This window comes from Galleria mellonella, unplaced genomic scaffold (assembly GCF_026898425.1).
Source record: "Galleria mellonella isolate WM207_F2 unplaced genomic scaffold, CSIRO_AGI_GalMel_v1 utg32, whole genome shotgun sequence".
NCBI classification, from domain to species: Eukaryota; Metazoa; Arthropoda; class Insecta; order Lepidoptera; family Pyralidae; genus Galleria; species Galleria mellonella.
Window position 1 is genome coordinate 7,004,635 of NW_026442075.1, and position 144,179 is coordinate 7,148,813.

The following is a 144,179-nucleotide window of genomic DNA, read 5'->3' on the forward strand; positions in this document are numbered from 1 at the left end:
AATTAAATTATCGAATTCAATTTACTTTGGCATATTGTATAAGATTTGTAAGCAAGCTATCTAAATAGGGAAGCAAGATAAACCATGATTTATGCCAGCCGCAAGGCATTAATAATTTGTATAGTAATGGTTATTGAATAAGAAACAATATTTATAGTTAACATAATATCTGCAGTGACCTCAAATTGAACTATTTCTTGAACATTGGAATTTCGTTATAATATCGATGAATTATTAATACAGGAAGATATTGCGGATTGTATACTATTTCAAATAACGTACTATATAATACGTTATGTAGCATATATACGATGAAGTTGAAATCATTATCATTCCTATAATGGAATATTCTGTAAGTAAGACTAAACATTTTTCTTGCCAAAACAATGGATAAAAAAAAACAAAACAAATTTGAGCCTTCCGTGCATTCATCTAACAAGTTAGTATAGAGAGCTCAAATATTTTTTTTTCTGTGTCAATAAAAGATGTCATTAGCATCTTTTATTCAAATTATATCAAATTGTTAAATGTCCAATTGTACGTTAATTAACTTAAATTGACTGGTTTCTATTAAATTAATTCACTTAAATAATGAAAAATTAAAAGCACTTTTTGTAATAGTTACTCTAAACATAACATGAATAATATTAAGTTTATAAACAAATTATATACGAATACAGTTTATTCAATCGTAAATAAAGTAATTTGTGTGTTATTTTGTTTTTATAATTTAATTTTACTAGTTATTTTTACTGTTAAAAAAATAAGACTATTGTGCTGTATTTACCCAAAGTCTATTTTCATATTTTCAGTTTCATAAAACATTTAAACATGAAAATTAATAGATATTGTCTATATAATTGCAATAAAATATTATTTGTCATGAAAATAGTTTATATTTTAAGTTCACTAACATACATACAACTTTTATTATTTCACTATATAATATTTTTAATTACTTAATTATAATTAATTAAATTATTTATATTATATATTTGGGTAAGTTAAGCATAGATGTTATTACTGTTATATACACTATTATATTTGCCCGCACGAAATTCAAAACATACTAATTTGTAACACATCATGATATTATTATTTGACATTAACACCATTTAGATGATTTTTCCTGACAAACCTATAAAACCATTAAAGATCACATAACCTTCAAGAAAAGAGCATAATCCTTTTTAAAAGGCCGGCAGCACACCTGCAATGCCGTAGGTGTTGTGGGTGACCATGGACGGCGGTAGTCACTTACCATCAGGTGAGCCGCATGCTCGTTTGCCTCCTGTGATGTAAAAAAAAACTCACATTAAAATCATGAAACGTATACCAGTTTTAAATTTGGTTGAATAAGATTTTTTAATTGTGAAAATAAGTTTACTCTTTATGATTAATTGACAAACAAACAAACTCACTTTTCACATTTATAATATTAGTAAGGATGATATACATAGATTCTGTCACATGCATTCTACGTAATATCAGATTTCGTGAAGCGAGTTATGCGGTCAGTTAAGATGGGCGGTTTGCGGTAGAGGTTAGACCCAGTTTCTAGATATATAACATAATTGATAATTCGGTAATTAATTATTATATTTAACTGGTTATATATGTTAGATAGTAATTATTTCAATATTTTCATGCGATTTACGATCTAAGCTTCTTTTTAATACACTCCGAATTCGTTGTTTAGATAATTAACACACATACCACCTTAAAAACCTAATTAAATCCTACTACCTATCATTCTAAATTGTATTTTCTCTCTATCTCTTATCTTACATTTGTCCTCCTTACCTGCTTGTCTCATTGTCACATATATACATATTTATATATATATACCATATATGAACAACATTACAATATGTATATATTTAAATTTATGTTATGATTATTTCGCCAAATACCTACCGTCTTTTCTACCCAAAGGTTGTCTAGAAGAGATTACTTTAGCGATAAGACTGCTTTTTGTAATTCATATGTTTAAATAAATATATAAATAAATATTTATAAAAATCACATTCTTTTTTAAGTACTATTTAATTATATTTTTGTGTTCAAGCAATTCGTTTATAAAACGTATTGCTAAACTCAATCCTGTACGCTCAATCATTAGCTGGCGTCAAAAAGTTCCACTTTCTTTTCTGCTGCAACTCTCTTTTATACTGATTCCTGGAACTTTCCTTAAAATTTTTAAACATTATTCCCTTATTTATAAAAACTAAAATCTACTTACTACAAACTATGTTAGCTATTACAGAGTTTTGTATTTTTTTTTAATTGAGAATTTAATGCAATGGAGAAAGAAAAAACACTTCAACAGCTAAAATAGGTTTATATAGAAGATAAACATACATTTTACAGTAATAACTACCGGACGTTACGTGTATTTTAAGCGAGAAAGCTCAACTAGTTTCGGAACCATCCGGGATCCTTAGTTTTAAGTAGTTGTGGCTCTAACGTGAGTCTACCCGCTGGATGCGAGCTATAGGCGTTCTCGACACCACAATAGATAGCGTTCAGAGGCCTTCAAGTATGATCGGCTAGGCTCCGTAGTCTTCTTCGTCTGCCGTGTTATTACCACTGAATGTGTTGGTAACCCATCGTGTAAATATTGTACTTACAGTGTCGCCTTTTAACTCGACATCTTCAACATAGACATCGGATGAAACATGAAAAAGCAGCGCTCAGGAACTCTGAAGTACCCATCCTTGGTCTTTATTAAAATTTAGACGCCGACTCATTTTAATGACCTTTTATTTATTGTGTAATCAGAATACATCTCATTTAATAAGCTTTGACAAAGCGATAGTATAAGCGAATGAAAAATATCGGGTTCCTCGGTATCTAGGTGCAATAAATTAAATAACAACTGAATAGTTTCTATATATATATATATATATATATATATATATATATATATATATATATATATATATATATATATATATATATATATGTTTTATATATATAACATCCCTTTATGATTAAGTCCTCTTAGTCGCATCTTGAGACACCCACGGGAAAGGAAGTGTTGGCTTATTTTATTTTATGCCGGGACCACACGGCAATAGTTATAATAGTTATAATATTTGTTATTAATCTATCAAATTAACTATACGAAAAATGTTCTGGGTAATCATAAATACATTACCTACATCTACATACGAGTATATGTCGATCATAATAAAATATATTATCTTTGTGCAAATTCTTTAGAAGCCCAGTAGAGAGTATGATATATCTTTAATGACCATCGTGATTGCCATAATTTGAAACCATTCAATTACACAAAAACAAAATTGTAGATATGGAATGGTAGACAGTTCAAATATTTTTGTTTAATAAATTCATTGCAAAAATACTTGTACCTTTCTACAATTAAGTATTTGATTGTAAGGAATCATCAAAATCGTTTGAGACTTACCGACGAGAGGATCATGAGTCTCCGCCTTTTTAATATTGGTAAACTACGAGTAAAAATAAATAAATGATTATTGATTCTGCTGTCTGTTTTTCATTGCTTCATGAGGCTGAGGCTATTTGTTTTCAAATATCAGATACCAAACAGTTACATAGTTCGCAGATCCCATTTCTTACTGACAAATAACTGGCAAAATGCCGAATATGTAAATATTTGATTCTCGTATCTTTAAACATAAATACTTATTATTACTAGTATTACTTACATTGTCTCATTGGATGTGGTCAGATAAAAATGTTTAATAAGCGAAAGAATTCAAAGAAAATAATCAATGCCAATTTTTTTAAATTTTGCTTCAATCTTCGCACCCTCACGGTGAGGCACGAGATTATGATGTGAAGTCTGTGTCACTACCCATTTTGAAGCCGCATGATTTTATATTTTTGGATTTAGTTTCTCTTCTTTCTTTCTTAAGCCAAAACTAAAAATCTATATATCATATACTCATATGTTACTTGCTGTACTCGTGAACCCGATCAAATTGTTAAATTTTTGCTAAAACCAGTTTCCCCATTGAGTGACATGCAAATGCAAAAAATATCATTTATGTAAAAATATTGTTTATGATACCTTAGTAACATTTTCATGTAGGTCTAGTACAATGTTGTCACCATATCAAATTGCAATGTATAGTCCTAGTCCAGCTATAAGTTCGATTACAAATGAAAATGCATTTTATATTTTGAAGTAATGTAATATTACTCGTACTAAAATTTATACCTATTTATTAAAATCTCAGTAAAAATAAAATTTCGCCACTGCTTGCTCATTACTTGACAGATGATTTCACAGCCGACGACTTCTTTTGTCAAGTTAGTTCTAACTAAATAGAAGTACATTCAAATGTACCTATATAACTGATTTGTCTGGTGATGTGAATCACAGTACTCTTCAAAATTTGTGTAAGATAAATGTATATGCAACTGTATTTTTTTTTTATACTAAATATTTACATAATTCAAATTTTAAATATCTTTATTTTATTCCGGAAATTGAGAACAAGGTTTGAGATGAAGGACGCTATTTTATGAACTATATACTTGTCTATGTTTAGAAGATTTTTTTAACAAGATTACGGTTAAAATATTCTACCTACTTAGTAATTTTTAAAGATGTTCCTAATTTTCTCGCCAGTTAAATATAATAAATAAGTAGAAAAGAGGTTTATCTCCAAATTCTTTAAAAATTACAAAATATATATCTGAATATTATGTCTTTGATTGATATTTGCAGACACATTAGATATAAATTACTTGTCTAAAATGAGTATAATTATTATAGATATTATTATTACAATTTTAAAATGACTTTCTACCATGCTAATATTTATAGTAAGGTTATATTTTTGTAAAGAACATATTTCTTATAGTATATATCAAAACTTGTCTTGGACAAAGTTATTCAACTTGATCATTATTGGGGATATATATCTTCGTAACTAAGGGGCATCGTGTGATAAGCTCCTATCATCACAACTTTTTAGGCTACACGATTTTGTGGTCACTAACATGAATGCTGGCTTGATTTATTGGGTGCACTAACCACATTGGTAATCTACCATTATTAGCAACAGGTAGTAACGATTCTTTTGCAGACAATACAATATGTCAGGTCAACCTCCATGTGGTCTTCCTGGGAACAACCGTGGTAATCTCACATATCATCCCTCACTGCATATACCATTTACACAAGCAGGATTATCAAACTATTATCATCCATAAAATATATTCCTCTCTATTTCTTTTTAATAATCTGTTTATATTAACAAATCTTCTTCTATACTTCTATAATTATAATAAATCTGTAGAGAGATCAATTCTGTACATGAAATATGTTTCCAAAATAACTATCACGGGGTGATTAGTGATCGATACTGATGCCAAAATGCAATCAATAAAATTTTTGTCTGTCTGTCTGTCTGGCTGTATGTTCGTTATAGAAACAAAAACTACTCGATGGATTTTAACGAAACTGGGTACAATTATTCTTCATACTCCTGGGCAGGTTATAGTATACTTTCATCACGCTACGATCAATAGAAACAGAGCAGTGAAGGGAAATATGTCTGTTACTTCAAAACCACAGAACCGTGAGGAAGGACAAAGGCTACTTATTTTACGAAAAACAACGGAAACGCGGACGAAGTCGCGGGCGGGCTGTTATACATTTTTTACTATTTAATGATAGATGACTACTTTTGCGTCAGTTGTTATTTTATCCACGTATAAGATAAATTTCGATCATGTTTAGTGAAACCTACCAACATCTATTATTTATACAAACCCAGGATTACGAGATAAAAGTCTGACGGATAAATGATAAAATATTTTTTTATAAATAAAGATTCCGAGAGTAGTTGAAAAGTTTAGAGAACTTAGTTCGTGTTCTACCTGAACTTTGCCCATTTATCAAGATGCTCTATTTAAATATCCACTAAGACAATTTTTGTGTACTGTATATTTTTGTCATTATTGCTCTTAAATAGCTAAACATAATTGTAGCATTTAGAATTATATATTATTTTTAACTTGTTATTTCATGCAACTATGCCTACATATGGCGCAGTGTGGCCGCGGCATAGAATGGACGACCCCTTCCTTTCTGGTGATGTCGTAAGAGGCGTCTAAGGAAACTTATGGTCAAGGGATAAGCATCAGCTCTTAAAACATCACCAAAAGCCTAAATGTAGTTGCTAAACCGCCTGCCAAGCGTGACAATTATTAGCAAAACCCCTTTTATGGGGGGGAGTGAACTCAGCAGTGAACAGTTAACAGCTAATATGATAATGATGAAGATTTCTATGTAGAAATTGTTATTTCAAGTTATATAGTTTCGGGGGATTTCGGTTTCGAATACATAATATTGACCGTAGTAGTATTTTGATACGGCAGTATCAAAATACTATGCGTTGATGTAAAAATTAATTAATATATATCAAAACCAAAATTGTCATTAATGTTATTAAAAATATACTATCTCAAAGAATGACACAATCATAATATAGAATTACAAAGAATTGGACCTCAAAGCGAGTGTGTAATTACTAGAAACTCTCCTTATCAAAAACATGAAGAAAAGAAGCACTTAATAACCATAGTTGTTACTTTAAAGTACACGCTAAAATTAATAGTAAAGACTTAAAATTAGATAACAATATTTTAATAAATATCGCTAACAACTTGTATGAAAATTATAACAGCCGACAGTTTTTCTAACTATTTTATTTGGAAATGCAATCGTGAACGTTTTACATTTATGTCTATGACTCAAACTTAGAGTATATCTATATATATAGATGGTGCATCAAGTGTCATAAAACGTCCCAAAAACGGTCAGCCTATTGTTAGCTGAATCATCTTTTTCTTCTTACTAGTCAGTGGAGACTTCAAGGATTTTTTATGTATAAAAGAAATCATTAGTATACTATACTTAAACCTAATAGTATTAATAATATTAATTAAACTTAATACAATTAAGATTTGTATCACAAAAGTAATAAATTACAAGATTTGCAATTTAATACCTTCCGTCAATCACCATTAAAAAAATCTTAATTAAAAATAAATACAATATATATGTATGTAAGCATAAGTGCAAATAATACCTACCAATTACAGTATTATAATATTAATTTTACATTACTTTGACCATATCTTCATCAGATTGATTACCGACTAATATGAAAAACATACAGTAATGAGAGCTGAGTGTTATAAATGTAATTTATGTAAAAGCATTCAGTGAGGCGAAAGGCAGTACAAAATAATTAGAATAAATTATTCGCATTACAGAGTTTGGAGAGAAACTGGCGCAGCGTTGTTGAGAATGTGCAAAACCATACATCAAAAACATGAACGTAATAAGTAAACGGTTTGATGAGAATACGATGAAAATATGAGAAATAAAATACACGAAAAATAAATAAAATACATATCTTCATATTCAATAGCTAATATTTGAGGAGACGATGTAGGTGGATGGGAATAAGAGAAAGGGCCTCGATTCGAAGAAAATTGTTTACACTTTATTGGATGACGTATTGTCAAATAACACTTCACTTTGTATTGTTATGATTGGTATGCAATTGACATGTGTTGAAACTTCTCGATAAAACTTATTTTGTACTATTAATATTATAAATGTAAAACTTTGTAAAAATATTTGTATGTTTCTTAATCACCTTTAAATGCTTAAACGAATTCGAATTAAATTTAGCACGCTGATAAATCATAAAATATAGAATATTTTTATCCTAACTCACGGAGTCGTTTCCTAATACATATAATAATATTTTTAGTGCTAATATTTTGCTCAGTATGAAAAAAAGAAACAAAAGCCACATCCAAGTTAACATATGAAGTCGATGCTTTGATCAAAATATACTCAACAAATTCACGTTCGCTCCAGTATTCGACACCCGGTAAAAACTTCTCGGGTTGGCTGCGTAATGAACGAACTTAGGCCACTGAAAGGGTTAAAACCGGCAAAGTCGAGACTTTGTTATGGAGAAAATTGGTAATTCATTGCTAAGATTGAGCTTACTTATTCAAGTAATAGGTATCCGAGTATCGGTAAAAGTTCCTGTCCCTAATAGAAATATATGACAGCTTATTGTGTAGGTATATATGATTTTCGCATATATACCATTGAAGTTACTCAAACGAAATAAATAATAAACCTTTCAGAAACAAAGCCTTTAAAGAATATATCTTGAGCCTAGTTATTATATATTGTACTTACCGTAGTATTTGCAACATAATATACCAAATATATTTCTTTTTTATTTTACATTTATTGGCTTTTAATATCAAAAATCTGTGGCTGGCGTTTTATTCAAAATAACCAAATCTTTTTATATTGTTCACGAGCCCTCTACTCAATGACATTGTTCTTTTGTTATTCAGAGTTCGCTTGAAATATGATATTATTTATAACGAGTCCTAAATTGGGGTCATGTAATATTTTTTGCGTGTTTTGTCAACCCTATTAGTCTTTTTTGAGAGTTAAATTTCAATAAGCAACATCTAATATCAAGTGAGTAGATAAATATTCCATATCTATTCTAGAATTAAAAATGTGTTTTCGCATGCAACGTTTGAAAGTATAGAGTGTTAGTAAAGTTGAAAGATAAATTAAAATATATAAAAAGTGTAAACTAACTTAGAAATAAAAATTAAAGATAACTAACTCACATTGGTACGTAGGTAATCTTTTTGTTTAGAATTACTTTGTCTAGTTTTATTGCTATATACTTATTACTAGAAAAAAATAAAGTTATCCAGGTATATATTCGAATTCTAAATCTCTATATCTATTGGAGTATTGATAAATAAAAATTGATCTAGCCGCATGCAAAAATAAAGAAAAAACATTTCATTCGGCTGCGCGGATACAAACACAAGAGTACAAATTGTGTTTGTGTAAAAAATGTTTTTTCATTAAACTGAGTGTGTATTTAGACGTCTGCTATGTTTTTATTATATATACATATACATATATATATAGAATAATAAATAATCATTGAGATAAAAAATGCAATATTCAAATAAATTTATTTTATAAGCAGAGTTTAATTACAATTTTATCTTATGTAGATTTATTGTTTTAGATACAAAATTGAATATGATTTAATAAAATAAATTTGCGTTTAAGATAAACAACCCCTTTTACAGATTATGTTAACTACGGAACCCGACACCTTGACGCGACTCTCCGACCGACGGACATTTGACCGATCCCAATGAAGGGTTTGTTTATTTAACTTACGACGATGTATAACCGAAGTCGCACTTAAACACTTTTTTAAAACAAAATTTTACGTTAACTATATTAGGTATTAGCAATCTAACGATTAACATATCTTGAATCTTCAAATTTCCTATAGAAAATTAATTTAGTGGTTATAATTCGTGTACAGAATACTATGTATTTGTCTAAATTTTTTTTTATTGTTAATAAGTCAAATGTGTTGGCAGTGTCCTTACAATTACAGAACGAGATTAGTAAAGTTTTTAAAGGATTTAAAGTCCTTTAAAAACTTTAGACACAATTTTCATAAGTCACAAAAGAGACCCATATGGTACTGAAAAATAAAAATCCCCTAACCAAATAGCTATCTTTATTTTCGGTACCGATTACTGTAAATATGTTAGTGGGATACAGGATAGTGACTGAACGTCATAAACGCTTTGCATTACCGAAATAGCTTTCCCTATTGATAACTATGAGTATGGCCACTATCTTAATTGTTTGAATGTTTTAATCACAACAACAATACAGTTTGACATTAGTGTTATTATCTATGTATATCATTAACTCACTATTATTCTTGTATATAAACCTTATTTATATAAAAATAATAATAATAATATTTCCACAATTATAGCTTAGTAGTATATAATTGTTACATTTTCCATTACTACTAAGTAGAATCCAAAAATATTTTAGAGAAATTAAGATATATATATATTAAGTTAAATCTTCAGGCACACAACTGTGAATTTAATTTGGTGCAGCAATTATTGCTTGATGCATGAACAAATATACAGATAGACAGACCAAATTTCTAAAATTTATTGTTTTGATTTCTGATGGTTTTATTTTTAAGTTTTAGTTTTCTTTAATATGTCCCATGTACAGACATCGCCTATTTATAATTTAATTATATTTAATAATATGCCGCGGGTTATAGCTAGTATCTTACCTCTTATATTAATAGATAAGAGGTAAGATACCAGCTATAACCCGCGGCATTTCCTGTGTATGTATTCAATTTATTAATGTAGGATAAAGTTATAAAATTAATTTAATTCATAATACTCATTCAATTGTGATTTTTAAATGAAGGAATTAGTACACAATCCATCGAGGACCATTACAATTGGGTCTTGTATAAATTTTATGAGGTCACACGAAAGACGCGTGTCAAATCTTTTTTCTATTCGCGAAAACGTAAAGAGATAAAACAACATTTCCTCTAATCCATTTAAACGTGATAAAACGTTGACCTTAGATTAACATAATGGATAAAGTTAAAAGGGACTGAGAAATACGTTATCTGCGGATGTGCGGAATAAAGGATGCAAAGAGATTTCCCCTTTTTTGTGGACACGGGTTTAACTATTGTATTTCGAACAAAGGCGTTCAATTTCTATGATATTTACACCTTTTTTCACTATTGCAATTTTTCATTTTTATAATTTACATCCGCGGTAGGGTTTAATATATATAAACTGGGAAGGGGCCTTTATACTTAGGTACACTACACGTAGTCATATTTCAAAATCCTTTATTACTTCATATTCAAGAACACGATATATTTTTACTATAGAATGCATTGCTGCTCACTTAAATTGGAAATTTGATTTATTTCTCGCAGTATTTTTTTTGTAAACTTGAATTGTCCAAATCTTTATCTAAATATCATCAACAATTATTATATCACCGTCATCATTTCAGCTTACCCATCGTCCAGTATTAAATGTAGGTCTGCCCCACATTTCAAGGGAAAGAATAATCCTCCGTCGCAATCCTTTGATAGAATCTTCGTACATTGTGATTGACTCTACAGAGTCACTGAACGTTATTTTCTCCCTCATTGAGAAGTAGATATAAATTGAGGACAGTGAAGGTAAGTGATCATATAATATAAAAGTAATATCTACTAGTTTTAGCATTTGACTTGTAATAAATATAAATGCCGTCTATTTACTAGTATAATATCTATTTCGTAATGAAATTCTATATTTGATTGCGTGTGCTTACTCAACTTGATTTGTTTGTTAATTTAAATGTGAGAATTAATTAATTAATAATTAACAAAGTAGTCAGAACAAAGTAAACAAATGCATATTAAAACATGACAAACCAAATATGACTGTTTTCTTGCAAAATATACCATTTTACTTTTATGTTTTAATTAGCATGCTTAAAAACTGAGGTCAGTATTTTTTTGATGTAAATAAGGGTATACGATTTTAAGAATATTAAGAACTTAATAATAGCGATAAATACATCGATTATTGAATAATAAAAAAAAATATGTAAAAGTTTATGGTGCAGTAATTTAAACGAAATTTTACTGCCACTGAATCTGCTCTTCTGCTGCTCATAGCAACACCTTAAGCAAAGATTTAAAGTAACAGATAAAATATAGGATTATGAATTAAGTTAGCTAATCAACGCCATTATTTGTATCTACATACAAACCTCAAACAAATACTTATATGTAGACTGTAGTATTTAAAAATTAAATTCTATTTTATTTAATAATTAAAATATAAATAATATTAGTAAGATTTTTTTTTTCAACGTAAACGTACCCGAAAATGTAACGTGACAGCATACCTATTAACATTTAAGATTTTTTCTAAAAATATTTATCATGATTGTCAATATCAATTTAATTCTTTTATAAGTACCAACTTCCTAGTAAGACGTTTAGATGCTGTTAAGGTGATAACAAACACCTTTATACATTTTCACATTAGTAAAATTAGACTGAGTTCAAATGATATTACAAAGCTTTTAAATGCAGGAAATGCAATTCCTAATTGTAATGAAGTCGTTTTAGTTCTCTAATATACTAAATATATCTCTAATAAAGAGGTTTAATGTGCTTAAACTTGAGAAACATATAATTATACAATTCAACTTCTCCGAACAAAAGTAAATCATCTTATTGTTTACGTTCCAGTCTGCCGTATTTTATGAATATATTTTTACAATCGTACATAAGCTGAAACCTGGATCAGGAATACATTTTACGATTTGTTTGACACGAATGAATACTGACGTGAATTATTACCATCCATACATCCACGTCGAATAGATGGAGCACCGTTTTTATGACGAACGGAATGTGATATTATGTCGAGTGGGAAAAAGTGTGATCCTTTCATTGCCGATTTATTGAATTACTACCGATACGCCCTGTAGCAACAGAAGCGAAATTCAATGATTTTGCTCTCCCATTCCTAGCTAGCAACTCTGAGTAATTGGTATTAGTTAAATCGATAGTTTTTTTTCTTTTATGCAGCTTAGAATAAAAAACAATTTGATGGCCCACCTGATAGAAAGTAGTAACAGTCGCCTATATACATGAACAGTACCATGGGCATAATAGAGTGCATTGTGTCGCCCATGATACCTCTATGAGTTACCATTCCTAATGTGTTATACATGTTTTATTAGATTTATCAGATCGTAATATAAATACATTATTTTAAATACACAATTGGGACTTAACGCGATGAGAAAGCTTTTTCAGGTAAATAGAACCTGTCTTTATATCTACAGATATTATAATAAATAGCTACCACAGCATAGCCGTCAAGCGTAGTAAGACGACCCCCGTGAAATGGATTAACGACCTCAAAGATATTACCAGAGGGAGACTTTGTACAAAAGTCGTTTGCTCGAGCACCTCTGTCCCATTCGTATTTTTACCGTGAAGCAGTTGTATTTACATGGCTGTGTTTCGGTTTGAAGAATGAGATATAGCTGTGAATTTACAGGGTACAGAGGAATAACATCTGAGTCCTCAGGAATGGCAACGCATGAGGATATTATAGTACTGCTTATGTCTATAGGCGATGGTTACCATATTTCATCAAGCAGATTGTCAGCTTGTTTGGCTTTCTAAGTTGCATAAAAAAAGAGTGTTGCAGGATGCCAGTGACATAGATAATTTTACTTTGTATTAAAATATAAAAAATATCGATAATAAAAAGTGGATAATGGATAGTTTGTAATGATAAAATGCTACACTATATAAAGAATGTAATGTACATTCAGATATCTGAAACTATATCCCAAAACTGCCATATCTCCATTGAGAAACCAATACAGACTCATAGTTTCCTAAAATACCACCCACTGCAGTATAAAGCTTACCTACTATCGTTATTACCTAAAAAAATATATAAACAAAGCGACAAAATTACCAGTAGTTAGGTACCTGAAATATTCTGTATTTTTTTTCAATATTACTTTACTAAAAGCATATAACGATGACAAACTGTTAATACCATAACGATGATAAAACATGCATCCGATTTGCTTTGTGACAAATAACCATAGCACTCGTTAAACTAACGAACAAATGGGGCATTTGTTCTGATAGGTAAACTGAAAAATTTTTGAAAACCTAATAAATTTCAAAACATTTAATAGTTGCTGCGAAAACGTATTTTTTTTTAAGAATGAAATTAATAGTGTTAGTCTAAAAATATAAAATGAATATGCTTTTAAAAATGCTTTATATAAATATAAAATATTACAATCTTTTTAATATTAAAAATATGAATGTTTGTAAAGATCTTGCGTTACTCAATAATACTTAAATGACTGATAGTGTTTAATGAGAGTTTGGTACGTATATAAATCATAATGTGGGTTCATATCAGTTCAGAAATATTATAGTTTGGAATATGTTTGATGTTAATACTCAGTTACGACATAAAATTTGATATACCTGTACATAAATTATTTATATCCTAAATTAACAAATAGGATATGTTTTATACTAATTCATCAATAATGCTAAGAGCTATTAATTACCTAGTAGTATATATACTTTATGCTGTGTGGTGCCAGCATATAACGTGCCATTCCTTTCTTTTACGTCGGTGTCGTAAGAGGCGACTAAGGGAACTTAATGTACGAGGTTGGGTCACAGCGACCTTTTTAAAAAATCACAAACACCTAATCACGGTCGCCAATCCACTTGCTAAACGTAGCAACTACTGAAAATCCTTCCCTTAAAGGGGAAGCCTATGTTCAGCAATAGGCAGTTAATCGATAAAGAGATATGTACTATCATCATCATCATCTTCATCATCATCATTATCATGATTGTAAATTCAGCTATTATACTCGTACGTTCACTGCTGAACATAAGCCTCCCCATGGGGGAGCTGCCTTAAAAAACTGCCCTGAGGCACCTACATCCACTGACTATCTGCAATGTATTTGAGGTCGTCACTTCATCTAGTGGTCGTCCTACACTACATTTGCCTATATGGGGTCACCACTCAAGTACCTTTTTTCCCCACCGGTTGTCCATTCTTCGAGCTCTGTGACCAACCTATTGTCATTTCAGTTTACTATGTCGGTTATTTTGGTTCTTTTGCGGATATTGAGAGGGACTTCTTTTTTTATATACAACTTAGAAGGGCAAACAAACTGACGGCCCACCTAATGGAAAGTGGTAACCGTCACATATAGGCATGAGCAGTACCATGGATATAACAGAGTATACCGTTTCGCCCATGATATCCCGCATGCGTTACCATTCCTGAGGACTCAGGTGTTATTCCTCTGTACCCTGTAAATTCACGCCATATCCCACTCTTCAAACCGAAACACAGCTATGCAAACACAACTGCTTTATGGTTGAAACACGAATGGGGCAGAGCAAGCGACTTTTGTACAAAGTCTTCCTCTGGTATGGTACATATTTATATATTGTATGTAATATACTCAATTTTGTATCGAATATAAAAATCTGACATTTAACTTACATCCATTCACATTCGATATACATCAGGTACCTGCCTTTTTTAGATGATTAGCCCCGAGGAAATGTTACATTTAGGAATCCAATATTTTCGACTAAATATAGCAATAACTATCAGGTACATTCGAAAAAAATGTGATACAATTAAAGTCATGCAAGTTGATCTGTTGACAATTACGTAACTCGCTTGGAAAGATATCACCGTCTTACACGTTTCTGTTATGAAGCAGTAATATGCGTTATTTTATTTCAGTTCAAATAGAATGTAATGTTATATTTCTTTTACAATAGGTGATAATGATGTTGGTAAGTGAGGAATGACTAAGTTATTTTTTTAATAAACAAACAGTTTCACATTCAGAATATATCAAATATGCAGTTATAGAGTATTAAAAAATACTCCATATTCTAAGAGACTACTTTTTTAAAAGTAAGAATTTCGTTTATGATGTCTTTGCATGGTGTCATTCTTTTCTATAGACAGTAATATTCTATAAGTACTTTTAAATTATTGGTTTCAATAAAAATAAAACCTACTAGAAATAATTTTATCTACATTATGATACTCTTTTTTATCAACTTCAAAAAAGAGGAGATTTATATTGTCTAGTAATTTTGTTAAAACTCTAACTAGTACATTTTTGTTTTATGACATAAAACTAAATTATAGACATACTTGATTTATTCAATATTGCTAATATTTTTATCATCAATGTTTATTTTATAATAATTGAAATTAGTCTCTTTCAGTATGTACTGCTATGTACATGACATATTCAAATTTAAAACAAAAACAATCAAAGACGTTACGAGCTGATATGAACATTTGCTAGAGCAATGGTATACTTATGAGCTTTTATTGATTCACAGCCACCATTCGTCAAGACTATACGAATCCAATCCTTAAATGAATTATTCATGAAGGTAGGCGCGCTCTCTCTTCTTTCTAATAGTGGTTAGTGAGACAAGCCCGGGATAGATTTGGATCCCTCATACGCGGGGATTAGGGTGCCAACTCTCTTATTACGTTGCGTTTTGTTTTTACTGTTTGCTCTCCGGACCTTGCTGGTAAATAAATGAAACGATATTAGAATCCTTGCTGTATTGTTTGACTATTTATTTGCCGTCCGCAATTTTATTTTTAGTGCTTGTTTTATTGTTAAATGAATGAAATAGAATGAATTACATAAAAATAAAGGAATTAACTACATAATACTTAATATGATATCGGATTTCTATCACCAACCTTGATGATATAAGACTTTTTTTTTATACAACTTAGAATGGCAAACAAGCTGACAGCTCACCTGATGGAAAGTGGTAACCGTCGCCTATAGACATGAGCAGTACCATGGACATAACAGAGTATACTGTTTCGCCCATGATACCCCCCATGCGTTGCCATTCCTGAGGACTCAGGTGTTATTCCTCTGTACCCTGTAAATTCACGCCATATCCCACCCTTCAGACCGAAACACAGCTATGCAAACACAACTGCTTCACGGTAGAAACACCAATGGGACAGAGGTACCCAAGCAATCGACTTTCGATGATCGATAGTCGATGATAGATTGGATTCCCGCACGATACAACAATTTAAGATTGTGTTCCACAAAAAACCTACTTCAATTGTAGCAAAACCTTTTTGATAAAATTCCTATGGAACCAATATGTAAATATATTCTTTCAGATAAAATAAAATCCAAATGATTTTAAAACAGACGGAGTTATGAGGTAAAAAATTTAAAAAAATACAACCTAATTAAGAACGTCCTTCCTTTTGAAGTCGGTTGAAAAGATTGTTAGTTTTGAAATCAAAGTAACAGACTTTTCCACGTTTGAAATCGATTTTATGTAAACAAAAATTAATTATTTGTAGTAGCTTGAAAAATTCTGGTTAGTCTAGACTGGTTGTCTTATAAAAAATATGATCATCATTATTATTATGTGTATAGGAACGTCAGAAGCAATTATCGACTGTTTAACGTGACACTCGATATCCCATATTTCGCCGAATATAGATCCCAACGTTATAGTAGTAAGCAAGTTTCCCATCACTCAGATTAATTTGATTTGTTATCAGTAATTTTCGTCATCACAAATTAAAATTAATACACAGAATTGTGTCAGACAATGAACTTACAACCTTTGCAGTCTGTAAGTCAAGCAGTACAATTGCGCTATATAACGCTCTCTGTTAATTGTTTTACATATATTATAATGTGTTTAAAATTAAAAATAATGGTACTTAGTTATGCCTATTTATTGCCTGGTAACTGTAGTACAACATGTATTTGTTTTATATATTGAGAATTATCTAAGGCTATTTTATACGATAGGTAGATAAGCAATCATGCTATAAGCGGCCACTGTAAATCATGAACGTTACACTATAGACATTACTGCCACGTTGCCAACCCTTGAAATACTTGAGTCACAGTATTCAGTAATTTCACTGCCATATTTCACCCTGCTCCAATATTCTAAACACAACATGCAAGCAAGCACAAATTTTGTACGAAGTCTCCTTCCGGTGTCTAACCATAATAATTTATTCATTTGGACAGTGATGTGTCTTATATAATTTGCTGTTTGTGTTGTGACTTCTTAATAAAACTACATTATATTGACTATTTGATATTGATAAATCCATAGTATTTATTGTAAAATATCAGAATTGTTATATTTTTAATATTATAAATTATCTCAGAATGACGCTTCTAAATATATTACGATTATCGTCACTGATTTAAAGTTTGTTGGAATTTTCAGTTATTTTTAACAAACCATATATAATATATAGAATTAAATCATTTGAATTTGGGACCTGCATAAATTATATGACAGCCCTATCGCGGACAATATCAAATAATATACTCACGACTGTAATCCCTTTTCGGATAGTCAGAGGCTATATAATATTGATATATAATGTAAATAACATTCACATTAATTTTTGTTGCAAACTATTCCGTTAACTAAAACCTTTCATAAAAAGAATCATCGTAGAAACTCTCATAATAGCTTTTCTCTATGTTTCTATTTACGTACACTGTAAACTGGAAAACTGTTCAAGAACTGGTGGCGTGTACTTTGTGTACGTCCTCGAAATATGAGTTTTCGAAACTTACATTACAAGATTTATCGCTCTATATTTTACTCAGCATTGCTCTGAAACAACATATTCTGAGTATTTACGTAACTATTATATAACTAAAAATTTCGTAAACTACTACAAGCCTCTAATTAGATTTATGTAGTACTAGCTTTTATCAGCGACTTTGTCTGCATAAGCGGAACATGTTTACTGATCGGAAAAAGTAGCTTATTTACTGCTACATACTCCACCTTATATAGTACATGTATACCAAATTACATAGTGATTAATTGAGCCATTAAGGAGCTGTAAGGTAACAAAGAAACTCACTTTTATATTTATAATATTAGTAAAGCTATACAATAATAAGATTCTAAAAAGATTTTAACAGGTACTTGTTATGGCTAAAATTTTTCTACTTAGTTTATAAATAATGTGTTATAAAAATTAATATATAAAAGTACATATGTTATATATTAATTTCTGTGACTGACTGAAACCTGACTTTGTCACAAGAAAATGAGAATACTAGGAATTTCATGAAATATCTAGGTGAACCACGAAATCACAGGAAATGTTCTAATTTTCTTCTCTTTCTACTGAATAAATCAAATGATATGGCAAAATGCTACCATGTTTTCAATTGCGATACATCATTTCTATAAACTGAATCATATAGTAAAACGGGAAAGATAGAAAACAGTAAAGATTAAGATCGTGTTTATCTATCTATACATACATATTATAATTGTAACTGCATTGTATCTGAGCAACTATCACTAAAACAGAAATAGTTGATACCCGTAGATTGTTCTTATAGAATAGTAATAATAATATAATTTACTGGTATAAATAAATGCAAAGTAATAAATAAAATTTCAGGTTTACCTATATACATTTACATGCTGGATAATAATGAATCCTGGCGCAGTAATAACTTGTATGTTGACTCGTTTTATCACAAATTGAGATCTACGTTTAAAGGTAAGTGTACATCTTCTTGATACCACCTTATTTTTAAATGTTGGAAGAATAAAATTTATTAAGTATAAATAGATTTTTAATAAAATTTTTGTATTTTATATTGTACTAGCATTCCGCCCGACCTTGCATGGTTTTTTTTTTCGTAATAAAATGTAGCCTATCGTTTGCTGTCAATGTAGCTTTCTATTGATGTGAGATTAAAATTAAAATTGGTCAAGTAGTTTTTGAGTTTATCTGTTACAAACAAATATACAAAAAGTTTTGTCTTTGCTTGTTATAAATATATAATGTTAATTTAAATAAGCATCTCTCAAGCAATACTAACTATAAAACCGAATTAATTAATTAACCGGCAGAATATGAACTCGCAACATTAAAGGCACCAAATTAATATTACTTATTATCGTTGTAACGGCGAATTAATAAAAATTATTTTTATTTTTGGTTCTAATAGACAAATACAACTTACAATTAATTACTTATACCCAACAAAGTTTAATAAATATTTCACATATTCGGTTAGGTTATATGAAATGCATCGTTATATAAATTAAATAAAGTGCTCATCATAACTCCCCCCCCCCCTCACTTGAAGTCAGTTATCTACATCTCCGTTATGTAAGAACGCACGAACATTTGGAACACCCAAGCCCGCATCCTAAACAATTAACTAAGCAAATAAAATGCTTTAAAACAATTCTTAAAGAGATCACTTGGTGAAAACATTTACCGGAGAGTACTTAAAACTTTGTAGAGCCTTCCCCGTTGTCGCTCGAAGCCATTCCCCCTTGTTTCTCGGATTGCGGGACGAGGCGTTAACCACCTCGAAGATTTATGAAAGTGGCTTGTCTTTTTGAAGCACTCAAGGGCAGAGGGGAGTTATTATCTATGTTCACCGTCGTCTTAATTTTGTTTCTTCTTTTCTCAGCGTTGCTTTTAATTTCAAAGGGTCACAAACTTTACGGCAAGTTTAGAAAGGAAATAAAGGCTATTAAGAAAGTTTATAGTAAGTAACTTTTTAACAAAGTAAACAGAACTATCTAATCAGGCATTTCATATATTCAACGACTGTATGCAATAATTTTTTTAATATTATTATGCAATAAATACTCGAATATTCTTTAAAAATCACAACTATACCTATATAACAAAACTTAAAATTACTGTAATAAAATAAAATAAATATTTTTTCTATGAAAAGTACTATTTCTTACTGTTATAATGTTACAAACAAACTCACTTTCACTTTTATAATATTAAGAAGGCGTGACAGATATGTTTAACATCATCAGTCTTTAACTGTCTGAACATAAGCCTCCCCCTTGGGGGGGTTTTGCCAGTTGTTGCCACGCTTGACAGGCGGTTTGGTAACAGCAGTTAGACTTTGGAGATATTTTAATAGAGATGCTGCTGCCCATCCCTCGCCCTCCCTTAGTCGCATCTTACAACACCCACGGGATAGACAAGGATAGCCTATTCTACGCCGGGACCATACGGCCATGATATGTATATATGTATGTAATATTAGGAAATTTTACGTTGTCATTTTTACTTTATTGTTCTATAGTCGTTATCACGAGCTGCCAAATAAATAGAAAAGTACTTAAGAATAAATAATTATATTTTAAGTAATCTTGACACAATACAAATTATCAAATGAGATCTGTGAAATGCCTACTTTCGTGCATCTTGGATACTTGACTGCGACTAAAATAATATATATAGCTGAGTATTACTATTTATATTAGACATATTGATAGTTAAGAAAATCTAAGTGCGTATACCATCAATAAGTATGTAGAGATAAAACCATCAATTCTAGCGTTTTACTAACACGGATGAAAAGGGATATCAGTGTCTTTTTTGAAAAATTGTTAAACATCAATCTGTCGCTCGTATGCGGGCAGAGATCCCTTCACAAGTCAAGCAATTCCTAAAAGGTGTTCCGTCATTCGTTCAAGAGTTTGTAGATCCACTTTTCTTTGAGTACGAAAACAAACTTATTCATTACTCGTTCCCCTTTAGCTTCTCTACAATATTCGTAAAATATAGATGAAGTATATTATCTATTTTATATACTTATGCTATTACCCTCGCGTCGAGTCCTTTTGTTCAATTTTCTACCAAGAGCACCTACTGAAAGGAGCAACATAAAAAAACTTTTAATATCTTTGCTTTGTCTCTGAACATTGAGCGCGTCTTACATATTAAATAACATTTCCAAATTTAAATAGAAATTTGTAATGCTTTTTTTATAACAAAAATATTGAGAGATTTTCTTACAAAATGTAAAAAAACAGTTAAACTTGTACTCAGTATTTTTTATCAATTTTTCATTCAATTTAAGAGAATGTTTCGTTCCCGGTTTATGTAATATTTCAGATAATTTCATTTCACAGTCGTAACATCCGTCCAGCAATCCAAACGTCATTAAACATTTTAGCATTTTTAATAATCTGTTAAATTAGTACATCGGTAAGTAAACTAATGTGGAATATAAAATGTAACATATTTTTTATCTAATTTATTCCACTTACAGTTTAGAATCCAAAGTAACTTAAAATTATATATAAAAAGAAATTCATATCACTAAAGTGGCAGAAGATGTAAACATCTGATGGTAAATGGCTACTATATTTCCTATAGACGTCACCCTGACCCATGTCCATATTATGTGTTCCCAGCGGGGGACCACGATACTTCGGTGGCTAAAACTATATTAATATTATAGCTAATACCTACGAGATTATTTTCGCCATGGGCTATCTTAACCATATAATAATATAATAATTCTTTACGTAATACACAGATTATTTGTTATTAAAGTGGTGCCATTTATTAAATTCAGGGGTATTCGTGAAATAATTTATCTATTTATCACCATGATAAATCTGTTGCAGGCTAGGCAGAAAGTTTATTTACATTTCTAGCTTTATGTACTTTCATAATTTATCGGTTTTGAACAGATAACTTTTCCCTCAAACAGAACACGATCTATCTGAATATAATAGGTCAATTCAGGTATGGCCCAGTACCTAAATTCATCCAGTAATATTTATTATATATCTGTTTTGTCAACCTTTTATCTGACATTCTTTCCACATGCCCGAACCAAAATAGCATACCCTTTCTCATTTTAACACATGTAGGTGTTAAAATGAGAAATTCTTTTAAACCTAGTCGTTCTCGCGTTACAGTATTACAAAAGTGGATAGGTTAGCATAGTAACAGCAGTATTTCCACTTATTAATAATTATCATAAATATTGTAAATAACAAACATTAACAACATTACAATCATATGTGTGTATATATATATATATATATATATATATATATATATATATATATATATATATATATATATATATATATATATATATATATATATATATATATATATGTATATATATATATATATATATATATATATATATATATATATATATATAAAGTTGCAAGAACTCCTTAAGAACATGTTCAGTTTTAAAAGACCAGCAGATTTTGATTGCAGACAATCAAAATTGGCCGTACCAACGTTAAATAAACGACTATCAAAACATTTATTATATCTAGACAGGAAAAACCTAAAAACAATGATAGGGACGATGACGGGCCATTGCCTATTAAACAAACATTTATACATAATAGGAGCCACAGACAGCCCTCTATGTCGAGACTTTTTTGACGCCGAAAAAACGGCTTTTCACGTAATCCTGGAATGTGAAGCAGTGGCCCTTCAACTTTCAGAAATCCTCGAAATAGTGAGGACGCTCCGTGAGGCCTGTGAAGATTCCAGAAAGCTTCTGTGCTTTTGGGCGGAGCTAGACTGGCTGTTCTAGCCATGACTCATACGCACAATGGCCCAAAGGCCCAAGGCTTAGTGCGGAGAATAGGTCCAATTTACATTACATTACAAAGACTGCCAGTATACTTACAATAACTCACGGTCAGCGGTAGTCTCTTAGCATCAGGTGAGCCGCATTGATTGTTGACCACCTTTGTAATAAAAGAAAAGTTTGAAAGTCTTTAACCAATTCGTACAATAACGGGATAAAAGCATACTGTAAAAAATACTTCCACTGGTTATTTTGGCATATTGCCAAACGTTTGGATGAAGTTATGTAGCCTATTGTTTTCAAATAAGGATTTCATAACTGATAGTTTGTGGATCGAGCAGTTTAATATTTGCATTTTTGTACGCGTAACAATCAATTTGATTAAGAATATTTTTTATACATTATCGTAATAAAAATGTTATATCGCCATTTTACTATTTTAGTTCGTATCGCACTATTCTATCCAGGAGTATTATCGTTATTATTTAAATTAGCCAAGGTTTTAGAGTTGTGAATGATACCCTCAGATGTTATTTTTTGGTTTTTGATTACCCAAGTACAATGTAAGAACCAAGCAAAATATGGTGTAATTTTGTGGTATGACTTTGTCTCGTATATGACCGGGATAAATAAAATATCCTATATCCTTCTCAATCACAAATTATATTATTAAAAATTTCATAACGATTTTTAAAGCACCAAATGATAACAAACTAATAAACAAACTTGCTTTCACATTTTTATCATAAGTAAGGATTTCTTTCTTTTCCATCAATTGTCAGTTCTCTTTGTTATGTAACCGGCCAACGGTCACTTTAGCTTGCTCACATAGCAAAACTTCAAGCATATCTGCCTTCATAGCTGAGAAATTTGGGACTTCCTGATACGATGTATGATCATATATTTTTGTTCTGTCAGCACTAGCAAACTTGGAAGTATTTTATACTTGAAGATGTGGCATAATTTCTCGATCATTTTCTAGCAAATCATGATTTCTATCTATATAATGTAATAGAAATACTGTGTTTTTTAGTGAATAGGTATATAGTGAATAGGTATATAGAACCTTTCAAATACAGTAGCAGACTGTAATGATAAACATCATAAATATTTACCTCATGCATGAGGTTATGAATAACAAGAAGAATATTTAATCCCATGATCATACGAAAAGGCACGTTACTATGACAGTGTTGGTAATTGAAATATTGAGTACATAACTTATTGGTACGTGAATAAATTTAAATTAATTTGAAACCATCGAATATTGTCAATATGTTACTGTCATTGCCAGTTTGGAGCTTCATTCTTGTTTTGTATGATACTAGCTTTCGCTCACGAGGCTATCCATCCAATAACAAACATATAGATTGATATTATTATTAGGAGTACAAATAAGTTTCCGCCGTTTTATTGTGGATGGCGCGGCACGGAGTTTCGGTTAGCTTTCGCAGATGATAACCGGCTTAAAAAATAGTTTCGACATTCAAGACCAACATAACCTATTAATATTATTGATTTGATATTGGTAAAATATAATTTTTATAACTTGAAAATGTCAAAATTTGAGCCAAATAAGCGTCATTTCGGGAAATATTAATTTGTCTTTAATTTAAAGAAATCTGCTGCTAAGGCGCATCAATTGCTCGTAGAAGCATATGGTGAGGGTGCTTTGAGTGAGAGAACGTGTCGAGAGTGGTTTCAAAAGTTTAAAAACGGTGATTTCGACGTAGAAGACAAAGATCGCAGTGGAAGGCCAAAAATTTACGAGGATGCAGAATTGGAGGAATTATTGGAGGAGGATTCATCTCAAACACAAAAAGAACTTGCTCTAACATTAGAAGTCACACAGCAAGCAGTCTCACATCGTTTAAAATCATTAGGAATGATTCATAAACAAGGAAATTGGGTTCCGTACGAATTAAAGCCGAGAGATATTGAACGCCGATTATGCTTAAGTGAAATGCTGCTAGCTAGACATAAAAAAAGGGTTTTTACATCGTATCGTAACTGGTGATGAGAAGTGGATACATTATGACAATCCAAAAAGAAAAAATCATGGGGATTACCTGGCCAAGCGTCAACATCAACAGCAAAACCGAATATTCACGGAAAAAAACTTATGCTGTGTATTTGGTGGGATCATTGTGGGTGGTGGTGGTGGGTGAGGCATTTTCAATAAATATATTGTGCAATACCTCAAATGGCGGAACCGATCAAGTATTCTTGATTTGTTATTTATACTAGTTTTTTCTCGTACTATAAACCTTTTTTAAGAAAGAGTAGGTACAAATGCTTCTCTGATAATATGAATATGTATACAAAGTTCCACGTTAATTTTCACATTTGCGTCCAAGTTAATTTAAAAAAAAACCTTATCCTTTACTTTGGGATTTAAGGCATCCGCGTACTATATTTTGTCGAAATGAGATTACAAGTACAAACAGGCTCTGTAAAATAAGAGGTTACTTTTATAATGTGAGATCACACATGACTATGTTATTATAATAGAAATGATAGATCTCATAATTTCTGTCATTCGTTCTCTACTGCTGAATATTAAGGTTGCATACTGATGCTCAGAAGAAACCCCACTCGTGTGACTGCCTTATAATAATTATTATTATGGCTATACTTCTGTTTAAAAACGTATGATGATACAATACCTTTGTCCTCTGGAATAACAATACATGTGAGATATAATTTATATGTACCATATATTCTGTTATTTTACATCATCTTACATTTACCACCTTCCATAGGTGAACCGTCAACTTGTCATTCTAAATTGAAGATTCCGTTACGTTTCAAGAATTGAGTGGGAAGAGAGAATTTTCTTAGGGTCTATACTTATATAAGAAATAATAAATGAATTATAAGAAGGAGGATTTTACAAAGTTTATTCAAGCGAGTTTCAGAATAATCGAGTTCATTCTTATAAACGTCACGCGTCGTATTCAACCAACTGCAGTTCTACGCTAAGGGACACTTGACCTTTCTCTGTTCTTAAATATAGTTTCCAACAACTGCTGCATTTCAAAAAAGAATTGAATTGGATATAAATGTTATTTACTTATTGGTATAATGTAATTAGATATATTTGATTAAAATAAAAACTTTTAAGTTATTTTGTGACTTTCAAGTGATTTTAGCTGCTAATATCATATTTAATTCTATTATATGTATGTTTGTTATATGCATTTTCCACTTTAATAAAATTAGTACAATAAAATAAAGTAAAACCGTTCAAACTACATATAGTTTACGAAAATGAGTCATTGATACTAATATATATTCTTACTATATCAAAAAGAAACAAAATATTAAAGAACATATTTCATTGACTTTTGAAGAATTTACTCCTAAAGTAGGGGATGAAAGTTTGTATGGAAGTTCTATTATAATTGAAGCTAAAAATGTAAAACATTAGTCTTCTGTTTAAAAATAAAAAAAATGTAGTTTTATCATTTCTGGAAATGCAGGTGAATTTTAAATTAGGAGATTTTTTTAGGGTTTTGATTAAAAACAATACGTTATTTAGCAATTTATGAAAAACCTATGTAGACCGAGGAAGATTTGATTTAGATGAAAACTTTTATGTAAATTTATTAATTTTAAATCAGAAAGGCGAAGTTTTAAATTTAGTCTTTTGCTAAGAAATAATGTTTTATTATTTTTGAAAATACTTTTCTCCTAAGAAGAATCGGACGTGTTATTCGAACTCCATGCGTATGAAGTCGCGGTCAACAGCTATAATTTATAAGACTAGACCGAAATATGGTTCCCGCGAGAAACCAGATGCAAGCGAAGCCGCAGGCAAAATCCAGTGCATTCTAAGCTGCGCAGGCAAACCCGCGGGTTTTAACCGGTGATATAAAAAACAATAACACCTTCCCCTTGGCCCAAGTATTAATTTTCTTTACAAATAGACTTCAATGAAACGACCTTTGTTCGTTATATTTACAGCCAAGGAACGCCCCGAATCCAGAATTATCTTAGAGAGTAAATCATTTTCATGAAGGTTCAAAATTTGATTGGCAATATCTATGGAAGCAAATTTTACGGTTGGTGTAGTTACAATTGTAGTAATCGGTTAGCCGTTTGTATATATACTTTAATAAGTAAGTACTTATATAAAATCTGTAATACAAATTTAAAAATTAATTTGAACCAACTTCAAAATGAAGGAGATTCTCAATTCAGGTGTATTTTTATGTTTTTTACCTCTGTCAGTTGTAAACCGATTTAGAAAATTATTCTTTATCGGAAAGGATATACTTACACATTGGTTCCATACTTACTTCATTTTCAAATCTTATCAGTATTTAAATCAAAATAACTGGTTTTATCATAACTGAAATCTCTTTTTTTTTGGAACACGATCTTTTTTCATTTTATACCTTAAGTCGGTGCATATATTTCTCTTATTAATAATAATAATAATAAGTGTATTTGTATACATAATTGTTACACTGTTTGATTATACAAACATACATTATTTACATCTTGGTGCCGTTAACCAATCGTTTTGAAATTTGGTATGTATATACATAAATATTTTTAAGCCATTTAGCGAGAAAACGAATATAACCTACTTTTATTCCGATCAATTATACTTCAGTCTCTCAAACGAAATCACGGATATAACTAAAAAATGACAATATCAAATTTTGTTTCACAGAAAACCCACTTTTAAAATACTAATACTAATAATACAAAATCGACACGAATTATTGCTTATCGGTATCATAAAAAATTAATATAATGAAAAAGAAAATATTTGCAACGATATCGCATACCTAATATGCACACAAAAATAAATTACAGTCCAATTGAGAACCCTCTTTCTAAAGGTCTTTGAAAAATATGTTTTATTTTTTAATCTTTATCTGACCCAATAGCTTTCCTATAGCACAATTTTCTACCTTTGGTTTTTTCACCACAGCCAAGGTGTTAAGGAGAATTTAGAGTCACAATGCTTGCTCATAAATTTTACTCCCTAAGGATTAGAAAGTAAAGCGGAGGCAATATTTTTCTCACATAATTACTTTGTTAGACGAATAAGAAAAAGCGGTTTTTAAGCTGGATTTTTTTTTTTGCGGGGATGAACATTCATTATTGACAGTTAAGCCGCCTCAACTCTCCAAACCTTATTTTATAAGTAGATATTGGACATCAAAAATATTATTATTTTACACAAACAAAGTAATATACAGACTTTGTACCTCTTATGCTATAATCGGTTTATGTATCACTGTCGTTAACATCATTAAAGCAATGTTATTATAAATGTAAATCTCAGAATAACGAGCTAATTTAAGTGTCTTAACCACGCGCTTTGCATATTCATATATGGTATTATACGACAATCTCCGCATAGAAAATCCTTTAATTATAGTAATAACTTGACAAATTTTTAATAATTAATACAACTTTAATTAATCGTTTAAGTTAATGGCGAATGCGTGCACGTAAACGCTTTATAAGTAAAAGTTTAAAGTAATTCAAGAAACTTTATTACAAGGTTGATAAAAGCTTTTGCATTTAATAGAATAAATTTTCTAGATTGATTTGACACCGAGATAAGAGTTGGGAATTTAAACATAAAATCAAACTTACGAGTTGAGAATACTTATAAACTGGGTCTGGATCGCCACTAGAGCTTAGTAATTGCCGCGAAGTAGGACTCTTGCAAAATTTGAAGCTGCGACCGACTTCGCAGCTTCAAATTTTGCAAGAGTCCTACTTTACCTTACCGGGTGTTGAGATCACAAATTTGTATTCCAGAGTCACAATAAAGTTCATTTAAATATAAATGCGACAAGACCTTTACCCCAGTAAATGCTGTTACTTCTATATAAACTCAGTCGTAATTTTTTATGGCGATCCCGAATATAACTTCAGCATTTAACAAGCTTTAGCAACAAAATATAATGAGCAAATTAAAATTTCAAATTTTGACACAATTCGTAGGTGTCAAAGGGAATTCAAAATTATTGTAATGATATTTATTTTTAGATCATAGTATAAACTAACTGACCTCGTTTTATACCTATAATAATATTCTCAACAACAGTAATTTTCGTAGATTAATGAGAAACTCTTTAGTAAATAATTTCATATAATTATCACTCTGTCCGATTTGATCCAAATCGCCTTAGCCTATTTTCATAGCTAATGGATCGAAGTATTGATTATGTTCTGTCATATTTTCCATTCGTTTTTGGGTTAGGTACCCATATCTATAGAAATCTTAGCAAACATAATCACAATATATATACATATACTAGCTGACTCGGCAAACGTTGTTTTACTATATACATTATTTTTAGGACTATACATAAAAAATTATTCTACTACAGTTATTATATTTGATTGCCATCTTGCAACCCTATTGCAGCATATAAAAATCGCGATTTAAAAATCAGGGGTTGATCGTAAAACGGTGAAAATTTGAGATTGTATGTATTTTTCAATGATCATAATAAAATTAAAATAGAAAACATTGTCAAAAAAATAAAAAAAATTTTTGAGAAGGGTCACCCTTATCATTGAGAGGTATGAAAAATAGATGCTGGCCGATTCTCAGACCTACCCAATATGCACACAACATAAAAATCGGTAAAGCCGTTTCGGAGGAGTTTAGTAACAAACACCGCGACACGAGAATTTTATATATTAGATATATGTTATGTCTTGGGCGCGGTAGCAGTGTTTTGGGAATCCTAATATCGAATTCTAATCAACACCTATTTACAATTTATAAATCGCCTATACAATACTGTTCAGTATACTTATTATTTATACACGTGACCGATTTTAAAACCTTATTTTCAGACAGTAGTACTTCATTTTTAAGTTTTGAAATTGATTGTACGAATATATAATAAAAACTTTTAATAAAAGCATCGAAATCAATTTTAAGTTTTTTAAATAATATTATATAGTCGATATAATTGTAGTTTTATCAAGAAGTCACAACACAAACTATGAATTATTACTTGCTTCATGCTTTTGAGAGTGATTAAAATATAATCTAATAAGCCAAAACAGAAACCTTCATATAATAATGAAGTCGGCCTAGAAACTCTTGATATCAAAGGGTGACTCTACTTTAATGAACAATGAAACTCGACATAGTCTGATATTTTAATTAGAGCAATATTTTTTTTTTTTTTGCAAATGCATCTAGCTCCAGTATCATTGTTTGTACTTTTTAATTAATACTATAATGCAATTTTATAGGAAAGTAAGACTAATGTTTTTATGTGAGACACTGAATTTCTATCTGTTTCCTGAGGCATTGTCTACGTGAATTAGTATTATAAGGTACTCTTTATGATAAAATATATATCATATATTAATTTATCATAAAGAATTTAATTTTTAATATATATATATATACATACATACATATCTGTCATGCCTGTCTCCCATTAGGGTAGGCAGAAATAATGGAACGCCAAATGCTTCGATTCAAACAAACCTCTTTCGCTTCTTCCACATTCATCAATCTTGTCATACACGCTCGCCGATTACGGGTACTTTTAATTTGGCCCTTCTTCAGCACGTCGCCTATTTGGTCGACATACGTCCGTCTAGGGCGGCCCCTACCGATATCTCCATATATATATATTAATATACATTTCATTCAAATCCATTCAGTCGTTTATATAAATATCCAATCATCTTTTCAAAATTTCAAAGCTATCAAAGGCTTGGAATCCTAACTTTTTTAAATTTAAGAGCTTGAAAGGACGCCCGCCAACTTTACGAATTTTTCCTTTATACAAAGAGTTACTTTGACTCTCAAATTCTATAAAAAAATATTCAAAATCATTTTAAGTAACTCTGACCTTTTCTCTTTATAAATAAAAATAATAGTGAATTCAATTTATCAACAAACTATTTTACTACATTATTTTTTCACCATACCTTTGAATTTTTGATATTGCGTTACTCTATATAACCATTTCTCTTTTAAGATTTCTCAAATAGACATGAAACAGCCAAAAATAAATACGTAAATAACTTATTATATGTTAGTTTCGTTAACTATATTTTACTAAATAAAAACACATGTACACAACTGTTCTGACGGAATACTTATAGTCGATTCTTTCTATTATGGTGAGCATTCGAGGTGCCCACGTTTTGCCTAGCATATTTAAGTTCATTGTTGTAATGAGCAATCCTTTCCACTGTTAAGTAGATTAATTTTTTAGACTAAAATATACGTCAGTTAATCCAATTTATCTTACATTAAAAGATAATGCAGACTTATGAAGCTTTTAACCATAAAATATACAGTAATTTGATTTACTAGTCATAATACATAATTATATAAATTTTATATAATTACGTAAATAAATAAGTAAGTGATAGTGCCACGTATGTAACTGAATGACTAAACGTATTGATTTTAGTGATAAATATATAAATCGTAAATAGGAATCTCATATTTTATATATTAAATATTTCCATAACATTTTACAATAACTGAAGTCGATAGTGAACTTCGTAGATCGTAACTTTATCAAAGCACCCATTTTATGATACTCCAATAAACTGCTCTATACAATATGAAAACAAGAAACTATAAAACTACGTTGCAAAGTAGCAATAAATCTAGAGGTGATTTAAAAATGTATAACACGTCTTCGCCTACGTGAATTTTCATACAAAATTCACGGATGTGGCTTCAAGCCGGTCGTTTCAAAATTGTGGTTTTCCGTTTGCTTAAATTTTGAATAATTTTTATTCCACGCTATCGCTGTTAACGTTTTTCAGGAAAATAGTGAACTACCTATAATTGATTACTTTGATGTGTAATAAAAAATTTTGAAAGATTTTTTTCTTTTCTTTACATCGCTATAATGTAGAAAAATTATTAGCCAAGCATTAGCTTACTATAACGACTTAAATAGCTCAAAGATAATTCTAATAATGATCAATGTTAAACTTAATATAACATTTGTGTCTTTGTTCCACTTTTTTCAATGAAATAATTTTTAACTTACCCACATTAGACTTTTTTAATCCTAATTTTATTTTATAATCTGTTTCCCTTGATATTGCAATCTCTAATTAATTTTTTTTTTTTTATATGTATCCGAAAAAAAACTCAAAAATCGCAACCGAAGTGCGCAGTCAACTCACGTTAAACAATTTTAGAGGCCCCCGGTCATAAAACATTTTTCTTGACCAAATTACAAACACAGTTTTTATTATATAAAAACATATTTCAATTTATTATGGGAATAACTGCTCATAATATGGTATATTATTTGGTTATATTACTTGAAGCTAATTATAATTTGAATAATATCATTGTCACATTTTAGTATCGAATTTTTTCAGAAACCTTTTGTATATATGGTTGTTATAATTACTTAATCATAACAATTAATAGGGTTTAATAGCTATATTTTAAATTATGTAAGTCAGCTTTAAAATCATATTAATGGTAAAGTATCAGAAGTTTGGAAGCAGAGACAAACTTATACGGTAGTTCCTTAATATAAATTTTATATCAAGCAGTCTTGCTCCATCATGCCTTTAAAAGATATTAAAGTTTTCAAAATAACTTTCCGTTGCAATATCTACTGAGAGACTAATTTAATTTAATTTAGATTATTATACAAAATAATATTTTTCTATGCGACATGGAATAACAAACTAACTAATAGAACAGCGTTATAACACGGATATCACAGATTATTTTGTAATGCTTATAAAAATCCTCATGTTGGTCATTACTAAATTGTTATGCCTTTGCATCCTATGGTTTTATTGCAATATTCTAAACTTTGAACCTAAACACAACCACAGCTACTTAACAGTAGAAACATGAGTGATAAAGATACCCATACAGACAACTTCTGTAAAGAATAATTTTATACATCGCATAAAAATGTTGACGAAATAAACGTATGGGATGGTACTTGTATCTCATCTGTGTTTCAAAATTTTATCGTTATTTTGTCACTCATCTCAAGTCACCTATTGCGGTTTTTTTTAATGAGGAAAAATGAAACAGGATCCTGCGCTGTCAGTATCTATTGCGCGTAAAAATTCCAAAGACTTATGTCCTCAAAATTACTTGTCTTATCAGAAGAAGAGAGTTTGGGGGAATTTCGAAGAATCATTAATAGTGCACTTTGTATATAGTACGTACCATAAATAATATAATACTATAAATTTCAAGTTTTTATTTTTTATTTAAAAGTATCCTTTTGTGAGGGCAAATATATTCCCTTCCTTATCTAGTAATAAAGTAATTTCAGTTATAAAGTAATCAAAAATTTTGTTAGACTCCTAACTCGCAAAAGAAACACTTAAAATTAAAGAAATCAATTAAAGCATTTTAGATTGCCTTTTCACCAATATTACATTTAAAGAGTCAGAGATTTTTAAGTATTTATAGGTTTGAAGAATATTCGTTAAATTTTGTAAACATATTCTATCTGAAAATGTAGGATATGGTCTATATGTAGGCATATAAGTTTCAGCGAAATTTGTTTATACATATATTCCCTTTATTTTATATAAACACTTTAATGCTAAATGACAATTGTTTACTACTTCTTTGTTTACGTAAAAAAAAGCGTCCTTCGCTTTTTTTTTTCACGTAAATAAAGAAAAACATAAGAAAGAATCGATTGAAAGTTAATTATATCCATTTATATTTGCGATCAAGGCAAGTTTGAGTTAATACCGACTATTCTGCAAAGTTTGTTACAACTATTGCATGAAGATCATAGTCATCAATATAATAAATGAATGTCTATATATCTCTTTATAACAGAATTGGAAGATACATAAACCGGACCGAATATGGAGGTTCTTGTTTGTTTTGAGATACAACATTATTAAGAGAGTAGATAGTTCCAATTTCTTTAATGGTAGAACGGTATTTTACATATATATATATATATATATATATATATATATATATATATATACTAAAATATATATATATATATATATATATATATATATATATAAATATCATAAGTGTAATAATACTGTACTAATCGTGTAACCTCTTTTGTGTTATTACTTCATTACTTAAGTATTTCTTATAGCAGAATCTTTCTAATGAGATATCCAATGATCACTCTAATGAGAAAAGTATGAACCATGATGACAGTAAAAAGAAAAAGAAAATTACTCAAAACTCCAACATTGAAAATTAAAATTTCAAGTATTCGTGTATATTATATATATAATGTATGTTTATTAAATCCAACAAAAATATAAGTCCATCTAATTAATCCCGACTTGCAAGACAAACAAAATTGCAAAAGTAAAATGCTTGAATCTCGAGTTTCCATTTAACAAAACATTACTATTTACGTTTTACTTTTTAAATTGTGCTGTATTAGTCTATTTCAAAACTAAACTTAATAGTTTAGAATTAACCAAAATATAAAATCCATTAAAAAAGCAAATCAATATTAATTTGTCTTTTTAAATATTATAAAATATAAGTTTGTTAAGATATTTGAATATTTGTTACTTAGTTACACATAAAACGAATACTACGATACTAGGAGAATGCTAAATTAACACATAATTTTTTTTCCTTAATTTATGCGAATAAAATTATGGACTAAAATAATTTCATTTACTTTATATATTACATTATATAGAACACTAGAATACATAAAATCTATCAAGCAAACCTGACTCGCATGTGATATTATGCAAGTCGTACTTGACCTGCTTTTAACAATTCTATCTCGTGTTACAAATTCTGATGTTTTCGTTGTGTATTAACCCAATTTTATATTTAACTGTTAAAATATATTACTTTTATATGTAAATATTATACTGAAAATAACTCAATATTAAAATTTATGACATGTAGGTGTGTCACAGATTCATTAATTTTACCTTTCAAATTGGAAGGCAATATACTTACAAGTAGGCAAAAATCTTCGTTCTGTAAATTACGCTTAAAATTTAAAAGCTTTTATCTATTTATATCGCGGTCCATACCGCGCAATTTCGGACAAACCCAAATCTTGTAAAAAAAGAATATAAATAAGCTAAGTAAGCTCTTGAAGTACACTAATTCTTGCACGATAACTAAAACATTTTTTTCTTTTTGTATTCAAAATAAAATAAATAGAAAGTTAAACGTTTTACTAAGTGAAAAATGTGGAATACGTTATTTATTATAAGTTTGATGAAAAATCAAATAGAGACTAAACCTTTTTGTGGAGTAAAAAATTTTATTCATTAATTTTTTAACTCCACAAAAATTATTAACAACTACATAAAATTGCAGTAATATTCACAACCAAACTATAGAAACAAGTTTATTTAAATCCTAATATTACAGTCGACCAAGTTTCGTGTGTACTTAGTTGTTTACTTAGTTGCCAACACTTCTATGCCGTACAATTTCACATCGTTTTCTACAATTGGAATATTACTGTGCTCGTAACTTTATCTAAGTAAAATCTTATTGCGATATTACATTTAAAACCCTTATATAATCTTAAACTGGTGTTGAATATAGTACAATAATGATATCTAAGTAGCTGCGTAATTCAAGAAACATGTGGTGTTCACACGAATAACTTTCTAGTATTAAATTTTAGAATTTAGTTCATTTTATTTTATTCAATTAAAACTAATATTACAAAATTATACTTTACTGTTAATATTTATTACTTCTGTATACAAAAAATCTTCAAGCCGTTAATATAATTTCTATTTCATTTATATAAAACTTATCCTGTCTACAATTGGCGTTTGATTTAAAAAAAAATCCATATAAAAATTATATATTCCTAATTTGAATCAGAATTTCTAAATAGAGAACATAAAAATATTTTTCATTTATTGCTATTTTTGTGTAATCTAACGATATGTCGCAATCATTAAATTTTTATGGTTTGTCAGTGTATATGTAAGTAGGAAAATATCAAAAGTATTTTTAATTTTTAAATAAACATTTTCCATTCCATTTAATTAACATCCACCTAAAAAAGGGTTTTCTAATACTGAAGGCTTTATCTGTCCATCAGAGGAGACGCATTTCCCAATTTTAATAAAAATAAAGACACTTTATTCAATTTTAAGAAAAAAGAGTTTAAGTAAATTTGAGGTTTGATACACAGAAAAATAAAGTAGTACCCTCGTATAAAACATTACTTCATCTCTTTATTATAATATTAATATTTATTATTTAACATTTAAAAATAAGGTTTTGCAATTTTTTTTTCTAACATTGTCCTGCAAAGTCAGTGAATGCAGGTGGCTCAGGACCGTTCTTTGTAGCAGTCTATGAGGGGGGACTTATGTCTAGCTGAAATGACGATGATGATTGCTTTTACATAAATAATTTTTAAACTAGGAGAAATATGAACGGAACAGAAATACTCATACAAAGTATAGCATGTGTTCTTTTAAACGTAAAATGTAGCTCGATGATTTTTTTAAATATTGTGTCGTCACATTTACTACTTTTCTTTGAAAAAAAGTCATCAAGATTATCCTGATCAGGATTTTCATATGTCTATCAACAATTATTGATCTGCAAAGCTTCTTCCGCTGCGTCGTAAATTCGACCAATTACCAGAGCAAGAAGAGAGGCCATTTGTCACAACGAAAAAACTGCCCTAGACCGCGACCCGTCTGTCCATCTGTCCGCCATCAACCTACATCAAAACCCTGTTGACTGACAGAACGTATTTATAACCCGGCCATTGCAAATACGACGGGCTTTAAAAGCTTGCTGCGACTACAGTGTAAGCAATTAAGAATGGTTGCTTTATACCTATATATAGTTCCGAGATTTAATAACTGCGTCACATTCCGCTCCATCATGTAGAAAGATAGATGACGCGAACATCGCTTGGATCATTGGATTGTCAAGAAAAATATCTGTTGTAAATCATGAAATTACTAAAGTAATGGGGTGTGATGTAAAGTCTGTTTCCAAACATAAGCCTAAAGGTCTGAGCAGACAATGAAGTTTTCAAAATTTTCTATTTTTGTAGGTCATGTATTTGCACAAGATGTGCGTGTTAGATATTTATTTTAAATTATATTAATTTTCTTAAACATCTTGTGTCAAAATGTGTGCCTACATTTATTAATAAAAATCAGACTAACTACTTTAAGTAAAATAAAATATTAAAATTGTTATTATACCAAATTTTGTAATGAATTATTCTTGTAATATATATAAAACACAAATTTATATTTTAATTGATTTTATAATTAGTTATTATCGTGATACTTAAATAAAAATTAATGAAATTGTAAGAACACGACTATGTAGATATAAAATATTGTTATTTGGGTGGGGAGACACTTCTTGTCCAACCGTTGAACAGAGCGGAGCTCCCTGACGTATCAAGAATAAACAAGTATAGTAAACCACTTTGTTATTATCTATACTTATAATAAATCTGTAGAGAGGTAAATTTTGTACATGAAATATATTTCCAAAAAAACTATCAGGGGGTGATTAGTGATCGATACTGATGCCAAACATGCAATCGATAAAATTTTTGTCGGTCTGTCTGTATGTTCGTTATAGAAACAAAAACTACTCGATGTATTTTAACTAAACTTAGTACAATTATTCTTTATACTCCTGAGCAGGTTACTTTCATCACGCTACGATCAATAGGAGCAGAGCAGTGAAGGGAAATGTGTCTGCTACGTCAAAACCACTGAACCGTGAGGAAGGACATAGGTTGCTTATTTTACGACGAGATTTTTAGAAACGACGGAAACGCGAACGAAGTCGTGGGCAGCAGCTAGTATATCTGTTATACATTTTTTACTATTTAATGATAGACGACTACTTTTGCGCTTATAATATACATGTAAAGTTAGGATTACATAATTAAATTACTATGAAAACCTATTACCTCTACATAGCATATTATATATTAGCATATTATATATATATATATATTATATATATATATATATATATATATATATTAGTTTTTTTTTTATTTGAGATGCGCATTGTGTGGCAAATAATTTACATATATATATATACTAGGTTTTGTTCGTGACTTCGTCTGCTTGTCCAAAATATGTCGATTAACTGGGATAAATTACCGTTTATTTCTCTGTACCAAATAGTAAATACATGTGTACCGAATTTCATGACGACTGACGGATTAATTAAAGATTTTTATTGAAAAAGTTTTCATTTCGAGTAATTTTTTATTTTATTTTTTTCCTAATAACAACTCTCCTCTAAATTCAACGAATATTTAAAATAAAAAAATATAGCCGGAGTATTCCAGTCGCTCTCGTGTTTTGTGTTTGGTAACACATTTATTTTTATTTATATAGATAGTGACAAAAAAATATATAATCTTCTTGATGATAGTTACTATATATGTTTATACCCTATAGATGTTTACAACATCAAAAGTATCATAATCATTGTCGATCCCTAAATAACTCTATTAAGCCCTTTCTGAAGAATAAACGGAATTAAAAATTATTTTAAATGCGTATAAAATATCGCTCGTCGTGCATAGGCCATAAAATAAACCAAACCATAACCATCTGTGACATAGACTGCTGCAAGAAAAGGTCCTGATAAACCATTGAGATTCTACAACACATTTGAGGACCTCGCTCCGTAGAGTAGAGTCATACATTACGCTTCACAGATAAGAGAGGGGAAGGACGACGTTTTTTTTTCCATTTTCCATCGTAAATTAAAAATTACACAGTATAAAAAATAATGTTTCTTTTTAAAGTGTAAAGTATATTAAAATAATACTCCACTTGACCTAGTAGTAGTCCTTCTCATGTACCATTTTGAATCCTATATAAAAGCAAATTCTTATGCAAAATACTTCAAAGTTTGAAGACGAAGGTCTTTAACCAATGCGTGTCGCCAGAAATGGCCCATGGAACTGAAACATTGTACTACACGGTCGCCCGTATGCCAAATCTACAAAAAGCTCTGTGAGCTAAGGAGAGAGTTATGCTCGATATTTCTTAACATGACAGAATCCGAAAATAGGATATCCAAAATAGAACCAAAGCCACCGACATAGCTCGAAGGGTAAGCAATCTGAAGTGGCAATAGACTGCTCTCATAGTATAAAGAAACGACAATTGATGGGGACGAAAATTTCTTGAATGGCGGCCCCGTACGCACAAACGCAGTATAAAATTTTCCCCACTAGATAGAGTGACGATGTCAAATGCATTACAGGGAGTCAGTAGATGCAGGTGCAGATTGCTTATGACAATCTATGGGTGAGGCCTATGTTCAGCAGAGAACGGATAACCGATTGATATGATAAAAACAAATATTTTCATTAGTTAAAAGTATTTAAAATTATTCTAAATTATAATATATTGGTGTTTTAAATTAATAGACATAATTACGTCATAAAACTCCTTTTTAGTACCAATCTAAAAAAGGAAAATATTTTGTTAAGAGTTGTCTATTCTAAATAAGAATTATTTCTGAATACTATACAGTCCATGCGATCAATGCTCTTATTTCGAACCAAATTAATTATAAAGTTCATTCACTTAAATTCATCAAACAAATCGCCTAGAAGAGTAAACAGGTTTTTAATTAAAACATGGTATTTATGCAAGTGAACATAAAGGCACAGTATCGATAAATTCAGTTGTACAACAGTGGGATATCTAAAACGAAACAACCGTTGTATCTCACATCTGACATAAGCTTGGACTTACAAAACAACAATGCTTTAGAACTGACATGAAGATACCTTGCTTTGTATTGCCTCTTTCAATTAATTAATGTGTGCATTGAAACAGAATTAATGGTGCTCTCAACAGATAATACTCAATATCATTGTGAAAACTTCATTTGTATCTTGAACTGAGTCTTAAAAAAATATTACTAGATAAATATGAGTATATATAATAAATTTATATGAAAGTTTGAATAAAGTCAGTGGATGCAGATGGCTCAGGACCATTATGGCAGACTATAGGGGAGACCGATGATCAGCAGTGGACGGATAATAGCTTTGATGATAATTATGATGATGATAATTTATTACACAAATTATAAAAGAATAATATAATATAAAAGAAGAAACTTTCATCTTTATCACTTTCCGTTATTGTAATAAAATTTACACATGAATAACAGATACTATAACAATAAAAATATCGGTGAGACTAACCTAGATTCGTATGTATAGTAATTTTCTATTTAAATTGATTTTAAAGATGGCGTCTTACATGGATAATAATAAAAAAAATTATACTAACAAAGAATTGATACTTAAATACAATCTTACAAATAATACTTTATGTATATCCGCATTTGGTTACCTATTCATATTTAAGCAGAGATTTAAATTTGATACTTAATTGTAAGGTAAAAACCCAGTGACAGTTTTATCTTCATTAAAAAATAGTCATAAAATTGTTTGGAATTAAGAACAATATCTCATTTATGCGATACGTATGGGTTAAACGGACGAAGTCCGAAGACGATGAATGTACTCGTATATGAATAGGAGGGAAAAAAAATTATAATATCTGTTGCTTCCGTATACCAAAAGGGTAAAGGAGTGAGTTTCAATAATATATATTTTTTCCTCATAATTCATAGAATCACTTTGTTTTTAAAACAATTTATTTTACAAATCTGTCTGTCCGACACCAGAGAATTACACAGTTCATTCAGTTTTTACGGCGTTTCCCAAATGTTTTTTACACGAGTATGTTGTGTACGATGTAATTTACAAACTTTTTATGTAACTGGTGTAATTCCATTTTGGAGCAACCTCTTAATAGTACTAAAGGAACTGTTTCACTACCATTGGACTTATTATTTAACTATACTGTTTGTTACGTTGGTGTGGATTCATCACTTGGTGTATAATGGTATATATAACTTTCAAACTATGATTTATGTATGTATGAATGTTAGTTACATTATACTCTGTTATGTCCATGGTTTTGCTCATGTCTATAGGCGACGGTTACCACTTTCCATCAGATGGGCCGTCAGCTTGTTTGCAATTCTAAGTTGTATAAAAAAAATAAATTATTACTTTGTTAATTTCGCATTTTCAGAAAATTTTACTAATATTATAAAAGATAAAATGTGTGAAGATGTTTATTAGTTTAAACAATGTCATAATAATTTATTAATATGTTACTGCTAATGCTAAATACGATTCGTTTTCGTTAGTGAATAATACTTTCCTACTGTTACTAAAATGGCTGTGAGACTTGTACAATACAAAATAAATTTTTGAATTTTCCATTTCAATGCAGTGATATATGGGTTTTTGTTACCTTTTTAGCATTTATAATAATAATTCTTACTACTATAATGAAAGTGAAAATGTGTTTGTCATTACTTTAATATGCTAATAATTGGTTCTAATATGAACAACGAAATATGGGCAAGTCAAGTTTCTACCGTGAAGCAGTTGTGTTTCGGTTTAAAGGATACGGCGTGAATTTACAGGGTACAGAGGAATAAGACCTGAGTCCTCAGTCATGGCAACGCATTGGGGGTATCATGGGCGAAACAGTATACTCTGTTATGTCCATGCACTGCTCATGTCTATAGGCGACGGTTACCACTTTCTATCAGATGGACCGTCAGCTTGTTTGCCATTCTAAGTTGTATGAAAAAAGGTATGTGCCACGTTCACTATAAAGACAATAGTCGACAAACTCCTCTAAGTATTCCATTAATCTTTATAGTTGTGAGTATATTCACTTTTTACTTATGCAGTGCATAAAAATAGATTTATTAATTACCTATTAGCACCTTTCAACCTCAAACAAGCGTAATATAATGTGGCATGTAAAATTGTTGATTAACATATTCCGATCACTTCTACTCAAGCATATCTTGTTGGTAAAAATTTTTAATATAAATATGACATTTTGAAGATGAAAAGTAATAATATTTGTTACTCGATCATGCTAAAGAGCTGCACGTATGCTCCGTACTCGACATAATTATGATTTAAATGAATGTAGGTAGTTGCCATAATGAACTCATTATATACAACATCAATGCTATTACGTATAATTAATTTTCCTAGAATGTATTTAATTAATAAACATCGAGATACGAGCTTCTACTTGTTTAGTTATTAGTAAAAGTATTCACCCATTTCAACAACATCAACAAAACATAATTTTAAAAAGTTATATTACGTTTATAATTGTGATTACCTTTAGACATCTATTTATGATCGTTAGGTAATTTTGACAGGTATCATAACATCAGACGTCTACTGTCCACTGTTGAACATAGACCTCTCCCAAAAATAAGAATTTTGCCAAGAGTTGCAATGCTTGACAGGCGGGTTGACCTATATAACCGTATTAGGCTTTGATGAAGTACTAAGAGGAACGCTGTTGCCCATTCCTCAATCATGAAGTTTCCCGAGTCGCCTCTTACAATATCCACGGGAAAGAAAGGAAGGGTCTATTCTATACCGAGTCCAATCACAATCTTCTAATCTACAAGTATGTAAACAATCGTATATTTCAAATTTCACTTGTAATAATAACAGGAATAAAAAGAATAAAGTTGTATCCTTATAAGATTGGTAGATATAAATAGATGGCATTTCAAGCTTTTACAAATCCTTCCATACAGGTAGGTATTATTCGGTAATAACAACTTCTGAAAACGTATAAAATGTCAAAAGATTTTTCCAGACTATGATCATAAGAAAGATATTTCCCAATTTCGGTAACAAAAAGCAATCTTTACATGCAAGAAAAATAGACTTTTTCTATGCATTTCGTCATTGTCTATTATTTTTAAATCAAATTTATTCATTTATGCTTTATTTACAATATTTTATACATTTAACTTCCTATATATTGTGATTGGATCCGTTTACTGTTTGGTTTACGTTACTTATTCGAAATCATTATAATAGTGTAATTATTTCGAATATCCTATGTAATTAAATCAAGGACATGGTCGATATTAATATACCTTCTTACTAATTTCATTCAAATGAATATTCAAACATCTTACATAATAAAATACAATAATTAAATAGTGCATAATATTACAAGAATATACTAACATGGATATTGGTTCTAGTATATTTGATGAATAGCCCTGTGGTCTTGACATAGAATGGGCCACCCCTTCCTTTTTCTTGGACTGTCATAAGAGGCGACAAGGGAATTAAATGGTCGAGAGAGGAGCAACAGTGTACCTCTTAAAACATCACCAAAACCTAACTGTGGTTGCCAACCCGCCTGCTAAATATGGCAATTATTAACTCATTATCTGGTACCAAAAAGGTAAGATATTGTTATTTATCCTGCTCAATGAATACTATCTGATTCACGTAGGATATATTACTGTTACTGTGCAATATGTTCTGTTTACGCTAACGAAGTCAACAATAAATAATAATCTAAAATTTTGCAAAATATCGATATTATATATAAAAAATAATGATTAAATTAATAACATTTAAATTAATTGCACTTCTGTTAATAATGTGTAATAATTTTATCCAAAAATATTTTTTGAGGATGTTGATGCGGCGGGAATAAACTTGTGATTATTTTAAATGATCCCTTTGACGGACCCATCGGTCAATGACTGCTCGACCCCTGAATTGCAGACGGCACCTATTCATGAAACTAAAGCAGTCTTCTAACAGCTTCATAAATTTTGTTCCCTTCTATTCACAAGAGCTCGACAATGACGGAATATATCCTTTAGTACTTTCGAATTTACGACTACTTGCATGCAAAAAAATATTTTTAGGATCTCTTTGGTTATTTCAGAGTTAATAAAAGAATATACATACTACAGAGTTCTTAATATAGCAATTTGTATACATATAGACTCATATTCCGATTTTTTTTTTACAACACAGGGGGCAATCGAGCTTGCGACTCACCTGATAGTAAGTGATTACCGCCGCCCATGATCACCCACAACACCAGCGGCATTGCAGGTGTGCTACCGGCCTTTTAAAAAGGAATATACTCTTTTCTTGAAGGTTATGTTGTCATATCGGCTCGGAAATACTGCTGCTGGAAGTTGATTCCAAAGAATGGTTGTGCGTGGAAGAAAGTGCGCTGACTATCAATAATTCGAGCTGCCCGACTTTGAATGTGTTCCGGCATGAAATATCGTCTCACCCTTTTAAGCACTCCTAACTTTTTGGAAGCTACCTTAGCCTTTTCCTCCAGATGACCGCAAAACTGGACGTCGCAAGATATATCAACGCCCACAACTCATAGACTCAACTTTTTATCAAGAGAAGTGCCCTGAAAGTGAGGAGATACGACAAACAGCGTTTTTTTGCAAAATTGGGACTATATCATATTATATTTACGTACCAAAAACTAAAACAAAACAAATTAAAAGCCTCTTTAAAATTGACTGTATTATATTTAAAGTAGAAGAAGAAAAAGTTATTAGAATAATGTAGTATATTTAATTACTACTATAATTTTTATTATTTATTGTGCAAAAAGTAGCTTTATTTTCAGAAATGTAATATCTGTTATACTCGTAAAGAATGGAAACAATCCGTTGTATCCCAATTCTTATTTATAACTTAGACTATGTTATGTCAAATCCTTGAGTCATGTCATATCACGTCACGAGAAAAATCCTACTTCGAAATTCAAATCATACTGTCAGAACTCGGTAATAAAATTAATGTGACAGTTTCACGCATGCTATTATATTTATTTCCTCCTACTTGCTTCTGTTCTAGAAATATAAAAAAAATAACAATAACATTACTGGTTCACTGTAATAGATATTAAATATTAATTTCTGCCAGCAACTTCATTACCGTATGGTCGCTAGTCCGCATTACTGATAATCCATTGCTCCCAAGCAAAAGACTAAAGCTAAAAAAGAATTAATGGATCAATAATTAAGATGTAAATAGATAATATTTCTTTGTGACATTCATATTTAAGTGACAAAGTAATCCAAATATCACAGCATCCAAATATTTTCACTACTTTAGACAGAAACTAGATGAAAAGTATTTTGAAAAGCGAAATATTCACCGGAGAGTTACTCGGAAATTACATATTGACATAAGAATTTTTGATATCGACTAGAATCTGACATTCCGAGCCATCTTATGAAACACTAACCTACGTTCTAATATTGAATCTGTCTATAAGAAATACAATTTACGCTGTTCATTTTTTTATAAAATTTGGAATGACGATCAAGCCGACGGCCCACCTGATGGAATATGGTATCTGTATATATCTATAAATTGTATCGTGGATATCACAAAACGGAAATTATTTATTGACATAAGAAATTGTGATGTCATCTAGAATCAAACTGATGACTGAAACTGAAACTGATGACCAGTTGTATATATATGAATGTATTGAACCGCTTACTACTTATAAGGAAACTAACTCATATCGTTTATTTTTTTATTCCATTTGAAGTAGCAAACAAACTAATAGCCCCTCTAACGAAAAGTGGTAACTTCACCTATAAAAATGAACAGTACCGTAGACACCATAGAATTTACTGTGAAGTTCATAGTACCCCTCTTACGTTGGAGTTTCTGAGATCTGACTTTCTACTTAGAAATTTCACTTATACTTTTTATTCAAACGTAACATAATAATATAATTTTGATCCGCAAAAAAATAACTACTTTAATTGTGATAAAATTAATATGCCATTAATATGAATGTGGATATATAAAATTGTAAATTCAAAATGTATGTATGTTTCAAAAATCTGTCGGAAAATCAATTCAAAATGGACGAATATATATACCTATACCACGTTACATATAAAAACATACAGGCGAAACAAGAAGCTTAGTAATTTTAAATATGTTCAAATATTTATATTTTATTTTATTAGCATTTATTACATAGTAATTTTTTTAACAATAACTGTTATTAATCAAAACATTGTTATTATTCATATCGGCCTTAGTCACGCATTAAATTCAGGGATGTCCATCTAGTTTTGGATTCAATAGGAGCTGTTATTTATGAGCGCGTTTCATAGCCAGTTTCTTTTTTTGAATACTTGTTCACTTCTTACCATTAGTATAATCTAGTAATATATTATCTATTATTATTCAAAAGTGCTTGTAATAAGGCTAATTGAAGTAGATATTGTTTCTGTTCTATTGCAATGGTATACTTTTACTTTCGATTTTGAGAAATAACGTTATTCAAACCAAATAAATGAAATAAGCATTTAGATAAGTGTACTTAACAAGGCCTATTAGATTGAGTTCGTTAGTCACTCGACAAAGCGCTCTCAACAAGCCTACGTGAATTATTCAAATATATTCAAACATACTCGTAGTATGGAAACTACGAGATGAGTAAAAGTTATACGAACATAACACATTTAATACGATAACACAGCCATTTACTCCATGTTTGAATCTTAATATATTATTATTACTGATTAGTAGCAGTAACAATTATAATTAATTATATAGAATATATTTCAAATTCAAGTAGCCTTACCAGAACACCAAAAGCCGGATCAATTCGGAAAACTTCGTTTTCCTGGCCGGAATCGAAACCAGAATCTAATTTATGTAAAAGAACGTGCTCTCTACTGAGTCATAAAAGTCGTCAATATGGTAGGTATATAACTAAATATTTATTTAATTTTCCTTAAATCATTTCAGCTATCTGAATCGAACATTTAATCTTTAACATTATTTCTATTAGTGCGATTACCAACCACATGGAATACTTTTGTTATAGCGTAAACAAAGAAATAAAATAATTATTATTTGAAAATGGTCAAAAATCGCTTTCGGTTTTCGTATATAACTTGATAATATAATTATAATCAAAATTACTAATTATCACTTAGCACAAATAATAGTACTAAATTAGAAAAATACTCATTAAACCATTATGTTCTGATAAAATAAAAATCTTTCATAAAAAATATACATTTTATTTTCCTCAGATACCATTTCTAATGTTAAATAGAAATTGTTTCAAGGAAGATACCTATTGATTATAAATATACGAGTTGTTATTGAACATGAAAAAAAAAGTGTTTTATACGACTAGATCAGGAATGAGTACTAAATATGTATAGAAATTAACAATAGATTGTATGGAAAATAGTAACGATAGATAAAGAGTGAATACCAAAGAAAATGTAAAGAGAAGCCATTCAAAGAGAAAAACATATTACGCAAACCTCAAATGATAAGGAATAGCAGGAAACCCCGCTAGTGATTATAAAATAAACAATTAAATTGAGTTTACATTGTTAATTTAGCTACATACCGACCTATCGACTAACCCAGAGAAAGGTTTCAATCTAAAAGAGCTCTCTTTCTTGCAATTGGAGTTGATTAAACTAAAAACCAATCACATAGGTATCTAAAACCGATAGTTCTCAGTGAATTTTATCAAGGTTTATAAGTTGTTACTTTTTTATTAATATACTAACTCTGAAATTAATACAATATCATTATTTCAGCTAATTTTCGTCGACTGCTGGACTTCTTTCAACTGCTAGTCGCCTCCTTGATAGACTACCATAAAGAACAGTCTTTAGCCACTTGCATCCATTGACTCCCTGCAATGCATTTCAGGTCGTCATTCCATCTAGTGAGGGTCGTCCTACACTGCGTTTGCCCTTAAGAGGTCGCCACTCAAGAACCTTTCTTTCTCACACGTTATGGATTCTTCGAACTATATGGCCTTGAATTTATACAAATGAAATTAATGCATACAATGCATTAAATAATATATACATAAAATGACATAATATCAGTACAAATACTTTATTATAAAAGTATTTTTGAAACGGGCTAATTTATCCGTTTTGATACAATGAGGTATCATTTAAAATTAACTAAGATTTTATTATTAAAACTATGTATATTGCAGTGACTAATTAAAAACCCTCCTTTAGATGGAATTAGTAAACAATATTGTATATCATGAACTCTGTCTGCCTGTAATGTCTGTATACCCAATTGAAAAAATGAGTACGCCAAGTAAAAAGAAAACTAATCTATCTGAATTAATATTAAGTAGTATCATAATATTATATACAAGAATAACTCTTATTTAGTCGCTTTTAAAGTAACCACGGAGTTAAGTGTGAAATTAAGTAAAGCAAGGTAAGTAGGTGGCAATTGACCTACATAGCCTTAAATGGAGTCATTAGCAAATCAGGTAAATCACTATCTGGAGCCTCGCTTAATTGTGTTCACTTTATTAAAGGAATTAGGGGCACAGTATATTTATTAACAGAGGTTAAAACTGTTAACATGAATAAAATTATATATGAAGATTGCAAAGTCGTTTTTAATAGGATACTTATAAGAGATATTTTTGTTCGTCCATTTAACTTGAACAATTTTATAACTATTAATTGTGAGCATGAAATTGCTCATCCTTTAGTAACTATTGAATGGAATTTGATATATCTATTGTCTACTAAACCAACATAAAATGTTACAAAGTTGCGAGCATATTTGTCCGCCTGGTTCTTTTATAACTTAAATTGAATCACTATCCCAAGTTATGCTATACCTAATATTTTCTCAGGTAAAAAGCGCTCTTATTAAAACGTAAAGAACGTTGTGTATTTTTTCTACAGATATTTATAGACTTTTGTTAAAAAATAAAAAAAATCAATAGATAGTTATATACCATATTAGGATATTACAGCAATAATTTATAGAACACACCTTAACATACTATCATAATGTCATAAACATACTTATACCATATCAGCCTTTAATTGGCCACTGCTGAACATAGCCTCCACTTTGGGAGATTTTACCAGTAGTTGCCACACTTGACAGGCGGATTGGTAACCGCAGTTAAACTTTGGAGATGTTTTAAAAGGGACACTGCTGCCAATTTTTGTTCTCTCTTAGTCGCCTTTTAAGGCACCCACGGAAAAGGAAGGGGTGACCTATTCTATGCCGGGACCATACGACCAAATATCTATCTACTACAGAATGTAATTTTTGACGAGACTCGTACTCTTTTTTATTGTCTTTTTCGTGCATGGCTTCTTTAATGTATCTCCAAAAAGAAAAATCAATCGGATTAAGATCAGATGAACGTGGAGGCCATGCCACTATACGAGTACTACCGCAACCGGCCCATCGATTTGAAAACGCTTCATTTAAATATCGCATCACAACGCGAGAAAAACGACAAGGAACTCCATTATGCTGCAGCCACATCGCATTACACACTTTTTGAGGCACGTCTTGAATTATCAGAAGCTTGTTTCTCAAGGACTGGTGATAACGTAAGCCGATCAATCTCATCGAAAGTTCAAACGGACCAATAACTTTTCTTTAGAATACAGCCCACAAGTTGACACCGAACTGATGTTGAATGCGATCATTACCTTTGATTCGAGGATAAACTACAGACCATTGGTGTAGATTGTGCATGTTAAAAACCCCAATTCTCTTTAAACATGATTTGTCGCTCCACAATACAGTATCAAAAAAATTTGGGTCTTCTCTGTAACGGCGTAGTATATTCCTCTGCAGAAGTTTAGACGTTGGCAGACGGCAGGTAACAGCGCTAATAATAATAATCCGATCGACTTTTTTCTTTGGAGATATTTTAAAGCTGTGTACGAAAAAAATGGAAATACGAGTAAGTAAGAGCTTCATCAAAATTTACGTGCTGTAGCAAAAAGAGTTCCAAAAAATAAAAAATTTTACATAGGAATTTTATACGACGTTGTCGATTATGTATTAGAGTAGGTGGAAAACTCTTTGAACATTTATTGTAAAAATAAAATTTAATATGAATCACATTTTTAAAACATGGACAAATTTAATTGTACTTACCGTCATGTTTTCTCTCATTTTAGAAATGTAATTTAATAATGACGTTTATATTTATTTTAAATCACAGTATTGTATATTTTTAGAATCGTCATGAAATGTAAAAGTCTTTATAATAATGTGTCAAACGTTACATTTTTTCATAGCTTCGTAGTAAATTTTTTCGTAACTTCGTTCAAACTTCATACTAAAAATTATTCGAGTTGAAATTTTTTACAAAGTTTATTTTTTTTTTATAGTAACGGTAGAAAAATTCTAAACGAATATTTTTACCAGATTTTTACAGCTACATTATGTGTTTTCCCCTTCACATAAAAAGAATTCTGTAGAATTCATGATTTTATTAAATATTTATAAAACATATCATCCCAGTAGAGATATTTTTAGAAAAATAAAAAGTAATAATAGGGGGGCTATTTTGTAACTATTGGAACAATTAATTTTTGTTTTTTTTTTATAAAGCGTGATCACCCTATTGCCAGAATTCGTTTAATAGATGACTTACTGGACACCTTGTAAATATATATTTTTATTATAACCTAATATTTATATTAAATGTGAATATATTGTACAAAACATATAAGTAAATAAATATTACACAAACTCTTAAAATCTATAATAAGTTGAAATAAACTATTAAAAATACCTTTGCTATTGTTTAAAAACACAATAACTTATAAACATCTTACTAAGTCAATTTAAGAAAAGAACTTTCCTGAATTAGCTCGGGTCTTGATGATCTAGGTTTCATCCTCAGATGTTCGCTGTATAGTTTCTTGTAATTATTAATTGAAGATCAGTTAATTGATGTGATTGTGTAAGCATTTATTACATCATTGTTATTAATTAGACTAGATATATCCACATTATAAAATGGTATTCTATTATTAGAACGTTCGCCAGATAACTTGGTATAAGATTTTATTTAAAGTTTTTACTCTCTTGCACTAATGTATTAGATTTTTAGCTTCCTCTTGTAATGTATTGTAGATGAATTTATTTCCTTGTTTCATTATATTATTATATCCTTGTTGTATACCACAAATATATAATTCTTAGATATCTATGCTAACATAATAAAGCGAAAGTGTTTATTTGATCTGCTAATCTCTATAACCACAAATCAGATTTGTAAAATACTTTGCAATCTACATTTGACAGATTATTTTTTGAGAAAGTTATTGGCTATTCAGAATCATGATACGTCTACGATAAAAGCCACCGAATTTTGCTAGTTGTTGATAATTGAATAGCTAATAAAATCAGATAAGAAACCGTAAGCTTGATAGACTCACTAAATCGATTTTCACCCTTGAAACCTAATCAGCTTCAGCTATCAACTCTAACGACTATACTGTAATAATAGAGACTTTATCACATTGTAGTGAAAATTAAGTTAAGAATCGCCTTTAATGAATAAACTCTATGATATTCAACTAAAGTTATCCCTCGTGATTAATATAATCTCATCATTTGTATATGCATTAAACATTTCCGAACGCAATATCCTTCTACCCTCCTTACCTATCCATATTTTCTATCAAATTTGGAATCACATTGAGGGGTAGATGGACAAAATTAGTCTATAATCCAACTGTGCGTCGAGCTGATCAAGTCCCGCTAAGATCACGAATAAATCTCCGCCAGTTGCGAATTATTCAATCAGCTATGTATGTATCGCGATCTCCGCACAACATACAGTGATACTTAAGCGAATCAACAAAAGTGTTGGATAATTTGTTAGATAATAAGATAGAACAAGAACTCGTACAAAGGATCTACAAGCGGAGACTACGTGAACCAGGTTTGTTCTTTACCCTTCTTTTTATCCAACACATCGGTTATGTTATCTAGAGAAAAGAAATATTACATTCAATATTCGGCTAAATCTTTATCTTTACTAAAATTTCTTTTAATTATTTTTAACTTTACCTCAGTTTTATTGACATTGTAATTTAGAAATGTTCTAACTAAACGTTTATTCCTCTTTAAAAGGAAGGAAAATTTTATTTTACTTCCTAGAAGTACATAACCAAAATTTATAATGGGCCGAAGGCAATCTTCTGTTTTAATATTATTTTTTATCAGAATATTTAGTAGTATAAAAAATACAACCTATTGTTTATAAATAAAATAAAAAATAAATCGCTTGGGAGTAAATTTTGCTAGTATTTTATAATTATAATGATATCAATCCGTCTCCCTATGCGAGAAAGACGTCATTCTGTCATGAAAGACTGGCACCGTGCCGTGAAATGATGGATGAATTGCTGTAATATTAATTTAAAACTTATGCAACGACCCCACTCTGTTCGAAAATTTAATAATCAAAACTTCGAACTCGGTCGCTAGTATATGAACAAAAAATGTGTTGTCAATAATAACTAATAGTCTATTTAAATATAATACCATGACATTATAGTTATTTTAATTAACGAATTCATTTTCTATTTAAATTTATTCCATTAAATTTATTAGAATAGATGAATGGTGGTATATATAATAGATACAAGACAACTGATGTTACACTTATTGAAAAGAAAACAATAAAGATTAAGGAGTCTTTGTTTTGTCGGATATTAGTCTTCTCCCCATATTTCTTCATTCGCCATTTTGTACTAAGCTGTTTGGATCCATTACTCTCTGTAACTTCTTAGAGGTCATCGTTTCATCTCGTGGAAAATTGTTCTACTTTGTGTTACACATAGTAATACAAAATCTGGTCAGAATCATTCATACGCACTAATATTCGCGTAAATGAAATTTCATTTGATATAATTAGTGAGATAAGACGTTAGTTTATACTTCAGGGCGAACCTGTGTACTCTGTGCTTATATAGCAATAATTGTCTATATTTAATAAGTACATATTCATAAATATAAATGAGTACGTTCATTTATTACCTCTTACTACTAATAGTAATAGAATTTTAATGTAATTTTAACATAACCTTAAATGTATGTGGGATGGAAAAGGACAAAGGCTGTTTTTATTTTATTGAAGATACGAGCACGGTTAGTAATAATGTAATTTGTATTCATTTAAATATTACACTTAAAATAATATATTTTAGGCTAGTTTCCAAAAATTTCTATGGACATTGATATATTAACTCAAAACTAAATTTATTTGTAGAAATCTGATCACAAGAATGAAACTTTCTCTTGAAAAGACCAAATATCAACTTAAACAGAACGCTATAAACGGTATATAATTCAGACATTATTAACAAATTTCATGTATGTTGTTCGATAAATGAAGAGTAAAAGAGTTTGTAGAAAATCAAATAAATGCTTCCGTTATTGAATTATTTAATAAATTAAAATACATGTGCAGACTGTTACCGTTATGGTAAAGATATATATACCCACATTTAGCCAAGTATGTTTGTATCTAATATGGCAAACGATAAATATAGCACCATCTGACAGTTCAATTTCAAATTTATCTAACGATACTATGACTCCCACATTGTTTTTCTCGTCAATTTATAAAATTTCTGAGAACATTTAACAGCATATTTAGATGAAATATAACACATATTTTATTTTCGAACTTAAAATATTTTTTACTTTCTGGTTAAATAATGAATTTATTGTTATTATAACTGAATAGACAGTACGGTGGTACATACCCAAGCAAATGCCAGTAAATAATACTATCAATAATCGCTTAGTAAATATTAAATATATTAGTATAAATAAATAAAGATTAAAAGGTACGGCTTCTATATTTTGAACTCAAAGTATTAATTCCAGCTTCGCGTTCCCTTGCTTCAAAATCCGATTTCACTTTAATGAAATCACATTCATCAAAACTACGCAAAGTTAACCTCCAATTAGAATTATATATGTGTAGTACCTCCAACATATTCGTAACACTAAATGTGAATGTTCCCGTTAATCACAAAATTCATTTAAATATTCAAAGCAATTTAATTCGCGGTTGTCGTGTAAGCGTGGAGGCGAGACTTTAATTTTCTTTCTAATGCAATATACGCCAACTCCAAAGATTTTATGAAGCGGGAAGCCTTTAATTCGCTTTCGAGTACTTACAAATGCGAAGTCCACAATTTGCATACTAAATTGTAAACCAAATAGAGGCCAGGTTCAACAGAAAAGCATCTGCCTTAGATAAAACCGTACCAGCTTCTGAGTGTGAAGTCGTTTGCATAGCTTACTCTGTTACGTCGGAAAGATAAAAATACAACAATCTGCTTGCTATTCACTGTTTTCTTTTTAACTAAGAATATAGTTATCTCAAAGTAGAATGAACAATTTTATACTTTTATCGCTATTATTCCTATTTTTTTATACAACGTAATTAACAAACAAATATACAGCCCGTCTAATTGTAAATGCGCACTATGGCCTATGGACGTCTGCAGCACTGTTTAAAACTATTTTGATATGTTAAGGGTTAATAGTTTTAAGAAATTAGTTATAAAATTAGTAGAAATAGTCATAACTTATCTCTTTTTCTGTCTATTAATAACATTTTCTTTTCAGACCTTTGATAACGTTAGGTAGTGCTGCCAGAAAAAAATCGCAAAATTGAGAGGTAAATAACTGGAAGCGACCTTAATATACTGATAGTCATAGTACGAAAAATTTATTATAACTTAAACTAAAATTACATTTCACTAAAGCTTAGTATGAAAGTGACAATAACAAACAAGCACTCGATTCAAAAAACTACTTCGTACAAGGACGAGTCATGTGTCAGTGGTATCAAGTAAATGTTCGTTTACGTGATTTATACGTTTGCGGGTAGAGGCAAATGGCTCTCGTCGAATTTGGTGCTAGAAAAAGAAGAAAAATTAGTTTCCGACTTTATCGCGTGTTAAATCGACGATCCATTGCATGGTTACCGGCGGATTAATCCTGCTTGCATAAGGAAGGCGACTTTTTATCAACATCCCTACTAAATTATATTGACTTTCATCCGATAACTAGGTGACGTATGCTGAATAAAGAAAGAAGTTTATTTAAAAATTCAAAAGTGATTTATAGAGTTACTTTTTATTACTCCACACTGAACAAAAGTATTTTAAACTTCTTCCAGTTTATGTTTTTATGTAACTTGGCATCACGAAAAAACTATATTTAGTAGAAATGTTAACTATCAGCTATTATAGAAAGAATATAAAAAGACATTCACGAATGTGCCCTACCTCATACTTTACCAATGTTAAAAAGTAAGGCTGCATTTTCGCATTTAGCAATTTAACAATAATATTGTTACAGTACCTCTCATTCCTACTTCCTCTCATCTTTTTTTTTTCAAAATGAAAATGGAAAGGTAACCCTACATGCGCTACCGATATTCGATGAGGGAGTATCACTGGATAAAGATATGTGGAGATGAATACAGATCAGTTAGCCCATCGAGACGTATTTTCTAGGAATTAACCACGATGGTTTTTGGGAAGAACCGCATAGTGGTCGACTTGATAGTATATATTTTTAGCGATAGAATGTTCTGCCTTTTTTTCTCGGAACTGTACTCTATAATTATATTGCACTATCTCACCTTTCACACCGAAATACGAGAACAGTTCCTTCGCGGCAGAATCGCGGCTAGAACAGTGGTACCTATTCCAAACATAGGAATTTTATGCAAACTATCTCTGAAAGAAATCTTTTCTCTAATAACACTTAGAAATCTATAAATATATTCGTAATAATGTCCCCTTTAAATGATTTCAAGTTTCATTTACTAAGAGGCAAAAATGGAACAGAATCAATACAATCATGACAAGCTCTAAACTATGATAATGGTATTATTTGAAGAGTTTGTTCAACCTTGTGACGGAAGTTGAAATATTAATGAAAAAGGCAACTTCGTTATTCTTCGGACAACAAACTGATCGAATCAGGCGATCTTAATATAGTAAGGTGTGGGTGCTGTAATGAATGGAATATCTCCAAGTTTATTCATAATATAAATATACTAGCTATAAACAAAGAATCTCTCTTCCGTCAATTACGCAAAAAAAAATTTTACTTTTTTCTTATTTATTTCGTATGTCTTATATCCTAATATAGCATGCCCATTTATATAATTCAAATCCTATCAGTTTTTATCATCATTTAGTATCATACATCATTACAAACCCTCATATTTTTATTATTAGTAGTGTTGGTAGAATAATATATTAAGATTTTCATTTTGTGCTGCTGTTTGGAAACTAATTCGAGCCACTCTGGCTTAACTTAGTCTATAAGTCGCAACACAGAAAAAATTAAAACACTAATCTTATTTTTAATAACATTATCAAAATAAGTACCACAACCTATAGGAAGTCATTGAAAAATAACCACAGATAAATCCAAGTTTGGCTCATACTCTCGAGTTACCTTCGTAAAAAAGGTAATAAAACCCTGACCCTCGCATTTCAAATGCAAATCTAGTGTCGGCTCGCAGACGTTTAAACATTTATTTACTCGATTCAGCTATCGGTCGAAGTAGAGATAGCTTAGGTTCAATCCAAATTTACTGGTTACTAAAAAATCTAAGTATTACATAACTTCTATTAATTGATTTACATATAGAATACATTTTTTTTAAATTATTACATTATTTGAAAAATAATACCATAGACTCTAAAAATCTCATGCATTACCATGCATGAGATGTACAATAGGTATCACAGTGTATTCTGTAATATCCATAATACTGTTCATGTCTATAAACGATGGTTATTACTTTCTATCAGGTCATTTCATCAATTCATTTATCAACTATTTCATTTATATGAAAGTCTGAAAAATATTCTGAAATATGTCCATAATTACATTGAAAAATAAAAAAATATGCTTCCTTAATTCTTTCATGCACCACCGATACATTTCTCTGTTTACTCAGTGGTTGATTGGTAGAGGACACCATCCAGTATTCTTTTCGTCAAATACAAATTACAGAAACAAATTATATATATATATATAAGGCTCATAAGTGCAAATGAGCAGAAAAATTTAATAAAATATCTATTTTTGTTTCTATAGTATTTTTTTTTTAAATAAAGTTCAATATAGGCCTTTGTTTAAAATCTGTAAAAAAATATTTCTGATTAATTCAGGTAGTTCTCACTGCTCCTAACAATCAAATCTAAGCAAAACATAAGCAAAAAAAATTACAATACAGGCAAATCACCATGCAAAATCTGTTAGATTATGAAAAATACACATTACGCAAGATAGCAGGATTTGTGAACGCAAAGGCGCCATAAATAATAGAAGTATCTAAAGGTTCCAAGAAGTTGCGTTTATTATCTCATTATTGCATTTACTACAGAGATGTAAAAGAAAAGTAAAATAATGCCAAAAACAATTTGCAACTGCCATTAGCAAGAAACTTTGTCCATAATTTCATATTTAATTTGTTTTGTTGAGTAATTTTTGATGTATGATTTATAATACAAACTTAGTGCTATTAAAGATTGCCAAAATCCATGAATAATGAAACTTCCGGATCGTATTGAAAATATTAAAATTATAATAGTTCTTGTATGATAAGTATATTATTTATTTTGTACATAAATTAGAAAAAAAGATTACAAATAGGTGACTACAATAACAATTTTTCCAGAATCTTCAATAATTGTATTCATGGTTATTTGTTTGATCGTTAATGGTGTAAAAAGCTAATCAATTACTTGAATATCTTTTTACACATCATACGTTTGAGTGGCCAGGATATGTAGATTGACCGTAGTAAATATTAGCCTATCCCCTTCTCCATTACAAATCCACTTTAATAATATTAATATTAGTTAAAATATTATTCTAACTTGAATGTTTAGTACAATTATTTTAAACTCACGCCAAAATCGTGATTCCAGTCCGATGTGTTGCTATGTTAGATACCAGGTATCAGTTTCTAATCAATATTTAGTCGGTACGTCCTAAGCATGTAGATGGAATTATATATGCAAGTAAACATTCTATAGGAAATTAAAAGTATATCACTCTTAACTTACTACACCATATATATATATATATATATATATATATATATATATATATATATATATATATATATATATATATATATATATATATATATATATATATATATATATATATATATATATATATATATATATATATATATATATATGTATATGTATATATATATATATATTAGATGGTGTTTCAAAAAATTTGGTTATTTCTTTTAAACGCATTTTGTCAATCCTCTTAACTATTCTTGATAATAATCTTAACCTAACCAAGTAGTCTTTCTTGAAGTAATTTAAGGCGAAGTACAATCAATGGCGATATTTATATAAAATCAATGGATTATGCTTTGTTAAGCTTTACATTGCTCAACTATTAAGTGTGGGTACCAAACTGTAACATAAGTTCAAATTATGGAAATTTGGTGATAATACGTATTATATTACCAACAGTATATAGTACATTACCAACCCCTAGTTAAAGGGGCACCAAGCACCATCAATATTTTACGGCTCTTTTGTCCTTCAATACCATTTCCCTATCGGTGTTAATAACATCCTATCAGCCCGTTACACAATAAACACATTACTCCATCTCAGCCACATTAGAAACGGGTCAATTCAGCACAACAAATTGATTGACTTCGTTTCCTATGTGTGTTCTAGAGTATAGAGCAGGAAGCATCGCTTCTAACGAACCATTGAAGATAGAGGCACACGAATTTCTAGAACGCCGAGCTTTCTTGCTGTATTTATTGCGATATTCGACTCTTTTATACAAATTTAACAAGGACTGAACAAATGATGATTATGTTAGTTATTTATATTGGAACTACATCTTGATATTTGTATTTTGTTTGGATAGATTTAAGCATAATGATATAGAATTTATATAGTAAAATAAATTATAGAAAAAAACTAACATCAAAATAATAAATTCTTAAATATCAAAGTTAAAAAATCTACTCATATTGTTCTTTATAACTTTTGTAAAATTAAAGTTCATTGAATCGAAAGTATTATTTTTTTATTACGCTTTTTTCAGGCATCTGTGTGTCATTTTTACGAAGTTACTAAGGAACATGGAATTTCTTACTAATATACTAATAATAGAATAAAATTATAAATAAACCCTGTTTATTCACAAAACATATTTAAGAAAAACTTATATGAGGGTCTTAATAAAAACAATAGAAACATAAATATTCTTTTTTATAATTTTTGATTGTCTGACTGAATGTTTATTTTGCTATTCAGTGTAATTTTCACACTTTTATTCTAAGGTCTAACTTAAATCTAGTGTACATTTTATATTGATCTGCCATCGAGGTGTGATTACCTACTACTAAGATACATGCGTATAAATAGATGCTTAATAAAGCTTTGTCGTCAAAAACTAATTCAGTATAATATGACTCAGATTATAACACTTCCTCATTTTTATATTTCCTTACTAAAACTAGGTTAGCTCGCTAATATAATCTCATGTATATCCAATATTTGTGGTCCACATTCCTTATATAGCTGACGCAATAATTGACCAGACCAGACTAGGGTTCCGAAAGTACGTGACGGACCGCGTGCTTCACCCTCATCTTTGTTTCTTTCTAAACATTTAAGTCATGATGAAGTATTCCACATTTAATTACAAATGTGTCTGTGAATAACTTGTTTCTAGGAAATTTTATTTACATCTTTAACAATTTGCTTTTATTTTATTATAAATGTATATTTTTATTTTTTCTACTAAATCTCGTATTTGGCATGAAATATTTTTTTGTTATTATTCTCATACAATATGTGCTTGCCAGCAAATTTCAATCAAGATAAAAACAATCCTTCTCTAGACTAGTTAAATGCCAAAAAGTAAAAAATAAACAAACTCGCTTTCATATATATAGTTAAAATTCATATAAGAAAATGTGAAAAAACGTATTATAGTTCAAAAATCTAGAAACGCTTAAATTAATTATCATAAAAGAGCTATGAATCATATTGATTCAACTATTCTATTTTGGAGCTACGAGTACAATGCCAGAGCCAGACAAAGGCTTAATTTTATAGCTCTCTTTACATATATAAATGCGTACAAAAAGTAAGAAAATATCATAACTACTTTTAGTTTCTACAAATTTTTTTGAAGTCAGTCATAAAAATATTTTCTTTTTACTGTAATTTGGGTAAATATCTAAAGATCTTTGTATGTTTTATTTTTCTTTTTCATTTATTTTGCATTGCCTTCGATTTCTTACAAAAGAATAAAACATTTTTATGACCAATCCGAATAGGTTATTTCAGCGCAATTTACCCTTCTATCACTGCTTCCTGTCAGCAAATGGCTTCCATATAAAACACAACAATTCAATCTTACTAATATTGTAAATGTGAAAGTTTATAAAGATGTTGGGATGTTTGTCACGCCTAAACAGCTGAACAGATACGCATGAAATTTAATTAAATTGGTATTACTTATTTGGAGTATTTATTATATAATGCTCATCATCGCATGGCCAAATTATTCCTTTTTATAATTTTATATATATATATATAACTTATCCCATAAAGGGATCTCTTACAGTCAACCTTTGAAACCATTGAAAGAAAACTATAGAATGTTGTTCAAGGGTAAAAACCGTACAACTAAAGATAAACTCAATAATACCAATAATAAAATTAAACATGTAAACACTAACATTAATTCATAAATAAAATTATATATATATATATATATATATATATATATATATATATATATATATATATATATATATATTCACATATAAAATTAGCAATATAAATATGAAAGTTAAATGTTTGTTAATCAATCACGTTTGAATGGCTGATTGGGTTTGAATAAAATTCGGTATATAGATAGACCAAAACTTAGATTATCGGTCTTAAAACTCAGATGGAATCCTAAATAGGTTCTATTGAAAATCAATATATCGCTCTCTCACATACATGGTACTCTATTAAGCTAACGATGTTTTTATAGGTATCGCTGCTATTAACAGATATATTAACAACTATTGCACTATGTCCTAGTACTTACGTACATAAATATATTAAGACTATTGAAAACGGCGCTGGTAGGAGAGGAGGGCAGCGACAATAATAAATAATATTAAGAGAGGCTTACCAGTATAATTTCTTATGACAATCACAATCTAACAACAATAATAATAATATGTCACTTAAATAGAAAAACAAAATAAGTATCAAAAGACATATTCATAATATAAAAATATAAATCTAAAAAAGGTAAACTTGTATGAAAGGAGGTCTGTCGCCAACATGGCACGCCCCGGTGCAGAGCACCAATCTAAGGAGGCGACAAAAGCAATGGCACTACTTTTCTGATGGGTCTTTTTAAGAGCCCTTTATTGGTAGTAATTTCGACCACCCGAACCACTCCATCTGGGCCAGGGAAAACCTTCGATGTTCGGCCTCTAGGCCAGGTTCCTCTTGGTAGATTTTGATCTGCTATTAGTACCGGATCGCCTACATTAGCGGCAGATTGCGTAAACCCGGATTTTCTGGGGATGAGCGTCGGAAGGTATTCTCGGAGCCATCTGGCCCAAAAAATCTCGGCCAATCTGAGAACCCTTTTATGGTTGAGGCGACGGTACAAGTCTGCATCGGTGCAAGGGCGAACGGCTTCAGTTGACGGTGTACCCAACAGAAAATGAAACGGCGTAAGAGCCTGTAGTGTCTCAGGGTCCACAGGGACGTGCGTAAGTGGACGTGAGTTTACTAGGGCCTCTGCTTCCAGTAGTAAAGTTGACAACACTTCTTCCTTCGGTGCCTGCTGCGGCAGGGTTACGGAAATGGCGTTCTTGATAGATCTGACTAGACGTTCCCAAGAACCACCCATTGATGGAGCCGCCGGGCAAATGAATGTCCACTCAATTTTGTTATTGGCTGCAAAATCGAACACCTGAGCAAGTTGATTCGCTGCACCGACAAAGGCCGTACCGTTATCAGAGATAATTTTTGAAGAACATCCTCGACGGGCAATGAATCTTCTAAGAGCCATGATGGCGGCATCCGCTGAAAGGCTTGCCACGATTTCCAGGTGGACAGCTCGGGTGGTGAGGCACGTAAATAAAGCTACCCAGCGTTTTTCCCGCCTGCGCCCAATAGTAACCTCCACTGGACCAAAATAATCAAGACCGGTGAAAGAGAACGGGCGCTGATGATGTGATAACCTGTCGCTGGGTAGATCACCAAATTGTGGCACAGACGGGAGAAGTTTTCTAACTCTGCAAAAACAGCAAAAAAACGAAAATTCTTGGCAATAATGTGCACGAACAGTTGTCCTAATCAACAGAATTCATCGATCGAAATGATTAGGATTCGCAACCACCGGAGATGTTAGTGTCGTTGGCTTGTAGTGCCAATGACATCTATATCAAAAAACATTCAATGATGTGTTTCCACGATAAAAATTGTAAATCGAGTAGCCATGTGAGCCGTCTGTAGCTCCAACTGTCTACGTGTGCCACAGTCATAGAGGCAAGTTCTCCCTCTACTTTTCCCTTACCTCTTGGTGACCTCGAAAGGCATTGGATAAAATTAGGTCGGCTACAAGACAACTCGTGATAGAAATTTTCTCTAAAGTAAACTTTATTTTTAACCCAATGCCATCTATCGTTTACAGCAGAAATTTTGAATAGGTCAGTAGCTACGATAGATGACACTACCTTACCTTTTGGGGAGATGAAGTTATAATATACGCCATCGTTGACATATTTGAACAACTCTGGGGAGGCGAAGAACTTCACAGAACCTAACATATTTATGGTGTGGACACAATTGTGAACCACACAAGCTAACTGGTGTAGTTCCTTACCACCGTCAGATGCAAGCAGCTTGGTCATGCCTTTCGCTTGCGATACTAGGTAACGTATCAGAAGGTCAAGCTGGCCAAACTGCTCTTGCAGAGCCGCCATGATCTCTTCTGGGTCTTGTGACAAAGCCAGAAGAGAAATAACAGCGTCACGAGCGGCTCCATGGAGAGCAGAGAGACAGCTCAACAGACCTATGCTTTCCGTCGCCATAAATAAATGTTTGGAATTTAAAAATGATGATTTGAAAGTTGGCCAATGAGAAGGCGGCGAACCGAAAAACATAGGTAGGCTAACTACATTACCTGAATTAGGTTTTCCATTGTTCCCACGAACGACTTCAGTAATAAGCTCAGCCAACTTCAAGAAATCACTGGGTTGGTGATGAAGAGTGTTAAACGTTATGAGCTTATTTTTATTTTGTGTACAATTAAGTGATATGTTTTGTGTACCTAAAGTGTGGTTACGTGTATGGGATTTATGAATAGGCGGCATCGGCGACTTGAAGTAGAGTTCGTGGGCTTCGTTGAAGGCTTTCGACGAAGCAACAGCGTCTGGCTGCTGCGCTCCATAGTCGCAGTGCTGAGAGGATATCATGCCGTGGACATTTGAAGATTCAAGGGTAGGTAACCCGGCGCGGTAACAGGCGCAGACTCGCGCACCACGGCTGAAACGCCAGCGGTGCCAGGCGAGTATTCATGCGCGCGCCCGACCAATTTCAGTACCTTATGCGCCTCCAATGCCGACTGAACAGGCGCGAAAGAAGGCACGTGCTCGCGCGCTGCGACACCAGCCATACCGGTGGCGCAAACGCCAGGCGAGACCACGGGCTCGCGTTCTGTGGCCAGCACTGAGTTGGTCTGTCTCTCAGATAAAGAATCGTTAGAATAGGTCACCCATTTTTCTATTCTAGAGTTTTTAGACGATTGTGAGTGTATACTGGCGGCCTTATCAATAGCCGCTAATTCAGCCTCTAGTTCTAGAGTCGCTACAATACGCTCCCGCTCAGCTGCAGCGCGTTCCCGCTCAGCTGCAGCGCGTTCCCGCTCAACTGCAGCGCGTTCCCGCTTAGATGCGGCGCGGTCAAGATTGGCCTCTAATTCGGCTAAGCAACGTGCATGTAATGCTTTCGCGGCAAGTCGTTGCGTTTGAATAGAGGTCGATGAGCGATGTGGACTATGACGCGAACTAGTAATATTAATATTATGAGAAACACCGGCGGATACCTCTGAGGGAGGAACGAATAAATCCGCTAGGGCGCTTTGTGCCGCTGCCATACCTCTTGTGAGAACCATTTGAAAAAATGTTTATAATTTCGAATTTTTTTTAAAATATATGTCTAATAATTTTACCGGGAGAAGGACCAATGAAAACGGCGCTGATAGGTGAAGAGAGCAGCGACAATAATAAAATAATATTAAGAGAGGCTTACCAGTATAATTTCTTAGACAAACACAATCTAACAACAACAATAATATGTCAATCAAGTAGAAAAACAAAAGTAGTATCAAAAAGACATATTCATAATATAAAAATATAATGCTAAAAAGGTAAATTATATAAAAAGAGGTCTGTCGCCAACATGGCACGCCCCGGTGCAGAGCACCAATCTAAGGAGGCGACAAAAGCAATATCACCATGTCAATCGGACTTCCATCTTGTTGTTGTGGTGACGGTACAAATCTGTGTCGGTATGGGGCGAACAGCTTCAGTCGACGGAGTATCCAACAGCAAATGAAACACTGTGAGCTGGCGGCTTCTCAAAATCTGCTGGGACTGGACGTAGATTTATTAGCACCTCTGCTTCTAGTAGTAGAATTGGGTGTACTTCTTCCGTTGGTGCTTTCTGTAGCAAAGTTATGGAAAAAGTATCCTTAATAAATCTGAAAAGACGTCCCCAGGAGCCACTCATTGATAGTGCTGTTGGACTCAATCATCATTCATCAATCTTGTTGTTGGCTGTAAAAACAAAGACCTTGGCAAGTTGGTTCGCTGCACCGACAAAAACCGTTAACCGTTTCGGAAACAATTTTCGATGGGCGATAAATCTTCTAAGGTCCACATCACATAAAGCATCCAGCATCCACAGAAAGGCTTTTCACAATTTCCAGGTAAACAGCTCGGGTGGTGAGGCACGAAGATAAAGCTACCCAGCGTTAAATTCAAAATAATCAAGACTGGTGAAAGAGAACGGGCGCTGATGATGATTGTGGCGCAGACGGGAGATGCTTTGTAACTATGCAAAAAAAAACTACATTAATTGGCAACAGACCTGATGTAAGAACACTGCTGTTATCTGTCTCCGCGCAGGAAGTTGACCACAGTTACATTGATGCCGTGACTAAACTTTTGATAGTAGTGATCAAAAAGTAACCATGCGCTGGTAGGAGAGGAGGGCAGCGACAATAATAAAATAATATTAAGAGAGGCTTACCAGTATAATTTCTTATGACAATCACAATCTAACAACAATAATAATAATATGTCACTCAAATAGAAAAACAAAATAAGTATCAAAAGACATATTCATAATATAAAAATATAAATCTAAAAAAGGTAAACTTGTATGAAAGGAGGTCTGTCGCCAACAACTATAATAAACTAATGTATATATTCTAATAAAACATTTTTTAAATATTTATTATATCACGCTTCAATAGCTATATGTAATTGAATAAAATTTAGTCCGTAAATAGACCATAATAATAATATAGATTAACACATAAGATGTTTTAAACTTAATTCACATTAGTATTAAGCATTACTCTTAGAGTGACTTAAACACATTATTTTTGTTACAGCATTTTCTTTATTTTAAAATAACAGGTTAGCAATTATTACAAGCAAATAAATAACTTTCAAACAATGAACAACTCGTTTCTTATAATGGAGCTATCCTGTGTTAACGATATTATTTTCCCATTTCCTCCGAATTCCTACCAAAGAGCGACCCGCGATCAATCTTGTCGTGCTTTTGTACAGGCTCACCTATTTTTATTGATGCTCTGATTTCTGTGGCTTCCACTCACTAAATGTTATTGGTCAAGTACTATTTATATAAATTTCTCATTATACCTGTAAAGGAGATTATTCTTAATACTATCTTAATAGTGTTTCACCTTAAAAGTTACCAGGTTAAGTGACACATGTTTTATTTTAAAAATATTAAAACGATATATTTTTTTTAAACGGTAATATGTTATTATATTATATTATATTATTGTTATATATGTATTATTATTATATATGTATAATTAATGATTATTAAAATTTTGAATCGTTGAATGATAACATTATTTTTCATAAACTACATTTTTAAGATTATTTCATATAAATTAAACCACACATAATAATCCTTATTAAAATCCGTACCTAAATATAGTAAACAAAAATAGTACTTAAATATAGTTTTTTGAAAGTGAGTTTCTAATACCATGAAATTTAACGTAGTATTTCTGAATAAAGAAAAACATTTAAGTTTCATTATATCCCAACCAGTCAATATATCTCGTCCCGATCTCTCAAAAGAAGTCATGGCTAAAATTAATAATATTCTAAAAGTAAAAATATTATATGTTTGTTTGTCACTTATTGATGCCTCAACATCTTAACGAATCATAGTCAAATTTATTTTCTAAGTAGTATTTTATCATAGAGAAAGCCGAAGTTATTTTTAACTCGGTCAATCAATATCCAATCCATGAGTAAAATAAAAATATAACCTATAATCAAATAAAGCATGGTATATTATTGGTTTCCATTAATGTTGTTGTACTACAAAACCGTTGTTGTGATATCGTGCATCACACGAGTGAAAAATAAACACAATGTTGGACATGGGTATATTTTTTTTATTGAACACGAACCAAATTGGGTGCCAGGTACAATGTCGAAAATAAAAATGTTTCTACATATCCATTGACGCTGTAAAAGTATTCGAACAAAATAGGAAACAAATCTGTTTTATCCCAAAATTGTGTTCGGTATTGATCAACTAATACAGTTACATACATAATTTTATTTATTTATTTATTAGTACAAATATGTGTACATGGCGGACTTAATGCTAAAAGCATTCTCTCCCAGTCAATCATAGGGAAGTGTCAGAATACTCGAATGCGGTACTACTAATTATTGATATACATACATACTAAAATTACATATATAAACGAATAAATATATATGAATAATAAATATACTTACACATATATGATGTATACTATATTATACATGAAATTGAGAATAATATAAAGCACTTACTTTACTAATTTTATCAACGTTTTTTATCTTGTCCATGTTATTTTTATACAACAAACTTTTTACAGCAGCGAAAACCTAATTAATATTTGTTTACAAAAACAGATATAATGGTAATAAGAATAACATTGTCTGGTTTATAGATCATTTTCGTTGTACATTAATTTCTTTTAAGGATTACATGCAAAAGTCGCCATTTGAACAAGTCAAACTATACTACACATTATTCCACGAACTAATTAATTAGATGTCCAGACTTAGCGCCCAAAACGACCGAGTGAATAAAGCCTCAATTACAGAGTTTGTACTTTTAATAGTTTAAAACTTTGTCGTTAAGCTATATTTAAGTTTTAAAGATAATTCGAAGAATATACATATATATTTCAAACTTATTATTCTTTAAACGATCTATGAATTAATGTTTATTTAAATATTGACATATTCATTAAGTTCAGTTTTAATTTATGAAACGTTATTTAGCTATACTACAGTTTGTCAAATTTAACCTGTCCTTTCTGTATGCTAGATATATAGAAAGAACATTTATTTTTCCTTCATTAAAAACACGTAATTACATCTAGAGAAATCTATTCAGACAGTATAGTTTTCATTAATGTATACAGAAATACTTTAATTGTAATATTTACTATTAAGTTTCTTGTAATAAATACTTGTATAATATTATTAACCTTTGTACGGTAGATAAAGATCTTGCATAACTTCAATATTCGTACTACTATTATATCCTATTTTAGTACTATTAACATGTCATAAATATGAAAAAAATATTCATACTATTTACCAAGTGCAAAATGTTTGTATAGCGTAATTTTTTATAGCAGCGCTAGCAATTATGAGAATGACTGTACTACCGGTAATTGCCTATTTTTGCTTCGCCTAGGTTCTATGCAAATTAACATTTCAACACTTTTGAATATGTATGTATCTCTGTAACAACGCCTATGAGTTTATAGAGTGACATTGTACATATTTTAGCACAAATTGATTAAAATTGTTTATATACATATGTATATAGACATCGGATTAAAATGAACATAAGGTTAAGAAAAAGATAATTAGTTATAAGGTAGTTGACATAAAATTTAATTTCTAATAACGTTACTGTTACAGTTTATATTAACATTATTATAACTACTATAAGGCCTATGTTTTTCTCGATTCCAAGCATTATTAATTTCCAGTACAGTTGTGAAATTTCTATCGAAGTAATATATTGGTGTTTTTTTTTATATTATAAATAGAATTTGTAACGCCTTAATGAATAAACGGATTGCAGTGAATCTAATTGACAGTGATAAATCGTTTATAGTTTCGTTTATTTATTTTTAATAATAATATATATATATATATATATATATATATATATATATATATATATATATATATTCGATATAACTATAATTCTAGATGAATATTCAAAAATATTTATCGACTGTTGCCATTGCGATGAACCAAACATTCCATTAGCCAACATATCGCCGAACTTTTTTAATTAATTTAGTTAAATAATGATATTTCTCAGTACCCGAGATTTAAATAAATATATAAAATATTTGATATCGACCACATTCTATATATTTTTTTATCGGTAACAAACGTCAAATGCCTCTGACTATCCCATTAAAAATTATCATCTTAAGTATACTTTTATTCAATAACTTGTCTAAATTGAATTGTTTACTTTATTTTATAGGTTTTATCTTCTTATTAGATATATCTGATAAAATATATCATAAGGCGAATACAAATCATTATCAGAGAATAAGCTTGGAAAAATAACTTGTGCAACAGGTACGAAAAAGTTGATTCTGTTATTGACTTTTCGATTACAATATAACACAATACCATTCAATGATTTATACTTATATCCAAAACTTTGATACAATTTTATTCACTTTCATATCCTATTGTTATTATAATTGTGAAAGTTTATATGATTTTTTAAAGTTTGCTTTAGTTCCACTAAATACATTTAAATGAAATCTATTATACGAAGTATATATAGGTGTTATGTTAATATATTATTCTTCTTCTCTTCTCTTTCTTTATATCATATTCGGTATCTCCTACGACATGTTGGCAATCATCATGGCGATCTTTAGCCTGTCCACCGCCATCCTAAAAAGGTATTCATTCGGAACCATTGCCTTATATTTTTAACTAAAGGTTCGGCGTCTTCCCAGTCTTCGGCAGCCTTGAATATTTCCCTGTATTATAAGCTACAGAAGACTGTATTTTCTATACCACATTATATGTCCTAGGTACAGCAACTTACGGCATTTTATAACATTATATTATACTAGACAAGGAATTTTCAGATTATTCAATTAGAATATTGCTTGTTTACTATTACTGAACATATTATTTAGTAAATGGCGTCTTTTGCGCACTACTTGAAAACTAAAACATTATGCCTTTTACATCCAAAATTGTACAAGCAATCTTACTATTCAGACCGAAATACAATTAAATAAATATTACGGCATAATCACAATAACAGATTATATGATAATGATATTAATATATTTAAATTATTCGTATTTGATAATACTACTACAAATATTAAAGTACTAGTACTAAACTAAACTAAAGATTTATCCCAAACATCTAGACGAGTGGCGGTTCTTCATCCTGCGTTTTTCAAGGTTCTTTCTTCCACGCACAACCACTCTTTAGAATCGACTTCCAGCAGCAGTATTTCCGAACTGATACGACATCATAACCTTCAAGAAAAAAGCATATTCCTTTTTAAAAGGCCGGCAGCACACCTGCAATGCCATTGATGTTGTTGGTGATAATGGGCGGCGGTAGTCAGTTATCATCTTGCTCGTTTGCCAGATATCTAATTATTATTAAAACATTATTTTATAAAGAACAAAAACTAAAATAGTACGAATAATTCAATTACTTTAAATAACATCATTTTATAATCGCTATAATGAATTACCATCAAGAATATTTAATAACATGAAAATTGAATTGTAGTAATAAGAGTTATACCTATTCGAGCAAGTCAGCATTGTACCACTAGCCTTGCAAAATTGGAGAACTAAAAATAAAGACATTACGATGTTTCATAGAAGCACTTTAGAAACTGGATGCTCATCGTTTTATATAAAATAATAACGTTAGTGCATATTTTACTTAGCCAAATAGTTTCTACAGCGAGTCTCATGGGAACAATGGGTTCTATTAAATTACAAAGTTATACTGGAGTATTATCTGCCTTCGAACTAATTTTGGTTGCCCACTAAACTTCTTGCTAGCCATGAATGTCCTTCTCAGAGATAACTACACACAACTAAGATATGAACTTCATACTGTTTGAAATCGTACTTTGACCTATTTATACTGTCGTAAATGGCAGACAACAATAGTTAAACACATAGGAAACAATGTTATAAATTTAAATTTATTTATGGAGCTTAACGCGACGCACTTTAGGTAAATAAATTTGCGCCTACATAAGTGATTTTATTGCCGACGTTTCGACGCCGATTACAACACATTACAGTCGCGAGATTTCTTACAATCTCGTGGTTGAATAGAATATTGTTAAAAAGAATACTACTAACATTAAGTCCGCATTTTGCACCATATTTTCTTATGGTAAGTAAAGTTATTTAAATAATTAAATAAATATTTATTTGTAATATTTTAATGCCAAACATCTGCATTTCAAAGTACAAACTTGACAATAATAATATTGGATGGATGAAAAAACACCTTTTTATAACTCAATCTAATGGGATTTGAACCCACGTCAATTTGTCAAATTATCATCGATATCACTAGAAAGAGTGAGAGAGATTGTACAAGAGTCAATTTTAAACTTTCGCGTTGTTTACACATATTTTAAATACACAATCGGGACTTAATGCGATGTAAAAGCTTTTAAAGGTAAATAGTACCCACATATCTACTTCTTTATTGCCGACGTTTCGACGTGTATTGCACCACGTCATGGTTTTGATAGGACTGAAGTGAGCGGTGTCTTCGCTTGACAACTCGCGCAGTCTTTTCGGGTACCTTCACACTATCACCATTATTATCTAGAGCCACTTTATAGACCGCGCTCACGGTATCGACACTGCGTTTAAACAAATTATCGCGTGTTTTTAGTGTACTAACTAATCACTGGGTCTCATGTTGATGAAAGCCTTCCCTATTGAAATTTTTCGATTATTTCCTAATTTCAATTGTTATACGTACTATCCGGGAATAATAGTGACACTCGGTAGATAGAACCTTCGGGTCATACAGCTCAATCCAGTGATTAATAGAGCTGTAATAAATGTTCTGCAATCGCCGATTTATTTGTTTGCCTGTTTTTAGCTGCCGCTATATGTTCTTTGACCTTTTCGGCTATGGTCCGTTTAGTTTGACCTTATTGACCTTTATACGAGTTACCAGAGTTACGAGTTAGTGAAGGGGTCCACCTTGTGTGGCGGACCAATGCGTTCGGGATGGGACGATTATTAGCGCACTTCCGGCAGTACCCGCATATCTCCCCCGAAGTATGGGATTCTGCATGAGCATTTCCCCTCGACAAAAAAAAAGGTATGTATGCCTAATACAAAATGTGTACGAGTATAACATTGAGAGCACCCTGGGCAAATGGTTCTTAACTGCCTGGAAATGCTTTATTCTAAGACCATCATGCTCAGGAAACTTTCCTCTTTTCTTGTTCTTTATAACACATTCCATATCTTTAAATTACGCTTATAAAATTATGCATTCGACCTAATATCTTTTTACTACAAGCGTTTGTAGTCAACTGTGAGTTTTGTTGACCTGAAAGAGATATTACTCTAAAATTATTTTTAAACATATTAGCTATTTATTTAGGATCATTAATACCATTAATATTTACAGGAAAACTTATTTTACCGTTTAAACTATTTGTCGCTCTTCAAAACCCACTAAAGTCACTTCTGGAGCGACAAAGACAAGTATATCCACTATTATTTGGTCTTGATTATTTTGACACCATTTTAGTCTACTTTTAAATCTCTTACGACTCTCATACATTTCTTTATACACAATACCTTCAATTGATTTACCATATAGTTCCCACACCGAAAACTTAATTTTAGCATAATTATGTACTTCCCTAACATATTTATTCCAACCAGTTACACATCCTCGCCGCCCAACAGACCTGTCGTGACTTCGAGCTGCTGCTTCTACTAATGTATTTACTATATTACTGTATAATTGGTTTATTATGGTCTTATAAATAGGATCGCTGCACTTTCTATCACAACAATTAACGAGTTCAGATAGAAACTCAATTAATATCTCCTGAACTTTCTGCAATTTGTGTGTTAATTGTTCAGAATAACATTGATCATAAGCTCGGTTAATGATGTCATAACCGAGATCAGATGACGAGGGTGATGATGTGAAGAGACGTATAACTAACGGTTAGTGTGGTATGGACTTTCTATACACAGAGTGTAACAATAAGCTATCCAATTTTACAGTTACATCTAGGAAAGATATGGAACTGTCTTTTTCAGTCTCCACGATAAAACTTATACGTGGATGGATAGAATTTAGATGTAAAAGGTATTGTTCGACTTCCTGTTTACTACTTGTAAAAGCTTTTACATCGTAATAATTAGAGACTTATAAGATAACATATGTTACGGATCCATACCCTGTAATTTCACACATTAATGTCTTTAAGAATGGTAACTCATGAAAGGTACTATGGGTATCACAGTGTATTGTACTATATCCATAGTACTGTTCATATCTATAAGCGATGGTTATCACTTTCCATTAGGTAAGCCATCATCTGGTTTGCCACTCTAAATATCATAAAAAAAAGAAATTAGACACGCTTTTTAGTAAGTCCAATATTTATCGAATATTCAATATGATTTGATTTGTATCAGAATGTAATAATAACCGGCATTTTGAATTGACAGTTGTTCTCTTCCATATGAGAAAACTTTTTGTAATCTTTGTATATGCTGTAATATTTCTTCAAAAGATAACTATAATGTAAACTACATTACATTGACTTATATATAAAAGAAATGTGGGCGATATATCGCGAACTGTGTCATATAACACAATATAGGAAGCAATATATTCTTGTGGGAAAATAAAAGAAAGCAGTTATGAGCTACAAATAAGACAAAACTATAGGTAACAAAAAAATTAAAGATAAAATTTCAATACGAATAATATAATAAAGTTAAAATCTTTACAATATTTCTGATATTCTCTAATTTGACATAGGTATAATATTTAAATACCATAGTATAACACAATCTTATTACATTTAATTAAACACTGGAATGGCTATAGTGAGTTGGAAACGACTATCTAATCTCGAAAATACTAATAAGAAACTCGATAAAAAGAGACAGAATAAAATAAAATCAAAGGCTTTTTGGTCTGGAGCCTTTCTTAAAAGGGAGCCATTAGTCAAACCGAGCTTTTAAACTGTGTAAGCGGCGTGATTTATATCTCAGACGTTGACTTTTACGCCTTTTTTTTTACTTTTAAACGTGAAACACGTTTTATTGTCCAAAAAACAACAACTTTATTGGTGTCAAGTATTTGTCTGTCTAGTCAGTAAAGAGTCTTTAGGGAAAACAGATTTCAAATCAATAAGTACCACTATTTCTAAAAGGTACACACGACATATTTCATTATTGTTTAATTATTTAAGCATAAATATTTATTGTTGTTAGTATGAAAGTTCTTCTCTATAATTTACAAATAGATAAACAAGGATATGTCTGTCATAGATATAGGTAATATTATATACTTGTATAAATAGTTTTCTCTTATAATGTGAAAGAAGCATTAAAACAAATATACCCTTTTTTCACATATTGTTTTGGAAACACTAGTTTTTCGCCTTAGCAATTTCATAAATTATTGTTACTATCGTAAAGTTTTATCGTTTGTCATAAATTTACTGTTTTTATCTCTCTAAACATAAACTACATTAAAAGTTATAATAAATATATCATAAATATCATAGAATAAGTAATGATATATGATACTGTAATTATTTATAATTACAGTAATAATTATTCTCGTTAATAAAATTATATCATCATCATCATTATAGCAGGCGTTAACTGTCTACTGCTGAATATAGGTCTTCTCCTATTGGAGGATTTTGCCAATAGTTGTCATGCTTGGCAAACGGATTGACAACTGCAATTAAACTTTGATGACCCTCAACCATTAAGTTATAAAGTCTCTTCTTACAACACCCACGGGAAAGAAAGAGGTGGCCTATTTTATGCCGGGACCAAACGACAAATAATAAACTATATAAAAATTATCACTATTGATATTTTGTTATAATTTTATTTCATTATTAATGTTTATAAGTAACTATAATTACATTCAAATGTATTCTTTATGTAGAAATTTGTTTCTTGATGTAGAAAAATTTCAGTTCATTCAGACTACTGAAAAAAATCCGAATATCATCGCAAACTTTCATGTTTATAATATTAGTAATTATGAAAAATATCACGTAAAATTTACATAAAGCTCATTTTACTTATATTGGAGAATTATTACTAAATTCAAGAATAAACGTAATTTTTTTATGTCTGGCAGAATATAACTAAATTATTAAAAGTTTGAATATGAAATAACTAGGTTTGCATGCCAGTTAAATAATCGAAATAATCAAAAAACGCGTAAGCAGATCGTAATAAAAATACATTACACAAACAAATAGACACTATATTATTTCTGTCAAGGTTTGATAGGCACCAACTGTCAATATTTTTATTACCATCGAATTCATCTCGTATATTCTCAAAAGCTTTATTGAAACAATAAAATAATGAATTTTTTATCACGCTGCCGACAAAAAACGTTATTGTTTGCAAAATAAAAGGCAAATGCGGGCACGTTAACACAAGCTTCATATTTTTAATGCCACATACAAAGTATTGACAATAATTGAGAGGAAATAAGGATTCGATTCAGGGATTTGAACATGCACAAAATTGAAACTGGCAGTTATGTAAGACTTGCACGTTGAAGATAGGCGTCCCACAATTTGCCGTCCATGCAGACTTAGATGAAATCTGATGACAAATTGAACCTTTTCTTGATGCTCGTTGTCAGATCAATTTGACACACGGATGAATATGACAATCATATGAACCCAATATGTCATTTTATTGACTGCACTCTTTATAAGTAAATCTATTCTAAGTGAGGTAAAGGAAAAATATATTTATTAAAAACAAAGATAAAATAACATCATTGTGATTTGTCGATAAAAATTAATTAAAATGAATAAATGAATAAAAACTCTTTATGGTTCTCTTCAAAGTATTAAACAAATTATAAAGATTAACAATATTTACGCAAACAAAATTTAAAAATAATTACATTAATTTAATTACAGCAAGAATTAAAAGCGCTAAAGAACCAACAATGCCTTACCAACCTTAAAATAAAAAATGGAAACAAAGAAATATTTGACCCGACCATAAAACAGTGTGCTGATATCCAAAAGAAAAAATAATACTATAAATCGATTGTATGGTTGGATTTGATTCTAATTTCATACAAAGAACTTGTTTAATTTTAACAAAACTTGGTTACCATTTCATGGAGTACTATTAAAACAGAAGATTCATATAAGTATTTTCACTTATTTCATATTTTACACACAAGTTGTAAGTAATATAATAATGTCTCAAAAACATTAATATTAAAAATTTTAATATGAGTATAATAAAAATCATTAAATGTAATTAAGTACACGTAGAACATTGCATAAATGGATTAACATAATTACAATGTAATTCTTGTTGGCGTGTCAAATCTTTACTAATATTATAAATGTAAAATTTAATCTACTTTTATATTTGTTACTCTTTGCTTACACTTTGACATGTCAATTAATTGTCGTAAAGTTCAGCATATTATACACTGTATTTGGGATAGAGAAAATGAAGATGTTAATATATTCTGGTTACGTGGACAAATTTATGGGTAAAAAGTTAGTATGTATAAATAATTTATCCATAACAAATAAATTATGATACGAATTTATACAATTAAAGTTAGGGCGCTATTTTATTACGAATCGATCGTACGAGTTTATTGATAATAAATGCTTATTATATTCAATAAATACTTATTATATAACTATTAAATTAATTAAAAATATTAACGATATCATTCAATTATTTTTTTTTATTAAAATTTATAATCTGTAGTTACAACCATGAAATGTTATTGTAATCAATATTAAAAAAAAAAAACTTTTGTAAATTGTACATTTCTGAATTGGTTGGTGTGAAAATTTAACACTAATTAGAATAACCTCAAATCCTCGACAAATTTCGTTGTCGATTAAATAAGTAATCAAGGCGAATGAGAGCGAGCTTATGCCGCATAATCTTTGCGAGAGCAAATTAAATTTAACATCATCCAAGCTGAGACTACCTATGTAATCTTTAATCAGAGGCGGCCGTTAAGTCTCAGGCGCACCTCAACATTCATCGCTTATTCACGGGAACCATTCTTATAATGAAATTTCCTCTTTAATAGTCCACGGAATTGAGACAGGGTGAAACTGCGAAATCTTTGCTAATGGTGCGTAACCACGTAACCTAATGTTAAGCGTGGAACGTGGGGAACGCACTCGGCCGTAGCGATGTGAAGCGCGTTGCGTACGCTCACCTGTAGGGTTGCCAAATTGGTTTTTTTTTTTCGCAATTTTTGCTGAAAAATTTTTCACTAAGTAAATATTCGGAAAAATAAATAAAATAATTTTAGGGAACTTTGGGTAATTTATATTTAAGAACACTTGAGAGAGTTAGAATCTGTAATCTGTATATTTATTAATATGAGCACTAAGGGGTGGAATTTCTCGTCACCTTTTGTAGTAGTTAGAAAATGGTTCAGTAGTACAAAATAGTTTGTGTTTTGGTGAATTTTAAAGACATCGTATCATTTTGAAAAAAATAAGTTTTAATATTAGAGGGACATCAAACACCGCGACTGGCAACGCTGCTTACTTGTGCGATTAATTCTGCGTAAAGCGATCTGGAGCGCTGCGATACGTGCCGCACGAAACGTAACAAAAAACCGCTTTACTCAGAAAGAAATAAAATTAAACAGATTACGTTTCACGTTTAACGTATACGGGATTTAGGAAATGCTATATAAAATACTATAGTTTCCCCGGGATGTGTTGCGTTTCCATTCCTCTTATTTCTATAATTTTAATTTCTTTTTGCTGCTGAATACATATATTTTTTTAAATATTAATTTTTAATAAATATTTTTATAATATCTAGTACCACATTATGATTAAAATATAAGGGAGAAACCTCTGTCCCATACCAATCGTAAAGCAGTTGTTGGCTGTGTTTCGGTTTAAAGGGTAGATATGCATATGGCAGTGAATTTACAGAGTACAAAGGTATAACACCTTAATCCTAAGAAATGGCAATGCATGGGGGTACCTTGGATGAAACAGTATACTTTGTTATGTTCATGGTACAGTTCATGTCTATAGCGGCGGTTACCATTTTCCATCAGGTGTACCGTCAGCTTGTTCTCCATTCTATATGGCATAAAAAAAGTAAGAATTTAAATCTGGTTGTTTTTACATTAAAACATAAGAACTTTGATCAGATTATGCTAGCCGTGTTGGTGAGTAAGTCCTATCGTCGTTAAACATCTTTGACAAGAGTCGACACTGCACTATTGAAGAACTGGAAGATGAATCTATGCAACCATAAATAACTGGGGAGCAAAGTATTGTTAGTTATAGCATCTAGCAGTTTCCTTGCTGACAATATATCCAATCAGATCGATCTCCTCGCGGTTTCCCTGGATACCATCATAATGAATTCTTGTAAAATTCGTCACGATGGGCTAATTGGCCGGCTTTTATCCTCACTTATCATACCTTACTAATATCCGCCGACATATATAAATAACACTGGCGGAGTTACCACCCATCCTGACCCGTTTAAAAAACACCTATATGTATCAACGTAATGAAATAATTGAATATTCATAGTATTGTTCAACTACTATTTATAATATATAGAGTTATAGAGGTACAGAGATATAGGCAGAGGTCCAATATCTCAATTTCATAGTCATATCATATATACTTTAAAAGTGTAAAAATATCAAATTCAATTAACAGGTTGCATGCATTTTCTGCTCACTTCTTTTGTGTTCGAAGTGTTGTGACTTACGCCTAATCTATTTGTATTTTTTAATTTGTACTTAATGCGAATTCTAAAAAATAGCTATATTTGCTTATCGATGTATCTTATTTTATATGAAGCGAAAGGTATTGCAATTACCAGATCAATTATCTATTTAACGAGCAAATAATTACTGACTGCGATATCAAACGCAAAATTTGCTTTGCTCAATTGAATCACAAATCAAATCAATAGAGTAAATACATAGTGAGTAGATAGGCACACAAGACAAGGTGTCTAAATTGAAACAGCAGTAATTATCCCGTATTAATTAGGTGCAATTAAATTACCTACATACATGATTTATTTGAGAACAAAATTATGGTGTCAATTGTACACTAATTAGTGATGGTCAATTACCATTATTACCAGCTGTTATAACTAATAACAGTCTATGGAATATAATGCATCATAGTGACAGGATTTAATGAGTTATTTATCATACTTACTGTATAGGTCGTTAACAAAATAAAGTATGAAGTATCTGGATAATTGGTTAAAAACTATATGTATTATTATATATATATTTATTTATTCTTAGGGAAACATATAACCTGGTTCAATCAACACATAATCAAATTACATTTATGTGGAACTATACATAGCCTTTATATTTATGTAATTACACAATAGGTTTTTATATATACAAAAAAAAAACTTACGAGCATATACATTTTATTAAGATAGTTATAGCAGTGTTAAATAATATAGTCTGTATGAAAATTGATTGCATTTTTTTTATAACAAGAGGGCAAAAAATCATCCGTCGCCGCTCCTGAACACCCACAATACTGAAAGAATTGCAGATATACTGCTGGCCTTTTAAAAAGGCCATATTTATACTCTGTTCTTGAAGGTTACGATATCGTATCGGTTCGGAAATACTGCATACTTGTCTCTATTCCACTCATAGAATTGCATAATGGTAGTAAATTTACAACACACGAAGGTAAATACAATGCCTTAGTCCTCAATAACGACAACTCATGAGGTGTACTTGTACAAAATAAATATTGAAACCCTTTTATTAAACGATACTACTCATCAAAATCATTGAATGTAATTCTTCATTAATCATATAATACGTACAAAAAAATGCAGCATAATTGAGGATACTTCCTGCTTTTATGGCATAAATGTTGATGACTTAAATATTTTTACGTAAATTATTATATTAATTGCGCATTAAGTACATACAATTTCTAATTACATTGATTCCCATGATAATGTTTTAATCATAAGGTAACCGAAGATGTTAGTTCACATCACTATTATAAAGCATTGTAATACAAACTACTGCTTCATTTAATTTGGTAATTTTCAACTGTAATATTATATATACAACGCAGTTTAAAATAATTACGAAGCGTAAACAAACTCAACTTAGATTACAGTCGACATGTGAAGTTTCCCAAATAAACCAATGAAGGCACATATGACCGACAGACACCTACATAAATCAAAGAAAAGTGTCGACTCGAAGAAAAACCCCACGGAAGCCAATTTCCCGCTGGAAAGGAAATGGCTGCCGCGATGCCGCTGAGGCAAATCAGAGTCGACGTGTAGTGCCCTTAGTGTACAGCAATGAATACCAATGGCGTCTCCATCGGGCGAGCCGAAATTAAGCCGTATTATGTTGTGAACCTTCCATGTTTATGTCAGCAAAAAACGGCCTGTCACAACTATTGCAATTTGTATTAATGCTGATATTGTATACTATATATCATTCTAAAAACTATAAACTGCAATATAAATATACCAGTTTCATCGTTTTATAGAATATATTACAATCATACTCAATCCTTAATTTTTTTTTTTCAGTGAATGTTAATAAAATGTGCACCCCGCCTACGCTATCAGTGTACGCTGGCTGAGCACTAGTGAGGGATGAGATGATATGAAAACAAATCAGTTAGCCCATCGTCATGAATACACCTGAAACTCAGCACGATGGTTTCCAGGGGAGACCACATGGAGGTCGACATGACTTCCATGTGGTCTCCCTTGACCCCCCTTCTTTACTAATATTGTAAATAATAATAGTAAGTTTGTTTTCTTGTTACCTTATAACGCTTTAATGGCTTAACCGATCGCTATGATATTTGGTATACACGTACAACATAGGATAGAAAAGTACGAGTATATAGGCTACTTTTATCCTTGTCTGTAAACACATCCTTGTTGCGTGGACGTGTTGGTTTGACGTTGCAGGTAAAAGCTAGTATAATGTAGTTAATATATTATGTCCAAACTTCTACAATGATAGTTATCTTATGTGTAGTTCATATGTATCTAGTAAAAACTTATTTATATTGAACTAGCGATCCGCTCCGCCAGCTACGCACTATTTTTTATTCTGTAACATCCCATATATTACTCGTTAAGAATATAGCTTTCTGTAGGTGAAAGAATTTTTAAAAGCGGTTAAATAGTTCTTGGCTTTATACATTGCAAACAAATATTAAAAAAAAATATTTCTCTTAATATTAGTGCCAAAAATCATTCTTATTAAATTTTTTTTTATTTATGCTTGGACATAACATCCTATAAACCTTGACAACATGTTGGCAATATTCTTCCACTCTAATTAATTGAATGAACTAACTAGTTATGCAATGTAACTGATCAAAAAATATACAACAAAATAGCTCTGACTATCCTACTTTGTATCATAATTACATCCCTCTTTTTTTATACAACTTAGAATGGCAAACAAGCTGACGCCGCCTATAGTCATGAGCAGTACCATGGACATAACAGAGTATACTGTTTCGCCCATGATACCCCCCATGCGTTTCCATTCCTCTATTGAACGTATTTATTTTTCGTGCATCTGTTTATTTTTTACTTTTTTATTTATTTATATATTTATTCTTCACAAAATCACTATTGTTGAATAGCAAAATTAAATCCAACATAAAAAAAACTACGCAATGTGTTAGTACAAACAACGTACATATTTGTCCATATCTGGCAGCTTAACGTAAAATATGACACGGGGACAATCTTTTTGTCATTTTTGCAGTGCCGACCCACGATGCGTTACACAGTGATGTTTGTATATCTGTGTTACTAAGGTATTCTTTACAAAAGAGATTGTTCATAACAGTTACAGAAATAAGTTTGGGTAATAGGTAAGAAATTAGGTTTTTAGTTTTGGAAGAAATTGCTGATAAAAAGAAATAAATTAATTATCCACTTTCTTGGGAAATTAATTATTTACAAGTTAATTCTGTTCTCAAAAACCCTTTTTAATAGGTAAGGGTACAATTTAACTTAGGTATGGCTCTAGGGAATTACATCCTGTCGTCTGTTTATCTTAAATATGACATCCAATTAACAAAGATCTCTACATTCTGTGCAACTACAGCGAAGTCGAGTTATATCTATTTCTTAAAAATAATGTAAAAAAATTGTTAAAGCTAAACTTAATTATTAATACTCAATTATAAAATTTAATTGAAATGCATCCGGGTATTTTCTAATAAATCAGGTAAATAAACATCAATTCTAACAATGACTGATTCATATAGATACTCTTTCTTATTTCAAGCTTCCCTGACTATAATATTTGCAACAAAAAAAAACATATATAAAATGTTTTTTTACACTGACAAGATGTTTGCTATTTTACTAATATTGCAGTAAAATTTAACCATAATGAACTTATAGTCTTTATATACATTATACATATACACTGAGTATATTTATATACACATATACATTACCTACACAGGTAAAGTAAGTGGAGACTCGCATATAAAAATAAACGTTTATTATGAATTTTCTATTTGCAGTTATTTGCTAACAATATAGAAAAAAAAAGACTTTTAATTTCATCAGTGCTTAAATCATCATCAATGAACACGTTGTTAATGACGAAAATGCTTTAAAGATTAATCTCATCTGGTCTTTCTAAAAATTGTTCTAACCAGTAAATGTCATATTAAGAGAGAATGTATCAAACAGGAAAAAGGAAAATATAAATTTATGAATACATTATGTGTTATCCTTTATCTGTATAGTAGTAAATGTAGTTGGCTTACTGTAATAGCCATAATTCGACTATAACTTAGTTACGATTTGCTAATGGCACACTAAAGAGCAGCAGAAATAGGTCATAACGAAGTACAGAGCTGAAGTAGATACGGTTATTACTTACGGCTCATTTTGAAGCAATCTTGAATGTTTTATTCTTTTCCGCTGCTTTGTTAAACGGGTTCTTGTTGGAAACTCGATTCAGATTACATTTGAACAAATATTTCAGTTTTCTAGAAAGAAAATAAATTTATATTTAGCAACTGATCGGGTAGCACAGAATTACACCTTAATTTTTTTTTTTATAATAGCTGCTCAAAGTGACCATACCCTGCTTTGTGACAAAGGAGCAGCGTAGTCCAAATCTCTATGTGTCTATATTTTTGTATCCTCTCAGAATTGTCAGAAGAGGAAAATATAATGGACATTAAAAAAATCTATATTTTAATATTTCGACAGAGAAAAAAAGACTGTGAATTATTTATATAATTCACAGTCTGTGAATGATATCTAGAATATTTAATACAAGTTATACTCCGTAACTTTTCATCATCATCATCATTTCAACCATTATCCGTCTACTACTGCATGACTTACCCCAAAGACTGTCATAATGAACGGTCCTAAGCCACCTGCATCCACTGACTCCCTTGCAATGACAATGAATTTCAGGTCGTCGCTCCATCTAGTAGGTGATCGTCCTACACTGCGTTTACCCATAAGCGATCGCCACTCAAGAACCTGTCTTCCCTATCGGTTGTCGGTTCTTCGAGTTATGTGACAAGCCCATTGCCACTTGAGCTTGCTTATCGTTCGGGCTATGTCGGTCGTCGTTTCGGACTCTATTACGCAAAAAGACTCCGAGCATGGTATTTTCTATAGGCCGCTGAGTAATTTGTAGCTTTTGCATACAAGCAATCTTATAAGACCATGCTTCGGTTCCATAAATCATCACTGGTAACACACATTCGTTAAAGACCCTCATCTTCAAATACAGAGGTATTTTGAATAAAAAGATGTGACGTAGTTTCCCGAACGCTGCTTAGCCGTGTTGGATTCGTCGGTTGACCTCTCGGTCGAAGTTGGACTTACCCATTCGGACAATTTGTTTTAGGTATACGTACTCATCGACAACTTGGAGCATAGTGTTCTCAATCGTAACAGGTATAGGTGTGATATGGACGTTAGACATGATCTAAGTATTGTCTTGTCATCTTAAGACCTACCTATTGAGAAACACCATTGAGGTCATTGAGCATAATATTCAGATGATGATGATGATGATATAAGTGATGTATTTGCCATTGATGTTTATACTATATCTCCAGTCCAAGAGTTTGAAAATATCTTCCAATGCAGCTGTGAAGAATTTCGGGGATATGATGTCACCTTGTCTTATACCTTTCTGCATCGGGATGGGTTTGTACCTGGTTCTGTACCCGGATAGACATCTATACTGTACATACACTTCAATACTTCGATATACCTTTAGTCAATCTGGCAACGCTGGAGGGACTGTAGTACCGTAGTATGTAGTCTATGATGTTAAAGCCTTTTCAGAAGCCAGCTTATTCGAGTGACTGGAAGTCGTCAAGTTTGCGCTTAAGACGATTGGTCAGGACTCTTGAAAACAGTATATAGATGTCATTCAGAAGGGATATCTGTTTATAGTTCTTCCATAGGTTATTGTCACCCTTGAAGAACAGGACTACCGCACTTTTGCTCTACACCTCTGGTGTATCACCGTTATGGATGACTAAATTAAATAGCTTCTAAAGGACTACAAGTACCACTTTTTCACCCACTCTCAGAAGCTCTGCTGTAATTCCATCCTCCCCAGGTGCCTTGCCGTTTTTAGCTGTTTGAGAGCACCTTCAATCTCCTGCAAACGGACGTTTGGGATATCATCGGTATAGTATCGACTTTAGCTCTTTGGTCGTTATTCGCATTGGTATGCAGAGTTAACGACATTGTGCACAGCTGTCCATAGAACTTCTCAATCTGACTCAAAATCTCAGATGTGGCGGAAATTACAGCATCGGTATCGGTCTTCAACTTTGTTAGTTGGCTTTGCCCAATAGCTAAATCTCTGGCGAATACTTTGGAGCCTTAGTTCCGCTCTATTGCCTGTTCAATGCATATAGTATTAAACTGGCGTATGTCACGTCGTATACATTTGGAGATTTGCCTATTAAGCTACCTATATTCTAACGCAGACGTTGAACTTTGCATACGCGAATAATAATAAAAAGTGTCCTATGTGTTTATCTAGGATAATAATCTATCTGTGCACCAAATTTCATTCTATTCTTTCAGTTGCATAAACGTGATAATAATAAACATCCATATTCAAACGTCTTTACAGAATTTAACATTAAAAATATTATATCTTTTCTTACATTAGAAATATTTTACAGAGGATTTAGCAATAGTAGCTGTATTGGCGAAATGTTTGACTGTGGTACGAAAATTCAAGGTATTTCTATTCTAAATTTTTCATCTTTGAAATTTAGTTATCCCTTCCTTGGCGCTCTAAAAACAAGAGCATGTGAAGCTTATGTTCAATTAACTACATTAAGAGACTTTCATAAACAATGAAAACGAATTAGGAACTCTAGACAATAGAATTCTCATTATGATATTAATAGCTTGAAATACTAATACGCTCGTGCTATCTGATATTATTAATACGTCATTCATTAATTTTTAATGTACATAACATCTTTGATTTCTACTAAAAGTTAATTCTTGTAATTAATTCTAATCGAAATCATTAGTGTCTATCTGTTATAATCTTTTTATTATTAATATAATAACTTTTATTATAATGTAAAATCCAAACATAGGCCTATAATTTCTTCAAGCTATAACGTTGTTATTATTTTATTCATTTCATTTTATGACGTGTTCATCAATTGAAATTGCTTTGATTTTTCATTTGTGAAATAATAAACCGAAATTTGTATTCTTACAGATATTACAAAAGTTTGAAATAACATTGTGTTCTTTCAACAAAACATGGATATAATTTCACCCAGATCCTATTGGAGATTTTTATGCGAATTAATATTTTGCTCAAGCAGGTGCTGCTGTGTATAACTTTGTAATTAGGTTAAAACTTTTCCATCCAACAGCCACCTTCGTCCCGTTTATAGATCCCTTCGGAAAATTTGTATGCATAAGATATGTGCCGAGTTTCGATGTGATGTGTCGTTGTGTTCGGAAACGACTATAATCTCGACACGTATCAAGTTGGGATCGTAAAATGTTGAGAAGTCTGCTCTTTTGAATATCGAGAGAAAAACGGTTCGCATTGTGTTACTTTTCCCGATTTTATTGACGTAGCCTGAAATATTAGTATCGAGGACACTTGAAAAGTATCTAAATAAAGTAGTAGGATTAATATAGTTAGTAGTTACTAGCTATTTTTTGATTGATCCTACTACTATTGTACCTAAATTATTGTACACGAAATTAATAAGGATGTATGGAAGAATTGTCGTGTGGTCTTGACATAAAATATGCCATCCTTTCTTTTCCCATGGGTGTTGTATGAGGCAACTAAAGGAATTTATTGGTGGAGGAATGGGCAGCAATGTCTCTCTTAAAATATCACCAAAGCCTATTTGCAGTTACCAGCCCGCCTGCCAAGCATGGCAACTACTGGCAGAACTTCCCTTATGAGGAAGGCTTATGTTCAGCAGTCCTACCTTAGCATATAAGATATAACAGACGAAGTCACGGAAATAGCTAGTATTAAAAATATGAAAGTGAATTAATTTATTTTTTACTAGTGGAGTTTTTACTAGTCACAACTGAGAATAAATATAAATAAATAATAAGTATTTTCGGGGTAGATTTTAATGTTACTTAATAAAAAAAATATGAAAGTAAAATTCTTTATTATTAGCACTTAGTGCCATAAAAGCTCAATCAAATATATATATATATATATATATATATACACATGTCACAATCTTCTATTTTTATCAAAACTGAACAACATCGTATATTTTACCGTTATAGCAAACAAGAATAAACAATAACCTATTTTCCACATTTTCCACAGCTTAGATTTAAAGTAGCTAGATCCTTCCGAGTAAGTAGGAAAATTCGAAATCTCCTTATTTACGAAAACTGCACGTACAATCCACTTTTGTTTACATAAATTCATTAAAATTTGAGAAGTTCAAAGTTCAAATTTAACAATATCGAAAAAAAATGTGTAAAATAAGGTTTATATATCTGCATTCATTCTTGCAGAAATTATTTTTCAAACTCATTTTTAACAGATTTATTGTGTGGAATAATTAAATATATTAAAAAAATAACAATATATTTTACTTGTCATTAATTAAATCAATTACATTGTAATGCTTTTTGTTGACATTGCATACATGGTATACCAATGTCAATGATACATTTAAATAAAATTTATTTGTTTATAATTGTAAACGAATTTTACTGACGAATTTTGCAATATGTTACTTTAAAATATAATATTGCTTGTTTTACTTTTTCTGCTAAAAGTATTCTGTAATTATATTGTTATAAAAAATAAATTTAACAATAAACCCTGGTTGCAATTAAACAAACTACATTAATTCCAATCGTATCTTTGCATACCTATCATAATTGGAGTATCATATCTACGTTATTGAAAGTAACAAAAAAACTATACGAGTAGATAGACGTAAGAATATGTCTATCTATATTTTTCTTTAGTTATTAAACCTGAGGGTTTTAATATCACAATATTCCAATATATATGCTACTAACAATACGAGTTTGTAACCGAGGTTTACCTTTGATTATGAATCTATTACCGAAAAGATATTCCTATTAATACTACCCATTATCACAATCTTAGGCCTATATCACAAATCGGCGACCCACGCTGCGCGCCAATTTATGACAAGGGTAAAAACATAACGTATAAAATTTATATTGAAGTCACTGTAGTTCTAAATAAAGATTCACATATGAAAAGGTTTACTAATACTGAGCTTTATCCGTAACACCCGTTCTACCTAATGACTGATTAATTTTAGTTACTAGTAATACTTGTTAAAAAAAAATGATCTTATATATTGCTTTCATAAACACGATTTATTCTCCAACTGCTTTATTTAATATTAAATTTTTGATCATATTGATCAATATATCATATCTAATTTATAATACGTACTAAGTAATTCTTACTAACTCATTCAGAACATTCTGACTAAATTAAGATTTATTTTCTTAATTTCATGATTCAAAATCACTTTAAAACCTATTTTATATTAGACCTTAAAAAACACATGAATTTTTATAACAAAAAAAAATTAAATCCATTTAGAATTAGTCAAACTGTCAAGTAACATAGATAAAATATATCCCACATAAAAAACTAATCCGTTTTATCTGCTTTAGTGATAAAGGCTTTTTTTTAATATTCCTCCACTACGATTCACATAATACTTTAACCTTTACAAACCAGATATTTGCATTAAATATGTACCTATTATTAACTATAATATTTCAAATTCATATTATAGGCAATTATTTTAATACCATTAACAAATATCACAAAATACGAATTCAACCAAATGAACTTACTCTACACTCATGATCACGACAATAACAGTAACAATAACACTGTTGTGAATAGGGTTTCTGGAACCTGATACTATAATCATTGCGGTTATAGTGTACTATAAGTGGACTTATGATGTCACCACAAACCTTTGGAAAGCAAATAATAATTCGTTGGAGTGAGTCTCTTATGACGTTCTGTAACATACTGATATAAAATATGTCATTATAAAATCATATTTCTTTATAAAATATTTTTTTTTATACAACTTAGAATGGCAAACAAACTGACGGCCCACCTGATGGAAAGTGGTAATCGTCGCCTATAAACATGAGCAGTACCATTGACATAACAGAGTATACTGTTTCGCCCATGATACCCCCCATGCGTTGCCATTCCTGAGGACACAGGTGTTATTCCTCTGTACCCAATAAATTCACGCCATATCCCACCCTTCAAACCGAAACACAGCCATACAAACACAACTGCTTCACGGTTGAAAGTCGATTGGGACAGAGGTACCCAAGCAATCGAGTTTTGTACAAAGTCTCCCTCACGAGTACGTAATTATTTTAATCATATTATTTTTCATTATTTATTGACGACGTGTAGAGTGACTAAAAACATCTCAAAAAACGATCAGTAATTTTGACTGATGCATTTTTAAAAATAAAATCATACTCATGATATCATGGGTATATAATATTAGATATATTAGTTCAGTGGAGTCAATATATGTCCTTATTAAAATTCAATTAAAGTGTTATTTATCTATGTTAACAATTGAATTGTCATAAGGTATCATATATTTGCTGTGTATATAATCCCGGCATAATATGGGCTAGCCCATCTTTTTCCGTGAGTGTCATAGGGGAATTTAAAGATTTAAAGATGCATAGCAGCATCCCTCTTAAAACACTACCTAACTTTGCCATTGCCAACCCGCCTGCCAAGCTTAGCTACTGGCAAGACCCCCCCCTCCCCTCCAAAACCTATGTCAGCAGTGGAAATTTAACGGCTGGTATGGTTGTACGAGCCGTTAACATTTATTACAAATAATGTATACAAAATTATGTAGAACCGTACCATAGTACGATATTACATAATTTGGTAATAAATGTGATTTTATAACATTGTGTTAGTATTGTGATTTCATAAAAATATTGTACAAATGATATTGGTTAGTAAAATAATACATAAGTAGGTATTATTAAATATTGTGTAAAATAATGTAATAGTTTGTATTTATTGTAAATTAATCTAAATATAATTTTTAAGACTTGTAAGTGTTATATTAGCAAATAATAATATTAATTTCACTACGTAAGCTTTGTTCATAAATATCAATTTATTTATAGTTGAATGGTATAAAAAGTAGGTATTCGAATGTATCGAAGGTGGTAGAGCCACGCTGTAATACCATATGGTATTGCAGCATGAATGGGCCGGCTCGACCGGGGAAGTACCACACCCTCACAGAATACCGACGCTAAGTGGCTGCACTTTTAGTGCGACCACATTCCGTATGGTGAGTGAGGGAGTCCGGAGGCCCATCCTATACCCATCCCCTTCCTTATCCTAAAATCCTCCCCCAACTCCGTCCCCCCATCTTTCAATGCCATGGCAGTGGAATTTAAAAAAAATAACGTACCCCAGGGAGGTACCAGCAGCCATGTTGCTGGAGAATCCTCCCTCGAGCAACCACGCTCGGGCTGCCCTGCGTATTCTGGGGGGGGCAAAATTCCGCTCTATGGGACCAAGGGCAAACAGAGCAAGACTTCTGCGGCATCCCCTTTGCTCAATGTGAGCCTCTGTAATATTAGGGGAATTCATTCAAACCTGAACGCTGTCCACCACCACCTAGAAACGGCGCGGCCGGCATTGCTCTTCCTCACGGAGACACAGATATCCCCTCCTAACGAAACATCATACCTGACCTACCCGGGGTATAAGCTTGAACATTGTTTTGTTTCGCGTGCCGGTGTATGTGCGTATGTCAGAGAGGATATCTGCTGTCGACGCCTTGGGACTCTTGAAGGTACGGACCTGTCCATTCTATGGCTGCGCGTAGATTGCAATGACCATCCCCGCATCTATGCGTGCCTATACAGGTCCCACAGCGGTAACACTGAAACCGACCAACTAATTGAGCACGTCCAAATGGCTACAGATTCCCTGCTTGAGCAGATTCCTTCCGCTGAAGTCGTGATTGTTGGCGACTTTAATGCCCACCATGCCGAATGGCTTGGTTCGCGTACAACCGACTATGCGGGAAGATCTGTTCATGACTTTGCTTTGGCTTATGGTCTGACACAGCTTGTTTCCTCGCCTACGCGAATCCCTGATGTGTTGGACCATTCACCTTCACTGCTGGACCTTCTGCTGACCACCCGCCCAGACAACTATGTGATCTCCGTCGAAGCCCCGCTTGGATCGTCGGATCACTGTTTGGTGCGGAGCGAAGTGCCTCTTACGAGTCCGACTCCACCTCGTTCTACGGGTAGACGTCGCATTTGGCACTACAGGTCGGCAGATTGGGATGAGATGCGGATTTTTTTTCGCATCTTACCCATGGAGGCGGGTTTGCTTCACACTGGATGATCCCGACGCCATTGCCGATTCCATTGCTGATGTGGTGCTTCAGGGAATGGAATTATTTATTCCTCAATCTGTGGTGCCCGTCGGCGGGAAATCCCAGCCCTGGTATGGAGCCTCCTGTAGAACAGCATCTCGTCTGAAACAGGAGTGCTTCCTAACCTGGGCTAAAGGTGTGGCGTCGCGAGATCCTAACACCAGTGCTCTTAAAAAGAAGTATAACTCTGCCTCTAGGTCCTTCAAAAGAGTTATAGCCACAGCGAAGTCAGAGCATATTAGTAGAATTGGCAAGAGATTGGCTAGTTTGCCCTCTGGGACTCGAGCTTTCTGGTCTCTTGCCAAAGCTGCACAAGGGAATTTCTGTAAGTCATCTTTTCCATCTTGGATCCATCTTTGCGTCAAACTCGACATTGGATGACGGGGAGAAACCACCACCGACCATCACGTGTTGTAGGAGCTCTATGCCTGACATTAAATTCACGCATAGCTCAGTGCGTAGAGCACTTTTCTCCCTCGAAATCCATAAGTCGAGTGGGCCTGATGGTATTCCTCCAATTGTGCTTAGGACGTGCGCATCAGAGTTGGCTCCGGTTCTTACGCGTCTTTTTCGGCTTAGCTACTCATCGGGCATAGTCCCAAAGTTTTGGAAGACTGCTCTGGTGCATCCGATCCCTAAAAAGGGAGATCGCTCAGATCCAGCTAACTATAGGCCCATAGCTATCACTTCCTTATTCTCGAAGGTTATGGAATCCATCATTAACCGTCAACTGCTCCGGTACCTAGAAGAGCACCGGCTGATCTGTGATCGCCAGTACGGCTTTCGACAGGGACGTTCGGCCGGTGATCTTTTAGCTTACTTAACACACCGATGGGCAGTGGCAATCGAGAGTAAGGGAGAGGCCTTAGCAGTTAGTCTGGATATTGCGAAGGCCTTTGATCGGGTGTGGCATAGAGCGCTGCTTTCAAAGCTACCTTCATTTGGGTTGCCTGCGAGACTGTGCATTTGGGTCGCCAGTTTTCTCAAGGAACGTAGCATTAAGGTCGTAGTCGACGGTGCATGCTCTGATTTAAAACCTTTGAATGCTGGTGTCCCGCAAGGCTGTGTACTATCTCCGACTCTGTTTCTTCTGCATATCAATGATATGTTACAGATAAGTAATATTCATTGCTATGCGGACGACAGTACAGGAGATACATTATATACCGGTCATGCAAAGATCTCGCGGGCACATACCGATGAGTGCCGGAATAGACTTGTGTCTGAAATCGAAACTTCACTCCATCAAGTTTCGATCTGGGGTGAACAAAATCTTGTCCAATTTAACCCCAAAAAGACACAAGTCTGCGCGTTTACCGCAAAAAAGACGCCGTTTGTCGTATCTCCTCACTTTCAGGGCACTTCCCTTGATAAAAAGTCAAGTCTAGGAATTCTGGGCGTTGATATATCTTGCGACGTCCAGTTTTGCGGTCATCTGGAGGAGAAGGCTAAGATAGCTTCTAAAAAGTTAGGAGTGCTCAATAGGGTGAGACGATATTTCATGCCAGAACACCGCCTGAAATTATATAAAGCCCAAGTCAGGCCGCATATGGAATACTGTTCTCACCTGTGGGCAGGAGCGCCACAGTACCAACTCCTTCCGTTAGACCGCATTCAAAGTCGGGCGGCTCGAATTATCGATAGTCAACGCCTTACTGTCCGACTTGACCCATTGAAACTGCGCAGAGATGTTGCGTCTCTGTGCATCTTCTACCGAATTTATCATGGGGAGTGTTCTGAGGAATTGTTCGGATTGATACCTGCTGCTGATTTTCACCACCGTACAACCCGCCACAAACTAAAGTTTCATCCCAATCATCTGGACGAGTGGCGGTCTTCCACCGTGCGTTTTTCAAGGCACTTTCTTCCACGCACAACCATTCTTTGGAATCAACTTCCAGCAGCAGTATTTCCGAACCGATACGACAACATAACCTTCAAGAAAAGAGTATATTCCTTTTTAAAAGGCCGGCAGCACACCTGCAATGCCGCTGGTGTTGTGGGTGATCATGGGCGGCGGTAGTCACTTACCATCAGGTGAGCCGCATGCTCGTTTGCCCCCTGTGTTGTAAAAAAAAAAAAAAAAAAATCGAGGATAGTATTATAACAATCTTGATGTTGGTCTCGTGGAGATAGTTATTCTGACAATCTTGTATGATCCGTCTATCTATGAGGTAAAATGTATTTCTATAAATAGTTATTATTATGTTCTAAAATAATTCATTTATTATTATTCCTAATTACCTATTATGAGATTATCTTACGTACTATAAGAAGTAAATATAATGTAACACATTGATTTGAAAAGAGTAAATGTTGAATTGCATGTAGTTTCTTCTCAGCAGATATTTACATTCTGAAGTAGCTTCATTGGAGTCATATAAAAATATACAAAAATAATGAAAACGAGATTATGAATGAAATTAATCTACCCTTATTTTTTATCTTTGATTTTGCTACTATTTTATAAAGATTTACAGGTTCAGTTTATATTTATTTAGTTTATTTATTTATAAAACCTTATAATCCATTCGATTTATTTACAATAAACTGACACGCGATATACTTCAGTATTGTACGGAATTCGATTCAAAATACTCCAGATAAAGTAAATACATACCTATTAATCAAAATCGTTATCACTTTTAATAATTTTTGACAACAGTTACAAAATTCAAGTTCTATATGATATTCTACCGACTCCGTTCTATCAAAAATCTATTGACGAGAGAATATTCTATTCTTTTTATTATTTTATTAAAATGTTTCTTCCATTTATTAAATGACAAATATAGAATCTATCTAATATTATTATTTATCTAATATCAATTTATAACACACTAAAGGCATATGTTCTAAGTAAATCATTTACAAATATTAGACAATAAAAAAAACATTATTTTTAATTTATTGTCGTAAAATAAATAATCATGATCATTTAAAAAGTCATATCTCATTCGCTGACATTAATCCAATATTGATATTGAATCGTTGTTGGAAATTAAATTATATTCGATATAAAAGCCAAATCCGCTGTGAAAAACCATACATCAAAATATATATTCAACCTGTCCCTAATCTCATTTGTCAAATATAGATAACAATGAAAAACCAGACAAGGAAGTATCGGACTCATGCAGGTAGGGTTCTGTTTATACAAAAAAAATACTCAATTTTGCAGTTTGAAATTCACCCGCTTCCATGAAAATTTGGAGTACACCTTTCTTAACAGATAACTAAGCCATAAAAGTAATGATTATTGTACGTCATTACGTTAAAAATTTCACGTGTATGTCTTCAGCGATTTTGGTCGTGTAATGATAGATCAATCAGTCTGTTAGTCAGTCAGAATGCCTTTTTATACAGATAAATGATGTTACTTTAGTATTCCCATTTAGCATTTGCGAAAATGATAATAAAAATAATAATACTACGAGTATAACAGAAAGTAATTTAGTTTGAAATAATTTTGAAATAACAAAAAGCTATCAAAACTCAAAATATCTACCGACACCAAAGACCTCAAGATATTCATTTTTCGATGGTAATTTTATAGTCCCAAGGTGGCGGAAAGGCGATAAGCTACATTCATTTTTCAGGAGTGGTAATGACGTGATACGAAATATTTTTTAAAATATTACAGTGTCATTGATAAACAAGATGTTGTCTAAACAGAGTATTTCAAGTTATTGCCTAATCATTATTCTGTAGTATAATTTTAAAAGGCTTGGTCATTATCTAGGAAAGCCCACTTCTGATTTACTCCCATTCAGTTAGGTTTTCTTCTCATTTTAACAGAAATACAATACAATCAATTTCTAGGAATACCTAGAAAATTTAAAATAGAAACAATCGTTAAACAAAATATCATGATAATAATCACGGTATTCTCAAAAAATATAAATAAATATAAAACCTACATGTACATTTCAACCAACTTCAAACATGAGAAGGTTTACAATGTGGCTCAGGGTCGTAGCTAGATCCAATTATGTGAATTCGAAAAAGTGAATTTGTCTAATTTTCTTGCGGCCTTTCATTTTAAGGTAAGACATTAAGCCTTTTATGGTAGGGCATAGCCCGAATATAGCAACAATAACGTATTACACAATATTGTCGATGTGTGATTGTGTGTGACAGCATAATGACTACTATTAAAATTCATATCAGCCATTAACTGTCCACTGCTGAATATAGGCTTCTCCATAAGGCGAGTTTTGCTAGTAGTTGCTACACTTGACAGGCGTGTTGGCAACTGCAGTTAGGCTTTGGTGATGTTTTAAAAGGAAATTTATTTACTGCTGTATTGATCCCATATTATTAAAGTCAGATTATTTGGTAAACAAAAGCCATAACTATGCGTTGTTGTTTCATTTCATAATATAACGACCTCTAATTGTTTAATAATAATAATATTTGAGTTTATTCATTACAAATGATACAGATTATAAAGATTAATAATATGTACACAAACCAAATGAATAATTATTTACATAAACTTAATTACACAAAAGCAAGATAAAAAGGCCACGGTAGGCGGCCTTATAGCTAAATAGCAATCTTTTCCAGGCAACCTTGAAAAATGAGCACTCTAGAAAGTTATACCTAAACTAGGTTTTACACCTGTGCTACAGACATCAGTGCTTTCTTATTTTGTGATACCAAAATTATAACACCAATCGTCACTAGCATATAATTAATTAAAATGCTACTTACATATAATTTTATTTAAACTAAGAATTTGTATGTAATAGATATGTGCAACGTGTTAACAACAAATTGGTGTCACGGTAGTAATATTCAGTAGTCATTAGAGGCATTTTTATGTAACGGAAGTAACTTAGAAACATAACACTAGAAGGCGACTCTCTTATGAGTAATGGTAGTCATTAAAAGTACACTAGTACTTAATAGTAATTAGTTAAAGATTACTAAGTCATTAATAATTTACTATTTTGTTTCACAAAAAAGCAATTAATTCAATCAATGGCAAAATCGATTATTTTGATTTAAAATATAAACTATTGATATGATTTTGTTAAAATATATATTATTTGTGTACATTGTATAACATTTATTTATTTATTTAATACTTTATTGCACCAACATAACAGGATTTGTTGAACAATTTCCAATAAGTATAGTGTAGTACAAAAGGCGGTCTTATTGCTAAGCAATCTCTTCCAGACAACCTTTGTTGTTGTTTAACATTGATAATTATTGTGAACAGATTAGATTATCATTTGTACATTTAACCCTGTTAGATAACCAACGACACCCTCTCATAATGTTTTCTAAATATTGGATTTGTTTTGCCGCCTACATTAATTTACTTAACAAGTAAGTGATGGATTTACTGTTTACAATAACATTTGCATTTGTGCCGACCTAGTAGCTTTTTTTAGAAATTCTTTTTTAGATGATCCATCAATAAGTTCACGACAAGCTCTCTAGGGAGTAAACAAGACTATTCATAACAATGAATAAAAACTAAATCTTTGTATTTTTGCATTATAGACATAATATTTACCATAAGTGCCATTTTTCCGGTTGTGTGTGCCATGCAAGTACAGTTGCTAGGTAGCGGAACCTAGCACATGTACTTGCATGGCTGTATTACAATTCACAGCAAGAAAATATAGCAATCGAATTACAGAAAATGGATGCAAAACATAATAATTTAGGAACGCTACATACGTTGAACAACTACAATGGTTATCACAGTATATTATTTGAAGCTCATAATAATAGACTACAGACGAAAAGTCTCAATTTCCACCAGGAACAAAAACATTCGCAACCTGCATCAAATCATTTGTCATTCAAAATTAATAACACAAGGTAAAAAGTGCATAAACATTTTTGTATTAGTTGTTGCTCGCAACTTTACACCCGTGGTACTATGCATATGCCAATCCCGAGAAAACATTCTTTCAGGAAGTGAACATTACTTCAATTATATAAAGAAACCTTTTGCTTAATTTCATGCTTAGTCCCAACAAAATCGAATATGTGTTTATCATTAAGTTTATTAAAAAATTGAGATTTTTAATTCCCTGAGTTTACTCCCACATTGTTCTCGTATATATTTTATAACAATCAAAAGTACTGTTTTTTTTTTCTGTGAAATAAAATCATTTTTTAATTATATTTCCCACTGCCTACTACTTCCTTACATAATGTTTCTACACTGTCTGAAAGAATAAACCATTCGCAGAAAAACTCGTCTTTTGTCATTTTAATGAATCTGGTGCAAAATTAATTTTTATGTTCGAGGCCTTTAACCTTTTTCTGTGTCTGTAGGCTTTTTAAGTGAGATTTTCTTTTGTTTTAGATTATTACAAAATTTTTATTCATGGTAACATTATAAATGTTATTTTTTACACAAAACGATTGACAAAATTATTTTAAACTTAGTATGAATCCATCTAAAATATTAATATTATTACAATAATAAATAAAAGCTGATATAAAGAGTTTTAATTAAAACAAATTGTACAAATCGACATAGGACTCTCGGAAAAAGATATGCAAATACATCCAAGGACATGTAAAAATTAATATTTAAAAGCACTACCTCAATCATGTGAAAATTATATGGGACCAATAAAAAGAAAACTATGAATTTCAAAATGAATTATGATAATCTGTTCAAATTGTCGTAAATTTTAGTAATCCTTCTGTTTATTTACAGTTACTGTTTATTTACAGCTAAACGGTTTAACGAGTTTTTATAAGATCCTTAAAGCATGAGAAAATGTATAAGTTATTCATTTTAATCAACCTATATAATACTCGCAATATCTTAACAAATATTAAGTTTTCTTACAAAAATGTTGAAGTGGATGATAACGAATTATTCAGCAGATAAGTTTTTCATTAGAACCATTTTTTCTGTCCATCTGGGGTCAAAGTTCATTTAGTAGATGAATTCAGAAATTTGTCTCGAGTGTCTAGAAAAGTTATTTCGCAAAATATAACGTAGTATTAAGCTCTTATTACAGTCGCGACTCATAAGACTTTCGTTATATTTACTTTTTTGCATAAGAAAATTAATTTGAACATGATCGTAATAAATTGATTTGTTATAACAATATCTATTGTAACACGAAGGAAATTTTAATCGATTCATATTATATTTAGTTATAACCAAAATTGATTTCATGATATTAATCCACTAAGCCCCAATATCTACCATATGTATTTAGCATACATTGTGATCAAATATAGATAAATACATACAACAATGTATACAATTCTCCGTGTGGTCGAGGCATAAAATAGGCCATCCCTTCCTTTACCGTGAGTGTCATAGAGCAACTAAGGGAAGGCGAGGGATGGGCAGCATCATCCCTCTTAGAACGTCTTCAAAGCCTATCTGTGGTTGCCAATTCGTCTGCCAAGCGTGGCCTCAACGGGCAAAACCCCCCAAGATGGAGACACCGGACAGTTATAGGTTGATATAATGATGATAGATAAATACATATCATGATTGACAGTGCATTTAATTTCTTTATTGTGTTTGTATAAATTTTAATTTTTTTTACTACCTAATAGGTACATACACAAAATATCAGCACTGCAGGTAGTAGCGCTCAGCAGCTTTATGCCGAATTGGTCACTTTTTAACCCCTGTAGTACATAACGTCACTAAACATTTATGTTTTATTCATAACTTGAAACATTATTTTTAAAACTATTTATATATATTTTCAATAAAAAGTTATTACCTGATATGTATCTAATCTCTATACAAATGTAATACGTTTCCATAATCTCGAAATAAACTATCATAATATTAAAGTAATAAATGCTCGCAACGAATGCGCTCGGTGCTAGATCTGTTGTGCTCGGACGACTTCGCTTTAAACTTATATAATGCATTAGCTTTTTGCCCATTGCTTCGAACACTTGGATTTAAGAAATTGGAAAAGTAATAAAATAGACTACTTCTAGATGGTGTATCAAGATAAAATATATACCACTTTTTAAGATTAACCTTCAAGAACATGACAGTGAAAAATGCATCCAATTTGGTACAATAGTTTCTATTGATTCCGGAACAAACATAAAAACAGACAGACAAAATTTCTAAAAATTATTGTTGTGGTATCTGTTAGTTTTAATAAGACCCACCATATTATATCTTCTTAAATATTCCCTAGTACAGGCATTATCAGTTACAATTTTATTAATTGGTAAAAACTGAACACAGTTTCCTTTGCTATAATTCTACTATATAGTCAGTTAAATTAAGCCCACAAGCCCACTAAAGGTGAAACCTGGATATGATGGTATTACCATGCAAATGGCAAACATTGGCCATCTTATCGTTTATTTATTTGTTTGTTCTAATTACTCGATCCCTTTTAAATTGACAATGTGTTTCCAAACTTATATATGATCTGCTAGTTCGGAACTTCTTTTTAATAATTTTTAAGGCACTTTCTCCCACGCACAACCACTCTTTGGAATCAACTTCCAGCAGCAGTATTTCCGAACCGATACGACAACATAACCTTCAAGAAAAGAGCATATTCCTTTTTAAAAGGCCGGCAGCACACCTGCAATGCCGTAGGTGTTGTGGATGACCATGGGCGGCGGTAATCACTTACCATCAGGTGAGCCGCATGCTCGTTTGCCCCCTGTGTTGTAAAAAAAAAAAATATTCAGGAAATAACAATATTTAACGTATCTTCTTTTCTTATTTTTAAAAAGTCACTTTGAAAGGTCACCTCTTTAAACCATAAATATATATATAATTTATTTCTTACTCATATAAAAGACAAATACATTAAAACTGATTGATTTTTAAACAAAAAGATGTTAATTTCGCAAATATCTGTGAGTTTCCAAACAAACGTGTTCAGGGTCGGTTGTTTAGGGCGTCCATCAATCAATGTCAGTCGCTCAGATAACTAAAGCAGTGATGTATAGACCGGTGAGAGACAGTTCTCGCGAGATTCTGACTAGTTTAAAATATCCCGTTTTGTTTATTTATTAAAACCCTTTGCTAAGTACATTTATATGAGTACATATATAGTCTTAAGTAAGGGCGGGCGAACGGATGATAAATTGCCTTTTAACTTGCACATTATACGAAATGTTGGGTGACTGAGTTATGCCCTCTGAAATGTATATTAGATTTATGTATATTATAAATGTGGCAAACTCTACACATACTGCTAAACAGAGCAATTCTAATAAATATGTCCACTAATATAGTGGTTATTGGTACATTAATTTATTGGGATTTGATTATATTACAATGATAATATTTAAATTACTATACCATGTATTCCGCGTAAATTAGTTTATAATGCTTTGTATTAATCTAGTATAGTATTACAGCTTATCGGTGTAGTCCATTTCATTTAAATCCATTCAAATGTTTAAACTTTCAAATCTGTAATATTATTGTTGAAAGCAAGATTGATAAAAAATATTATATTTTTAATTTTTATACATATTTATAATGCTCATTAAGATTTGTAAAAATAGATGAAGCAAGAGACGATAACCATATCTTTTTACCCAGTAAAGGACTTGTCATAAAAATGGATAAAATTATAATTTTTAAAAAATGTACGGTTATCCTGTTAAAGAACTTTATTTAAAGCCGACATAATAATTTTATAAATCTCATTGAATAAATTAAGTAAATAAATAAACAGAGATATGGGGAGTCTAATAAATGTAAATTCTAAATGGATATTTAAATACATTTTAACATAAGTAATTTATTTACAACTGGGATAGTATGAGCCGATTAATGATCTGTACAAAACTTCGTTACTGGACATATCCCGAAACATCGCTAAGAGCGTCCACCTACTCACAGTGTTCAAATGAAAATCAGGTTTTACTCAATTCCCATTCAATCTCAATTCTCAATTCACTATATATTGGATCATTATTGGATGACGCAACGTTTAGACTCTCAATCTCTCTCAGATTGAGTGGCAAAATGAATGCTTCCTATCGCTGCAGGTGTGGGGACAATATTAGTGCCATGGAACACCATGGCCTCTCTTGCATTAAGAGTGCTGGGCGCTTGCTGCGCCACTCAGCTATGACATTTTCCGTCGGGCTCTGCGGGCGTACCTGCTATCCTAGAACCTCTTAGTTTGATGCGTTATGACGGCAAAAGACCTGACGGGATGTCCTTGGTTCCTTGGAGGATGGGGCGTCCACTTGTATGGAATTTCACCTACGTCAATACGGTAGCGCCGTTTCACCTTCCAAGTCAACATTCATGAGGACTGGTGCCGCCATAACACACCAAAAGACTATCAGAAGGAGACTTTGTACAAAAGTCGTTTGCTTGGGTACCTCTGTCCCATTCATGTTTTAACCGTAAAGCAGTTGTGTTTGCATGGCTGTGTTTCGGAATATGGCGTGAATTTACAGGGTACAGAGGAATAACACCTGATTCCTCAGGAATGGCAACGCATGGGGGGTATCATGGGCGAACTCTGTTATGTCCATGGTACTATTCATGTCTATAGGCGGCGGTTACCACTTTCCATCAAGTGAGCCGTCAGCTTGTTTGCTATTCTGTTGTATAAAAATAAATTCATATCTTGGAAATTTACGACGGTTGGAGTTGATCAGAACTCTGTTCATAGTGTCATTCAGCGTGAAAATACAGCAAGCCTCCTAGGTCCTACCAGTTCGTACTGATCTCAAAGAATTTTTTTACTTTTAATAAATTTTTATTATAATAATAATTAATTTATTATAATAATAAATAAGATCTTGTTATTAATATTAATACTATTTAGATGTAAGTTTTGCGTATAATATATAAATTATATATTCAAGCACCTTATATTTTTTACTCTCCGTTTATTTTTCTTATATTTTAAAGTATGGATGTTTTTCTTTTAATAAAAATAAGAATAACAAATGCATTAAAAATATTTACCTGGTTTCCTTATTTTAAATTTTATTTGTTATTTTAATGATTAACAAACACTTTTTGGAATGGAGGAAGGTACAGGCTACTTTTTATTCCGGTCTGTAAACATATCCCGGTCACGCTAATGAACTCGACGGTATAAACTAGTAGAACACAAAATAATAAAAAAAGTTTAATGTACAATATTCTTTTTTAATAAATAAATCTTTATTTCACTCATTGTTACAATAACGTGTGAAGTCCCCAACTCCCGAGGTAAGTATGAAAAACCTGTGTTTCAGGAGTTAGTGCCCTCTTCTTTTTTATTTATTACATTATTTTTTAATAACTCTGTACAAAAAATAACAATTTTACGTCCTTTTACATTTTCAACCGAGTTTAAAAAAAGAATGCTCTTAATTCAATTGTACTTTTATGTTTGTTACCTCGGAATTCCTTCATTTATAATCATGTATCTCGTTTTTCCACAACTGGAGCGAGTGTTTTTTGTGAAACAAAATCTTAAATTATAATCTCTTGTGATAATAAAATAAATCAATACACAAAAGACGGTCGAGGTCAATCAATTTGCTCATAGCCAACAGCTTATTAACGATCAGTCAGCTAATACGTATTTAGATATGCCTATAATAATGACTCTGCAAATTACAAAGACACAGAATGTGTATACCTAAAGATTAAGGGTATATACGATTTAACTTCGGTTACAAATTGGCCGTCAGATTCGAACAATGGAAAAGACAAATTGGGGAACATTGGCGTATTGGCGTTTTCTTTGTTATATATAATTTTTACTGATAATGCCACGAACAATAGCTCTTTATATATATATGTAGGTGTATGTCAGATATCAGTAGGGGAGTAATAATCACACGGCCTTTGTAATAAATACGGAAAGTGGAAATAGATAGGTCGGAAATTCGCCTACATACATGTAGGCGTCTATGTAAGAAATATGTTAATGTATATTATAAATTTCATTCCATCACAGTGATAATGTAATTATTTGTGAATGCTATTCACGTTTTCTTCTCATGATCACGAATATGTTGGCGGAAATTGTTTGAGTGAATATGCTTCTTTAATAGAAGCATATTCACTCAAACAATTTCACATTCACACAATATTGTACCGACATATTTTAAATACATATTTTTCAAATGAATATATGTAATTACAAGTATTTTAATTTACCATTTATTCCTGAGAAGTACTACTAAAAGTACATTACCCTTACTAATAACTTAAATATAAAAATGTGTTAGTTACGTCTTGGTAAAAGGTTTCATATTAACCAACCAATTAATATGAAATTTGACATACTCGTTGCATTTGGTATAGTGAATACTTTACATCAGTTATTTACTTTAGTATATAGGCTTTACTTTTTATCCTTATATCAAAATTCAAATAACAAACAAAGTCACTGGTCTAGTATAACACTTTTATTAAATTATTAATCGCATAGATACTCATAAATATTAAAGAAAGTAAGTATAAATATAATAACTTCTTAAATTATATTTACAATAATTTAATATAAAATTGTTTTACAATAACATTTCCATGCGAACAAATTAATTATATTCTAAACACTAAATACATTATTGTTTAAAATATAAAATTCACTAAGAAAACTATATAAATAATTTAAATAGCACATAAAATTTGAAAGAAGAAAAAACTTTGCATATTTGTTAAATTTTTACAACTCACCGAAAGTTCTAACAAGATAAGCTGTTATAAAATTTTGCTTACTATGATCAAAAATTCTGTTACATCTAACCTTTGATGAATATTACATAAGTAAACCAATTTCGAATTGGAGAAGATACATTAATAAATTACTAAAGTCAGGCTTGCTCTCTTAATGTAAACTGATCCTTGGAAAATGATATTAATTTCTTAGCTTCGATTTCAATTAGTTTAATCATCATCACCATTATTTATTGTCAACAGCTGAATATTGGCCCTTCATTACATTCAGTACTTATTAGAGTACTTAAGCTGTGGCAATCACTTTTTTCTTCTAGGGATATAGCTATGTCTTATCCCATCAGTATATCACAGTAACACAAACGAAGTCACAGGTTAAAACAAGTTTCTCTACGAGAATTTTTTTGTGCAAACATAGAATGGTAAATAAACTGATGGCCAAAGTTGTAACCGTCACCTATAGATATGAGCAGTGATCACAGATATAACAAAATATACTATTTTTCCCAGGATACTGCAAATTCACTCACCATATCCCTCCCTTCAAACCGAAACTACTACACGATTGAAATACGAATGGGACAGAGGTACTCAAGCAAACGACTAAGTCTTCCTAATTTTTTTACTGAGTAATAGTAGGCCCTTAAATAATAATTAAACTTGTTCTTAAAATAACAATACACAACTATGATAAATGAACACCAATTACATGAAACAATACTATATGGTACATCTAGAGACAAAAGGATGGAAGCGTCGCTTAATGGCAACACCAACATTTCATGTCAAAACATTTGTTGTGACAACAACTGCCTCATGCGCACTTATGTTTAACGAAGCATTTTGTGTTCCCGCCGTAACACATAAATTTGTGTTTGTTCGCCCGTAATCGCGTAATTATGCGTCTCCAGACTACATCTTAAAGTACCATTAGCAGAGAAATGAATTTGCATTAAAGTCTTTTGGGTATTTATTAATTAAATCTTATACCACTCAAAGACTATTCTAAGTCAAATCTAAATAATTAGTATCATTTTAATAGTGTATTCCACCAATATAATTGTAAAATGTTTCCTAAAGAAATATGGGGTGGAAAACGACAAAAAATGCTGAGCTTTTCCACACTAAAAAATCGCGCCAAGGGTCGACATACGAGTAGTGAGGGAAGCTCAAAATTTTTTGTCGTTTTTCAACTATGAGTGACATGTGGTGGCTTACTTCTACTAGAATGAATCCCTCACATATCTGTTCATTAAAAGTGCATAGTCTAACAAGGCCGTCCAACTTTTTTTTTATGGATTACAATGGAATAGTACTCTGCCTGCATTATCGGTATATGCTGGGCATCAGTGAGGGATAATAGGTGAAGATACAGCAGATCATTTGGCTAATCGTCATGAATTCATCAAAAATTAACCACGATGGTTTCCAGGGAGAACAGCGTAGAGGTCGACCTGTTAGGGTATAATGCTAGTAATGGATCTTTTACATCTCATTACTAACAATCCCTTTCCTCCTACCATTAGCTACCATTGTATGCATTAATTTGTTTATTACATACCAGAGGGAGACTTTGTACAAAAGTCGATTGCTTGGGTACCGCTGGCCCATTCGTGTTTCAACCGTGAAGCAGTTGTGTTTGCATAGTTGTGTTTCGATTTGAAGGGTGGGATATGGCATGAATTTACAGGGTACAGAGGAATAACATCTGAGTCCTCAGGAATGGCAATGCATGGGGGGTATCATGAGCAAAACAGTATACTCTGTTATGTCCATGATACCTTACCATCAGGTGGGCCGTCAGCTTGTTTACCGTTCTAAGTTGTATAAAAAAAAGTTACTTCTTATCTCACTAATGTAATAAAATTGAAACTAGACAATATCTGTACATGAGAGACATTTAAGAAATATTTACATGTAAAATTCAAAAAATTCAAAATTCAAAATTCAAAAATCATTTATTCATGTAGGACATTTTAGCCGCTTATGAACGTCAAATTTTTACATTATAATTTTATTTTTTTCCCTACCGTCCAGTTCGGTATATAGATCCAATTGAGAAGAACTGGCAAGAAACTCAATTGAATTACTTTTTTTTTAAAGCCAGTTTATTTACAATGTATATTTATATAGGTGTCTATGTCTAACATTAAATGAAAATTCAGTGCATGAACAACTATTGCCATGCACACTCGTCATTCAAGTAATCGTTTAGTGAGTAATAGGCTTTGCTCAGTAAATATGATTTAACAGATGTTTTGAATTTATTTAAGGGTAATTCCAACATATCCTTTGGTATCGTATTGTAAATTTTTATACCTATTCCCATAAAAGACCTATTAACTTTTTCTAAACGATACTTGGGGACAGCAAGTTTGTCTTTAAATCTAGTATTAATATTATGAATATTGCTGTTTTTTTGGAAATAAGTCAAGATTTTTATGAACATGATGTTGTTGTTGTATGATATTTGAATATATAAATTGAGAAGCAACGGTGAGAATATTTGCCTCTTTGAATTTCTCTCTTAATGAGTCACGACTCTTCATACAGTAGATCGCTCGAACGGCACGTTTTTGTAATATGAATATATTCTTAATATCTGCCGCTTTTCCCCATAGTAATATTCCATAAGAGAGTAAACTATGAAAATAACTAAAATAGACTAATCTAGCAGTATCAGTATCAGTGTACTGTCTAACCTTACGCACGGCAAAAGCTGCTGAACTTAGTTTCGCTGCAAGGCTTTGAATTTGTGCACCCCATTGTGTTTTATTATCTAGTGTGATTCCTATAAAGACAGTAGATTCTATAAATTCGAGAGATTCGTCATTTAATTTAATATTGCAATTAGTATTAAAACTTTTAGACAGAGAGAAATTAACACATTTTGTTTTTTTAGCGTTTAACATAAGATTGTTAGTTGTAAACCAGTGCAGGAGACGCCGCAAAGCACTATTTACATCGTCATAATTATTAGTCATTCTATTAACTTTAAAAATCAATGAAGTATCGTCTGCAAATAATACTATGCCGCATCTATCCTGCATGGCATATGGGAGATCATTAATGTAAACTAGGAATAAAAATGGACCGAGAATAGATCCTTGAGGTACACCCATTTGCACAAGTGACCCGTCAGACGTAGCGTTGCTAATCTTCACTTTCTGTATTCTATCAGATAGATAAGATTTTATTAAATTTAAAGCATTGTCTTTGACGCCATAAAAAGCAAGTTTTTTTAGCAATGTATTATGATCAACGCAATCAAAAGCCTTAGAAAGGTCAGAAAAAACACCTATCACATCCATTTTAGTTTCCCATGCAGCAAATACGTGTCTAAGCAACTCTGCACCTGCGTCTGTAGTTGAACGAGCTTTGGAAAAACCGAATTGACTATTGTGGATTAAATTATTTAAATTGAAATAACTGACAAGTTGCATAAGGAATATTTTTTCAAAAATTTTACTGAGTGCTGGGAGTATGGATATAGGTCTATAATTTATTGGGTCACTCCTATCTCCAGATTTAAAAAGCGGTATGATTTTACTAATTTTCATTATGTTAGGAAATTTACCTTCATCTATACATTTATTGAAAATAAAAGCAAGAGAGGGCGCAATAATTTCCATTATACTATCCAGTATTTTAACAGATATACCCCATAGATCCACTTTGTAGGGTTATGATAAGAGCAATAGAGACTAAAACAATAATTTTTAGAAATTTTGATTATCTGTTTTTTGTATATTTATTCCAGCATCACACAAATACTACTGCACCAAATTGAATATGGTATTCACTGTTATTTTTCAGTAGGTCTAATTTTAAAGTTTGTGTATATTTTATCTTAATATGCCATCTAAAATTAGTCTATTTTTATCTTTTGAAGGAAACAATAAATAGTATCTGCCTATCTATCTGTTTCATTAGGTTTCCTACTCCTGGAATACACACATGTGTTTCGGTTTAAAGGATGAGATATGGCGGTGAATTTACAGGGTACAAAGGAGTAACACCTGAGTTCTCAGAAGTGGCAACCCATGGTAGATATGGGAGGTATCATGAGCAAAACAGTATACTCTGTTGTGTCCATGGTACTGCTCATGTTTATAGGCTACTATCATCGTGTTTATATTACCATGTTTATAGTATTTATCATGTTTATAGTGGTAACTGACCACTTGCTATCAGGTGGGCCGTCAACTTATTTGCCATTTTAAGTTGCAGAAAAAAAGCACGTACAAAGTAGCGAATAAAAAGCACTAACTTTTTACAAGTAACTTAACAACATACTTATATAAATATTGCACATACTTTTAAAATATAAAAATAAAAAATAAGTTTATACTTGTGTCTGGGAATGGTCAGTTAATTAGATAAATGCTTATTGTATATTAACTAAACAAAATTTAGACCCATTTATAGATAGTATATATACAAATAAGAATATAAAAGCTTCTTTTATCGCAAAACTTAGACTCTTCTAGGCATAACAATGAATATCATTCGTCTTACTTAGTCAATTTGGTAAGTGAAAAGTTGGCTAGATGTACAATAATATGTTACGGCCACTCTGGTCCGCAGCAGTAATTTAAATAAAATAGTAATTACGTCTATATTATTATTTACTATATGACTATATCTACCAAAAACCATAGTTTTATCAGAGTGAATGCCGCTTTATTCAAGTTTTATAGAATATTTATAGTTTTAAAAATATATAAGGGATTACGAAATATTTTACTTTTAAAACAAATATTAATGTATCTATTTTAAATGATTCTTTATTTAATTTAAATTAACATATTATTATATTATATAAACATAAATTACACGGATATTAAAACATTACTCGCTATAAACAGATACTCTTCAGTGTTCTCTTCAAAAAATTAAAGATTGTATATCTATTTATTTGTCGCTATTTGTCTATATATGTATTTGTCGTTTCGCTTCTCTATAACTTAAGGTTAAAAATTTTCGGTTTCCATAGCAAAAGTTAGACTATTCTGTCTCTTATTACCATGTTAAATAGACGTTTTAATATTGATTTTTATTTATAGTTTTCGTTATTTAACACCTAATATGTTTTTTGTTTTTTCCCTAATTATCTCATAACATTCTATGGAGGAAAAGAAATAGTTACATATTTATGCACATTTTCCTTACGTCGCCGCTAGATATACGGCAGCACGGAAATGCACATACATGATCATCTAAATTATACAAAAACTCCTCGTATATCTCGACAAGAACCGGATAAAGAAGAAAGTTAACCGTCTGTTTAGGTTGATATTAATACTTCACAATGGCGGACGTCAATTTATCAACCGGACAGGGGACGGAGGGCTGTGGCGACACTGTCGCCAGTTGAAATTACTTGTAACCTCCACAAGGTTAGCCTTCATTCATCTTGTTCCCATTTATCAATTGTTTGTTAATAACAAACGACATTTACAGAGCACTGGCCAATTATTGAAATAATATTTTTCAATTTATTTCTATTCATGACATCTGTCATTTTCAACGAAAAAGGGTCCTCGTCGATTCGCAGTCGAATGATTGAATAATCATGATAGGTTTATTTGTCTTCATATTTTTTGCCTAATTTAACATTGTCACGCACATTTTTCTGCCATTATATTATAAAACATATTTCTTAAAAAATAAAATGTACCTATTTAAATATTTTATAACTAAAACAAATGTTTTAAAAGGAAAACTTATATAAACAACGTTGCTACGTAAAACTTTTTGTTATCAAGAACTAATTAGAAACGAGGATATTTTTCTTCACCTTCTCTTTTATTTAGCAAATAATTGGGGGAAAAAGAATTCGCGAGCCAAAGTTTAATTAACAGGGCAAAAGTTTTTCGACCAAAGAAACACACTTAAGGGATAACTAAAACTTTTTATAAACACTGTGATACATGGGAAGCTTAATGAGTAGTTAATTAATATTAGTTATCAATTTGACGTTTTTCGTTCCATTAATGTTCTATCTGCCTGATTTTATTAATTCAACTATTATAATGAATTTCAAATTAATAATACCTAAAACGTATATATCAAATTTAGAAAAAGATATAGACTGCCACATATATATGTTTCATCATAGTATATTAGTCACATTATTACATCAGTAGTTAACCTTAATTTGAAGTTACATTACAACTTAATAAAAATAAAAATAAACCAAATAAAAAACTAAATCAGCTGTATAATTGTGTAGCAATGTATGATTTCATATACAATCAATAAAAAATTTCAAATATATACATATAATTCATAAACTTTCAATAAATTAAAAGGTACTAATTGTTATTAAAATTAATAGTATAATTACTGAGTGATAAATTAATTAAAAATGAAAATAAACGTTAATATTTTTTACATCTTTTAAATATGACAGTATAGCAAAATATAAAAAAATACGAGTAGTATTTATCTATCAACAATCTTTCCTGGGCTGACTGTGACTCACCTTCCTTTTACGCATATTCGACCGTAACAAACGACATAATGATTTTGTGAAAATGCTAAACTTCATTTAATTTTATATTAAACATATCATAGTTAAATAAGTTTTTTTATTCCTTTATATATTAATACTTAATCTTATAATAAATATTCATTGTTCATGAAAATATATAACATGTTTATAAAATTAGGCATTTGGTTGTGTTAAAAAGTACAAATGTCCCGCGGCTTTACCTCTATCAATTAAAATAAAATATGTCCTATAATTATGTTAATCCCAAATCTGTTTACGATATCGTCTACTGTTTATCAGACTTCATTCAACTGAGTAATTTAAATTATATCCCCATGTGATTAAGTAATAAACTATAAAATATATTTAAAAACTTTCATAATATTTGTAATATTAGTAGGTTGTATTGTATCTCCCCTCAGTCATATATAATGAATGTGTCTCCCATGAAACTATTTATGAACAGTCGCCTTCATACAAAATTTTCCAGGAAAATATCGCTTTTAGCAATATGATCGCTCGTTATTTTTGATATATTTCTTATACATTTTTATGCTATTTCAATATATCTAATGTAAGAAACAATAAAGAGGAACTATCTATTTATAGCACCTATAAAAAGTGCTATGAAATTGATAGGTATTCGAGTTCTGAAAACGGTTTTGCATGTAAAATTAATTAATAATAATAATAATAATTAATTACAAAAATGCAGCTGTTATTTAGAAAATCGATGAATAAAAAAAGTCTCCCCTTTTGCCGAGAAAAATAGCAACAAATTAAATAAGAGTAATCTGGGATCAGTTTTGTTTCTCATGTTTATTTTCATTTCTGAAGAACATTGCAGTAGTGTAAATATAAGCACCGTCCTAGTGCACGAGTTCAGTGTCAATTATTGAGCCCCCTTAAAAAGTAGATTTCACTCTCTAAACAATTACAGATGTCTAGACTACGCTTATAGGATTCGCGGCTGAAATTAAATTTTATTTTGCAAAAATAAATAACGGAAACTATAGTATCTATATCGCCATAGTTCCGGCATATAATTGGAGAATCCCTCTTAAAACATCACCAAAGCCTGACTAAAGTTGCCAACTCGCCTGTTACCTATATATAGCAACTACTAGCAAAACTCTCCAAGATGGAGACCTATGTTCAGCGATGGCTAGTTAACGGTTGATATGATAACGATAATTTAATCTTGCGATCGGCAATAAACTTCTTAATAATTCTAACGAATAAATACTAATCACGTTTTATTTCTCTTACCTTTTACAGATTTTATTACATTAGATACTTAGTTAATTTTACACAGTGTAATCTACATTGAAACGTCAGCAATAAAAACAGGTATGTAGGTCCGATTTACATGAGCTAATACCGTATTAAATCCAGAAAGTAAATTCAATCATCAAATACATTTTATATTAATTAGCTTGCTTAACTTTTCTAAAATAAGTCATTGCCTTGTAGATGAAGTTGAAATAGGTGACCTAAATTATTTATACATTACTTGATATCTTATATATTTAATACAATTTGTACATTTATTAAGAACTAAAAGAAAATATATGGATTTACTCGCGCTGTATTCTATTTCCGAGAAAATATACTTACGAAGGTGATTTAAATTGTACACTATATCAACCAGTTAGTCAGATTTTTTCTTTTATGAATATGAATTTAATATTTGATATCCTGAATAACTTCCCGCGGCCTTGCTTATTATAGCGTAGCTAAAAAATCTTGCATTAAGTCGCATAATAATATATTAAAATAACTGCTGAAAAGATCGTCGCCTGAGGCTTGTTTACATTTTAATGTATACTTAAGAATGAAATACGCGGTCATGCTATGACTTTTTTCTTTATTATTAACATTCGTTCTGTACTTTATGAAAAATGTCTAGTATGAAGACATTTTAATATCGTGTTGGTCAATAAAATATTTTTATAGCAGCAAAATATACACATATATACATTATTTTGTAGCATACAATATATATTATTTTGTATATATGTTACTTAATTAGTAATATTATCAAGTTTATAATATTAATAAAGATATGTATACAATGTAGATCATATTTACATTGTATATATATACATATATATTTGAAACTGCTATTTTCATTAAACAGTGTCCACGATAAATTCCACTTTTTCCTCGATGAAGTAGATATTCTTAATATTTTTAGTAAATTACCTAAAGGAATTTATAGATTTTAAATTGCTATTTTTAAGATAATATTCGCTTTTTTTCGATGCAGTGGATAGTCTAATTAATTTTAAAGAAGTAAAAAAAATCATTTTCAAATAGGCTTTTTAACTGAACTGCATCTTTTTTGCTATAATTTATATTCAGGATATCACATGATTGAAGTTTTTATCTGATATATAATATACCTACATATGTTCGTTTTGTATTTCTAGCCAACAACTAGCAATGTGGTAATTCTAAAATTATTTAAACTGAAATCGTACTCCTTATAAACTAATAAAATGTATTATATAGTAATATTTATTGCTAAGTCTTCTCAGATTTAAACGTGAATAATGTATGATATCTTTGGTAGTGGCATACGTAAATAGGTAGATGTAACTGTTGGAAATCGTATGTTTGCTATATTTTTTATAAATATGTCATGTCTAATAAAAAATAAGTAGTATTTATTAGGGGAAGAATGGGACTAGTGAGAACTGAACTCCAACAAAAACATTCGATGTTTAAAATTGGTGCCAAACATCTCAGTTTTTTCTCATAAAAAGTTGCAATAAATTTATGTGGAGTCAAGTACTGCATTTTATTTACCCATGACTTAATAATCTGTGTATAATATGTATAATATGCAGGAAGAGATAGTAGGTAGTCTAGGTAGATTAGATATTTTTTTTTATTAAATACTTTACGCATAACACAATAGTTTTGAGAAATTGCAACAAATAAATAGCATAATAGACATAGAATTCTATAATATCCGTAGGGGGGGATGTTACTACTTATATCAAATGAGCCATCAGATTATATACCGTACTAAGTGACATAGAAAAGTTCACTTTTTTTGGGAATAACTTTTACAGTTCCGTATTCGAATAAGATTTTTATTGTGAATGTAATAAATTTTTATTGCAGAGAAAATTTTTAATTGTGCAGTTTTTATTGAAAAAAATAGACTAGCGATGAAAAACTAATCTTTGTGACACTGGGCAAAATAAATATGACGGCATACTGGAAAGAATGCAGATTGGATACGGGAGTATGTCTAAAATATTACATGCGACCGGTCTGATCGCACTTTATCAAGGGTCAAAAGAAGTTCATATCAAACGACGTCGTGTCGTGATAACGAAATATGATGCGGGTCGTATTGGAGTATTCAATACTTTTTTACAGACCATCAGTCTAGGATTTTTTAGTACGTACTACGAACTAAGAATTTTCTGACTTTTTGTAGACGTTGTTTTTGTAGTTTGTTGTTGTAATGTTAGAAGATATTATAAATAGCCTGATAGTAGTCTATCAGAAAAGCCTGTTTACAGCAGTTAACTATAAATGGATATATGATATTTAATCTATGAATTTTAATTATTTTCCTTTAATTGTACACAACTTAATAAGTTTTTAAAACGTTTCTACAAAAATAAAAAATCAGTTACGTATTAATTTATATTATAATGTGTAAACTGTTTAAATATTATTACTTATTATAAATAGTTCATGTTTTTGTAGATAAACGAAGGCTACGTTAAAGTGAGTGAGCCCGAATAATAATAAAACGTCAAGAGCTTTTGATCCACCGGAATTATTACGTACCGCCTGTTGCCTTTCCCATTTAGATAGTGAAAATACTCTTCGACCGGTATTTAGAGAAATATTTTAACTATACTAATATTCTAAGGTAAGTCGTAGGTAAAATTCAATTATTGTGGATAAATTTTAACTTTAAAATATTGTAGATAATTTCTGAAATAATTCCATAATACTGCTAACTGGTGTTATTATCATTATTATCATAATAATATCAGCCTTTATAAACTGCCATAAGGAACGGTCCTTAGCCACCTGCATACTAACTCTCTGCAGTGCATTTGAGATCATCACTGAAGGTCGCCCTAACCTTCATTTGCCCGTACAGTGTTGCCACTAAAGGACTTTTCTTCCTCATTGGTTGTTAATTCTTCAAACTATGCGACCAGCCCATTGTGACTTCAGCTTGCTTCGGGCTATGTCGGTCACTTTAGTTCTTCTGCGGATATCCTCATTTCGAAATCTATCACGTAAATAACTCCAAGCATAGCTCTTTCCGTAGCTCAGTAAGTAACTTGAAACTTTTGCATACGAGCAATCGTGTAGGATCATGTTTCAGTTCCATAGGTCATCAGTGATAACGGTTATTGGTTAAAGGCCTTCGTCTGCAAATTCGTATTTTGGAAAAGATGTGGCATAGTTTTTCGAACGGTCAGAATTGTATTCGTCGGTTGACCTCTATATCGAAGATGGACTTAGTTGTCCAAGGTTTACATATTCGTCGACAACTTCGATCGATGTTCTCAATTATAACCTATAGGTGTGACATGGATGTTAGATATGATTTAAATCTTGTCCATGTTCATCTTAGGACCTACCTAACCTAACTTAAGAAGCACTATTATTATTAAGGTTGTTGAGCATACTATTTGAGTCCTCCAGGGATTCCGCCATGATTACTGTATTATCGGCAAATCGAAAGAATAGAATCAAAATCTGGCACCGCTGGAGAGACTATAGGACCGCCCATGTCTCGACCGAATCAAAGGCTTTCTTACAATCCATAAACGCCAGACATTACTACATATATACTTGTGTATAATCTGCCGTAGCGTGTATATGTATGTAGTATATATACTGCCACTGGTATAGGTATATTTAAATGCAGTTATAGAAGAAAATGTAAGATTGTTATGAAATATAATCGACGGTATACAATAATTTACACAATTCTATCCAAATTAAATATTCCAATCCACAGAAATAATCTTCAATAATATCAGAAATGTGAAAGTGAGTTTGTTTGTTTGTTACCTTATAACGCCTTAACTGGTTAACCAATTACTATGAAAATTGTTAGCTTACTACTACTTTTTACCCCAATCAAGTAAACATACCACGCGGATGAAGTCACGGATTAGAGCTAGTAATTATATAAATATTAAAGTTTTATGTTTGGGATTATATTTAATAATCCATATGAAATTGCGTCCTTTTTTAACTGATTTTATTTTTTTTATAAAATATTAGATCCTTACATATAAAATTAAGGTTTTGTCGTACTGACCACTTTGATCTGAAATATCTTCTCTTTAGTTAAAAATTCCAAATTTAAATTTATAAACACATTTAACTGGTATATTTGACTTTTAAAAACAATAATTCATTTGTTTTTTCTTCATTGTTTTTTTCTTTGGCATCGCTTATTACCGCACGATAGAAAACATGAAATATCGGTATATTTACGAGTACGAGTTGTACCATGGCACCAGTGCTGCAGAAACAGCTAGAAGGATTAATTATGTGTACGGCGCTGGTGTCGCAAAAGAAAGCACGGTACATTTTTGATTTTAACGTTTTCGTTCTGGAAATTTCGACCTTCAGAACCAAACCCGTGGATAGCCGGAGTACAAAGTGGAAAATAAGGAATGAAAGGCTATTGTGGAAGCGGATCAATCACAAATCATTTTAGAGATAGCTTCAGGAAAGTGATAAAACTGTATTAATCCACTTGAAGCAAATCAGGAAAGTAAAAAAACTTAAACGATGGGTACCTCATGAATTGAGTGAATCGAACTAGCAAACAAGCGTCGACTGCTGTGTTACTTTGTTCAACGGACGCAATAATAAAGGGATTTTAAATCGAATCATTACTTGTGATGAAAATTAGATACTGTACGATAATCGGAAGTGCTCGTCGCAATGACTGAACCCTGGAGACCCAGTCAAATCCTGCCCTAAACAAAAATTGACTCATAAAAAGTTACTTATGAGTGTTTGATGGACTAGCGCCGGTGTCGTTTACTACAGCTTTCTAAAATCTGGCCAAACGATTACGGCATATATCTATTGTCAACAACTGTTAACCATGAAGAAAGAACTAGCTGCTAAATAACCGAGACTTGTCGATCGCTCTAGGCCACTACTGCTTCACGACAACGCAAGACCACACACTGCACAACAAACATTAAGTTAGATGAGCTACAATTGGAATGTTTGCGACTTCCACCGTACTTTCCGGGCCTTGCTCCAACAGATTACCATTTTGAATTTGGAGAACTTCTTACAAGGAAAAAAATTCAACTCCAATGCAACAGTTGAAACCACCTTCAAAGAGTTTATTGATTCTCGCCCCCTTTGTTTTTTAGTAAGTGTTTTTTAATAAATGAACTACCTATGAGATGGCAAAAATACATATATAACAACGGTGCATACTTTGATTAATTAAATATATTTTACAAAAAATAATTCACTTTATATTCCTCCCATACAAAACGCCAATTTCATATGTAAGGACCTAATATATTATTTTCATCATATCTAAACTTAAACAAAATAAACATTTGTACGGGGCAGCTTGACCCGTACGGTGCACGTGGACTGTAGGGTGCTGGATCAGGCCGGAGAGAAACGACTATTCCTTTTCTTGAAGCTCCCGGTTTCGCTCTGAAGAGTTTCTCCTAGTTCCTTTATCGGATGGGGAGTGCATGCCGCTCAATTCCGCTGTCTTCTTCTCATGCTCTCCCCTAGGGGGAGCCGGGGAAACCTGTCCGGGGTTTTTTACCCCTCTCAGGTGGTTTCTGTCCGCCGCTCATTAATATGAGCGGGTCGTTGGGGTGAACCTGGTTCTTAACGTGCCGCCCCGTTCACTCTGCGCGGTCTTCGCCTGCCGGGTGAGACCCCGTGGGGGGAGGCCCAGCAAACTGCCAGCGTTTGAATGATCGGGACGGCATTGTAACCCTCATCAGAGGGGGAGGGGTCTTCATATGTCCATGACATCTTCCTCTTGGTTTTCTTGCACGCGAGCTATCAGTTCGCGTGCGTAGGGCTTGTGGTCCGGAGGTGGCGCGTGCAGGGGCGCTATTCCCTTTAGGTGGTCCCAGCCCGATGCGTCCGCACGCGCGAACATCTTCGTTGCGAGGCTGCCGATGAACTCGTTCAGCGGAGGGATCTTTAGGTCCCTCTCCAAGGTGGCGTTCCTTACGTATTTATGCGCGCCGGCGATGGTGCGCAGTATAAGGTGTTGTTGCACGTTGAGCTTCTTCTTATTCGACGCAGATGCGTAGACATACCATGCCGGCGCTGCGTACGTAAGTCGCGGTCGGATGTAAGTCTTGTAGATGGCCGTCTTGATTTGGAGAGGAAGTCTTCCCGTCAACGCTGGGCGAAGGAGGTGCCTGGCCATCCTGGTCTTGTTGCAGACCCCCTTGCTGTGGGTGTTAAAACTTAGACGCCGGTCGATGTTCACCCCCAGGTAGGTGACGGTGGTAGACCACTCGATCGGGGAGTCGCGCAGGTGCAATTTGGGAGGGCAGTGTCGTTGACCGAAATAGATCGCCTGCATTTTGCGCACGTTCACCGACAATCTCCAGTCGTCCAGCCACTTTGGTAGGGTGTCGAGTTGCCGCTGCATTTTCAGCGCTGCGTGTTTCTTGCCGATGGATGTCACTATGAAGGCGGCGTCGTCGGCGTACAGCGCGAGGAGAGACTCGGGGGTAGTGGGAATGTCGTCGGTGAACAGCGCGTAGAGCGCAGGCGATAGGCAGCTTCCTTGTGGTACACCCGCGCGGATGGGTCGCTCTCCCGAACAGGTTTGTTCCACCGACACCATGAAGCGTCTTGAATGAAGGATTGAGGCCACTATTCGGACCAATCTTCTTGGTGTTTCGGTCTGAGTGGCCATTTTATACAGTAGACCGTTGTGCCACACGCGGTCGAAGGCTTTCTCCATGTCCAGTAACACTGCAATAACGTGCTCGTGTTTATTGTGGGCGCTCGTTATGATGTGCAGGACTCTGGTCAGTTGCAGTGTCGTGGAGTGTTCCGCTCTAAATCCAAACTGCTCCAGGCGTGGTTTTAAGTGAGGTTGCAGGTGTTTGAGGAGGAGTTTCTCAAACACCTTTGACATGTGTTGCAGTAACGTCACTGGCCGGTACGATTCCGGTTTCAGTACGTTCTTACCGGGCTTAGGCAGCGTGATGACTTTGCCTATCTTCCAGTGGTCTTGCCCTGTGCGGAGCATCTGCCGCTTAAGTATTTGGGATATTGTCGCTGCCGGGGGGAGGCTTCGTCTTTCTGATTTCACGCTGCACTTGTCCCGGTGTAAAAACAATCGGGTCTTCGTGAGGTGATAGTGGCGATGATAGGTACTCTTTCAAGAAGTTGTCTATCCGTGCAACATGATCACTATTTAAGGATGGATTGAGCTGGAACTGGCGCTCTAGATGATCCGCGTGAATCTCCGCTCGGTCTACTGCGCGGTACCTCGGTGTTCCGTCGTTCGCCAGTAGGGGTCGGACTGGGGGGTGGGAATTTGTTAGCCGGCGACACAGGCGATGAATGCTGTTCCAGTCGTCACCGGCTTCCTCTACGTATCTTTCCCAACTCTCCTTTTTATGGGACTCGATGTCACGCTTAATCTCCTCTGCTAGCTTGTTTAACCTCGCCTTGGTGGTGGGGCATCTGGTGGCCTGCCAGTCTCTGCGCAGTCGGCGCTTAACGGCGAGCTTCCTCTTTATTGCAGCCGGAATGGTATTAGTTGTTTCCGCTACGTTTCCTGGCTGGGATGCGTTTTGCATGGCGGCCTGTATGGAGACTGACAGGTCTCCCGCAAGCTGTTCGACGTCGGCGGAGGTTAAAATTGCCCTCGTTGGCGTGTTGTCCTGCATGAAGTCCGTGAATTTCCCCCAATCCGTCCGGCGGCGCGGGGCCTGCGGCGTCAGGAGCACCGGGGTCATCAGGATATCTATGCACACGGGAAGGTGGTCGAATTGGACGTCCTCCAAGAGGACTTCCTGCGTCAGTTGGCTGTCCAGTCCCTTGTAGAGGGCTATGTCGAGCACGTCGGGTATTTTTGTGGCGTCGTGGGGATAGTGTGTAGGTACCTCTGGACCATGCACAGCGATATTTAGCTTTTCTGCTATCCCCAGGAGTTTTCTGCCTTCGGCGTTGATTATGTTGGAGTTCCAAGCCGTGTGTTTACAGTTCCAATCTCCTGCGGCGATGGTCGGCAGCGGCTCATTGAAAAGGGCCTCGACGTCGGCCGTTGCAAGCTTGGTTGTCGGCGGTTTGTATACTGCAAACACACGGATGGGATTTATATTGTTGCACAGTTCGATCCCAAGTGCGTATATCGATCCAAGTTGCACCTGTGGGAGCGGCTGGTGGACGATGTTCCTCCTTACTAGGACAGCCAACCCGCGATACACCCTTCGGTCGTCCGTAAGCTCGTCCTTGCGGTATGCATGGTATCCCGGTATGTGGAGTGCGTCGGCGGCCCCTAGCATCGTCTCCGAGATGAGACACACGTCGACTTTATACTCCACGAGCATCAATTTCAGTAGGGGCAGCTTCTTGCGGATCCCGTCCGCGTTCCAGTGAACTATTCTTATCATGTTAGCTGCGATAGTTTCACCAGGCCCGCGGTTATTACCGGCAAGGGGTCTGCGCCGGTTTGTACCGCGACTAGCACCTCCATCAAGATATTAATTATCGTCCTCATCAAGTGGTTGTTGTTGGAGGTGCTGGATTCCAGTGGCTGCTTCGCCATCTTCCCCTTGACACTTTCGTGTTGTGGCGCCGCGCTTGATGCGGCCTTTTGTGTGGCGATTTCGCATTTAGTGGGGGCGGCGACCGCAAGCGGACGGGTTGTTTTTGCCGAAGCCTGTGTCTTGGTCGACGCGGCCTCATTGGGTGCGTCTTTGCGTTTCCCTTTCTTCTTCTTGCCTCTCTTCTTTTTCCTGGGTTTTTCGGGCAGCGGCTTCCCTCTTTCGGTAGCCGGGTTTGCCGCGGCCATCAGGTTGGATTTGTTGGTGCCGCCTGGGAGCGTCCTATCTCGCCCGGCGAGTTGGCCTGTTGTTCTGGGCGCCGTGCCCGCCTTTCTGTTTCTTATTTCCCTTTTGAAAACGGGGCAGGCGGGATTGTTAGCGGTGTGGTTTTCTCCGCAGTTTGCACAGGTCGGAGGCTCCTCTGTGGGCCGCGGGCAGTCCCTGGCTACGTGTTCGCCCCCGCAGCGGACACATGCCATCTTCCTGTGACACCCATGGGAGGAATGCCTGAAACTTTGGCAGCGGTGGCATTACGCGGGGCCGTTCTTGCCCCGCCAGGCTTCAATTTTCACCCCCGGCATGCAGAGTAATTCATCAATAGCGTATTGCATGCCGCTCAACGGTAGGCGGTCTATTTTTATACCCGCCCGGTCGCACGATAACGTGTACTAACTCACACCGGTGAATCTGTGCGAGCGGGACGGGGCGAGTGTGAGAGGGACGCGTGACCCTTCAGAGCGGTACCATTTGGTGTCTATTTATTTATGTTTACAATCATTCTTATTGCTAATGTTTACAATTTTTCCTTATTTCTATCGTGGGTAATAAGGACTCGACACAATAAATGCTTTATTTCACTTACAAGCTATACATCATACAAAGGTCTATAAAATTAACAATTTAAACGATTAAAAACTAATAACTTAAAGATAACAATCAGTGTATAAAATGTCTATAAAATATCGCTTATAAACTATACAAAGGAGATTACAATGTCGCGAACAACATTTTTTAACCCCCGATGCAAGAAGAGGGGTGTTATAAATTTGACGTATCTGTATGTTTGTCTGTAGCATCGTAGCTCCTAAACTACTGGACCGATTATGATGCGGTTTTGTTATTTGAAAAGTGATGTGAAGAACTATCTGTTCTTAGTTACAATTTATAAAGATCTGTTCAAACATTTCAAGGTCCTCAACTCTTTTATAGGTTTGTTTGTGTCAAAACTTTTTGAATTTTTTTTATAAACTTATAGTTATTAAGAAAAATTTAATCCACTTCGGTTTAAAAAGTAATCATAATTTTTTTCGATCGATTTTATTCTCGTGCTTATTTTGTCAAGTTTTATTATTTGTAGAAAAAAATATCAACTGCGATGAGCATCATACCTCTAAGAACAATCCGAAATCTTTGTCATACCTGCTGTACCTGACATTACGACGCTGACATTTGAAAACCTATTACCAATATTTCAAACACAATGCAGAACTACATTTTAAAATAGGTTTAATATTTTGAAATAATGTAGCTGTAGGAGCTACTGTATATCCCTATTTATGTAAGCAATGATGTAAACGACGATAATTTTATTATAATCGTATTACAAAAATATACATATTACTTTTGTAATAAAAAAAAAAATATCTTTTATAGAAACTTTCAAACAAGGCACTTTATTTAATAACTAAGCTTAATTAATTAGCAAGTACCCAAAGTAATAGTAAAGTAAGTTACCCATAAACATTTAAGTACCTATACTATTCTAGAGAATTGTAGAGGCTTCAAAATAAATAATAAGCTCATGTGTATATACCATATGTATATATTTTATTGATCCTAAGTAACCAATAAAATAAGATCAAATAATATTTGTATTATATTATTATACTTTGGGAATGTAAGAATGTTAATTATTATTACTTTGTGTAATAGTAGGTAAACATTATGTCCGCCGAAATAATTTATTAGGCTTACGGAAACAATGACGGAGGGCCAAGGCCACCCTAAGAGCTATGTCAAGCATAAACCCTCCATTGTAGTTACATAACTTGGCAACAATTATCTCCTCACACATAAAGCCTCTTAACCCTAATACCTATTAATAGATATTGTGTGACCTTTTTACTATAACCAATACAATCCAAACCCAATAACAATTAGAAGTTAAAAACATTATCTTATTATTTCCAACTCATGATAAATTATGGAGACTCTCAATTCGACATATATTTTATATGACTACTTACAACTAAATTGGTTTCTGTAAGAATCTTTCAACAAGAGTCTTAATCAGTCTCAATCTTTCAAGATCATATTCCTTTTTAAAAGGCCGACAGCACACCTGCAATGCCGTAGGTGTTATGGGTGACCATGGGCGGCGGTAGTCACTTACCATCAGGTGAGCCGCATGATCGTTTGCCCCCAAAAAAAAAACACTAAAATTTTACAAATAAAAGATAAATAATATAAGTCTGAAAGCAGTGTTGATTTCTCAGTAGGCGGCCCAGGAAACGCTTGTTCGGTGACGTGAACGAAGACATGTAACCATTGGCATTGGCTTTGGGTAGAAATTGTTCATATCTATAAGCAATGGTTAACGCTTTTCACCAGGTGGGAAGCTTGTTTGCCATTCTAAGTATCATAAAAGAAATGGCTAATAAAAAGAAACAGCAAGTTTAAAACTAAGCCAAAAAGTTAATTATGTCACATCACTATTACTCCAACATCCTAATGTCATCAGTACACATTTATTACATAACACACACGTAACCACGCTTTGGAATCAACTTATAGCGGCAGTATTTTCGAACTGATATGAGCTTTAAGAAAACAGCATATTCCTTTTAAATAGATCGGCAATACACCTCACCACACCATTTCCCTGGTGTTGCAGATGCTCATTGATAGCGGTGTTACTTACCACCGGACGATCTGTATGCTCGTCTGCCCCCAATTAAAAAAAAACACATACACACACACACATTTATATACATAATAGTTTGTGCATATTTATAGAATATTTTTACAACAACTTAAGGCCACTCAATTTTAACAAATATAACAGAATTTCACTACCAAAATAATATAAATACTTATCTATAAAATTGAACATAGATATATAAATTCAATAATACAATTGTATAAACTGAAATTCAAGCTAAATGAAGGCTCGGTTTATACTGAAATGGCATGTACCAACACAATTGACATTCAATAAAATGACGTCATCAATTCTCAAGTACCTAAATCGAACAACACAGACGTGCATTCTTCTATCCTCATTTGTCGAATCGCTTGAATCTCTGAATAGTAGGAATTCTCAACAAAGTTGTGTTCCCGAGAAGATAAATGAGTGGAATGAGATCGAAGTTTTCCTCGCACTTTTGGTTTTCTATATTATTTTGTTACATGTACTAAGGCTTAGGGCTTTTAAAATAAACCTGAACGTGGTACCTTCTAGTCTTAATCTAAATAAAGCTTGTTATTTTAAATAATTGATAACATATAAATTATTAGTTCAGCGTCAAATGCGTCTTTCCAATACAAAATAAAAACGATAGGTCTACCTATTCCAATTATTACAAAAAGTTGGTCCTTAGGACTTGCCTCTGGGTAGATAATATATCATTATGACAGACAGTTATTAGTTTAAGACCATTCTATTAGTAAACAATAGAAAATTTAATTCGATAAAAACGACAACATAACAAAATGAGTACAACGAGAGAATCTAAAAAGATATTTTTGTCCATAAAATTTGACTCTATGTTTTAATTGCACAATCCTAAAATATATCGATTGTGTTGTATTGGCAATTAAATTAAAACAAACTTTCTTTTAGTATGTATTTTCTTAACCTCTTATAAAGTACATTAACAACTGAACAGATAACATTATTTTTTAGCGCCACGTATCTATCATCTGTCACAGACTTCAGTATGTGACAGTAGCAAGTAAATGTTCTAATTGCTAAACTACACGTCAATAAAATTAACACTCTCTTTAGACTAACAAAAATCGAAAAAGAATAACACGATTCAATAATGACAAAATTATTGTGGAATATGCCTTAAATAAAATAGAAGTACTTTTTCCTTATTTAAAACAATTGAAATGTAACAATTGAATATGAACCACAATTCAACTGAAATGTAAGAGAAACGACGGAGTATTGTTTGAATTATGGTGAAATAGGCCACTTCATAAGCACAAAATAGATTATAAACCGCTGTGCATATAGGGTGGCACTGAGAGTGGAGATAAATTGAAGCACTTGAGTTCAAGTGCTAGAGAATACTAAAGCCTAACGTATGCGTAATACCGAAATCTAAAGAGCAGTTTTAATATATTTATAAGATAGAATAGTTCGGTATAAATTTATCTCATCACTATAACAACTTATTAACATTGTTGAACAAGCACCACATTAGTATAGAACATCAAAATATTTTCAATACAACAGTATCTCAAAGATAGAATAGAATTATATAACGGCAGTTACAACATAGAACAGCAGTAATTTGTAATATTATATATAGTATCATATATAAATTCTAGTTTTATAGAAATGTACTAGTATGTATGTTATGTTACGATTATACTATATTGTATAATAAAATGTGCTATTAAGTATCTGAACATTTATTTATATATGTTTGTATATTATAGTGCATACCCTTTATCTCAATGTCCTCTACCTAAAGGCTGAAAGAGATTGCTTAGCGATAAGACCGCCTTTTGTATCACTTCACCTAAATTATTTCCTGTAATCCTTATTTATGTATCTGGAACGATTAAGTATAAGTAACTAAATATATAAACAAAATAACCTTAATATTCTTTTTGACTAAGGAAATGTGTTTTAGTGAATAACAGTGGATTAAAGACCTTGTGAAATGCTCCGAGAGTGTCCTCTACGTTAATAAGGATTAGCGAGTTAATACCCTAAGCACAGACATGGGACTGTGTTGTCTGTGTGGCCCTAAGCAACGGAGCTAAATCTCTCTTTATGTTACCACCCATATATCGGTTACGTTAAATAACCAACTTCAAAGACCTTATACTTATATTTTATAACTTATATATATATTGGTATTATATGATATAATACATCGGCGCAAGCGTTACTATCTATAGTTGTGAACGAAAAAAAAATAACTTGGTATTACCTTTATGAAATATTTTCATAAACACAAATTATTTTCTATTAAATCATAAAGTTAACTCGCGATAAACATAAATGGTTGTATTTCCTTTTGCTGTAAACAGAAATTAAGTTTCTCGTTCGACTATTATTTCTATTAAAATAAATTAAATAAGTGATTGATTTTCCTTTAGCTACAAACAGAAATTAAGATTCTCATTCGACTATTATTTCTATTTAAATGAATTAAATAAGTCATTGTATTTCCTTTTGCTACAAACAGAAATATTAGTATTTGAATGTATCACACTAACAAATTAATCAACATCAATGTTTTATAACAGACTAAATAATTGTAAGTAATCATATTCACTTATGTAAAAGAAAAATAAGGTATTCATATGACTGTGCAGTATTTTTACTAGAACACATTATTAAATTAACTGTTGCACAATGTTAAGGTTCAATATGATTATAAGTAAGTTAATTTATAATACTTACTTATTACTAGAAAGTAGTAATTAAATAAATAGAATAAATAAATAAGGTTGTGAAACTATGAGCGATTCTACGAGCGCGCATTTGATTTAACGGAAAAAGCATTCGTGCACTCGAACATAGTTATAAGAGTATAAAGACAGAATATTCAGTCTAATAGTGACCAAGACACTGTACAGACTAATTCCTGAGAGCTATGAATATAAGTTTAATTGGAAAGTAACGAAATAAATTGTCCAAATAAGAAAAGTATAATTTGTTATGATTACAAATGAATAAAGGATGAACCAAGACAAACCAAATAATGTCAGTCATTCTGACATCACAATTGCCAAAAATTAGGCAAAAACACTACCTGCTTCGTTATATATATTATTAACGCCGTTTCGTTCCCGGCACAGAATGACCCACTCCTTCCTTCCTTCCTGTGGATGTCGTCAGAGGCGACTAAAGGAGCTTATAGTCGAGAGATGGGCAACAGCATGCCTCTTAAAATATTACCAAAAGCCTAACTGCGATTGCCAACCCTCCTGCCAAGCGTGGCAACTACTGGCATAACTCCCCAATAGTAAACACTATAAAAAGCGGTCCCCAATCCCCAGCGGCTTCACTATCCTGACCAAGGTAGCGGTCAAGATAACAGCGAAGCCAGGGGTACTAAAGACCTCCGACAGAAATTCCGCTACCAACCAAAATGACTGAACTTGCCAACATATAATACACGAACTTTGCAGACCGATGAGAAGACTTTGTAGCTAGAAGAAGAGGTGAACAAGTTACACTGGGTAAGTTATATCATAGGATTCTCTGAAGTCCAAAGACAAAAGGAAGATACGATTATCCTTAAATCCAATAACTTGTTCTACCACCGAGACGCAACCATCCGTTTCATGGTAGTGTCGGGTTCATCGTCCGCAAATCCCTCGTTAATAATATCTTAAAGATCGGGAGTGTGTCGGCAAGGGTAGTACACCCAGTACTCAAAATTACCAAAAGGTGTTCGCTGAAGGTTATACAGGTGCATATATACGCTAACCATGACACAATCTAATGACGAGTTGGAGACAATGCATGAGAACATTACATCCATACATTCCTCTAAGAGCCATTCATACATTCCTCTAATACTCAATACACAGAATTGGACACAAAAAAGACGATGAGACGTGAAATGGAAAACTATGGTATCGGGCAGCGAAATTCTAGGGGACAGAAGTCTCTTCATAGTTGACTGCATAGAGAATGAGGGACCCTATATGATGAGCTTCTTCTTCCAAAAGCGATCATACAGTAAATGACCCAGGACTAGCCCCAACGGATGCACAAAGAATGAGATAAACTTCATCATGACAGCATGAGTTATGGTCCCAGTCTTCAACGTCTACGTCAGAATCTACGGCAGCTTAACAGGCAAATCTCAAAGTGTACGGCGTGACATGTGTCAATTCAATACTGTATGTATGTATCGCCACATCTGAGAGATTTTGAGTGAGATTGAAAATTCCTATGCACAGTAGTACACAATGCCGTTAACACCGCATACTCGTACCATTGTCAATAACAACCAAAAAGCTAAAGTCACCCGACACTATACTGATGATAGCCCGGACGTCAGTTTGCAAAAGATTGAAATGGCTCTTAAAAAGCTTACAAAGGGGCAAGGTACCCGGTAAGGACGAAATTACAGTAGAGCTTCTGAGAGCAAGTAGAAAACCGGTACTTCAAAAGCTATTTCATTTTATCATCCATAACGATATTACGCCTGAAGCGTGAAGCAGAAGTGCAGTGTAATCCTGTTCTTCAAAAAGGGTGACAATAGCCTATTGAAGAAGAAAGATCGAAATTCCTTTTGAATCGCGTCTACGTACTGTTTTCGAGGGTCCTAACGACGACTACCAACAACCCGAACAAGCTGACTTCCGAAAGGACTTTAGCACCATAAACCACATACATACACTACGGCAGTTTATACAAAAGCTACTATAATCTGCTACTATGTCTGGAGTTTGTGGACTATGAGAAAGCCTTTGATTCGGTCGAGATATGGGCGGTACTGTAGTCCCTCCAGCGGTACCAGATTAACTATAGGTATATCGAAGTGTTAGTGTGTGTGTACAGTAAGGCTACGATGTCTATCCAAGTAGCGAACCAGAGCACGAAACCCATCCCAGTACAGAAAGGTGTAAGACAATGTAACATCATATCCCCGGAACTCTTTACAGCTGTATTGGAAGATATTTTCAAACTCTTGAACTGGAAAAGATATGATATAAACATCGATGGCGAATACATCACTCTCCTTTTATTTGCCAATGACATAGTAATCATAACGGAATCCCTGGAGAATTTGAATACTATGCTCAATGATGATCTCAGTGATGCTTCCATTAGGTAAAATGGACAAAATTAAAATCACGTCTAACATTCATGTCACACCTATACTGGTTACGATTGAAAGCACTACGCTCAATGATATCGACGAGTATGTATACCAGGAACAAGTTGTCCGAATAAGTAAGTCCAATTTCGACCGAGAGGCCAACCGACGCTTCTAACTCTGGGTGGCTAGGTAGTATTCGGGAAACTACGCCACATCTTTTATCCAAAATACCAGTTGCCAGTGATGATTTATGGAACCGAAACATGGTCCCACAAGATTGCTCGTATGCAAAAGCTTCAAATTACTCAGCGGGCTATGGAGAGGGCTATGTTCGGACTTCCTTTGCATAATGGTATTCGAAACGAGGATATCCGCAATAGAACCAAACTAACCACTATAGCCCGAAGGCTAAGCAAGTTGAAGTAGCAGTGGGCTGACCACATAGCTCGAAGAACCGACAACTGATGGGGAAAAAAGGTTCTTGAATAGCGACCTCGTTTAGGCAAATGCAGTGTACGACCACTAAATAAAGTGACGACCTCAAATGCATAACAGGGGGTTAGTGGATGCAGGTGACTCAAGACCGTTTCTTATTGCAGTCTATGGGGGAGGCTTATGTTCAGCAGTGGACGGCTAATGCCTGAAATGATGATGATGTATTATTTAGTTTAATAATATACACACGAAATGTATAGCTACTTAATCAAAAATCGCGACTCACTGCATTGTTTTTCATTTTCATTATAATTAAAAAAATAATAAATTGGCATTTTGGGCGCTAATTATTTAACTGCATATTATAATAAACAACATTTAAATTACTTTAAATTAAAATTAATTACATTGGAAATAAATCTCATAACATATCGTCACCTAAATAAATTGTATACAACGTATACAATTTATTTAGGTGTTATTTTTTACTCTCAATAAAAAGGGATGATTCCTCATTTATGTGGAACAAAATCAAAATGTTTTATATATATTTTACATCTAACTCTATAATGAATCTTGATATTTCACGCGAGATTACATGAAAACAGGTTTCGACATATCTAAGAGGAAAAGGTATAATATTAATATATTATCACGTTTTACGTCATATCTTTATTCTTTTCAATTCATCACCATCATTCTACATATAATAAAATAAACATGCATTAGAAAATCTAAAAGCTACTCGCTAACATTCTTTTTCGATGTCGGTTAAAATATTGGCAATTTCACTATTTCCCATAAGATTATATAGCGGCCTCGAGATATTTACGATGAAGTAGCTGTTCCATTCCCGTGGGACTTTCGAAAAATCATTCTTTAGTGAGAAAAGAATCATAAATGAAACCTGTAATCAGAATGTATGTTTTAGCCGTTAGCTGTTTAAACTCTGCTTTAATAGATTGGTCTGTCAGAGTCGAGTCTTTTTGAGCGGCTTCAAAAAAGAGTTTCCTAGTTCTCCTATTTTTATCTACTACGAAATACTTTTTTCAATAATGTATCCCGTATTGAACCCATATTAATTTTATCATATTTGAAGTTATCATCGTGTTTTTTTGTATGTGCAAACTGGGTATTTTCTATCGTTTTACTTGTGTGGAATTTTCCAATTTTAGATCTCATGAGACTTTTGGAAAATCTCTTCTCAGTGCTTATATACTTATACAGTTTCTATATCTAGTACTTACGACTAAATGTTAATCTACCTATCAGTAAAAAAGGAATTAGTATTTGAGTGAAGTTAGAAATATATATTGTCCTAATTTTTATGAATTCCACCTAAAATTAACTATAAGAGTAAATAAGAAATAGTAAAAATACTGAATAGACTTCCCAATAAATTTAAATTATAAATAAGTAGAATGAAAATATAAAAGTAAATCAAAAGATTATTGTATTTTTACAGAACACATCTTTTAGTTTTAATTATATAAGGGCTTACATAAATATTTATAGTGGTCATAACTTCAATATAATTGCTAACAAAAAGAAATGGAAGATGTAGTAGATATTTTTAAACTCGGTCTAAATATAGACTTGTAAAATATATAGTTTTATAATAGTTATGTAAAATGCGATGCAACACCAACCACATAATTTCAAGCAAGTTGAATTGCTTATACTCATATTGATTACTGTAATGGGATCTCAAATGGGATGCCACAGCGGTGATTATATTTGTCAAATTGTTTCTTTTTTTATAAGGTATACTAACATTTAACCAAATAATTTATTTGATTACTAACAAATTGGGCCATTATAGTCTCTAATAAATATATTATTATGTAATAATACGGATTAAAATTTTATTATAATTTATAAATGAGAAGCTGATGTGTAATAATCTCTATCTATCCTATTTAAAAGCTGCGCTCTTGTCGGTAGAGCTCTTGCCACTCACTACGATTTTCTGCGAGTCTCTTTACCTCTTGATACGACACAACACTAACTTTTTTCTTGGTCGGTCTGAGGAAGGAAAGAGGGTACCAAGGTATAGTTACATAACTATTCCTTGGTCTCCCTCTTTCCCTCCTCCTTCTATCTTACCTTCTGTTATAATGTTCATAAATTCTTCGTGTCCTTTCGTATCCTTACATTTTTAAGTAGGACCTCCTCATTACTAATTCGACCTCTCCAGCTAATTTTCTCCATCCTTCTTCAGCAACTTATTTCAAAGGTTCTAAGTTTATCTATTTCTTTTTAAGTTACTGTCTACGTCTCACTAGTCACTAGTTTCACTTCCATACAAAGCTATACTCCAGATATAGGTCCTGATAAATCGTTTTCTAATATATTTTATTATCTTAGCCTATAAAAAGCGTTTTTGGTTATTAAAGGCTTGTTTGCCCATAGCTATTCTCGCAACTACATCCGGAGTACATCTAGAGTTACTTAAAGTAACTTAAAGTACTTAGAGTGATTAAACTGCCTAAATATTTAAATATACTCACCTATTCTAATTGAATATTGTTAATTTTTATAGTAATATTTTTTATTATTAGTCTAACAATATAAAAAAATGATCCTAATTAACATCAAATATTATCAAAAGCAAATCTATACCTAGACTAATATGTGGGTGGTGCTCTCTGGTCAACAGACTCCAGACATCTTTGTTGTGCACAAAGGCCCTGACATAGCTTACCGGACGGAGGCTTTATTTGCCCCCTCTCCCTCCCCCAAAAGCACAAAATTAGACACCTTTTTTTTAAACAATATATTAAACAAGAAATAAAAAATATAGTACTAATAATTTCGTATATACACAATAAGATTTGGTGTACATTAAAACAATTAAAATAGTAATTAAATATTAGATTTTAATTGTAATAATTATAAATACTAATTATTATTAATTATTGTAATTCGCTAATGTGTATACTTCACTTTTATTGTTGTAATAAACAGTACTGTTAATTGTTGCTGTAGTGATTAGACTAATTTATTATCAAAATACAACGGTTGATTTTGGCTCTAACACCAAACATTACATTGGAAGGCATCCAACTACTATTTGTTTGCAGTATTGGATTGGATACTTGGAAGGCGATTATCATATATAGATATTGAACATATGATAGTAAAACTAACATTCCGTTAAGCATGAAAATTTGGTCTGGTATATTATAGTTTTAAAATTTTGAGCCAATATTCTAAGGTCACCAGCATATTTCTATTGACAAAAAAAGCGCAAATAATTAAAAGATAGATTATGTTATTTTTTTTTAATGTAACTTTTAATATCCAGAAATGCAACACTAAATTGGTATGTTACCAATGCAAGAGAAGTAATATTCAACTCACGCCAGCCAGAAGCCAACATTCTTCCTCATGGGACCTATACCCACGGATAGGATGTAGATGAGTTTATATGGTATGCTACATATATTTTAAAACGAGAACATAGCTGAGTCTATAGTCTGTTTAAATAATTCAATTTAATGAAAAGGTAACTATTTTTTTTTTTATTTACACAGAAGTATTATTTCTGTAATGTAGTAGTAATGTAGTAGCTCATTCTGTTACTGGCTTTTATGTGGAAAAATCACTATATTAAACTATAATTATTATTATTAAACTATAATTGCAAACTTTAGATTTTCAATAATTAAATAAACACTCTCTAAATTAAATTAGCAACAAATTAGAACATCGATCATTTAATCGTTTAATTATTTGTATTGGACATCTACAAACTGTTTACTGTTGGGTCAAGTGTTCGTTTGTTTTCATTTCCATTAAGTTCTGTTGAAACAGATTATACGCTGTTTGTAGGATTGCCTAAGGGACAACCCTCACTTTACAGAAAACAGTAGGTACCCAAACAATAACATTTTCACAGCTTTTCATTCCTACATGGCGAGGGTTAATCAGGGTCAATAATACGTGCCTAACACGCTTGGTTTGACAGATATCTGCCACTTACTATGAAGCGGTTATTACAGTTAGTTATTTGTCACATATCGCGTATATACTCGTATAAATATAACCTCGAATTCTTGGGTATATTCATTAAACGATATATAATTCAATATTTACTTTGTTACAAATATAGTAGCATTTGAATATACTTAATATAATTCTTTATTTATAGACATATATACGAGTATATATAAAGTAATAGATTATATAGACAGTCTCCATACAAATGTTTCGTTAAAAACAAGTCAACTTTTTTATCCGTACTACGTGAATAGGATTATTATAATTTGTTACTATTTAAATATTTGTTACTAACTAAATGAGTAAAAGTATATTGTACAATGAAATTGAAAAATAAAAATATCATAAAATTCAAATTATAATATATCTGCAAAATCCGGATAAACAATCTATAATGATTAATAATGAGTATATATATATATACAATATACAAATATAAATCAAGGTATACTTTACAGTATAATATGATGCATATTTGAGTAGAAAGATAAAATATGGTTTTATCTTTAAATAATTGAAAATGTCTATTATTTTAATTAATACATATATATTAATTTGTAGGCAATACGTACATTTATATATTTATTTTATATAAGAATATAATTTCTCAATATTAATTTTAAAAAATCGATGACCAGTAATTTTTTATTCTAATTATTTATAACACTGAAAAATATGTGTTTATCTTCGTTTAAGAAAAAAAAATGTATCAGCCAATTTATTGTTCGACTGACTAGAAGTTGACCTGTTTTTTTACACATGATGCTTTATCTATACCTATATAATCTATGCTTACAGTATACACACATGTATATTTACTAAAATATAATCGATAACAATAGAAAATGATAGGGTATATGCAACGTAAAGTACACGAAATCGTGAACAAATTGAGGTTTTTCTTGAAATAAACGCACTTTTATCTTATTGTTCTGACACCTTTTATTTTAAACTCTATCAAAAACATAACACGTTTGAAATTCAGAAAATTGTCGACCTCGAAAGTCAATGTACGTAAGTGGAAGGCATAAAATCTTCGCCATGGAGCCGTAAAGAGGGCAATTTCTTGTCTACGAGAGAGCATTGGCGCAGTGTATGGCTCTATAGTCGAACGTGTTCCGAATGGCTAGCAGATGTATGTCTAGTATCAATAATAATCTCATTTTTACGTGCAAAAATTTGATACCTCACAAAATCTCCAATAATAATTTTCGATTGACCTTAACATTGAAACAATTCTTCTTTACATTTTTATAATAGATTAAGAGATTTTTAATAACTAAAATCCTTTAGCTTTTAGTAATAAATCTCTTTGACCCAATTATCTGCCGAGTTTTACATTTAAATTGAAAATGTCTGTTGAATATTTCTACGACTTTAACACTAATAACACTACAGAGGTCTTGAAGTAGAAACTGTAGTTTTGATCCTTTAATCCTTAATTTTATTATTTATTTTTATCTATATTAAGTACATGATTTTTTCAAATCTTAACTAATTGCTAATTATGCTTTAAAATAAAGAATAATATGATATATTTTAGGTAACTAAACCTAATAAAGATAAGAAAATATTTATAGGTAACTGTAATGTTAAACCTATAAATCAACTATTGGCATCCAGATATATGTTGAAATCATTTCTGAGAAATAACCAGACTATTGCCAGATATCAATTACGTAATATTGAATTTATCTCTGGATAGAAATGCTGCTATTCTCACTAACTTAGTATTCATAATAATAACTTACTTATGGCTGAAAAAATGCAACTTTCGTGGCGATAATTTGTTTTATGCAACCTGTAATAGCATACAAGCTAACAGATATTTTATTGAAAATTGTACCCATCGCTATGTATCTATATAATGTCTGTGATACATGAACAGTATCACAGACTTTACAAACTACATCCTGATGTCCATGGTACGTTTTTGTATCTTGTAATTTAAATACCATAATTTACCATCCAAATAGAAACAGCTATGTACGCATTCATTAATTCATTCATTTCATAGCGACCATTATACAAAGTCTCCATTTGTCGATTTTTTGAAATTCATTGAATACCTAGCTATAGTCTATATTACAATATACGTCAATTTTGTTGCCACAAAAAAGGTAATGTTTTTCTGTAATCATATGTATATTTACAATCATTGTCATTATCATAGTAAATATTCATTGTCATCACTTCCATGTTCTGTCACAAAGATAGGCCTAAACAGTCTACACGCATCATACATTCGTTATACATGATATGATCTAATTTCCATAATAAAACTTCTACTACTATACAAGTATACTAACAAGTACATCTTGTTCCGCAAATATAAAATACGACTGTCATTTAGAAATTATGGTGAAATAAAAATCCATACATGTATAAACTATGAAAATATTATACTTCTTTTATAATTAAGATGTGTAAAATCATATATACCTATATATTATTTGAATTGATGCAAATGTACTTCAAATGGAGATCCAGAAATAAATGGATTTCATACTAAAATCTATTATAAGAATAAGCGTTATGGAACGAATGCATTTTCCTTGAAATGTACGTGAGGGGAATGTCTCTTGTACAAGTCGAGTAGCCGCCTTGGTCATCTTACGTATAAAATACCTTTTACTGGAAAATATTTTCTGTGCTTCTGAGATTGCCTTAAAATATTAGAATAGCATAGAGAGGATGATGGAGATAGAAAAAACCTTAATAACATAAACAGTGGAATAATACCACATATTAGTTAATTTTACACTTTCGTCTTGTTAACTTATTCAAATACACAAATCTGCATTTAAAAAAGCGGGTATGTAGGTACTACTTACCTGCAATTTTTTTCATCGCGTTAAGTTCCGAAAGTGTTTTTAAAATACCTTTTAGAAATAAAATACAGATACAATTTATTGCAAATTATTTAAAATACAAGCTGTAAAAATTAACAATAATACACAGTTTCGGGCAAACAAAATTATGGAAAATAACTAATTTTATATATAAAAGTGCAATTCATTTTAAAATAAAAATAAATAAATACTGGCTGCAGTAAATTGTAAATTACTGTCAGTATCCGACGGGTCAAAAGCAAAAAGAGAAAGAAAGTTCTAGTATACAGGAATTTACTCGCGCAATTAAATAGAAAGCAACATAATATTATTTCTTCTTTGACACTAACTTCAAAAGACTCAACAAAATACATTTCATAATAGATGTTTATAATATATATCTAAAATTGTTGTTCTTTTTTAGTTATTTCTCTACGTAAATTTACTTCTTCCGTTATTATAAATACAGGAACGATGAATAGACCTCAGGAATGGCAATGCAACGGGGGATACAGCCTCAATGGTCGCGTACTGCGTGGTTTCAGAGATATTTCCTCCCACGAAGACTCAGGTTATGGAATGAGCTCCCTGCCGAGGTTTTCCCAAGAGCCTACAGCATTGGGTTCTTCAGAAGGGGGGTAAAGAGGTTTCTTCAGGGTCAGCAATGCACGTGTAATACCTTTAGTATTGCAGGTGTTCATAGGCTACGGTAACCACTTACCATCAGGTGGGCCGTATGCTTGTTTGCCACCTCAGTGGTATAAAAAAAATCATGGGCGAAACAGTGTACTTTGTTATGTCCATGGTACTGCTCATGTCTATAGGCGACGGCTACCACTTTCCATCGGGTAGATCGTCAGCTTGTTTGCCATTCTGAGTTGCATAAAAAAAAAAGTTGCATAATGAATAACTTGAAAAGAAATTTACACAAGGTATTATTTTCTTATATATTTATAGTCAATTAGGATATTAGTTACTAATTAAAACAATAAAACTACAAATGTCAAATTGACGCAAACATCTGTGAAGTAATTTGAAACTTTGTATTATTTATTAACAGTGTTTCTAAACAACTTAAAAGGGTTCAAAGAGGAAATTGTTTCAATTGTCCTCGACAAATAAAACATTCACAATAAGATTGAGTTGGAGATTACTTAAAATTTTATAAACGTTGAATTAATAATTTATTTATTTATTCTTTATTGCATAATAAAACTTTGTACATGTGGCGAACTTAATGCCATATGGCATTCTCTACCAACTAACCATTAGGTAAATTAGCGTATGAAGGGCAAATGTGGTTAAAAGTATGTAACATAATGATAGCTACATACTTAAATAATTGTAACACATAAATACTACTTATAACAAAACTATGGTAAACATTATGAGATATAGTAACTATAGAGTAACTTGTAACTGGAGCTGGTTTTGTTGACTCAACAAATAATTAAAAAGTCTTCTTTTAAAAATATGCTTATTAGGTGCTCTGCGTAAGTCTACAGGAATTTTATTCCAGAGGCTGATAGCAGTGACGGTAAAAGAATTGGACATAAATCCGGAATGGTGTGATGGGGTTACGAAGAGGAGATTGTGCTTGTGTTTCAAATAAATGGGAGAGGAAGGATCATTGATGATTAAGAACAGTGTGCAAAGAATACGTTAATCTTTGCGATTACGAATGGTCAACCATTTGAGTTGTGAGCGGAAATTGGAAATATTCTAGCTTTTTAAACAATGTTTATCGTCACTTAAATCTCTCAATCGCGCGCAGTACTAAAGATAGTAGTAAACATATTATATATTATGGTCTTATTTCCCCTGTACTTATCACATAGTACATTAGAAAAGAACTCATATTTTATAACTGTGGATGGTAAATGCATTCGAAGTAGATCGGTACGCATAAAGGGCACATATATTATATTAGCAGGTTAAACATTTTTGAACTATTATTTAGCTTCTATGCAATAATAGTGTGTAATACAGAATTTCACTAAATAACTAAAATCTTACTAATTATATTGATAAATGAGCAATATTTTATTGACTAATGACCAAGCTGACTTCGTATAAGTGCAATGTAAAAATAATGTAGTGTCATTGTATATACAATAAAGAGTGTCAGACAATAAATTGCTCACCAATCTCCACATAATTTACATAATTTGTTTAAACATTATAATGGTTATATAAATCTATCTGTATAATAGAGAATACTAACACTGACTTTTTTGTAGTCTAATAAAAAGAAACAATTTCTTACGTTATTTTCTTATATTTCAGCACTTTTGGCGAAAGATCTTAGTCAACTTGATTTCTTCCGACATCTTGAACAATTATCGTAATATTTCAATAAATAAAAAAAATAACATTAAACTATACGTATAAACCTCTCTCTTTAATCACTCGAAACACTTGAATCACTGTCTATTGATTAAAACCGTTTTAAAATCCGCTGCATAATTTAAAGTTTAAAGATCTAAGCGTACCGACAGCAGGAAACGACTTTCTTTTATACTATGTATATATAAAAATTTAAAAAGATATTGAAATGCTTGATAATCAATTCATATAGGTAAACAGATTTCAATGAAATAAATGTTGACTGATATGTAATAGGTATATCATACAATAAATTTTTAATTTACAAACCTCATAATTTATAGCGAAACTGAAACATGAAACATAATATACACATACAACGATAGCTTTGCATTTTATACATGCCTTTTTTTCTTGATCAGCATCTGACACTACCTGTATGTTTGCATATCACGGACCCTAAGGGGGTTTAGAGGCATATTGGGTTTTATTTGTATAATAAAGTGCATGCGGCACCAAATATTGCCGGTCCCACAAAAACTGGAAACCGAACTGATCCAATTTCAGCGTGAGGTACGCGGTGTCACGTAACTCACATTACTGCTGAACGACTGCAGAGTTACGAGTCTTTTCAGGCGCTAAAAATGGTGGCCCTTCAGCTATTCTTTTGCCATTATTCTCAAGGCACAATCCGTTGTGTGCTAAGCACCTTTTTAATGGTCCCGTAAAGAGCGTAAGAACTGTTGTCATTGTATTGTGGCTTATCACGACCCCGATCAAATACGAGTGTCAGTTTGACAGTGTTATATGAAATATAGTTCTTTCATCTTATATTTTTGTAAATAATTACTGTAAAATTTGATAAAATAGTAAAGATATTGTATATTATATAGGTATAATTAACATCACTACCATTAATTGAACTCTATTTAATACAGACCTCTAAAGACCTCATAATGAGCTTTCTATTACCACTGACTTCCTACTATTTATATCTATAAAAATATTCTTTTGTACTGTTTTTGAGAACTCTGATCTAACTCTTGTGCGTAAACTCAAGGATTTCTGACAAATTGAACAAGCTAGTTTCCGAAAAGGTTTTAGCATCATAAACCAAATGCAATACCATGCGGCAGATTATACAGAGAATTGAAAAATATAATCAGTCAGTGTCTGGCGTTTGTCAATTATGAGAAAACCTTTGATTAAATTGAAATATGAGCGGTACTACAGACTCTTTAACAATGCCAGATTGACTAAAGGCATATCAAAGTGTTGAAGTACAGTAAGGCTACAATGTTTATCTGAGTACAGAACCAGGATATAATACTCATCTCAGTGCAGAAAGGTGTAAGACAAGATAACATCATATCTTTTAAACTCTTCATAACTGTATTGGAAGATGTTTTCAAACTCCTGAATGTATAAACATCAATGGCGAATACATCGCTCACTTTTTAATTGCCGATGATAGTCAAGTCCGTCTTCGATCGAGAGGTCAACCGATGAAGCTAACACGACTAGGCAACATTCGGAAAACTACACATCATCTCATCCCAATTGCCTTAAAGTTTGAAGACGAAGGTCTTTGACTAATGCGAGTAGCTAGTGATGACCTGTAGCTGTATCGATCACTCTAGTCCTATCTTAATAATGAAATATCTACATATATATAGCCATACTATTGGCCAACTCTGATGAAAGTTGGCAAAGACGCCTAATTAAAACATATTTCGAATTCAATAACAATTACCTCAAAAGGTTGGCGTAACAATAATTATTATAACATTCCCTGTACAATGGCGGCGCCTGTAAAATATTCACGAAATTATTCAGTTTTCAGAGAGCGAGTCATTAGCAAACATTTGTCATTTGCAAACTCGGTCTGACGTTTATCTCCCTACAATTGATGAACGGATGTTAGGCCACGTAATCAATTGTCCCACAGGATGATTGTTGCAAAATTCAATGAAATTATATTCGTTAGTATTAATTTGTTTTTGATAGAGGAAAATTTATTTTCTACTTTTACTATTAACTATTTGTATAGGTTACAGAACACATTTAAATTTAAGAGGCAACAGAAAGGTTTAGATTATAATAGAATACCTTTCCGTTGCATTCCGTAAAATTCAGTCCATCCAGTGATAATGTTTATAAAAGTAAACAAATTCCCAAAAAAAGATAAAATTCGTATTGTCTTTCAAACAAATGGCAAGTATGTACACAATATATAGAGATACATATTTAAAAATAAGATACATATTATGTTAATGATTTTTCTTATAGAAACTTTACATATTACAGTTTAGATGTATATATATATATATATATATATATATATATATATATATATATATATATATATATATATATATATATATATATATATATGTATATAGATGCTATTAATTTAGGTAGAATGACCAATGGAAAAGAAAGATCTTCAAGAGTCGTCATGCAAGCAATATAGAATAGAGACTAATAACCTCACAAATATCATAGAAAATTGATTGATGTAGGTCCGAAGAGACATAGAATAGGTTTAAATTGAAGGTGATAGCTGAAATTATAATAAAATAGTATAATAAAAATATGAAAAGTGGTGTGAAAAACATATAACCACTGCTTTGTCAAATGGCAAAAAGAATGTCGTGGTCTACCATATTAAAAGCATTAGAAAAATCCACCCCAAATCGGATGTCTTCGGTGACTTTTGAAAGGTAGTGGTGGTACTCTGTCCAGAGCGGAAACTGGACTGAGTATAATAAAAAATATCCATAATTGTCTTAAAAATTCTCTTATTTATATAAATTTATGATAGATAGAGTAAAAATAAATAATTAAATAATATTTTTGATTATGTATATAAAAATAACTAATTTCAACAAAAGTTTATAATTGAATACGTAATAACCAACTTCGACCGTATAATGTAATATAAATTTACTCCTGTCGTTAAAGTCACATAAGACATAGAAATTGGTATATAATTTCATATTTATAAATACATAGATTTTTTGATTTCTACAATTAAAAAAATATTTATTCATAGTAAAATACTCAATTTTGTTCATTACGCAGACAAAGATGCGAGAAAATATATTAAAAAATACATAAATATCCAAATAGTTACTTTTAATAATACAGACTTTATCAATAAGAGTAATGAAACGACCGGCCCGTTTAAATAAACTGCTAGCCCATTGGGAAATTAGATTTCCGGAAGGACGTAAAAAGATCTTTTACAAATTCCAAGTTATTATATTACTTAAGTCATACAGCTAGGCGTATTCTCTCTTTGAATTACTAATCACGAGTCAACTCCCTTTATAAACATGTAATTTTCTTTATTTATTTTTTTACTCTTAGCGTCTTTTATTTCACGTCACATAGGTACAAAATTAGATACCTAATTTTCTTAAAAAATCAGTCATACCTAATATAAAGTTATTGATATATCCCTGTTACTTACGTAATCCACATCGTATATGAATAATAACTTGCAATTCATAAAATCAAATTAACTATAAGATTATAAAGAACTAGCACTTCTATAATTTCCTTTATGAATACGGCAGTGCCGTCAAAATGTACTCATGTACTCATTGTCTTTTCAGACTTCACATAGTTTAGGAAGGTTGTCACAAATTTATGCATATTTAACTTATAATTTTACAATATTATTCACTCAACATACGTACGAGTAACCGAGAGCACGCTCTCGCTACAATATCCTGACCAAATAAGACGCGTCGTTAACACGCCAGTTTAATTATTATTGTGTATTCAATAGTTTAGGAAGGTTATCACAAACTTATGCATATTTAACTTATAATTTTACAATATTATTCACTCAACATACGTACGAGTGACCGAGAGCACGCTCTCGCTACAATATCCTGACCAAATAAGACGCGTCGTTAGCACGCCAGTTTAATTATTATTGTGTATTCAATAGTTTAGGAAGGTTATCACAAACTTATGCGAAATTTTGCGAAATAGTCAAATGAATTTAAGTGGGTTTAGAGAAAAAACACATCAAAATCAGCCCAAAGTTTGAAATTACGAACTTACGATCTCTATTTGGTTTTGCGGTGCTCGACCGTTGCATCACGGTATACAAACAGTAAGACGATTCAAATGTATAACAATTAATTTAATGGTATAAAAATAGTGTGTTCACCATGAATAATTTCCGATTTTAATTCGTAATTTCCGACTATACTAATATTATAAAGAGAAGGATTTGAGCGTTTGTAATGGATATTTAACTTATAATTTTACAATATTATTCACTCAACATACGTACGAGTAACCGAGAGCACGCTCTCGCTACAATATCCTGACCAAATAAGAAGCGTCGTTATCACGCCAGTTTAATTATTATTGTGTATTCAATAGTTCATTGGCAATGAAATTCTATCTGAATATTTGTTCGTATGTTCGTTATTTAACCATAATCTACTAATATTAAATAAATTAAATCATAAATATAATTAAATGTATAAAATATATTTAAAGATGAAATGTTTTTTAAAGATATTTGCATGTTTATTACTCAGTGATAGCTTATTTAAATGGCTGAACAGATTTTAATGAAAATGGTAGTTGGTTTGTAGTAGTTTAATAAATGAGATATGTATAACTCTTTCTGTTGAAATGTCATACATATTATAGAAAGTCATCTATAATTAAATAACTTTATTCGTTACTAAAATATCACCAAACAATGATATTCATATCGAAACATTGGAATTAAAATGTTAAAAGTAGGTATGTAAATTTTGTATACTTAGAATCTCGTCGCGTTCATTGAAGTTAAATAGTGTAAATAAATTTAAATATCATCATGCCGGTACAACAGTTCTATAAATTAAAAATACATTAAGTTCCATACATACTACCAATATATATATATATATATAAAATGTGTGTGTGTGTGTGTGTGTATATTTTCAAAATATAAAAATATCACAAATAAAAAATTTAATAGTATAAAAGATGTAAGCTATTGTAATTAGTATTATCTTGATTTTTCTTTTACACGCAATTAACTTAAATATTGTAAAATTTATGTTTACGGCTATACTCTAATCAGAAGCATTTTTGGACTTGGGAGTGGACATTGTAGTGTTCGACATGCTCCAATCCAAACTGATAAACAGTCATCCTACCGGAGTTACTTAGAATAATTTGATTTGTTGTCGGTGTTTTAGTAGTTAGAATAAAATTTAAATTGACACAATGTTTTTGATGTTGGCCAAATTTGAACTTATCACCTTTGCGCTCTCTCTTCGTCTCTCTCCCTCTTCCTCTGTATCAATCGTAAGAAACAATATTTTATTTAAAACTTACAAAATATATTTTTGTAAAATTGTATTCAAAGTTAAAGTTATGAATTTTAATAGTGCTTTGACACTTCCTACAACTATTTTAGATAATAAAAAAAAATACTTCCCATGGCAATTGAATCGACTTCAATTTCTATTATTCCCTATTTTATTTCTGTACCGTAAACAGAATCGTCCGATATAACAAAATATATTTCTATTATATAGATAAAAAATTACTCTTTATATTGATATGTTGTGACCCCGCGGTAAAAAAAGAGGCAATCAGCAGCAACAATATCGTATTTTCCTTAATGTAGCTCCATCGAGTTCAAATTGAGCAGAACATTGGGATTTTAACAATTTATTTATTACACTAATTGAGCAGTGAATGGCACTGCAATTTTTTTATAAGCATTATTTTAATATCTAATCCTTACTAATATTAAAAATAATATTACAAATGTGAAAGTAAATTTGTTTATATGTTAACTTTTAGTGCCTTAATGGCTTAACCAATCGTCATGAAATTTAGTTTACACGTGCTACAAATATATATGAGACAAAGAAGGATAGGCTACTTTTTATCCTGGTTAATAGGTATATTCAAAATCGAAACAAAAGCTAATAATAAAATAGTTTACATCCATCATAATCTAAATAAATTAAATTATGGTCTTATGCAATCTATATTAGCTGAGATTAAATCAGAAATTTCTAAACATCTTTGTAAATTATTGATACCAATTAATTCTTCTCTTTCCGTGAGAAGGGAAAGTAGATAAAACTTTATTCTAGAAATCAGTTCAGTAAAAAAATCAATAAATATAAATAGTTTAAATATTACGTTGATCATATTTTAAAGATATCATTTTAAATATACGATATAAGACGATATATTTATACTGACATATTTGTTTAATATTTAATTAATTTAACTCATCAAATTTTCAGTCTCTAAACAGTAATATATACTTGATAAAATAAACAATAAGATATATAATACTTAGGTACTACAAGCCGAAAACTGCAGTTTCTAAAAATGTATAAGTAAAAAATAACAAATAAAATACATTATATGGATACATTATACAAGAGATTAGTGGAATAAAATTCTAATATCTCCGTAAGCTGCATGCCTGGATACGAATATATTACCTATACCTGAACTAACTTGAATCTTTGCATAATCTGCATCGTATGCTATGTAGGTTAACCTAGGAAATTGAATCGAAACGGTAAGATAAAATAATAATCTGACAAACCAACGGATAGAAGATAAATACAAAGGGCTTTTTGAGACATCTTTTTATAGACACATAATCATACGAAATTAGAGTTATCATGCCTAGTTCCAGACTGATTGGTAATTGGCTACACGATTCTTGGAATTTTATCACCGGTTGGTAATTGTGAAATCAGCTGTTAACTGCAACTTACGAATAGTTTTAATTAGCAGCACCAACACAGGAACAAACCAATTCCTATTTGAGCGTTTTGCATGAAAGAAGCATGAAGTATTTCTAATGTTTCATGGTACTTGACATAAAAAATTCATTTTAGTAAATTGAATATTATTTTATAGAAATTCTTATCATTGGTTAGTTATTTATAATTACTTTTTTAATTCCGCTAAGGAATGAGGGGTTGAGGACCTGTTGTTTCCAAATCTTGCGGTGAATCATTGGGATAACTGAGTATGACTTATTTATTTTATTCCGTTTCAAATCATTTTATCTTATCTCTTCTCATCTCAACTCTTTTTATTTTATTATCGATGTGTACATAGACGACGACAACACTTAACTGTCACTAAACTTAATAAAATTCATACAAAAATTAATACCATAAACTAGTTTGCTAACTCCTGCTTTGTTCGTGCAAAACTATGTAATTTCCAGGAACTACTTACATAATTCCGCGGTGAGATTTTCCAAAAGTTCCCATGGGGTCTTACGGAAAACCTTAATGCTTAACTTATGTTAAAT